The 144,179-nt window shown below is 46.1% G+C and overlaps 4 protein-coding genes across 8 annotated transcripts; 2 read left to right on the top strand and 2 right to left on the bottom strand.

Moving 5' to 3' along the window:
• Nucleotides 1-18,063: 18,063 nt before the first annotated feature.
• On the bottom strand, nt 18,064-51,420 carry tbk1 (TANK-binding kinase 1). Of its 4 annotated transcripts, XM_078417242.1 has the most exons (22): nt 51,390-51,420; nt 50,697-50,827; nt 45,586-45,705; nt 43,098-43,238; nt 42,854-42,983; nt 41,517-41,698; nt 39,479-39,639; nt 37,303-37,413; nt 35,977-36,156; nt 34,624-34,820; nt 32,811-32,869; nt 32,617-32,708; nt 31,170-31,271; nt 30,514-30,592; nt 28,697-28,818; nt 28,543-28,619; nt 28,215-28,254; nt 27,241-27,342; nt 26,612-26,708; nt 24,757-24,866; nt 23,132-23,203; nt 18,064-22,128 (listed from the first exon to the last, which is right to left on the bottom strand). In XM_078417242.1, the coding sequence occupies exons 3-22, from the start codon at nt 45,670-45,672 to the stop codon at nt 22,077-22,079; spliced, it is 2,193 nt and encodes a 730-aa protein (XP_078273368.1). In that variant the 5' UTR covers nt 45,673-45,705; nt 50,697-50,827; nt 51,390-51,420; the 3' UTR covers nt 18,064-22,076. The 4 variants fall into 4 exon arrangements, with proteins under 4 accessions (XP_078273368.1, XP_078273367.1, XP_078273366.1 ...); XM_078417241.1 differs by lacking the exons at nt 50,697-50,827; nt 51,390-51,420 and adding an exon at nt 50,993-51,232; XM_078417240.1 differs by lacking the exon at nt 51,390-51,420 and having other exon boundaries at nt 50,697-50,979.
• Nucleotides 51,421-54,625: 3,205 nt separating this feature from the next.
• xpot (exportin, tRNA (nuclear export receptor for tRNAs)) lies at nt 54,626-91,773 on the bottom strand. Of its 2 annotated transcripts, none has more exons than XM_078417245.1 (25): nt 91,555-91,773; nt 90,158-90,278; nt 87,874-87,956; nt 87,643-87,699; nt 86,149-86,218; nt 85,347-85,565; nt 82,204-82,388; nt 80,841-81,009; nt 80,220-80,456; nt 78,811-78,849; nt 78,658-78,720; nt 77,139-77,263; nt 74,842-74,986; nt 72,946-73,065; nt 72,183-72,277; nt 71,526-71,595; nt 69,036-69,274; nt 65,937-66,222; nt 62,353-62,542; nt 61,333-61,449; nt 61,126-61,241; nt 58,512-58,559; nt 58,097-58,168; nt 57,337-57,393; nt 54,626-55,178 (listed from the first exon to the last, which is right to left on the bottom strand). In XM_078417245.1, the coding sequence occupies exons 2-25, from the start codon at nt 90,215-90,217 to the stop codon at nt 55,152-55,154; spliced, it is 2,889 nt and encodes a 962-aa protein (XP_078273371.1). In that variant the 5' UTR covers nt 90,218-90,278; nt 91,555-91,773; the 3' UTR covers nt 54,626-55,151. The 2 variants fall into 2 exon arrangements, with proteins under 2 accessions (XP_078273371.1, XP_078273370.1); XM_078417244.1 differs by having other exon boundaries at nt 85,338-85,565.
• A 256-nt stretch (nt 91,774-92,029) lies between these two features.
• On the top strand, nt 92,030-100,696 carry rpl18a (ribosomal protein L18a). The gene is made up of 5 exons (XM_078417246.1): nt 92,030-92,171; nt 93,889-94,068; nt 94,756-94,885; nt 97,600-97,709; nt 100,553-100,696. The coding sequence occupies exons 1-5, from the start codon at nt 92,154-92,156 to the stop codon at nt 100,643-100,645; spliced, it is 531 nt and encodes a 176-aa protein (XP_078273372.1). The 5' UTR covers nt 92,030-92,153; the 3' UTR covers nt 100,646-100,696.
• A 3,674-nt stretch (nt 100,697-104,370) lies between these two features.
• c20h12orf56 (chromosome 20 C12orf56 homolog) lies at nt 104,371-139,902 on the top strand. Its single transcript, XM_078416615.1, has 13 exons — nt 104,371-104,625; nt 116,215-116,392; nt 117,038-117,119; nt 120,833-121,241; nt 121,336-121,415; nt 123,282-123,426; nt 124,589-124,695; nt 128,182-128,271; nt 129,390-129,516; nt 131,312-131,386; nt 134,770-134,847; nt 135,547-135,725; nt 139,340-139,902. Exons 1-13 carry the CDS (start codon nt 104,371-104,373, stop codon nt 139,455-139,457), a joined length of 1,923 nt encoding a protein of 640 aa, XP_078272741.1. The 3' UTR covers nt 139,458-139,902.
• The last annotated feature ends 4,277 nt before the right edge of the window (nt 139,903-144,179 follow it).

A 144,179-nucleotide genomic window follows, 5' to 3' on the forward strand; every position in this document is an offset into this window, starting at 1 on the left:
GCTCTAATTGAGGAGCAGGCCGCGTTTGACAGCTCTGCGCTTGTACACGATGGAGTTTAGAAGGATGAGGGAGAGGGAGGGCCTAATTGAAACTTACCGAATTGTGAAAGGCCTGGTTCGAGTGGATGTGGAGAGGACGTTTCCACTAGTGGGAGAGTCTAGGTCCAGAGGGCACAGCCGCAGAATAAAAGGACACACCTTTAGAAAGATGAGGGTGTTGAATCTGTGGAATTGATAGCCACAGGCAGCTGTGGAGCGTGTCAGAGGCCAAGTCAATGGATATTTTTTAAGGTGCAGATTAATAGATTCTTGATTAATACAGTTGTCAGGGGTAATGGGGAGAAGGCAGGAGAATGGGGTTGAGAGAGCAAGATAGATCAGCCATGATTGAATGGCGGAGTAGACCTGATGGGCCGAATGGCCTAATTCTGCTCCTATAACTTATGAACTTATGACATTTTGCTTGCAGCAGCATTACTGGAAGGTAGGTTCCACCTGTGGGCTAAGATTGTTCACGTCACCTTGGCAAGGCTGAGAGAGACTGGGGCATTGAGGCATGGCGTGAGACAGGGATGGGTTTAAATGGAGCCTAAAGACGGCACAACCACACAGGAGGAATAATGAATAATATGTGTAATGGTCATGTAAATCTCGGGAAATATAGAAGTGATAATACAGGGACAAAAAAGTACACAACGGTTTAAAATGGTCGGCAAACTAATTTGCTGTGTGTCTCTGCATTGTCCCCAGCCATCCTAGCCGCTGACATGCATTGGTCAATGGAATAAGGAAAGATAGACTAAACGCTAAACGGCACCCTCTTCATGTAGCCTTGTTTACATCAGCGAGACAGGCAGCACGGTGGCACAGCGATAGAGTTGCTGCCTTACAGCCCCAGAGACCCGGGTTCGATCCTGACTACGGGTGTTGTCTGTACAAAGTTTGTACGTTCTCCCTGTGACCAATTAGGATTTCCCCGGATGCTCCGGTTTCCTCCCACACTCCAAAGACGTACAGGTTTGAAGGGTAATTGGCTTCAAATTGTAGATTGTACCTAGTGTGTAGGATAGTGCTAGTGTACAGGGTGAATGCTGGTCAGTGTGGACTCGGTGGGCCGAAGGGCCTGTTTCCGCGCTGTGTCTCTAAAGTAAAGTAAAGTAAGAGCTAAACATAGACTCAGAGACCGTTTTGCTGAACACTCGGCCCGCCAAGGTCTGCTGGATCTCCTGACTGCCAATCATTCTAACTCCTCTTCCCATTCCCACACTGACCTTTCTGTCCTGGGCCTCCTCCACTGCCACATGCAAACTGGAGAAACAACACCTCATATTTTGCTTGGACAGCCTGCAACCCAGCGGTATGAACGTTGAACTCTCCGATTTTAGATAATTTTGAACACCAGCGACCAAAGATACTAGAGGAACAAGATAGTCCACTCGACCCTAAAAACCCCAGTAAGTCATGGCGCCATTTTAGTAGGCAGAAACTTGCAGAAACATTTAAAAAGAAAAATAACAAAAATCTGTGAATTGATAGATGAGATATATTCTGCATTTTAATGGTATCATCACACATACTGTTCCCCCAAAACACTGATTACACTGCGAGAGGCATAACGGACAGCGGGTTTTGCTTACTAAAATGGCTCCTTTGCGTAGTACACTTCAGTATAGGTGATTTAAACGGGGTGGTCCATCTTGTTCCTCTAGTATCTTTGCCGCACACTAGCACTATCCTACACACTAGAGATGATTTACAAATTTACAGAATTCGATTACCCTACACACCTGTACGTCATTAGAGTGTGGGATAAAACCGGAGCACTCAGAGAAAACCCACGTGGTCACAGGGAGAACGCACGCACGCACAAACCCCGCACAGACATAATCAAGATCGAACCCCTGTCGGTGGCGTGTAAGGCAGCAACTCTACCGCTGCGCCACCGTGCCGACCGCACCTCACCTATCAGCAACATCCTTATGAATTCAGGGGAGAAAATCTGCGCTCCATCCCCAGTTATATGTCAAAGACAGGAGAACAAAGCTTCAGGGCGAGAGGGGCAAAGTTTAAAAATGTGTGGGACAAGTTTTTTTTACACAGAGGGTGGTGGGTGCCTGGAACACGCTGCCAGGGGTGGTGGTGGTGGTGGCAGATACAATAGTGGCGTTTACAAGGCTTTTAGATTGCCACATGTATACAAAAGGATATGGATCACGTGCAGGCAGGCGAGATTAGTTTATCTTGGCATCATGTTCTGCACGGACATTGTGGCCAAAGGGCCTATTCCTGAGCGACACTTCACAGTTCTTGGTTTAGTTTTGAGATATAACAAAGAAGCAGGCCCTTCGGCCCACCAAGTGCATGCCGACCAGCGATCACCCATTCACACTAGTTCTATGTTATTCCACTTTCACATCCACTCCCCACACACTGGGGGCAATTTACAGAATCCACTTAACCTCCAAATCCACACGTCTTTGGGAATGTCGATGGAAACCAGAGCACCCGAAGGAAACCCACACGGTCACAGGGAGAATGTGCAAACAGACAGTACCCGAGGTCAGGATCGAACCCGGGTCTCTGGTGCTCTGGTTGAAAGGACACAATATCCTCTGTGTGAAAAAGATGTCGCTCGGGTTCCTAATCAATCTTTCTGAGATTGAGAACCTTGTAACCTGATGCCAAGATAACAATCTCCCCCAGTTAGCAAGACAAAGGAGATTATGATCAACTGTGCGGAAAAAGTTGCCCCTCAGGTTCCTATTAAATCTTGCCCCCTCGCACCTTAAACCCATGTTCTATGTTTCCTGATTCACCTACTCTTGGTAAAAGACTCTGTGCTTCCACCCTGAAGTTCAATATGTATCAAGTCAGTCAGCCGTTTTGCTGCCTCCTCAGACGGTGATCAGGCCACACACTTAGTAAATTAAAATTACATTCACCTTCCTGTTATCTTGCAAATATTTCTCGACTGTAAAACTCCCTGGAATGATAGGTTGGTGCAGTTCCCCTGATGATTCTGTAGCACCTCTATAATGTCATTTTTCAACCTCCCACCCTCCAAGGAATAAGGTCCTCACTTACCTGATCGCTGCTTGGAATGGAGATGCAGAAGAGTGGGGCGATTGTAATGGGTGATCCCCTTCTGGAAACAGCCCCCAAAGAGTCACCACTCTCCCACTCCACGCAGAGACACGGCGGCCAACTACCAAACCCAGGTCGAACTTTATCCTGCCACCCTTTGACCTGCCTGACCTTCTTTTCCAGCTCTCTTCCAGCGCGCCCAATCAGTTTTTATCCTGTATCTGTACACTGTGGACGGCCTGATTGCAATCAATGTGTAGTCTTTCCGCTGACTAGCCAGCACGCAACAAAAAAGCTTTCCACTGTACCTCAGTACATGTGACAATAGGAACATTCATCGACACTAAATTAAACTAAACCCTAATTTGAGGAAGGACGTCCTTGCTATTGAGGCAGTGCAGCGCAGGTTCACGGGGTTAATCCCCGGGATGGCGGGACTGTCATGTGAGGAAGGATCGGAAAGACTGGGCTTGTATTTAGAAGGATGAGAGGGGATCTTATAGAGACATATAAAGTTATAAAATGACTGAACAAGTTAGATGCAGGAAAAATGTTCCCAATGTTGGGGGAGTCCAGAACCAGGGACCACAGTCCAAGAATAAAGGGGAGGCCATTTAAAACTGAGGTGAGAAGAAACTTTTTCACCCAGAGAGTTGTGAATTTGTGGAATTCTCTGCCGCAGAAGGCAGTGGAGGCCGATTCACTGGATGAATTTAAAAGAGAGTTAGATAGAGCTCTATGGTCTAAACTAAACTAAATAAAAGTTGTTATCTGTTGTGTAGGAAGCAATTGCTAATGCTGGTTTGAATCAAAGATAGACACAAAAAGCTGGGGTAACTCAGCGGGTCAGGCAGCCTCTCTGGAGGAAAGGAATACGTGATGTTTCGGGTCAAGACCCTTCTTCAGACATATCTGTTGTGCTGCTGCGAGTAAGAATTTCAATGTTCCCATTCGAGACATAAGACAATAAAACACGATTGGCTCCCGTTACCTTAAATATGATCAACAATGTGATCAAAATTAATCAGGGCCTCAAGGTAATTCCATTTTTAAATGCCATCGATGACTTCAACTTGTTGGATACTTTCCAATTATATTTTGGACAAGTAATGTTTGTGGGCAAAGTGCCTTGTAGCACAAAGAGAGCAGGCAAGTTAATTTTGGGTGTGGATGTTTATATCATGTAAAAGAAAAAGAGGAACAAAAACACAGGGGAAGAAATAAAGTGTTCCCTCTTTTATGGAGCGTGATATCGGCGCAGGACGGTTGAAAATGGTGTTACACATTGAATTCCCCATCAACACCAGGAACAAACCTTGTGGTGGGTGCACAAGGAACTGCAGGTGCTGGAACCTTCAGTAAATCACAAAGTGCTGGAGGAATTCAGGCCACACTTCAAACCCCACTGTCGTATGTGAAATGGACAAACACGTGTAAAAGGATTACACGACTGTGTGCAAGTATCAAAGGAATACACAGTTGTGCACAAGTATTAAGGATTACACCAATGTGCACACGTATCAAAGAGTTACGTGACTGTTTACAAGTATAAAAGGAATAAACGAGAGTGCACAGGTATAAAGGTTTGTCGGCACTGGGCCTGCGCTCGCTGGAGTTTAGAAGAATGAGGGGGGACCTCATTGAAATTTACAGGATAATGAAAGGCTTGGACTGAGTGGATGTGGAGAGGATGTTTCCACTAGTGGGAGAGTCTAGGACTAGAGGTCATTGCCTCAGAATTAAAGGACGTTTCTTTAGGAAGGAGATGAGGAGGCATTTCTTTAGTCAGAAGGTGGTGAATCTGTAGAATTCTTTACCACAGAAGGCTGTGAAGGCCGTCAGTGGATATTTTTAAGGCAGAGATAGATAGATTCTTGATTAGTATGGGTGTCAGGGGTTATGGGGAGAAGGCAGGAGAATAGGGTTAGGAGGGAGAGATAGATCAGCCATGATTGAATGGCGGAGAAGACATGATGGGCCGAATGGCCTAATTCTGTTCCTATCACTTATTACATACATGTGCATGTGTAAAAGGATTACATGACTGTGTACAACTATAAAATAATTACACATCTGTGCACAAATATAACATGATTACATAATTGTGCACACATATAAAAGATTGTACAATTGTGCACAAAAGGACTGCTGGCTTGAAGGTCCAAATGTTCTCCCCCGGCACCAATTTTCTACGTTTCTATGACTGCGCGGTTGTACACAAGTGTAATCCTAAACGATTGTTCTACCAATCGTTGGTAGCCAGTGCCATCTTCTTCGCTGCCGTGTGCTGGGGCAGCAGGGCGAAGGCCGCGGACGCCAACAGGATCAACAAACTCATCAGGAAGGCCGGCTCCGTCCTGGGGGTGGAGTTGGATTCACGGGGGGTGGTCTCAGAGGGGAGGATGCTCCTCAAACTGCGGAGCATCCTGGACAATACAGCTCACCCCCTCCATGACACGCTGGTCAACCTGAGGAGCACATTCAGCAACAGACTGGCTCCACCAAGATGCAGCACAGAACGCCACAGGAGAGCCTTCTTCCCTGTGGCTATCAAACCGTACAACTCCTCCCCCTTCGGTCGTGGGGTAGACTGACCCCCCCTCTCCCCCCTCCCCACCCGCCACTGCCCCCCCCCCCCTCCCCAATCTTTGCACATCCCCAATATTTTCCACTCGTCACTTTAATTTCATGTTTCGTGCATCTTGTGGTGTTTGTGACTGTTGACAGACCAACTTCCCTCCTGGGCTAAATAAAGTTCTATTGTACCGTATGGAAATAGCTGCATGCAGAGCTAACAAGTCAATGGCCATTCGCACAACCACAATTGACTCAGCCTCCAGCTGCAACCACCCTCTGCATTAACTGCCCATGTTGCCTCCTCCTCCCATGATCTAGTCACAGGGTGCAATGCCTGGCGCCCAATGACTCAATTCTTGCCCGATAATATCTTGGACAATCTGTCCTGGGTGCAGCATGCAGATGTTATCATTAAAGCTAAAAAAATATTCGACAAGTCTGCCAACACTCGAACAGATGCACAGTGATACACAAGTGACCTCGCTGTCTTGGGTGCCTGACATCCAGCTGGTGCAATCCCAACGCAAGAGGCTGCGGGGAATGGTGGACTCAGCCCGGCCCATCCCGGGCACGGCTAGCCCTCCCCACCTTCAAAGCCCATCCACATGAGGGAGAACCTTCCAACTCCGCAAAGACAGCACCCTCAGGCAGGATGGAATCCGGGTCTCTGGCGCTGTGAGGCAGCAACTCTACCGCTGCGCCACCGTGCCACACCGTCATAAAGGTGGAGAGAGTGCAAAGCACATTTGCGAGGATGTTGCCAGGAATTGAGGGACTGAGCCAGAGGGAGAGGACTTTACTCCTTGGATCGCAGGAGGCTGAGAAGTAATGCTATGGAGGTGTATAAAATCACAAGGGGAATCGAGAGGATGAATGCACAGAGTCTTTTTCCCAGGTAAGGGGAATCAAGAACCAGAGGACATAGGTTTAAGGTGAGAGGAGAAAGATTTCACAGGAGCCTGAGGGGCCACTTATTCACACAGAGTTTAGTGGGCATACAGTATGGAACAGCAATGGCAGGTATTCCTGGGAATAATGCAGAAGTTGCAGGATCAATTCATCCCAAAGAGGAGGAAAGATTCCAAGGGGAGTAAGAGGCACCCGTGGCTGACAAGGGAAGTCAAGGACAGTATAAAAATAAAAGAGAAGTACAACAAAGCAAAGAAGAGTGGGAAGCCAGAGGATTGGGACTCTTTTAAAGAGCAACAGAAGATGACTAAGAAGGCAATACGGGGAGAAAAGATGAGGTACGAGGGTAAACTAGCCAATAATATAAAGGAGGATAGTAAAACCTTTTTTAGGTATGTAAAGAGCAAAAAAATAGTCAAGGCAAATGTGGGTCCCTTGAAGACAGAAGCAGGGGAATTTATTATGGGGAACAAGGAAATGGCAGACGAGTTGAACCGGCACTTTGGATCTGTCTTCACTAAGGAAGATACAAACAATCTCCCAGATGTTCTAGTGGCCAGAGATCCTAGGGTGACGGAGGAACTGAAGGAAATCCACATTAGGCAGGAAATGGTGTTGGGTAGACTGATGGGACTGAATCCCCAGGGCCTGATGGTCTGCATCCCAGAGTACTTAAGGAGGTGGCGCTAGAAATTGTGGACGCATTGGTGATCATTTTCCAATGTTCTATAGATTCAGGATCAGTTCCTGTGGATTGGAGGGTAGCTAATGTTCCACTTTTTAAGAAAGGAGGGAGAGAGAAAACGGGAAATTATAGACCAGTTAGTCTGACATCAGTGGTGGGGAAGATGCTGGAGTCAATTATAAAAGACGAAATTGAGGAGCATTTGGATAGTAGTAACAGGATTGTTCTGAGTCAGCATGGATTTACGAAGAGGAAATCATGCTTGACTAATCTTCTGGAGTTCTTTGAGGATGTAACTAGGAAAATTGACAGGGGAGAGCCGGTGGATGTGGTGTACCGTGACTTTCAGAAAGCCTTTGACTAGGTTCCACATAGGAGATTAGTGGGCAAAATTAGTGCACATCGTATTGGAGGTAGGGTACTGACATGGATAGAAAATTGGTTGACAGACAGAAAACAAAGAGTGGGGATGAATGGGTCCCTTTCAGAATGGCAGGCAGTAACTAGTGGGGTACCGCAAGGCTCGTTGCTGGGACCGCAGCTATACATTAATAACTTGGATGAAGGGATTAAAAGTACCATTAGCAAATTTGCAGATGATACAAAGCTGGGTGGTAGTGTCAACTGTGAGGAAGATGCTATGAGGTTGCAGGGTGACTTGGGCAGGTTGTGTGAGTGGGCGGATGCATGGCAGATGCAGTTTAATGTGGATAAGTGTGAGGTTATCCACTTTGGTGGTAAGAATAGGAAGGCAGAGTATTATCTGAATGGTGTCAAGTTAGGAAAAGGGGACGTACAACGAGATCTGGGTGTCCTAGTGCATCAGTCACTGAAAGGAAGCATGCAGGTACAGCAGGCAGTGAAGAAAGCCAATGGAATGTTGGCCTTCATAACAAGAGGAGTTGAGTATAGGAGCAAAGAGGTCCTTCTGCAGTTGTACAGGGCCCTAGTGAGACCGCACATGGAGTACTGTGTGCAGTTTTGGTCTCCAAATTTGAGGAAGGATATTCTTGCTATTGAGGGCGTGCAGCGTAGGTTTACTAGGTTAATTCCCGGAATGGCGGGACTGTCATATGTTGAAAAACTGGTGCGACTAGACTTGTATACACTGGAATTTAGAAGGATGAGAGGAGATCTTATCGAAACATATAAGATTATTAAGGGGTTGGACACGTTAGAGGCAGGAAACATGTTCCCAATGTTGGGGGAGTCCAGAACCAGGGGCCACAGTTTAAGAATAAGGGGTAGGCCATTTAGAACTGAGATGAGGAAAAACTTTTTCAGTCAGGGAGTTGTGAATCTGTGGAATTCTCTACCTCAGAAGGCAGTGGAGGCCAATTCTCTGAATGCATTCAAGAGAGAGCTAGATAGAGCTCTTAAGGATAGCGGAGTCAGGGGGTATGGGGAGAAGGCAGGAACGGGGTACTGATTGAGAATGATCAGCCATGATCACATTGAATGGCGGTGCTGGCTCGAAGGGCCAAATGGCCTCCTCCTGCGTCTATTGTCTATTGTCTATAGTATGTAATGTTCTGCCAGGGATAGTGGATGAGTCAGCTGCTATAACAGTTAAAAGATATTTGGGCAGATTAGTTTAGTTTAGTTTAGTTTAGTTTAGAGATACAGCATGGAAACAGGCCCTTCGGTCCACCGAGTCCACGCCGAAGAACAATCACTCCACACACTAGGTCAATCCTACACTCTAGGGACAATTTACAGAAGCCAATTAATCAACAAACCTGTACGTCTTTGGAATGTGGGAGGAAATCAGAGCACCAGGACAAAGCCCACATTGTCACGGGGAGACCGTACAAACTCTGTACAGACAGCACCGATAGTCGGGATCAAACCCGGTTCTCCAGCACCATGAGCCAGCCACTCTACTGCTGCGCCACCGTGCCGCTCGGTAATTGGGTGGGTAGCACAGCTTTGGAGCGATAGGGGCAAACGGGACTAGGTTCGGTTGTGGCAACATGGGCGAGTCGGGCGGAAAGGGCCTGTTTCCGTGCTGTGTGACTCCATGACCCTGTGCTCAGAGCCTTGTGGTTGAGCCGAGACAAATGAATCAGAGCAATTGTCATGTAGCAACACATCCCTGTGTATCTGGGGCATGTGTTCTTGCCGTCAGCATTGACACTGCTAATACTGGATGAAGCAATAATCAGCATGGTATTGACATTCCAGGAATTCCACCCACAGTTACACAGCCTACAGCCCGACTAGATTAAAGCTGATAAGATGTGCAACCCATTCATCTGGAGGTAGAAACCGTCCCCCTGGTGAACAGGCGTACAATGATGTCACGCAGGTCCACCGTCGATTTTCCGGCACTCTTGGTTCCAGAGCCTTTTTTCCGGATTATCCGTATTTGCCGGACCAACAGAGGTCACGGCCTCCGTGGGGAGTCCCCCACGCTACCGGAACGGTCCGCCTAGGCCACCGAGGAGCCGAGATACCGGCCCGCAAAGTCGGCCGCGGACGTCGGCGATGGGAATGGATCCGCCACCTCATGATGGGCAGAAGGGCCTGCCCCTGCGCTGTACAGTTCTATTAAACTAATCCCTGACTGCAAATTATCCTTGTGTGTAGGTGGGAGGATTAGAGTGGCGTCGATGGCATGTGAGCGAGAACAGATTGCAGGAAATAAGTGGTGCAATTGGGACTGATGAAATCTGACATACAGAGTCATAGAGTCATACAACACGGAAACAGGCCCTTCGGCCCAACTTGTTCATGCTGGGCGAGATGCCCCATCTGTGCTAGACCCACCTGCCCACATTTGGTCCATATCCCTCTCTAAATCTTTCCTATCAAATGTCTTTTAAATATTGTTACTGTACCTGCCTCAACTACCTCCTCTAACAGCTCGTTCCATGCACCCACCACCATCTGTGTGGGGAAGTTGCCCCTCAGATTTCTATTAAATCTTTCCCCTCTCACCTTAATCCTACAGTCTGTTCTCTGGTTCTTGATTCCCCAACCCTGGGTGAAAGACTACATTTATCCAATCTATTCCTCTCCTGATTTTGGACACCTCTACAAGGCCACCCCTCGGCCTCTTGTGCTCCAAGGAACAAAGACCTAGCCTGTTAAACCTTTGATTAGAGCTCAGGCCTTTGAGTCCTGGCAACAACTTGACGGGCCGAATGGCCAGCTTCTGTGTGGTTAGATAAGAGAAGTGGAAGGCGAAATTCAAACTCAGTAAACACTGGTTAATGGGGACCACGGGGTGAGGGTGAAATGGTGTCCATTATTGCCGATCGTCCACCATAACCCGAGTAAGATATAGCGTATCATTGTATAAGCATTAGAAACAAGAACTGCCGATGTTGGTTGATACACAAAAGGATGCAAAGTGCTGGAGTAACTCAGCGGGACAGGCAGCCTTTCTGGAGAACATGGATAGGTGACCTTTTGGGTGAAGACCCTTCTTCAGACTCTCGGTCTGGAACTGGGCCTGGAATCCGGGTGAGTTGGCGGCCGAGGATCGGCGGAGTCGATGGTCGCGGCACGCGGGCTGCAGGAGTGCAGGTGAGGGTCTGGCGGTAGCGGTGGGTCCGGCCTGGAAGGGGCTGGGGAGGTGGTGTGGGCAGGGGGTGGTGACGGCAGCAGGTCCTGGCGGTGAAGATCGGCGGATCCGTCTGCCATCACTGAAATGCGACATAAAGATGCCCATAATAACAAGGGGATACCATAACTGCAACCCCTCTGTGCAAGGACAACTTTAGGTTGAAAGAATAAATGTTGCCATTTCTTGTTCACCCCTCATCGTCCCAGATCTGGGAGGGCAGTTCAGAGTTAACTACAGAGGAAATGGTTTCACAATCCTTCACAGGTCATTCAGGTATGTCAGGTGTGTGATGCGGTTTAATGTTTGCTTCAGGGTTGTGCTGGGATTGTTAACATTCTTCTAGTAGGTGGAAGGAGGTGCCTCCATTAATATATTGTTTTAAGGAAATTGTCTGAGAAGGAACTTAAACCCAATTTCAGGCTAAAAAGTGGTGGTGAGAAAACAAAACATGGGCAGTATGGGCTTGATGGGCTGAATGACCTCTTCCAGTACCACAAGCTGCTGTGATTGAGTGAAATACAAAAATCGCCAATGGGCATGGTCTGAAATGTGTAGATTACACCATTCGAAGATTACACTTTTGAGACACAAAAAGCTGGAGTAACTCAGCGGGACAGGCAGCATCTCTGGAGAGAAGGAGTGGATGACGTTTCAGGTCGAGACCCTTCTTCAGTCTGATGTCAGGGGAGTGGGCAGGACAGAGATAGAATGTCGTCGGAGACAGTAAGTCTGGTGGGAGAACTGGGAAGGGGGAGGGGAAGTCAATGTTCATACCGCTGCTTACACCCCGGCATCCGCAACTCTTTCTTACACCTTTGAGGGGCTGGTTATGGCACACATTGACTGCAGCAGCCCTGACCCACTGCAGTTCGCCAATTGCCACAACAGGTCCTTGGCTGATGCCATCAGGGTGGCGCAGCGGTAGAGTTGCTGCCTTACAGCGAATGCCGCGCCGGAGACTCAGGTTCGATCCTGACTACGGGCGCCGTCTGTACGGAGTTTGTATGTTCTCCCCGTGACCTGCGTGGGTGTTCTCCGATATCTTCGGTTTCCTCCCACACTCCAAAGACGTACAGGTATGTAGGTTAATTGACTGGGTAAATGTAAAAATTGTCCTTAGTGTGTGTAGGATAGTGTTAATGTGCGGGGATCGCTGGGCGGCGCGGACTCGGTGGGCCAAAGGGCCTGTTTCCGCGCTGTATCTCTAAAAAAAAAATTCCCTGGCCCTGCACTCATCCCTGGAACACCTGGTCAAGAAGGACAAGTACATCTGACTCAGATTCATTGACTGGAGTTCTCCTTTCAATACCAATATCGCAACCAATGTCAAACTCGTGGAACTTGGAGTCAGCAATCTATATACTGAAACTCTTGTTTGTTTGTTTGTTCCTGAACTACAGCCAAACCGGTACACGGTAGCGCGACAGATTTAGGCCCACCTTACTCACCGTCATCCCTTTGGTGCTAATGGAAGGTTTCATTGAAATCGGTTATATTTTCAAAGTTATTCACATTTTAAAGTTTAAATCTATCTCCTAGGGAGGGAGGGAGAGGGGCAGGGAGGGGAGGAGGGGGGTTGAAGTGGATGGAGGGGGGGAGGGGAAGGGGCAGGGAGGGGCAGGGAGGGGAGGGGAGGGGAGGAGGGGGGTTGAAGTGGATGGAGGGGGGGAGGGGAAGGGGCAGGGAGGGGCAGGGAGGGGAGGGGAGGGAGAGGGGCAGGGAGGGGAGGAGGGGGGTTGAAGTGGATGGAGGGGGGGAGGGGAAGGGGCAGGGAGGGGCAGGGAGGGGAGGGGAGGGGAGGGGAGGGGAGGGGAGGGGAGGGGAGGGGAGGGGAGGGGAGGGGATGGGAGGGGAGGGGAGGGGAGGGGAGGGGAGGGGAGGGGAGGGGAGGGGAGGGGAGGGGAGGGGAGGGGAGGGGAGGGGAGGGGAGGGGAGGGGAGGGGAGGGGAGGGGGAGGGGAGGGGGAGGGGAGGGGGAGGGGAGGGGGAGGGGAGGGGGAGGGGAGGGGGAGGGGAGGGGGAGGGGAGGGGACGGTGCTGCACCAATGCAGGAGAGGTTTGGGCCCAACTGGTCCACTTGGTCTAGTGCCCTCTATAACCGGATCCTCGACTTTCTGACCAACAGACCACAATCAGTGGCGATAGGTGCCAAATCACCTCTACCATTATCCTTTATCTGTGCACTGTGGAAAGCTTGATTGTATTAATGTATAGTAGCTTCTTTGGCTGGTTAGTATGCAAACTATTAACACTATTAACTCTCAACTAATATTTAAAAGACATTTGGACAGTTACATGGATAGGAAACATTTAGAGGGATATGGGCCAATTGCAGGTAGGTAGGACAAGCGCAGATGGGGCACATTGGTCGGCGTGGGCAAGTTGGCCGAAGGGCCTGTTTCCATGCTGTATGACTCTATGACACTAAGGACAAGAGTTTCAGGTGCATGGGACCACTCTGATTGCACGTTACCCATGTAGTCACATTCCAAGGCATGGAAAATGATCACTGGTCCCTCACCAAAAAGGCAGCTCACCATCACCATCACAGTGGCACAGCAGGTAGAGCCGTGGCCTCACAACGCTAGAGACCCGGGTTTGTTCCCGACCGCAGGTGCTGTCTGTGTGTGGAGTTTGTACGTTCTCCCTGTGACCGCATGGGTTTCCTCCCACATTCCAAAGATGGCGGGCTGGATGGTTATCTATACAGATGAATCTGTACACTGTAAATGGATCGATTGTAATCATGTATTGTCTTTCTGCTGACTGGTTGGCACGTGATCCTTATCCCTCCTTATCCCTCTGTTTTTTCACACAGAGAGTGGTGAATCTGTGGAATTCTCTGCCACAGAAGGTAGTTGAGGCCAGTTCATTGGCTATATTTAAGAGGGAGTTAGATGTGGCCCTTGTGGCTAAAGGGATCAGGGGGTATGGAGAGAAGGCAGATACGGGATACTGAGTTGGATGATCAGCCATGATCATATTAAATGGCGGTGCGTACAGGCTCGAAGGGCCGAATGGCCTACTCCTGCACCTATTTTCTATGTTTCTATTCCCTGTAAATCCACGCGCCTATCTAAATACCTCTTATCTTCCTCCACCACCATCCCTGGCAGCACCTTCCGGGCACCCACCACTCTCTGTGTAAAGAACAACTTGGGCCCACATCTCCTCAATTCACCTTGTGGAGGGCAATAAAGGGGTTGGCAATAATATCAAGTCCACCCACAGATCTGGAATTAATATTCTTAGAGAAGCATCATTCGGCGACGACCTGCCACACCACAGTTTTATGGCTTCTTTTTAATGAGTCAACTTAAAACGAAATAAAAATATCAAGGAATACAGAAGCATTGGCCCAATGCCATACTCGGTGAATACAAGCCCGGAATACCACAGTCTGGAGTCCTTCCGCTGCTGGACATTGAAGGGCAGAATCCGGTGGGGACACCCCTCAAATGAGGGAAGGGATTTCCAGCGAGGGTTTTCTCCAGGTGCTCCGCTTTCCTTCCACATTCCAAAGACATACAGTTTTGAAGGATAATTCCGTTTAGTTTAGTTTAGAGATACAGTGCGGAAACAGGCCATTCAGGCCCACCAAGTCCGCGCAGCCCACCGCTCACTCCCTCCCCAACACAAGCACTAACCTACACAATAGGGGACTATTTACTATTTTTATTGAAGCCAATAAACCTCCAGACCCGTAGGTCTTTGGAATGTGGGAGGAAACCGGAGCACCCGGAGAAAACCCACGTGGTCACGGGGGACATTTACCAACTCCGTGCAGACAGCACCCGTAGTCAGGAATGAACCCGTGTCTCTGGCACCTTGAGGCAGCAACTCTACACTGCACCACCCTGCTTCAACTGTGAATTGTCCCTAGTGTGTCGGATATTGCTAATGTACTGGTCAGTGCGGACTCGGTGGGCCGAAATGCCTGTTTCCGTGCTGTAAAGGATATCACACCAGGCGCCACAAGAGTGGCAAGGGTGCATCTTTAGTTTACAGATACAGCATGAGAAAAGGCCCTTTGAGTCCAAGCCGACCATCGATCACACGTTCACACTAGTTCCATGTTATCCCACTATCTGAACCTCTCTCTACACACTTGGGGCAATTTATGGAGGGCCAATGAACTTCCAATCCCGCACGTCTTTGGAGTGTGGGAGGAAACCGGAGCACCCGGAGGAAACCTACGTGATCACAGGGAGAACGTGCAAACACCACACGGTGCAGCACCTGAGGTGAGGATCGAACCCGGGTCTCTGGCGCTGTGAGGCAGCAGCTTTACCAGCTGCGCCACTGGGCTGCTTGGTTTAAGGATTGTTACGAACATTACTGAATATGACACTGATTAATGTGTATTGGTACGAGATTGCCTGGGGAGTTTTTTTGCACTGAACTTGTTCCGTTTAGAGGTGTAGAGATACAGCATGGCAACAGGCCCTTCAGCCCACCAAGTCCGTGCTGGCCATCCATCACCTGGTCACACTAGTTCCATGTTATCCCACTTTCTCATCCACTCGAGATAAAACTTACAATTAACCCTCAAACCCGCACGTCTTTGGGGCGTGGGGGGAAAACGGAACATAGAGAAGTACAATCATAGAGTCTTACAGCATGGGAAAATGCCCTCCAGCTCGACTTGTCCATTCAACATGTCCCATGGACACTAGTCCCACCTGCCTGTGTTTGGCCCATATCCCTCCAAACCTGTCCTATCTATACATGTACTCGTCTAAATTTTCTGAAACTTGTACCCAGAGATTTTTTTTTTCTTATTCTGAATAAAGTGTGTTTTTGGAAATGTAAAACGCCACAAGCCGGGCAGTAGCTGGGGCGGGGGGGGGGGGGGGGGGGGTGGGGGGGTGTTGGGGGTACAGACACAGTAGAGAGGGGGGGGAACGGTGTTGGCACACTGACCTGTACATTGCAGGTACTCCTCCAAGATGAACTGACAGCAGAGGTCACACCAGGCGTGGGCAGCCGGCGACCCTGTGAAGCGGTGACCCTCCCCTCGCCTCTGCCCGGCGCCGGGCTCTCCTTCCTCGGTGAAGATGGTCCTTACGTCGGGTGGTCGGTACTTCTTCTTGCCTTTGCCGCGCGGGCTGAGCTCGTCCTTCGTCCACTCCTGACTCTGCTCGTGGTTGTTGGGGAGAGGGTGATGTATCTTGGCCACCCGGAGACCTTTCATGGTGGGGGTCCCTCTCTCTCTCTCCCCCACCGGCCGCCCTTCCTACACGGGAGGAGGTTGGAGCAGGGCGCTGTGAAGGTTGCAGGTTGCAGGTTGGGTTACTACTTACTACGCCCTGTACTGTGCCGCGTTAAACTGCACCGGGGACCACTCCTGACTCGCACAAGCTTCAAGGAAGTCACGGCGCTGCATTTATTTGCATCTTTAAAAAAAAATTAATAATAATTGACAATGGCAATTCGGCAGCTCGCTGAATTCAAGCCACCGTTCGGCCCATCGAGTCTATACTTGCATTCCACTGCACTCCCATTCGATCTGGTTCTGTCAATGGTCATATTAAACAAAGGCATCCTTGCTAGTAGAAACAAGGAACTGCAGATGCTGCTATTGAGGGCGTGCAGCGTGGGTTTACTAGGTTAATTCCCGGAATGGAGGGACTGTCATATGTTGAAAGACTGGAGCGACTAGGCTTGTATACACTGGAATTTAGAAGGATGAGAGGAGATCTTATCGAAACGTATAAGATTATTAAGGGGTTGGACACGTTAGAGGCAGGAAACATGTTCCCAATGTTGGGGGAGTCCAGAACCAGGGGCCACAGTTTAAGAATAAGGGGTAGGCCATTTAGAACTGAGATGAGGAAAATCTTTTTCAGTCAGAGTTGTGAATCTGTGGAATTCTCTGCCTCAGAAGGCAGTGGAGGCCAATTCTCTGAATGCATTCAAGAGCGAGCTGGATAGAGCTCTTAAGGATAGCGGAGTCAGGGGGTATGGGGAGAAGGCAGGAATGGTGTACTGATTGAGAATGATTAGCCATGATCACATTGAACGGCGGTGCTGGCTCGAAGGGCCAAATGGCCTCCTCCTGCACCTATTGTCTATTGTCAATGCACAAACATGCTGGAGTAACTCAACGGATCAGGCAGCATCTGTGGAGGAAGGGAATAGGTGACCCTTCTTCAGACTCAGAGATGCTGCCCGACCCACTGAATTACTCCAGCATTTTGCGCCCATCTTCGGTGTAAACCAGCATCTGCAGTTCCTTCCTCCACCCCTCTTCAGATCTGCCTACATTGGAATCATTGAAGTACCGAGAGGTAGAAGTAAAGTTGAAAAGGAAGCAGACTTGTTTAGTTTCGAGATGCAGCGTGGAAGCAGGGCCTTCAGCCGCCCAGTGATCCCCGCTACACTAGCACACACTGCACACCAGCGACAATTTACGATTTTTACCAAAGCCAATTAACTTACAAACCTGTCTGTCTTTGGAGTGTGGGAGGAAACCGGAGCACCCGGGGAAAACCCACGCGGTCACGGGGAGAGCGTACAAACTCCGTACAGGCAGCGTCCGTAGTCAGGATCGAACCTGAGTCTCTGGCGCTGTCAGACAGCAACTCTAGTGCTTCTACTTGTCTTTAGAAGTTTGAAGAGATCCTTCATGTTACCGAACTTCTGTAGATGAAGTATCCAACAGTTCCAAAGCACAGGAACACAAGAGGCTGCAGAGAATGGTGGACTCAGCCCACCTGGCCAGGACCTGCCCCGAAAGCAGTGGATAACCCTCAATCGCTTGAGGACAGGCGTTGGACGCTATGGAGTAGCGATGAAGAGGTGGGGTCTCATGGACAGTGCATCCTGCGAGTGTGGGGCCCCAACACAGACAGTGGAGCACACAGTCACCAGTTGCCCCAAATACCGGCCACCGAATGGTGAACGAGGTCTGACTGACCTGGACGATGACATGTTGGCCTGGCTCGCCTCAACGGAGGTGCAGGTCTAAAAGACATACGGCAGAAGAAGAAGCCCGCTCCATCACGGGCACAGCCGTCCCCAGCAGCAAAGGCAGCTACATGCATCGCTGCCTCAAGAAGGCGGCATCTATCATCGAGGATCTCCACTATTCGGGCCGTGTCCTCTTCTCACTGCGACCATCGGGCAGGACGTACAGAAGCATGCATCCCACACCACATCGGTTCATTTCTAAATGCGGATCCCAATTAGTGGTAAATCTAGCAGCAAGAGACATTGTACACAGAGGTTCATGCAGATGTAAGATTTTTAATATTTTATAAATGGTACATTGTATACAACAAATAGACATAACAGATTGCAAACCAAACCGGTTGCATTGTCTTGTTGAACAGATAACTACGGCAAGTCTTCACGGAGTGAGAAGACTGCAAGATGAAAAATGTTATATATTTTGACGGCATTTATTCCAGTTACTAGTAGAATATATCTCCCACTGATTAAGCCCAGCTTTCAAAATCAATGCCGGCCCACAAACAAAATGACTGAATGTGCTCTTGATCACAAGGATGTAATGAGATACCATTGTTTGCCCAGTTGAATGAGGTACAGGTTCACCACCGATTTCCCAGCAACAGGTGGGCTGGCACTTCCTTTAATGCGGACAAAATTACCAGAGCACTTGAAACCCCCCTTGGAAGTTTCCCCCTGAAAATGTGGCGCCTGGGCTGGGCGAGGCGGCCGATCTCCACGTCATCAGGACTTCCACGGCCGATCGGCGGGTTGAATTTGCCCACTGCAGCCGGGACTCTGGAACCCCAGCCAGGCTGGAGCCGGCAGATGCGTTCTCATAGCCGATTTCCGAGGCCGACTTTGCGTGCCGGTATCTTGGCCCCCCCAACCGCCGAGGCGGACCGTTCCGATACCGTTGGGATCCTCTCAGAGGCACAAGTTGGGATCCTCTCACAAGTTGGTTCGGCAAAACAGATAATCCTGAAAGCCCCTGGAACCAAGAGTGCCGGGAAATCGGTGGCGGGCCTGTACAATGCTTTAGTTCCCTCGGTTAAAAGGGGAACTTAATTTTAAAGAAGATTTTATGGCTGTTTTGAATCAGGGAGAAGTAATCAATGGTTCTGTAAAGGGATCAGACAGTAAATATACGCTAGCATTAACTTTCCTTACTTTAAAATAAACTCAGCACATCTCTCATCTGCACTGCCAATTCTGTTCAATTGAAGATTTGAACAATTAGGTTCTGCATACAAATATGTACAATATATACAGGCAGCAAGCGTAGTTAAAAAGGGCTATATTCACATTGTTAACAAAGGCAGCTTAGCCTTTCTTTGATTTAATCTGATTATTTGGAGTCTGTGTTTAATGTAACCTTTGTAATCTGCAGAAGTGCAAATTTGCAAAGTGCAATGTTTCTTTGTTGATAAGGTTAACAGCATTATAACTCGACTCGAAATACAATGTGGTCACTTCCAAGTTCAGTGGAAACTAGCGGATACTTGGTAAGGGGCAGGTGTGGCATCAAGAGCTGTACAGCATGCACACATCCAGTCACTGCTGCCTACCCAATATTATCCACCATCACTTTCTGATCACGTTTCTGACCGGTTATCTGAACTCCATCTAACCCAGGTCCAAAGCTGACTCCAGTTAAGCAACACCTCTCATCCAGTTGAAAATCTCTGGCCCGTGTTTTCAAGTTCCTCTAAGGTCCCCTCACCCCCTTCCTTCTGCCTAGTTTGTCCAGCCTTGTGCCACAGACGGCTGTGGAGGCCAAGTCATTGGGTGTTTTTAAAGCGGAGATTGACGGGTTCTTGATTAGTAAGGGTGTCCAGGGTTTAGGGGAGAAGGCAGGGGAATAGCATTGAGGGGGAAAGATAGATCAGATGTGATTGAATGGTGTTGTAGAAGCGAAGGGCCAAATGGCCTAATTCTGCTCCTGTGTTTTATGAAACCTGTCCTCAGGCATTTCCAAAGTCATTGGTAGACCTGGCTTTTTAAGTCCTTTCCCAAACCTCTCAACCTTTATGCTTCTTAAAACCTAGCTCTCTTTAGACTTTAGTGATACAGCGTGGAAACAGGCCCTTCAGTCCACGACAATCAGCGATCGCCCCTTTAAACTAGCACTATCACACTAGGGACAATTTAAAATTAAGTTGCAAACCTGCACGCCTTTGGGGTGTGGGAGGAAACAGGAGCACCCGGGGAAAACACATGCGGTCACAGGGAGAACGTGCAAACTCTGCACAGACTGCACCCGTAGTCAGGATGGAACCCGGGTCTCTGGTGCTGTGAGGCAGCAACTCTACCGCTGCACCGCCCCCTTGAGGCCAACTCATTGGATATTTTTAAAGCGGAGATTGACAGGGTCTTGATTAGTACGTGTGTCAGGGGTTATGGCAGGGGACCGAGGTTGAGAGGGAAAGATGGATCAGCCATGATTGAATGGCGGAGTAGACTTGATGGGCATAGGGCCTAATTCTGCTCCTATGTCCCAGTATCTCTGAACATGGGTCAGGCTTAAAATGTATCTAATAACACATCTTAGAGTGGGGTCCCATGTTCAAATCCAACCTGTTACTGCTTGGCTCCCATTGTCCCACCACAGAGATCATTGGGCAACTCAGTCTCCACAAACACTACATAAACGCAGGCAGTTGTTACGAACTAGAGGGAAGAAGAGTCAACACTTGAAAGCATTTGACAAGGTTCCACATAGGAGATTAGTGGGCAAAATTAGTGCACATGGTATTGGAGGTAGGGTACTGACATGGATAGAAAATTGGTTGACAGACAGAAAGCAAAGAGTGGGGATAAATGGGTCCCTTTTAGAATGGCAGGCAGTACCTAGTGGGGTACCGCAAGGCTGGGACCGCAGCTATTTACAATATACATTAATGACTTGGATGAAGGGATTAAAAGTACCATTAGCAAATTTGCAGATGATACAAAGCTGGGTGGCAGTGTGAACTGTGAGGAAGATGCTATGAGGTTGCAGGGTGACTTGGACAGGTTGTGTGAGTGGGCGGATGCAGTTTAATGTGGATAAGTGTAAGGTTATCCACTTTGGTGGTAAGAATAGGAAGGCAGAGTATTATCTGAATGGTGTCAAGTTAGGAACAGGGGACGTACAACCAGATCTGGGTGTCCTAGTGCATCAGTCACTGAAAGGAAGCATGCAGGTACAGCAGGCAGTGAAGAAAGCCAATGGAATGTTGGCCTTCATAACAAGAGGAGTTGAGTATAGGAACAAAGAGGTCCTTCTACAGTTGTACAGGGCCCTAGTGAGACCGCACCTGGAGTACTGTGTGCAGTTTTGGTCTCCAAATTTGAGGAAGGATATTCTTGCTATTGAGGGTGTGCAGCGTAGGTTTACAAGGTTAATTCCCAGAATGACGGGACTATCATATGTTGAAAGACTGGAGCGACTAGGCTTGTATACACTGGAATTTAGAAGGATGAAAGGACGAAACGTATAAGATTATTAAGGGGTTGGACACATTAGAGGCAGGAAACATGTTCCCAATGTTGGGGGAGTCCAGAACAAGGGACCACAGTTTAAGAATAAGGGGTAGGCCATTTAGAACTGAGATGAGGAAAAACTTTTTCAGTCAGAGAGTTGTGAATCTGGAATTCTCTGCCTCAGAAGGCAGTGGAGGCCAATTCTCTGAATGCATTCAAGAGAGAGCTGGATAGAGCTCTTGAGGATAGCGGAGTCAGGGGGTATGGGGAGAAGGCAGGAACGGGGTACTGATTGAGAATGATCAGCCATGATCACATTGAATGGCGGTGCTGGCTCGGAGGGCCGAATGGCCTCCTCCTGCACCTATTGTCTATAACACTGTATGTGTCTCTGTAGCAGCACTAAGTGGAATATATCCCTCACCACATTAGGGACACAGACTGAGACTTTCACCACCGTTCTAGACAGGGTGTGGAGACTATTGAGAAATTAAATGTCAGAAATAAAAAATAAAAAGATCAGAGCTTCTGAGATTTAGTCCTCCTTCCATGCAGATCTGACCTAAAATATCACCTATCCACGTTCTCCAGAGATGCTGCCTGACCTGCTGAGTTACTCCGGCACTTTTTGCCTTCTTTTTTTTTGGTAAACCAGCATCTGCAGTTCCTCATGCCTACATGTTACTGTGTTTTGTTTAGTTATGAAATTTAATTTCTCGTTAGTCCCCATTATTTGCATTAGAGAGCTTCACAAAGTGCAAAGAGCAGGGTGGTGCCAGGCTGATAGTGCAAGGGGGATGGACCCAGGCAAACTGTACATGGTCCCTCAGTTTGTTTAGAGGCGATCGGGACTCTGAATTCCTCCATCTACCGTCAGCGCTCCAAACCTGTTGAAAGACCAAACATCAGAACAGCTTCAATCGCTTGTGCCAGGTCACCCCGAGGTGCCGCGGTCAAACCCGCATCAAGCCTGGCTCACCGCCGCAGAACCGGGAGCCTGCCCGGAGAGGGAAGCCGCCGAGCCCGGCCCCTGCTCGTCCCGTGGACTGGCGAGGAGGGGGTCGGAGTCGGGACTGTGGGCCGGTATGCAGACCGGCAGTGCGAGGCGGTGCAGTCCTTCGATGGGGGAGTAGACCGCTGGAGGACCTGCAGCAGCCTGGGGCTCGGATGGATCAGGCGCCGCTCCAAGAGGCAGAGCACGTGGACCAGACGCGGCTTGCAGCGGCACGGAGCGGCAGGGCACTGAACAACAACTGAGACTTGAAAATGGCGCCAGATCTGGCAACTCTGTGTACTGTCTCTGTGTGCCTCTATCCACCTGCACTGTATCTGAGATGCTTATCTAAGATGGATCTAAGTGTTATGTATTAGTGGTACCTGTACAAAACTGTGTACAAAAATGAATTTCACTGAACTTCGGTAGATGTGACAAATAAAGTACCATTAAACCATTGAGCAAGTTATCAGGATCAGAGAAAGTCTCAATGAATGCAACATTTTAACCCTTTAGCCATTATAATATTTTTTAAATTTTGAAATTATAGAACATAGAAGAGTACAGCACAGGAATAAGCCCTTCGGCCCACAATGTTTGTGCCGAACATGATGCCCAGTTAAATTAATCTCATCTGCCTGTGCATGATCCATATCCCTCTATTCCCTGTGTTTCCATGTGCCTGTCTAAAAGCCTCTTAAACGTCACTATCATATCTGTCACCACCACCACCCCTGGCAATGCGTGCCAGGCCCCCATTAGTTTAGTTTAGAGATACAGTGCAGAAACAGGCCCTTTGGCCCACCGAGTCCGCGCCAACCAGCAATCCCCGTACATTAACACTATCCTAATCCCCTGTGACATTTATGGAGTGGTTGAAGATAAACTAGATTTACCTTTCCAGGATGTGATTGTTCTCAGCAAGCTCCCTAACGACTCCTTCCATCTCCTCCTTCAATTTCTTCATTCTGGTGGAAAGATTTAAAAATAAATATGTTTGATGGAGAAAGAATGTGCCGTACATAGACTAAAATACTGCAGATGCTTGAAACCAAAGATAATAGAGCAGAGCAAGATAGACCACTCGACCCTAAAAACCGTAGTATGTCATGGCGCCTTTTTAGTAGGCAGAAATATTTTAAAAGAAAAATAACAAAAATCTGTGAATTGATAGATGAGATATATTCTGCATTTTTATAGTATCATCACACATACTGTTCCCCCAAAACACTGATTACACTACGCGAGGCATAACGGCCGGCAGATTTTGTCTACTAAAATGGTGGACGTTATGCTCCTTTGCATACTATACTTCAGTATAGGCGATTTCAACGGAGTGGTTCATCTTGCTCCTCTAGTATCTTTGGTAGAAACCTACAATAAAATTACTGGAAATACCCAGTGGGTTAAGCAGCATCTGTGGAAAGAGAAACAGTCAAATGCATGTGTTGGAATGCTTTAAGATGAACAAGACTGCATAGACCAATTTTGTCCATTTAAGATCCACTGTGATCAGACCAAATTCCATTTAATGTCACTACATCAAGAAATAATTTATTTAAACCTGTCTGTGTGGCGGATCAGGCCACTACATCTGTAACACACATACACTATGAATAATCATATGCAAACACGTTACAACCCAGGGCTTTGTTCTTTCAGAAATCATTTACTCCTGGTTGAAATGGTACACTTTAAGCTGACTGTCACACCAAATGGAAGGATTTCAATGGGATTTGTCTTCTTTTTGGAAATGTGTATCTTCCTTGTGTCTATCAATACAATTTAACCTGTTATAATCATGTAGGTTAAATATTGAAGGGAAATACAGAAACTTGATTTCATCCATAAATGACTTATATTTACCAAAAGACTTCTTGTACTTTCTCACACCAGTCAGAAATGTTATAGTCAAAGAGTCATGCAGCGCGGAGACAGGCTCATCAGCCCAACTTAAGATGAGGGGGGAAGGATTTAATAGGAACCTGAGGAGCAGCTTTTTCACACGAAAGGTGGTGGGTGTATGGTGGTGGGTGTGGTGGGAGGAAGTAGTTGAGGCATAGAAACAGAAAATAGGTGCAGGATTAGACCAATTCGGCCCTTCTAGACAACACCGCCATTCAATATGGTCATGGCTGATCATCCAAAATCAGTACCCCGTTCCGGCTTTTTCCCCATATCGCAGCGTTTAAGAAACTTTTGGACAGGTACGTGGATAGGATACGTTTAGAGGGATATGGGTGGAACGCAGGCAGGTGGGACTAGTGTAATGGGACATGTTTGTCGGTGTGGGCAAGATGGGCCGATGGGGCCTGTTTCCATGTTGTATGACTCTATGACTCTAATTGTGATACTTCATTCCTATTTCGATTTCCACCAAATCATATCACAAACCGAAAAGTCCATTCACTTTCTTTATGAATTTAGGCACAATGTGTGTATAATAATGTACAATGTTGTACCTCTGAACACGACAATAATAAACCTGAACCACTTCATAATCAACTCAAGAGGTATTTACCCGATGGTCATTTCCATCAGCGTGTTCTGGCTGGGGTAGGACTGGGACATGGGAGGCTTCCAGTCCCCAGGGGGCGCCAGGAGAGATTTCTGAGGCAGCAGTTCCTGCAACTAGAGAAAGGTAGAGGGTGGGAATGGAGGGGGTGAGGAGGGGCAGGGAATGTAGGAAAGGGCAGAGAGAGTGTGAGCGACGCAGGGAAGGAGGGAAACACATCAGCAATAATTCAATACAATTTTGTTTTGTATAGTTCATTCCCATCCAACCACAGAACTGTGGATGAATTGAATGAGAATCGTCATGTTCATACAGTAAGTCAGAAGAGCAGAAATAGGCCATTCAGCCCATCGAGACTATTCCACCATTTGTTATATTATATATAAAATAGATAATATATATATTATAGATAACATATATTATATATATACAAATAATGTAAACACGTGTAATCATGTATGGTCTTTTCACTGACTGGATAGCACGCAACAAAAAGCTTTTGGTTTAGTTTAGTTTATTGTCACGTACCGAGGTACACTGAAAAACTTTTTTGTTGCCTACTATCCAATCAGCAGAAACACTATACAAACAAACATTTCACAGTGTACAGACATAGGATAAAGGGTCCAACATTTACTGCAGGATAACGTCCAGTAAAGTACGGGTAAAAATAGTCTGAAAGTCTTCAATGACGAGATGGTAGGTTAGGTGCGCTCTCTAGAAACTAGGTCAGGACCGCTCTCTAGTTTTCACTGTACTTCAGTGCACATGACATATTAACGATTTAGACGAGGGAATTAAATGTAACATCTCTAAGTTTGCGGATGACACAAAGCTGGGTGGCAGTGTGAGCTGCGAGGAGGATGCTATGAGGCTGCAGGGTGACTTGGATAGGTTGGGTGAGTGGGCAGAAGCCTGACAAATGCAATATAATGTGGATAAATGTGAGGTTATCCACTTTGCTGGCAAGAACAGGAAGGCAGATTATTATCTGAATGGTGTCAGATTAGGAGAAGGGGAGGTGCAACGAGACCTGGGTGTGCTTGCACATCAGTCACTGAAAGTAAGCATGCAGTGCAGTGACGAAAACCAATGGCGTGTTGGCCTTCATTGCAAGAGGATTTGAGTTTAGGAGCAAGGAGATCCTACTGCAGTTGGTGAGATCACACCTGGAGTATTGTGTGCAGTTTTGGTCTCGTAATTTATGGAAAGACATTCTTGAGGGAGCGCGGCGTAGGTTCACGAGGTTAATTCCCGGGATGGCGGGATTGACATGTGATGAAAGAATGGGTTGACTGGGCTTGTATTCACTGGAATTGAGACAGATGAGAGGGGACCTCTCTTTTCAAGAGAGAGAGTTAGATATAGCTCTTAGGACTAACGGAATCAAGGGATATGGGGAGAAAGCAGGAACAGGGTACTGATTTTGGATGACCAACCACGGTCATATTGAATGGTGGCAATGGCTCGATGGGCCGAATGGCCTACTCCCACACCTATTTTCTATGTTTCCTCCCGCATTCCAAAGACGTGTAAGTTTGTAGGTTAATTGGCTTTGGTAAAAATTGTAAATTGTCCCAAGTGTGTAGGATAAAGATAACGTCTTGGGAGATCACAGTTCAGCACGGACCCGGTGGGCCCAAGGGCCTGTTTCCGCGCTGTATCTCTAAACTAAACTAAACAAGCCCAGAGAGTTGGTACTCTCAGTGTCTTATTCTCAATACCTTCTACAAAAGATCAGCTTGCCACCTTTCAAGTGTGACTTGAAGAGGCATGATCACCAACCTTGGAGCTATTCCGCCCCTGAACAAATCTTCTACATAAGTTCTTAACCATCTTTTGCAAGCCTAAGCCAAGGTACCTTTTTGATGTGCTCTTGGTAGGTCAATACTTCCTGTTCGATGTTTACAAATTGATTGGCAACATTCAACATCTGCTTTCTCAGAAAATGCGTCTTCCTGGGAAGGAAACAGAACCGATTACACTCAATCCACATTGACCGGGCGCAGAACTTCAGCTACATCACCGTTGGATTATCAAAAGGATAACATTTCTTCAAGGAAATGAAGACATTCATTACAACTCAAGTTAAGCCATGCTCTGTCTTCAATATAGTACGCTGTCTTTGTTGGAATGGAGAGTTAAGATTTGACAGAGATTTTAGAGAGTGGCAAAGACCCGGGTTCGATCCTGATTGTGTTGTTTGTACAGAGTTTGTACGTTCTCCCTGTGACCGCGTGGGTTTTCTCCGGGTGCTCCGGGTTCCTCCCACATTCCAAAGACATGCGGGTTTGTATGTTAATTGGCTTCTGCAAATTGTCCCTAGAGTGTAGGATAGAATTAGTGTGAACGGTTGATCGCTGGTTGGCGTGGACTTGGTGGGCCGAAGGGCCTGTTTCCACGCTGTATCTCTAAGCTGAACTACTCAATTCAAAAGTGAGTAAAAACATACATGACATTATAGATGGTGTAAAATACAAAGCTGCTCACTTCATCCAGTCATCCGCTTTGTCAAGCAAAGTTTGGTACTTTGCAAAACATTCATCTTTGTACAAGTACATGGCTTTCGAAGCATGGACCCACATTTTCTGCCTGAAATGAAAACAACTGTATCACATTCTAGGTCAAAAGGTGAGTTTATGAAATTGGTATTGTTAGGATATTTTCAATGATTTATTGTCACATGCAATAGGTACAATGAAATGGTGTGATTTGCATACAACCCGGTAAAATCACACAGCAGACCTCACCTAGGCAGTACACAAATATTGTCATGTTTTGGTGCCGACAAAAGTTCACCGATCAGTCCAACCTACTGCCTGGCGCCGCACATGTCAGCAGGCCTCTTCACCCCCTCCCCGGGGCGGGGGCTAGGGGCTCGAAAAATAGCGCATAAATCAAACAGATGCCAGGCATCGCACCCAACTATGCTGCCAATTGAGGGTAAGTTACATCGTACAACATTCCAGGCCCACCGCCGATTTTCCGGCACCCTTGGTTCCAGAGGCGTTCTGGATTATCTGTTTTGCCGGAACAACAGAGGTCACGGCCTCCGAGAGGACGTCAACGGTACCGGAATGGTCCGTTCAGCCGCTGAGGGGCCGAGATACCAGCCCGCAAAGCCGGTCTTGGAAGTCGGCTATGGGGACGGAACTGCTGGCTCCGGCTGGGCCGGAGTTCCAGAGCCCCGGCAGCAGGGGGCAAATTGGACCCGCCGATCGGCTGCGGAAGTCCCGATGAAGTAGAGATCGGCCGCCTCACCCAGTCTGGGCTCTACATTTTCGGGGGGGACCTCCGGGGAAGACTTCATGTGCGCTCTGGTAATTTTGTTCGGACTAAAGGAGGTGCTGGACCAGCAGTTCCTGGTAAGTCGGTGGTGGACCCGTATAAAGCTTTTCCTTTCATCTGTACACTGTTTTACATGAAATGATACTCACTGTGGGAGCAGTGTGCGGGATACTTACTTATCAAATTTGTGGATCTGCTCTTCGTTATAAGGCAGCTCTGAAAGAAAGATAACATTCTGGGTCAAATCCTTGAAGTTCAGGAGTGAGTAAATACAGAATAGGCATAACGCTAACTCCAGTAAAGAATTCTGAAGAAGCTCCTTCACTCAGGCAGGGTTAGAGGGATATGGGCCAAACGCAGGCCGTGGGACTGGTGTGGATGGGGCACGTTGGCCGGTTTTGAGCAAGTTAGGCCGAAGGGCCTGTTTCCACACCTTTATGACTCTAACTGATCGGCCAACCTTTGCCCACCCTCCCACACTGTATATGACGTGTGCCTACTCACTGTGCAAAGCTTTATCCTTTTTGAACTGAAGGTAGATGTCCGTTATCAAGTCCAGAAGAACCTGTAGTTGCTCAGTGCTGAAATAAAAATATCGATTTTAATATACTGACTGATAAGCTTCATTAAATGCTGGCATCTGGAAATGTGGCCTTACATTTTGTCCTCTGGATGTGTTCCTATTTGGTAGGTCCAGTGATCGGATAGCTGGCTGCCAGGCAAAAGCGCATCTTCAATTTCCTTCAAATTGTGGTTAATGGAGTCCAAGGAACCTGCCAACTGCACAACATTGATAGATGGTTGAATTTTAACGGAGGGAGACCAAGATGTATTACTATAACAACATTTAAAAATGGTGGCGCAGCGGTAGAGTTGCTGCCACGCAGTGCCAGAGACCCAGGTTCGATCCTGACTACGTGTGCTGTCTGTACGGAGTTTGTACTTTCTCCCTGTGACCTGTGTGGGTTTTCCCCGGGAGCTCCGGTTTCATCCCAGATTCCAAAGACGTACATGTCTGTAGGTTAATTGGCTTCAGTAAAATAGTAAATTGTCCCCAGTGTGTAAAATAGTGTTGGTGTGCAGGCATTCGGTGGGCCAGAGGGCATATTTCCGCGCAGAATCTCTAAACTATACATCTGGACAGGTACATGGATCGGACAGGTTTTAGAGGGACATGGACCAAATGCAGAATGGCGGGACGCGAGTAGATGGGGCAACTTTGTCAGCATGGGCATGTTTCCAAGCTGTATAACTCTATGGCTATGACTCTAATATCTGGTTCAGACTACATTGGAAACAGGAGGAGATCATTCAGCCCTTCGACCCAGATCTACCCCTCAAGAAAGATCACATCTGATCCAACCTTGGACTCAGCATCACATTCCTGCTCGCTTCCCATCTCTCTCAACTCCCCTGCAGTTCAAACCTTTTTAAAATCTCACCCTGAATATATTCATGACTCTGTCTCCAAAGCTCTGAACAGAATCTCCTCCCCTTCACCAACCTAAATTGGTGACGTTACTCTGACGTTCTAGATATTATTCCCATTGGAAAATTTCAGCTCACTATCCAGTCAATGCGATACATTTAAAGCACATTTTACTGTCTTTGTGTCAAAGTGGAGCTTTGTGTGTAATTTATGTCCAATTTATATTTTTTGGCTATCCTCTGTGTCCCTGTGATGCTAGTTTCCATTGTAAAAAAAGACACAAAGTATTGGAGTAACTCAACGGGTCAGGCAGCAACTTTGGAGAGCATGGATAGGTGACATTTCAGGCGGGGCCACTTCTAAAGAAGTCTGAGGAAAGGTTCCAACCCGAAACGTTACTTATCCAGGTTCTTTTAAGGTGAAGAGAAAATAAATCTGAGTAACTTTTTCACACAAAGAGTGGTGGATGTATGGAACGAGCAGCCAGTGGAGGTAGTTGAGGCAGGTACTATCGCAACGTTTAAGAAACTATTAGACAGGTACATGGATACGAGGTTTAGAGGGATATGGGCCAAACGCAGGCAGGTAGGACTAGTGTAGATGGGGAATGTTGGATGGTGTGGGCAAGTTGGGCCAAAGGGCCTGTTTCCACGCTGCATGTCTCTATGACTTCTCAAGAGCTGCCCCGCCTGACCCGCTGAGTTACTCCAGCACTTGGTGTCTTTCTTTGTAAATCAGCATCTACAGTCTGAAGAAGGGTCTCGACGCAAAACGTCACCCATTCCTTCTCTCCAGAGATGCTGCCTGTCCCGCTGAGTTACTCCAACATTTTGTGTCTAGCATCTACAGTTCCTGGTGTCCAACTTCGTCATTCCACTTGCGCATTTTTCAATACATCCGCCTTAACATGATTTTTTAAAAAGAGTGGTGAATATAGTGAAAACAAATCCTCAGCAAAATGTGTGGGCGCAAATGGAAGATTGTTTTAAAGATTGTTCTGGCCTGCTCCAATTCTACAAGCAGAATGAAGGTGTTTGATTACTTACACGTAGAAGCTTGTTGTGGATTTCAGGAATCTCATCCAGTTCTGACGGCAGGATAGTTGTCTGCAGCAAACCGTTGTATCTACCAAACGCAGATGATGCATCATTAAGACCATTAGTCCACAGCCAATATATCTACGTCATGATCCATCCCAACCAATGCATTTGGAAAAAAAAAAGAGGTATTTGTGTATATGATCATGGACATAGAACCGTAGAGCTATTATGTGTATTAGCGATAGAGTTGCTGCCTTACAGCGCCAAAGGGTGGCACAGTGACGCAGCGGTAGAATTCCTGCCTCACAGCGCCAGAGTCTTGGGTTCAATCCCGACTACGGGTGCTGTCTGTGCAGTTTGTATGTTCTCCCCGTGCTCTTGCGGAGTTTCTCCAGGTGCTCCGGTTTAATCCCACACTCCAAAGACGTGCAGGTTTATAGGTTGATTGGCTTTGGTAAAATTATAAATTGTCCCCAGTGTGTAGGATAGTGCCTGTGTACGGAGTGATCAATGGTGGGCAACTCGGTGGGCTGAAGGGCCTGTTTCTGCGTTGCATCTCGAAGGTCTAAAGCCTTGATTCGAAAGTCTCGTCAACCAGCTTGAAACAAAATATCTGTGGCACCAATAAAGAGCGAGTTAACGACAGCGAGACCAACACTTACACATTTCTGGCTCGTTCTACAGTTGTGATGCAGTAATTTAGCTTCAGAACCACTTCAGTCTTCTTGTGTAAAGTCTCATGAAAATGATCCATGACGATTCGTCTAGGGGAGGGAGTGAAAGTACGAGTTAGAATTACAGTCCATTGGGCAAATACATTTTTGGCATTAAGTGAACAGGAATTCTGTAATAAAAGACACAAAGTGCTGGAGTGACTCAGTCTGATGAAGGGTCCTGACCCGAAACAGCATCTATCCATTTTCTCCTTGGATTTGTACAATGTCATTTACACTGTTCAGTTCAGACACTGCCCAGACCATCACACAATCCAACCTCCCTTCCATTGACTCCATTTACACCTCACGCTGCCTCGGCAAGGCCAGCAGCATAAACAAGGACCAGTCGCATCATGTCCACTCCCTCTTCTAGAGAGTGACCCTCAGACTACTTTTGAACAGACTTTACTGGCTTTGCCTTGCACTAAATGTTATTCCCTTATCATGTATCTGTACACTGTGAATGGCTTGATTGTAATTATGTATTGTCTTTCCGCTGACTGGTCAGCACGCAACAAAAGCTTTACACTGTACCTTGGTATTCTAAACTAAACTGAGATACTCAACTGTTCAAAATTGTCTTACAGAAATATCCCTGTGGGAAACTCAACACCAGAGCATTTTAAATGTGTAGGAAGGAACTGCAGATGCTGGTTTATACCAAAGATAGACACTAAGTGCTGGAGTAAATCAGCGGATCAGGCAGCATCTCTGGAGAAAGTCTGAAGAACGATCCTGAACCCAAACATAAACCATCCTTTTTCTCCAGAGATGCTGCCTGACCCGCTGAGTTACTCCAGTGCTTTGTGTCTATCATCTGAGCAATTTAATGCAGCCTTCGTCACAGTCAAATGTTTTTAACAGCATAAAGAAGGCAAAAAATAAAGAGAGAGTAACGTTAAGCAAGGGAATTGTACAAACTGGGGCTAACTTGCTGGGGAATGGCCACTAATATAAATGTCAATGATAGACACAAAGTGCTGGAGTAACTCAGCAGGTCAGGCAGCATCTCTGGAGAAAAAGGATGGGTGGCGTTTCGGTGTCGGAAGAACAGTCCTGACCAGAAACGTCACCCGTCCTTTTTCTCCAAAGATGCTACCTGACCCGCTGAGTTACTCCAGCACTTTGTGTCTATCTCCAGAATTAACCAGCATCTGCAGTTCTTTGTTTCTGAATGTCAATGATGCTGGAGTTATGCACTTGAAGCACGAGTTAGTGTGCAGGAGAGCACATTGCTAGAAGATAATTTAAGGGTGTGACCATGCCCTTAAAATAGCAGAGCTTCCACAGTATGTCAAGAAAATTACAGGTTTTTAGTATTTCATAGATAGCAGCAAACTAATAATGGCAAATGTCTGACACATCTGTGCATGTGAATACACAATTTACTTACACCAGCCATCGGACGCCCTTCCGTGCCAATTCCTGATGGTGCAACAGTGAGGAGACTGTTTTGCGTATTTGGTAAACGGCACCTTTAACATTCTAGGGCAGAAGATTCAACATTCAGATGGATATTTCCTCGGAATTTCACGGTAGTGTCAAAGTTAGCAGCAAAACAATGTTTGTGGCCAAGTCAAAACAAACCTTTGCACAGGACGCATCGAGGTCCAAATCGTACCGTGGATGCAACTTTGGAATGGAAGCTGAGACAGAAAATACACAGATCCTTAATGGTGCAGTAACAGAGATCATGTTCATAACTCATAGGGGCAGAAGCCGGCCATTCTGCCCATCCAGTCTACTCCGCCATTCAATCATGGCCGATCTATCCCTACACTAGGTTAATTCCCAGAATGGCGGGACTTTCATATGTTGAAAGACTGGAGCGACTAGGTTTGTATACACTGGAATTTAGAAGGATGAGAGGAGATCTTATCGAAACGTATAAGATTATTAAGGGGTTGGACACGTTAGAGGCAGGAAACATGTTCCCAATGTTGGGGGAGTCCAGAACAAAGGGCCACAGTTTAAGAATAAGGGGTAGGCCATTTAGAACTGAGATGAGGAAAAACTTTTTCAGTCAGAGAGTTGTGAATCTGTGGAATTCTCTGCCTCAGAAGGCAGTGGAGGCCAATTCTCAGAATGCATTCAAGAGAGAGCTGGATAGAGCTCTTAAGGATAGCGGAGTCAGGGGGTATGGGGAGAAGGCAGGAACGGGGTACTGATTGAGAATGATCAGCCATGATCACATTGAATGGCGGTGCTGGCTCGAAGGGCCGAATGGCCTCCTCCTGCACCTATTATCTATCCCTCTCAATGCCATCCTCCTGCCTTCTCCCCGTAACCTTAGACACTCTTGTTAATCAAGTATTGGCCAATCTCCGCCTTAAAAACACCCAATGACTTGGCCTCCACAGCCGTCTGCGTCAATGAATTCCACAGATTCGCCACCCTCTGACTAAAGAAATTCCACCTCATCTACTTTCCATAAATACCAGATTGATACATACCAGCGCCAATCTGGCCCTGCTTTGGATTATTAATACCAGAATCAATAAATATGAATAAACAATCAACAAATACCGGCGCAAATCTGGCCCTGCTTTGAATTATTAATACCAGAAATAAACAGGCACCTAGCAGAAGGAAAATAAAATCCCATAGCCATGTACAGAGGGAGGGGAAGTTAAATAGGGTGTGACCTGAAGCTTCGTCGATAAGGTGAACTTTCCAACCATAGGATCTCAAATGGAGAGGCAAGTGAAATGAGAGAGACTTTGATTAAATTAACTGAAAGATAAGGCAGGGAAACAGGCCCCGTTGCGTACAGCCCTTGCCGACTATCAATCATACTAGTTAGACCACTTTTCTCATTCATTCCCGACACACTAGGGACAATTTAGAGGCCAATTAAACTATAGACCCATACGTCTTTGGGATGTGGGAGGAAACTGGGAGCGCCCAGAGGAAACCCATTTGATCACAGATAGAACGTGCAAACTCCACACAGACAGCGCCTGAGATCAGGATCAAATCTAGGTGTCTGACGCAGTGAGGCAGCAGCTCTACCAGTTGTGTCAGTGTAGGGTAGTCGTTTTAGTGCACTATGGGGCGGCAGGGTAGAGTTGCAGTCTTACAGCACCAGAGACCAGGGAGTTTGTACGGTCTCCCCGTCACCACGTGGGTTGTCCCCGGGTGATCCAATTTCCTCCCACACTCCAAACATGTATAGGTTTATTGGCTTACAAATTGTCCTTAGTGTACAGGGTAGAACTAGTGTCTGGGATGATCGCTGATCGGCGCAGTCTCAGTGGGCTGAAGGGCCTGTTTCCGCACTGCATCTCTAAACTAAACCAAACTAAAATACTGGAACTTTCTAGATGAAAGCAGGGATGTCGATATTGAAATGAAGGAAAAGTCTAGCAGGAGGTAATGGAGGAGAAAAAAAATCACATACGTTCTTGGAAGACCAGTCCAATTATATTCATAGGTTCTTTGCTCATGATTATCAGAGGGTTATCTTCAGACGTCTTGGGGAAATGTTGAGCTTGCATGTCAGGATCAAGCTCGAGGGAGCGGCTTTCAAACATCAGTTCCTGAAATTCGGGTGCAATGTCGGTCTGCTTGTAGACCAAATCATGAAATACATGGGCCCTGTAAAGGAAGTGAGGGAGGATATCAATATATCTTTATTAATGAAGACCAAAAATTATCTGAAGTGAATGTGAAAGTATGACAGAAATAAAAGGAAGCAATAAATACACTTTGCTTCAAGTATCGCAAACCAAAAATGTAAATACATTATAAAAAAAGACATGAAGGGTCTCGACCCGAAACGTCACCCTTCTCTCCAGAGATGCTGCCTGTCCCGCTGAGTTACTCCAGTATTTTGTGTCTACCTTCGATAAAAAAAGACATAATGTGCTGGAGTAACTCAGCAGGTCAGACAGCATCTCTGGAGAGCATGGATAGGTGATGTTTCAGGTCGGGGCCTGTTGACTATGGAGTAGGCCAAACAGTTCCTCGGGCCTACACCATCTTTTAGACTTTAGAGGTACAGAGTGGAAACAGACCCTTTGGCCCACCAAGTCCGCGCCCTGTACACCGCCACTAGTCCTACACACTAGGGAGAATTTCCAATTTACAAAAGCCAATTAACCTGCAAACCACTTTGTCTTCAGAGTGCGGGAGGAAACTGAAGCATCCAGTGAAAACCCCCACGGTCACAGGGAGAACGTACACTCTGCATAGACAGCACCCATAGACAGGATCGAACCTGGGTCTCTGCCATTGTACGGCAGCAACTCTACTGGTGCACCGGAGTAGCTCAGCAGGTCAGGCAGCATCTCTAGAGAACATGGATAGATGACACTTCGGGTCAGGACCCTTCTTCAGTCGTGAAACGTCACCCGTCCACGTTCTCCAGAGATGCTGCCTGACCCGCTGGGTTGCCCCATCATTTTGTGTCCATTTGTGTAAACCAGCAACTGCAGTTCCTTGTTTTTAGAAAGTGACTTCTCATTGACGAAGAAATAGCCTACTAACAAGTAATTAACTGGGGCAAGTAAACCAAAGGGTTCAAGTTGCATGTTTTGCGATCAACATCTAATAACTAATTAGGCCATTAGTCACATAAAACATCCAGCAAGTAAATTACTAATTGATTAAACAGGATTCAAAAAATATTTGTTCCTCCATTATATATATAGATATCTGATAAATGCACAAGAAAATGGGAACAGAATTCTCAAGGCAGTCGTTAACAGTCGTGTGATAGTTATACAGCTGGTCACTTCAACAATGTACCTACTTGTTGTAGCTTTGAATGTAGATCTTGTGCAGCGTGACCTGGTGCAGAGAGAAGATGTGGATCACTATTCTGTGCAAAACATCATTGGTTTCTGCAAAAAACTGATCAAAACCCCAGCACTTCTCCTGATCAGCTTCGAGGATGTTGGCCAGGATTGGCGTCAGCAAAGACTGCAGACCTCTGTGGAAAAGAAAGAGCAACAAAAAAAAAGTCTTGTTATTATTATCCAATTTAAAATAACAGCAAAAGATTCGAAGTGTTATTCTCTGTCTTGTTTCGGGTTGGAAACCCAGTTTAGAGTTTAGTTTAGAGATACAGCGTGGAAACATGCCCTTCAGCCCACCGAGTCCATCCGACCATTGGTCACCCCTACTCTAGTTCTATGGTATTCCGCTTATTTTTAGATTTAGAGATACAGCGCGGAAACAGGCCCTTCGGCCCACCGAGTCCGCGCCGCCCAGCGATCCCCGCACATTAACACTATCACACACTAGGGACAATTTTTACATATTACCCAGTCAATTAACCTACATACCTGTACGTCTTTGGAGTGTGGGAGGAAACCGAAGATCTCGGAGAAAACCCACGCAGGTCACGGGGAGAACGTACAAACTCCATACAGACAGCGCCCGTAGTCAGGATCGAACCTGAGTCTCCGGCGCTGCATTCGCTGTAAGGCAGTAACTCTCACTCCTGACACAGCAGGGGCAATTTTACAGAAGCCAATGAACCTGTACGTCTTTGGTATGTGGGAGGAAACCGGAGCTTCCAGAGAAAACCCAGGGAGAATGTACAAACTCTGGACAGACAGCACCCATAGTCTGCATCGAAACAGGGTCTATGGCACTGTGAGGCAGCAACTCTACCGCTGCGCCACTTCCAAAGGGTCTCCAACCCGGCATATCCATTCTGCTTTTCTTGCCGCAGATAATGCCTGCCAGGGCGAGGGTGGTGAATCTGTGGAATTCATTGCCACAGTCAGCTGTGGAGGTCATAGCAATGGGTATTTTTAAGGCAGAGATTGAGGTGGATAGGGAAATAAGGATTATGGGGTGAAGGCAGGAGAATGGGGTGGATAGGGAAAGATTGATCAGCCATGACTGAATGGCGAAATGGACTCAATAGGCCAAATGGCCTAATTCTGCTCCGATGACTTGTGAACTTATGAACAATGAAAAGGAACACAAAGGAAATACAGGCAAGGCCATCCTAACTACAATGATCATAAAGATGCTTACAGTGGAACGTATTTGATAAAGCTATCAGTCATTGCTCATATTCAATAAATTATCAGCGTGCACGAAGACTTGTCAAGGGCTGACTTACCTAGAAAGGTTGCAGGACATTGGCAAATCACAATGCCAAGCAATGGGTCCGTTTTCTGATTTCTGAACCCCTGATATTGTTCCAGGAGGTTTCTCTGTGATTATTTTGTACCTAAAATTGAACAGCAAAAATTATTTACTCAGATATTAGAACGTTTCACAAAGTTAGGTGCCATTTGCTATGCATCGGCCATGAGTCAAAGGATTTACACCACGCCTTTAATGCAGAAAAGGTACAATGGAGGTGGAATTAGCACCAGGAATGAGAATTAGAAGAATGGAATGAGACATGGCTAAAAAGGCAGCACCCAAGCATGACCTTTTAGTTTGTTTAGTTTATTGTCACATGTACATGTACAGTGAAAAGCTTTTGTTGCATGCTAACTTGTCAGAGGAAAGACAATACATGATTGCAATTAGGCCGTCCAGTGTACAGACGCAGGATAAATGGTATAACGTTTAGTGCACGATAAAGTCCAGTAAAGTCGAATTCAAGATAGTTTGAGGGTCTCCAATGAGGTGGATATAGCTCAGGACCACCCTCCAGATGTTGATAAGATGGTTCAGTTGCCTGATAACAGCTGGGAAGAATCTGCCCCTAACTCTGGAGGTGGGCATTTTCACACATCTTACCTGATGGGAGAGGGGAGAAGAGGGAGTGGCTGGGGTGAGACTCGTCCTTGATTATGCGGGTGGCCTTGCTGAGGCAGCGTGAGGAGGGAGTCAAAGGAACGGAAGTTGGTTGGTTTGATGGTCTGGGCTACGTCCACAATTCTCTGCAATTTCTTGCCGTCTTGGATGGAGCTGCTCCCAAACCATCCCGATAAAATGCATTCTGCTGCGCATCTGTAAAAGCTGGTGAGAGTTGTTGGGGACATGCCAAGTTGACAGAAGAGATCATGGGAAGGGGAATTAGGAGCGAATGAAGAGGGGGGGGGGGGCTTTTATTCAAAGAGAACAAACTAAGAGAGATCAGGAGTGCCTCTAAAAGAGCAAAAGGGGAGAGGGGAAGAGAGAATGGAGTACAGGTGCTCCTCAGCTTCCGATGGGGTTCCGTTCCGAGAAACCCATCGGAAACCGAAAGTATTGCAAGTCGAAATGCATTGTAATACATGCGATCACATGGCAGAACGCGAGTGGTGGCTCGCTAAGGGTTGCTGCCATTTGCACCATCACAAAGTCAAACTACCGCGAGTCGAAACATCGTAAGCCGGGGGGCACATGTAAAAGGTTAGAAAGATACAAGGAAGAGAAATACTCGGGATATAAAACAATTTGTTCATAAATCATAGGAGCAGAATTAGATCATTCGGCCCATCGAGTCTACTCCGCCATTCAGTCATGGCTGATCTCCCTTTGCCTCACTACCCCATTCTCCTGCCTTCTCCCCAGCACTTTGACACCCTGAAGTTTCCAATGATTTGGCCTCAAGGGGCGGCGTGGAGGCACAGCGGTAGCTCTGCTGTCTCGCAGCGTCAGAGACCCAGGTTTGAATCTGACTACCGGTGCCATCTGCAAGGAGTTTGAACGTTCTCCCTGTGACCATGTGGGTTTTCCCCGGGAAGCATCACAGCAGGGTTTGGGAACAGCTCCATCCATGACTGCAAGACATTGCAGAGTTGTGGACGTGGCACAGACCATCACGCAAATGAACTCTGTTTCTGGAAACGTCACCTATACATGTTCTCCAGGGATGCTGCCTGATCCGCTCAGTACTCCAGCACTTTGTGTCAATCACTGATGCATTAAATGTTTGTTTCTTTTGGAGAAATAAAACCAGCTTGATCTTGTGGGGCAGCACAGTGGCTTAGTAGTAGAGCTGCTGCCTTACAGCGCAAGACACCCGGGTTTGATCCTGGCTAAGGGCGCTGTCTGCATGACGTTTGTACATTTTCCCTGCATGGGTTTCCCCCGGGTGCTCCAGTTTCTTTCCACATCCCGAAGACATGTGGGTTTGCAGGTTAGTTGGCTTCAGTCAAATTGTAAATTCTTCCTCATGTGTAGGATAGTGCTAGTGTACGGGGTGATCGCTGGTGGGCGGTCTTGGTGGGCAAGATACAGTTTCTGCGCTGTATCTCTAAAGTATATACCATCCATTTGCCCAAGTGTCAAACTGTGTTACCTGCAGCAAAGTTCAGCGTCGCAAACAAACTTGTATTACCTGCAGTAGAACTTACATTACTTCCTTGTTCCTGCGGGGTCCTTCAAAGGGTCTGAAAGGGAGACTGCCGGTGGCTGCGTGGTAAAACGTGACCCCAATGCTCCAGAGATCCACGGTCGCTCCATACGTCTTCTGGTGAGATTTTCTCAGCACAGCTCGTTCATACATGTCTGGGTGCTAAGCAGATTTCATTATTCTAGTCAGACGCTGCTCTTATATTTGGGGAACATTTACCTTTAGCTTAGCTTAGAGATGCATGGAAACAGGCCCTTCGGCCCACCGAGACCACGCTGACCATCGATCACCAGTTCTAGGTTATCCCACGCCCTACACACCAGGGGCAATTTACAGAGAGTCAATTAACCTACAATCATTGTAGTTTAGTTTTAGTGTAGAGGTACAGCGCGGAAACAGGCCCTTCGGCCCACTGACCCCACATCGACCAGCAATCCCTGAACATTAGCACTATCTTATACACTAGGGACAATTTATAATCTTTACCAAAGACAGATTTGTACATCTTTGGAGTGTGAGAGGAAAGTGGAGCACCCGGACAAAAACCCATGTGGTCACAGGGAGAACGCGCAAACTCCGTGCAGACAGCACCCGTTGTCAGGCTCCAATCCTATTGGCAAGTTCTCATTTAAACAATTAGGAAGTTCTTAGGGTAAAGACACAGAATGTGGAAAGACTGTGCTGATAAAAAGTGGTAGGATTCTACAGAGTATGTCCTTCGGAGTTAATCCTCCCTAAGTGCATCATGTCAGGCATATCTGGAATAAATTCCACTTGGTCTTAATGAAGTCATGTATCCTGAGACTATCTTCTGCACTATCATGAACAATTGGGGCGGCACAATGGCGCAACAGTAGCGTTGCTGTCTTACTGCGTCAAAGATCCAAGTTCAATCCTGATTACGGGTGCTGTCTGCACGATGTTTGTATGTTCTCCTTGTGACCGCGTGGGGTTTCTCCGGGTGCTCCGGTTTCATCCCACATTGCGAAGATGTGCGGGTTTGTAGGTTAATTGGCTTTTGCATTGCCTCTATTGTGTAGGATGTGTAACTGGGATAACTAGTGTATGGGAGATCATCGGTCGGTGCGGACTCATGTGGCTGTTTCCACAATGTGTCTCTACATTAAACTGAACATCGCCAATTTTCAGGTCATCTGCTGAACTTGCTAACTTCACCTCCTTCAATCACATCCAAATATTGTTTGTGTTTATAACATTAATTCTCCCTGTGGCGTACCACTGGTCACAGGCTTCCAATCAGAAGATAGTAGAGTTGCTGCCTTACAGCGCCAGAGACCCAGGTTCGATCCTAACTATGGCCGCAGTCTGTACAGTTTGTACATTGATCGCGTGGGTTTTCTCAGCATGCTACGGTTTCCTCCCAAATTGCTAAGATGTGCGGGTCGTTAAGTTTAACTGACAGCTGTAAAATGCCCATGGTGTGTCGGGGAGTGGTAAAGTTGGGGAAGTACATGAGAATGTGGAAAAAATAACTGGGTTAACGCAGTATTAGTGTAAATAATGGTTAATGGTGCTTTATTGTCACATGTGCAAGAGCACAGCGAAATTCATATTTTGCAGACAGTTCGGTAAAGTATTGCCATACCTGAATAAGTGATTTATGGCAAGTATGGACTCAGTGGCATGAATGGCCTGTTTCCATGCTGCATTTTTCTTAGCCACCATGACCCCAAAAATGGTATCACAAAATGTTGGAGTAACTCAGCGGGTCAGATAGCATCTCAGGAGAGAAGGAATGGGTGACGTTTCGGGTTGAGACCTTTCTTCAGACTGACTGACTTCAGTCAGTCTGAAGAAGGGTCTCGACCCGAAACATCACCCATTCCTTCTCTCCTGAGATGCTGCCTGACCCGCTGAGTTACTCCAGCATTTTGTGATACCTTCGATTTGTACCAGTATCTGCAGGTAATTTCCTACACACGACCCCAAAAATGATCAGCCAACAAAATGGCTGAAGCTGTGGTTCAACATTCAGGTTTAAATACTTGGGTTTTAGATTAAAAATGACCAAATCTTACCAAATACTCCTCCGTTCCATAAAGCGAGACAAACTGCTCATCATCTTCCAAAACCCTGGCAGCTCCAAAGTCAGTGAGCTTGTAAACGGACTGTCCATCTTCTCCGATCACACGCATAATGTTGCCAGGCTTGATGTCTCTGTGCACTATCCCGTTCTCCCGCAGGTGATTCATGCCGGCCACTGGTGGGTAAACATCAAAACTCCAATTGCAAATTGAACACTCCAATTGACGTCAGAGATAGCATTTTATCGGGATGCATCACAGCAGTTATTGGGAATAGCTCCATCCAAGACCGCAAGAATTTGCATAGTGTTGTGGACGCAGCCCAGACCATCACTCAAACCAACCTCCCATCCATTGACTCATGGTACCTCGGCAAGGCCACCAGCATAATCAAGGGCCAGTCATACCCCAGTCACTCCCTCTTCTCCCCTCTCCCAAAGGGGAAAAGGTACAGAAGTGTGAAAACGCACACCTCCAGATTCAGGGACAGTTTCATCCCAGCAGTTATTAGGCAACTGAACCATCCTATCCCCAACCCGAGAGTGGACCTGGGCTACTATGAACCTCATTGGTGACACTCGGACGATCTTTGATTGGACTTTATCTTGCACTAAACATTATTCACGTTATTCCCTTAATCATGTATCTGTACACTGTGGAGAACTCGACTGTAATCATGTGTTGTCTTGTCTCGTTAGCATGCAACAAAAGGTTTTCACCTCAGTACACATGACGATAAACTAAACTAAACTAAGAGGACAACTGACAATGGTAAAAATAAGGTAAGCAAGATAAGGTCAGAAGAGAAACAAGACATTTGTTCAGCAGCCATGGGGGTATGCACTTCTTGGAGGTGCATGATTTACAGCTGTTTAGTTTAGTGATACTGTGTGGAAACAGGCCCTTCGGCCCACCAAGACCGTGCCGACCAGCGATCCCCGGATACCAGCACTATGCTACACACTAGGGACAATTTACAATCTTTACTGAAGCTAATCAACCTACAAACCTGTACGCCTTTGGAGAGTGGGAGGAATCCGGAGGACCTGAGGAAATCCCAAGCAGTCACAGGGAGAACGTACAAACTCCAAACAAGACAGCACCAGACGTCAGGATCAAACCCGAGTCTCTGGCACCGTAGGGCAGCAACTCTACCGCTGTGCCACTGTACCGCCCCTGTTTTCAGAGCAATCTGATAACAAAGGAGTGCTGAAATGCTCCAGCATTTGGTGTCTTTCTTTAGGGTAGTTAATATATGTTTTCCATCTGCAGGAATCAAGGTTAGTCTCAGCTTTCATTTAAGACAAACAATCAAAGCATTGACAACCTACCTACATCTCGCAACACGATCAAGAACTCCGATTCCGGCAGACCAAATGCATTCTCTGTCTCTTCCAGCACAGTGTACAAGCTTCCACACGAGCAAAACTCCATGACGAGCACTTTATTTTTGCTGGTATTCTACCCAAGAATAAACACAGAACATTTCATGGTCAAGAGCCAGTTCATCATTAAAGTTGATCCCACACACTGTTATTAGACAAACAGCGAGCACAACACCAATGATCTGTGTACCTCCTCTTCCACAGCAAACAGCTTTACAATGTTTTTATGATGCAGTCTCCGAAGGACCACAAACTCCCGCATCTGGACTTCGATCGGCCGCAGGAAGCTGATGTTGTTGAATACTTTGACGGCGAACAGGTCTCCGGTTTTCTGTGGAAAGGAACACAACACTTTAAACTGCACACTGAGCTTTAAGTCGGAGAGGGTGCAGAGAAGATTTACGAGGACATTGCCAGGACTCGACGGCCTGAACTATAGCGAGTGGTTGAGTAGGCCAGGATGCTATTCCTTGGAGCGCAGGAGACTGAGGTGTACAAGATCATAAGTGGCAATCGCACTGTCTTTTACCCAGAGTAGAGGAATCAAGAACCGGAGACCATAGGTTTAAGGTGAGGGAGTAAAGATTTAATAGGAATCTGGAGGGCAACTTTTTTTACACAAAGATTGGTAGGTGTTATGGAACGAGCTGCCAGAGGAGGGAGTTGAGGCAGGTACTACACAACATTTAAAAAACATTTGGACGGGTACATGGATCGGAAAGGCTTACAGGGATATGGGCTAAATGCTGGCAGGTGGGACTAGTCAAGATGGGGCATGTTGGTCAGCATGGGAAGTTGGGCTGAAGAGCCTGTTTCCATGCTGTATGACTCTATGGCTCTACGAGCTGCCTTAGCGAGGCCTCGGGTCTCCACCCGAAAAGTCACCCATTCCTTCTCTCCAGAGATGCTGCCAGTCCCGCTGAGTTACTCCAGCATTTTGAGTCTATCTCAGGATGAGGCACACTCGCCGAGTCCTGTCAGTTATACAAGCACAACCGCCGTCAAACATCAGTGATTCGCAGCGATGGAAAGGTGAACTCAAGAAGGTGGCATCTATCATTGAGGGCCCCCACCATCCGGGCCGTGCCCTCTTCTCACTGCTCCCTTAGGGCAGGAGGTACAGAAGCCTAAATTCCCACATCACTGGGTTCAGGAGCAGCTACTTTCCCACAACCCGCACATCGAGGAGATTCGGTATGCCAACAAATACTCTCTTGAACCTCTACAGGTGTGCTGGTGTACTGACTGGTTGCATCACGGCCTGGTTCAGCAACTCAAACCCTCAGAAATGAAGATTGCAAAAAGTGAACATTGCCCGTTCCATCACAGATTCTGACCTCCCCACCATCGAAGGAATCTATAGGAGTCCCTGCCTCATCATCAGAGACCCGCACCACCCTGGCCACACACTCATTTCACCCCTGCCATCGGGAAGAAGGTCTAGAAGCCTAAAAACTGTAACGTCCAGGTGCAGGAACAGCTTCTTCCCATAACCATCAGGCTATTAAACACTCCAATCTCCAAATAAGCTCCAAACTATATAGATTTGGGGGGCATTGCTTTTGTATTTGTACTATTTTTGTTTGTTTTGTTCTTTTAGATATATGTTATACTAAACTATTTTTGTTACCTGAATTGCATCACCTTCAATTATGTGTTTACTGAGAACTACGTTTACATATCTGTTGTGCTGCTGCAAGAATTTCTTTGTTCTGTTTTGGGACATGTGACAATAAAACACCTGACTGTTGAACCCCCAATCCTCAGCAACGGAATACCATGGATCACCTCTTCCACCACCATGGATTTACTTTTCAAATTATGTTTTGCACTCATTTCTCGTTTGCGGTGCTGGCTCGAAGGGCTGAATGGCCTACTCCTGCACCTATTGTCTATTGTCCTGAGAATCTGTTTGATTTATGCATTATTCATGTTTTTGATGTGTTGCCAGAGTCCACGTGCCCGCGGTGCTGCCCTGGGCAAGCTTTTCATTGTTCCTGCACCTCACCGTACTAGTGTCCATGGCAATGCACCTGACTCGACACAAGTCGATGCAGCACCGTGACGCAGCGGTGGTGTTGCTGCCATGCAGCACCACATCCTGACCACAGGTGCTGTCTGTACGGAGTTCGTACATTCTCCCTGTGACTACGTGCGTTTTCTCCGGGTGCTGCGGTTTCCTCCCACACACCAAAGACGTGCAGGTTTGTAGGTTAATCAGCTTCAGTAAATTGTCCCGAGAGTGTAGGATAGAACTAGGATAGTTGGTCGGCGTGGACTCGATGAGCCTGTTTCAATGCAGTATCTCTAAACTAATATGTCCAAATATCTTTAAAATGTTATAGTACCTGCCTCCGGGTGCTCCGATTTCCTCCCACACTCCAAAGACATGCAGGTTTATAGGTTAATTGGCTTTGGAAAATTTGTAAATTGTCCCCAGTACACAAGCATAGTGTTAGTGTACGGGATGATCGCTGGTCGGCGTGCACTCAGTGGGCTGAAGGGCCTGTTTCCGCACTGTATCTCTAAACTAAACTGTGTAGGATAGTTGGTGTATGGATGGTGCAGACCCGGTGGGGCCGAGAGGCTGTTTCCTCTAAAGTAAAGTAAAGGAAATGTCAAGTGGCAACTGCGGAGGGAAACAGAATTTCAGGGCAAAGATTTGTTTCAGAACTAACCTTATGGCGTCCACGGTAGACATTAGCAGTGGCTCCTTGGCCAACAATGTCAGAGGTGAGCCAGAGGTAATTTGCCGTGCTCTGCATGTCTGACGAGTTTGAAATCTCTTCTCCAGAAAGCTGCAGAGAGATGTGAAACGCAGGATGACTTAGACCCATCTGCTAGAAATCTATTAAACACAACTTCGCAGAGGCTTAATCACCTCTGGATTATCCAGAGTTTCGACATAGCAACACTTTAAACACTCAAGAACATACTCTGCTCAACTGAAATGTTACTGTCGAATCAATCCTGGTGATCATTCCCCATTTAGAGTTGAAATTCTTGCTAAAACTTTAAAGTGCATCATGCTCTTTCCTCCACACCCCAGAAGTGTATAAAATCATGAGAGGAATAGATAGGGTAAATGCATTCTTTTACCCAGCGTAAGGGAATCAAGAACCATGGACAGGAATGGCACACTGGCGCAGCGGTTGAGTTGCTATCTTACAGCGCCAGAGACCTGGGTTCGATCCTGTCTATGGGTGCTGTCTGTACAGAGTTTGTACGTTCTCCCCACAACTGCATGGGTTTTCTCCGAGTGCTCCAATTTCTACCCACACTCCAAAGATGAAGGTTAATTGGCTTTTGTAAATTGTCCCTAGTGTGTAGGATAGTGGTAGTGTAGGGGGGTGATCGCTTGTCGACGTAGCCTCGGTGGGCCAAAGGGAGTGTTTCCACACTGTATCTCTCATGTCTAAATGAAATAGGTTTCAGACCGGGGGGGGATTTAATAGAAACCTAAGGGGGCAAATTTTTTCTTTATACAAAGGCTGGTGGGTATATGTAACAACCTGCCAAAAGATGTAGTTGAGGCTAGTACTATCACAATGTTCAAAAATTATTTGGACAGGTACATGGATAGGACAGGTTTAGAGGAATATGGGCCAAGCGCTGATAGGTAGTAGATGGAGCATGTTGGTCGGCATGGTCACGTTGGGCCGATGAGCCCGTTTCCACGCTGTGTGACTCTATGGCTCTTAATAGTGATCTCACTTTATTACGGTTACATCTGGGAGACAGAAGGTACATATTCTTCTGAGTTCAGTAAGAGTATTACAGCGCTGAATATTCCATCCACCCAGCTGGATTCCGTAATCCCATATATCCTCTGGGTGGTGCAGCTGGTAGCGCTGCTGCCTCACTGCACAAGAGATCCGGGCTCAATCCTGACCTCTGGAGCTGCCTGTGTGGAGTTTGCATGTTCTCCCTGTGATCGCATGGGCTTCCTCCGGGTGCTCCAGTTCCCTCCCACATCCCAAATACGTGCGGGTTTGTGGGTTTATTGGTCTCTATAAATTGTCCCTTGTGCGAGATCTATGTTCTCCCTAGTGGGAGAACATACAGTGCCCTCCATAATGTTTGGGATAAAGACCTATCATTTATTTATTTGCTTCTGTACTCCACAATTTGAGATTGGTAATAGAAAAAAAAATCACATGTAGTTAAAGTGCCCATTGCCAGATTTTATTAAAGCCAATTTTTATACATTTTGATTTCACCATGTAGAAATTATAGCTGTGTTCATACATAGTCCCCCCCATTTCAGAGGACCATAATGTTTGGGACACATGGCTTCACGGGCATTTGTAATTGCTCAGGTGTGTTTAATTGCCTCCTTAATGCTCTCAGCATCTAGTCTTTCGTCCAGTCTTTCCATCACATTTGGAAACTTGTATTGCTATTTATCATCATGAAGATCAAAGTTGTGCCAATGAAAGTCAAATAAGCCATTATTTGACTAGAAACGAGAATAAAACTGTTAGAGATATGAGCCAAACCTTAGGCTTACCAAAGAAAACTGTTAGGAACATCATTAAGAAGAAAGAGAGCACTGGTGAGCTTACTCATCACAAAGGTACTGGCAGGCCAAGGAAGACCTCCACAGCTGATGACAGAAGAATTCTCACTATAATAAAGAAAAATCCCCAAACACCTGTCGACAGATCAGAAACACTCTTCAGAAGCCAGGTTTGGATTTGTCAATGACCACTGTCCGCAGAAGACTTCATGAACAAAATACCGAGGCAACACTGCAAGATGCAAACCACTGGTTAGCTGCAAAAATAGGATGGCCAGGTTACAGTTTGCCAATAAGTACTTAAAAGAGCAACCACAGTTCTGGAAAAAGGTCTTGTGGACAGTTGAGATGAAAACTAACTTATATCAGAGTGATGGCAAGAGCAAAGTATGGAGGAGAGAAGGAACTGCCCAAGATCCAAAGCATACCACCTCATCTGTGAAATACGGTGGTGGGGGTGTTATGACCTGGCATGTATAATAATAATAATAATAATAATAATTCATTTATTTTATATAGCGCCTTATCGGGTGCTCAAAGCGCTTTACAAAAACAATTAACATAAAAACAGACAAACTATCCTGACGGAAAAGCGGCGAATAAACAACGCCAGCGTCCTCTCACGTCAGGGTCCGGCAGTAGACAACAAAAAGCACAGGACACACAGATACAATTTTTACACAAACAGCCATCACAGTGATTGCTCTAGGCATACCCTCACTGTGATGGAAGGCAAAGTCTTATCTCCTCCTCATTCTTCTCCCGTGGTGCCACGAGGTGATCGAGGCTCCCAACCTTTTGAAGCCCCCACCGGGCGATGGAAAGTCCCAGGGCCGAGCCGAGCAGGCCGATGAAAGTCCTGAGCCCCCACCGGGCGATGGAAAGTCCCAGGGCCGAGCCGAGCAGGCCGATGAAAGTCCTGAGCCCCCACCGGGCGATGGAAAGTGCTGCGGCCGAGCCACGCAGGGTGATGAAGGGCCTGTGAGCGGGTCGATCGTACCTCGCGCTTCGGGGCGGTCGAAGCTGCTACGGCTGGAGCTCCCAAAAACCGGTTGCCAGCCAGGGACCTGTGAACTCCCGATGTTGCGGTCTGCAGGGCCCACGGCCGAAGCCTCCGAGATGGTAAGTCCAGGCCCTGCGACCGGAGTCTTCAAGGTCGATCCCAGCAGGAGGCCGCCGACTCCACGATGTTAGGCCGTAGCGCGAACGGAGATACGACACGGTAAAGGTCGCATCTCCGTTGAGGAAGAGATTAGAAAAAAAAGGTTTCCCCCAACCCCCCCCACATACACAGAGTTAAAAATAGAACAAAACGTACGTTAAACGATGACAATAGACAAAAAACAAAAAAAAGACAGAGAGACTGCCGGTGAGCCGCAGCTGCAGAACACAGCCACGCCCCTTTTTTGGCTGCTGAAGGTACTGGCTCACTTATCTTCATTGATGATACAAATGCTGATGGTAGTAACATAATGAATTCTGAAGTGAAAAGACACATCCTATCTGCTCAAGTTCAAAAAATGCCTCAAAACTCCTAGAGCAATGATCCCAAACATACTGCTAAAGCAACAAAGGAGTTTTTCAGAGCTAAAAAATGGGTCATTTCTTGAGTGGCCAAGTCAATCACCCGATCTGAACCCAATTGAGCATGCCTTTTATATGCTGAAGAGAAAACTGAAGGGGACTAGCCCCCAAAACAAACATAAGCTATAGATGGCTGCCATACAGGCCTGGCAGAGCGTTACCAGAGAAGACACCAGCAACTGGTGATGTCCATGAATTGCAGACTTCAAGCAGTTATTGCGTGCAAAGGATATGTAACAAAATACTAAACATGACCACTTTCATTTACATGACATTGCTGTGTCCCAAACACTATGGTGCCCTGAAATGGGGGGATTATGTATAATAATAATAATAATAATATATTCCTTTATTTGTCCCACACCGGGGAAATTTGCAGTGTTACAGCAGCAAAGTGGATAGCAAGAGACATTCATTATAAATAAAAATAAAGATAAGGATAATTGTCATCATTGTCAATTAATGATAAGGATAATTGTGATGTATAAACACTGCTGTTATTTCTACACGGTGAAACCAAAATGTATAAAAATGCCCTTTATTAAAATCTAACAATGTGCACTTAACCACATGATTTTTTTTCTATTACAAATCGCAAATTGTGGAGTACAGAGGCAAATAAATAAATGATGGATCTTTGTCCCAAACATTATGGAGGGCCCTGTAAAACTGGTGTGAACGGGTGATTGATGGTCGGCATGGATTTGGTGAGCGGAGGGCCTGCTTCTATGCTGTTTCCTTCAATCAATCAATTCTAGTCTCTAACAAATACATATTTTAGAATTTCAAATGACACACAGTTTTGTGCGGCGCTTCGTCTCCCTTGCAATTTAATCAACAATGCAAATTATAAACTGTAATGGTAAGGATTTGAGTAACCAACCAAATTAAGCAGGGTTGAATTAACATTGAACTTCGAACCAAATTAACTACGGTGTCCGATTACTGCCCAGCACTTCCACAAAGACAGACAACAGTGGAATCGGAAGAGAAGTCTTTACCACACTATTTCCGCCAGTGAACAAGATTAGAGCGATAAGCCCGACATCTAAATATTGTAAGAGTTGAGATCAACAGACAGACAACAGACGTGAAATGCTTCCAATTCCTGTGATTATCTGGTCAAAGTTGTCACAGGGAAGTGGGAGAGGGGAGAAGCACACGCCTGAGGAGGGGGCGGGTCTGGGGAGATGCGAACCCCCGCCCGGGGGAGAAGAAGGGTCACACCCGCGGGTGGAGTCAGAGGGAACGAGGAGGGGAGGAACACACCCCCGGGGAGGGAGGATCTGGGGGTGAAGAGACACGACATCGGGGAGAGGGACACCCACCCCTGGGGAGGGAGGGGAGAGGGACAGAGAGAGAAAGGGAAAGAGAGAGAGAAAGGGAAAGAGAGAGAGAAAGGGAAAGAGAGAGAGAAAGGGAAAGAGAGAGAGAAAGGGAAAGAGAGAGAGAAAGGGAAAGAGAGAGAGGGGGGGGGGGTGTCACACCCCAGGGGAGAGAGGATCTGAGGGGGGGGGTGAAGAGACACGACATCGGGGAGAGGGACACCCACCCCTGGGGAGAGGGACAGAGAGTGGTGTGCGTCACACCATCGGGAAGGGGAGAGAGAGAGACCTCCCTGGGGAAGGAGCGGGAGGGACCCTCCCCTCCCCTCCCCCCACCCCCCCCGGCCCGCCGCTGCCTTACCTCCCGTTCCCGACGCCGCCGCCAGTCCGCTCCGCCCCGCTTCCGCTCCGGTCCCTTCCTTCCTTCCCCTCCGCCTCCCCGCGCCGCAGCCCTCAAGCGTCCGCCAGCCGCCGCAGCCGCGCACAAGGTTCCTGTGTCCAAGCAGAGGATGGAGGGGGAGTCCGTGCCGCCCATTGTCCAGCTTGGTGCCTGTACACTGGCTCACCTCTACCCTTGGGTCCCTGCCACCCATTCACCACCTTGCTCCCTCCACACCGGGTTCCCTGCCATCCATCAACCAGCCAGTTCCCTCCTACCTTGGTGTCCCTGCTGCCCATTGACCAGCTTGCTCGCTCCACACCTGGGCCCCTGCCATCCCTAAACCAACCGGCTCCCCTCCAACGTAACAAGTGCCATACGAGAGCAGGCAATGACCAAGCGCAACAAAAGGTGATTTATATTCCAAGCCAGGCAACTAACTCTCTGCGTGCTGGTCCCAGAAATGCATCTGCAATCACACAATACAAGCGCTCCACTCTTTTAAGCCTCTACTCCAGCAGCAGCATTTCTTACTTTAACTACAGTCTTCTATCTGTACACAGCAGACGGCTCTATTGGATCATGTAATCATTCACAAAATTGCTCTATGCCTGCAAGACATGGACAATCTACAACAGACATTCCAGACACGTCAACCACTCCCATGCGACCTACCCGTGCAAAATACTTCACATCAAGTGGCAAGACGAGATTCCATTAGACAATAGCAGAACTAGGCCATTCTGCCCATTGAGTCTTGCTCTGCCATTTGATGATGGCTGATCTATTTTTCCCTCTCCACCCCATTATCCTGCCTTCTCCAAAGCCTTTGATGCCCTTACTAAACAAGAACCTATCAACGTCGAAACAAAGAACTGCAGATACTGGTTTATACCAAAGATAGACACAAAGCGCTGGAATAACACAGTGGGTCAGGCAGATGTCACCACTTGGTAAAGTTAATGTATTGTACTGGAGAGAGAGAATTCAGAGATATGAAGGGAGCTCGTATACAAATATGATATAGTTCCCCTTGGAAAAAAGGGAAGCCAAGTGGTAAATAACAAGGAACACAGATAGGGCGAATAACCTCTTTCCTTTGCTCATTCCTTTGCGCCGCCTTTGACACCATAAATCACTCCATTCTCCTCACCCGACTTGAAACCTCCTTTAACATCACCGGCACAGCCCTATCCTGGATCAAATCTTACCTCTCCGACAGGCACCAGTTCATCTCCATTAACAACTGTAAATCCCCCACCGCTCCCCTCCCCCAAGGTGTCCCCCAAGGCTCAGTCCTTGGCCCCCTCCTCTTCATCCTCTACCTGTTCCCCCTTGCTCAATTAATCCGCCGTCATGGTCTCAACTTCCACTGCTTCGCCGATGATATCCAGCTCCTCATCTCCACCAAGTCAATCTCCACCACCACACACTCTACACTGACAAACTGCATCACTGAAATAAAATCTTGGCTTCAATCAAATTTCCTCAAACTCAACTGCAACAAATCTGAAATCATCATCATTGGTCCAAAAACGCTCACCAAATCCACCCAAAACTTCATCCTCAATATTGATGGTCTCCCAGTATCCACCTCCCCTCACATCCGGAATCTTGGAATCATCTTTGATCAAACCCTCTCCTTCGACAAACACATCACAAAGACAGCCTTCTTCCACCTCAAAAACATCGCCCGTCTCCGTCCATCCCTCTCCTCCACAGCTGCAGAAACTCTCATCCACGCCTTCATCACCTCCCGTCTGGACTACTGCAACAGCCTCCTCTATGGCTCACCCTCAAAAATCATCAGTAAACTTCAATACATTCAAAACTCCGCTGCCCGTCTACTCACCCACTCCCCGATCCGTGACCATATCACCCCCGTCCTTTACAAGCTCCACTGGCTCCCCATCCCCCAGAGAATCCAGTACAAAATCCTCCTCATGACCTACAAAGCCCTCCATAACCTGGCCCCATCCTACCTGACTGACCTCCTCCACAGGCACACTCCCACCTGCACGCTCCGCTCTGCTGCTGCCAACCTCCTGTCCCCCCCCATCCGGACCAAACTCAGATCCTGGGGGGACAGGGCTTTCTCCATCGCTGCTCCCACCCTCTGGAACTCACTACCCCAAACCGTCAGAGACTCCTCCTCACTCACCACATTCAAATCACTGAAGACTCACCTGTTCAGCACTGCCTTCAGCCACTGACCGTCACCTCACCTTCTGTCTCCTTTTTCTGTTTGTTTACTTATTTATCTATTTATTTTCTTCTCTATGTTCTAGTAATCCCTGTAAAGCGTCTTTGAGTGTTTGAAAAGCGCTATATAAATGTAATGCATTATTATTATTATATTATTATTACTGGGAGTCAGCTTTCAGGTAGCCGGTAAGACAATTGCAGAGCAGAATTAAAGTCATTTTCTCCGTTCCAAATCATGGCAAGGTCTGAAAGTCAGTGACTAAAAAAACTGAAAGAGAAATGTTCTTTAGACTTTAGAGAAACAGTGCAGAAACAGGCCCTTTGGCCCACCGAGAAATTACGAGGAGATAGGTTCTTTGAACCACTCTTTGATGAACTTCTTGATCTTCCAATCTACCACATTGCAACCCTTCCACTTGTTTTTAATCTGCACTTTCTCTGAGGCTGTAACACTACATCTGGCCCTGTATATTTTCTCTTTTGACTACCTGGTGCAGTTATGTATGGCATGATGGGCCTGGACTGCACACAAAAGCTGCACACACGTACCATTACATGTGGCAATAATAAACCAATACCAAATGACAACACAGTCGGACATTTCATTATTTAAGATTCATATCCCTGGTTTTAAGGCAGAGTTACATTAGTCTGCAGATGCTGTACAGCGTGGAAACAGGCCCTTCGGCTCGAGTCCATGCTGTCCAGCGATCATCCTGTACACTAACACTATCCTACACATTAGGGACAATTTACTATTTTTACAGAAGCCAATTAACCTAAAAACTTGCACCTCTTTGGAGTGTGGGAGGAAACCTGAGCACCCAGAGAAAACCCATGCGGTCACGGGGAGAACGTGCAAACTCCAAACAGACAGCACCCGTAGTCAGGATCGAACCCCGGTTTCTGGAGCTGTAAGGCACCAACTCTACTGCTGCGCCACTACTGTCACCATGCTCTGGAGCTTAAAGAGCCAATACAGCACTTGGAGGTCATTTCAAATGCATGTATACAGATGTAATTTTACCAAATAACTTTAAAGCAGAGATTGATAGGTTCTTGATTAGTAAGGGCATCAAAGGCTATGGGGAGAAGGCAGGAGAATGAGGTTGGGAGGGAAAAATATATCAGCCATGATCTTATGATAAACAAGCCCTTTGGCCTACCTTGTTCACATAAACTTAGTTGCCAATTTGAACTGGTCTCATTTGCTTGCGTTTGGTCCCAATCCCTCTAACCCTTTTCTATTCTTTTATCTGTCTAACGTTCTTAGAAAAATTATAATTCCTACCAGCGACGGCATGCTAGCACAACGGTAGAGTTGCTGCCTTACAGGGGCAGAGGCCAGAGTTTGATCCTGACTGAGTGTGCTGACCATATGGAGTTTGTATGTTCTCCCCATGACCTGTGTGGGTTTTCTCCACGAGCTCCGGTTTCACCCCATGCTCCAAAGGGCCTGTTTCCATCCTGTACCTCTAAACTAAACTAAATTGCCTACTTGAACTAGTCTCTTTTGCTTGTGTTTGGCCCCCGTCCCTCCAAACCTTTTCTATCCTTTTATCTGTCCAACGTTCTTGGAAACATTGTTCTTGCCCCCGTATACCTACCAGATTAAAGGGAGAAATTATGTTTAAGTTGGTGCTTTAAATGAAACAGCTCAAGATTATTTTTTAAAAATTGTGCAAAAAGAAACAAAGGCATCTGACTGAATTTTTATTTTAGTTCATTATATGCCCGGGACTGAAATTCATGTTTAGCTTATTAGACATCTTGGACAAACGATTTCTCATCAAGCCATAGAAATGTACATATAATGTGATGGCCACCCACTATTAACAAGAACAATTCCATATTTTACAATGAACATTTCTCATCCGAGTATTTTTCAAAAAAATATGAGGTTTGTGTAATTATGGCATTCCAATGCTGCATTTTACAGCACATAATTCAGTTTATTATACAGGAATGAGTGTTTAAGCAATAGCACTGACACTTTCTCAATAAACATGTCTAATAAGACAAAATATAAGTAATCGGTTAACAAATTACTTCAATGTAATTTAAATAGAATTGAGCTAAAATATGCAGCCTACACCAAACACAGACAGCCTCTCTGGGAATTGTACAGGTTTTTTCCCCCCAACTTAATCACGAACCAATTTCAGCAAACTGCATAAATTAATCGAAATGATGAGATGTTTTGTGATTCTAAAAAAAAAACCAGATTCATTCTCAAGGCTTTGCTCGTTGAAAGAATACCTGCAAGAGAAAATAAAACAATTGACTTTATTAAATGTACTATTTTATACTTAATCTCTGTACTTTTGTACTTAATCTTTATACTTTTACAAGTCCACCATCGATTTTCCAGCACACTTGGTTCCAGAGCCCTGCTGGATTATGTTTTGCCGGACCAACAGAGGTCACGTAATAATAATTCAACAATACACCCCCTCCCCCCACCTCTAAAACACCGGACTGCTAGAAACGTAAATAAACCAAATACTAAAGGTAAATTAAATGACCACTTCTTGCACGAGCAGCCTGGCGCTGGTTAACCAGTTGCCTGCGGAAGCTCCGATGACAGTTGGATCGGCTTCGGCCCACAGGGCAGGGACGTGCCTTACCGACAGGCACGGCTCCCGGAGGGCAGAAACGCAAACCGTGGAAACGCAAGCTCAGGTCGACATCAGCCGCCTCACCCGGCCTGGGCTCCCCATTTTCCAGGTGGACCTCCTAACGCCCATACTGCCGGGTTGGTGAATTGTACACAAATTTGGCCATGGAAGCCCTGCTGAGTTCAAGGCTTCACCCGGTATAGGGGCCATATTTTTGGAAGAACTTCCGGGAGGAATTTCAAGTGCGCTCTCGTGATTTTGTCCGGATTAAAGGAGTTGCTGGACCATCATTTGCCCGAAAATCTGTGGCCGATCCGTACAGTTAATCGCATTTTGTACAATCGTACAAAATCTTTAAAAAAATTATTTTAATCGTACAGTTAAGACATTTTGGAAAACATTTTATTGAAATAGGAATGTTACATTAATTTACAACATTGCATAAAATTTACAATGCTGTTTAATTTGATATTATTTGCGTGCTATTTTGCAAGCTTCAGTTAACTGAAGAAAGAAAAAAGCCCATTCCTTGGCCAATATTGGTGCCTTGTGCCAAGTCTCGAGAGGTTGTAATTAAAAGGACTTTGCATAGTCACGTGTATTCTCCAAAGTTGTTCAAATGGATACCATTGTCACAGGAGCTGTGAGCATCCCTGTTTTAAGCAGACAATCATGACAGCGGGTGGAGCTGCTGCCTCTGCTGCTGCCAAGATCAATCCTGACCTCAGGGGCTGTCACTGATTAAACATTCAGTGACCACATGGACCTCCAGGAGCTCTGGATTCCCCCACACATGCCTGTTGGCAACTAAATTGCCCCCACGGAGTTGGATTCTGCTCCAAAACTTATGAATGCAAGGAAAACAAATTACACAGAGAAAATTAGTGGGGTGGGGGGGAATGGAACTGTTCTGAGCCAACGGGCCGGAGCAGTTCCCTGATGTTGCAAGGAAATATGGAATGCTCGACAGAATGCAGAACTGCCAAGGCTTATAAATGGACCAAAATGAATGGGGTAACACCGACCCACGAGTTACAACAACGTCATAAGATGATTGAGGAGCTGCAGAGCAAGACAAGCAACAGCAGTCGTGGTCGTGCTTGTGACCAACAAACTGAGCTTGGAAATATCTGCTGAACATTTATTACACCACCGGCGTGGACCCATCGGGCCTGGCAACCCCCGTTGGGTCCAAACCTCTCCTGCGGGCCAGGCAACCCCCGTTGGGCTCAAACCTCTCCTGCGGGCCCGGCAAACCTCCATGCAAACTACTCCTGCGGGACTCGTTGCCGCCCCCCTCCGAGCGTCAACCCTCCCCAAACTGCGTACACACTGATCCAGCGGCCATCTTACATAAGCATTAGATCAACGGGCCCCAACTGCACAGGCGTGCACCGGTTTGTTCTGCACACACACACATCCGGCGGCCATCTTACGTATGTTTTAGATCAATGTGCCCCAACTGCGCAGGCGCGGACCTGTTGGGTTCCCAGTGTTACGTCGTTAGACAGCTGACGGGCAGGGCAAGTGGAAAAGGGATTTATTAAAGTTTAAAAAGGTGATTTTTAAAGTTTGAAAAGTGAAAAACTTAAAATATAACAACCATTTGAACCACAGACCAATGGTGAGTACGGTGGGCATAAAATTGTTGCGCTATCGTGTACTGTTTTGGCTGTATTTCGGGAACAAATCTATCCATAAACCCACAAATATACAAAAAAAGTTTTAGTAATATATATATATATATAGATAATAAATTGAATAATTTCCACACATACTTTTTTTCCTAGTTAACTTACCTTTAGATAGTTTTTAAAAATTTTGCCATCAGGTTGCTGAAGTGCTTGACAGAATTCCTGTTCAAAAATACAAACACATTTGAAATATTTTATTTGCTGTTCGCCAATGTCAGATTATGGAAAGAAAACTTTTTAATATTAAAGGCACAGACCTTAGTTTTTAATATTAAAGGCACAGACCTTAGTAACTAATTATTAACCAGTCTTCCATTGACTGGTTAATATGCAACAAAAGCTTTTCACTGAGCACATGACAATAAGCTAAACCAAAGAGAGTTAATAGTTGCTCTGTAACCTACTTCTGGTAAAGTAATACAAAAGGGAAAGCATGTGGGAAATTTGTCATGTGTAAATACTTCAAGCGTTGTCGCAAATATAACATTTAAAAGACAGTTGGATAGGCACATGGAGAGAAAGATTTAGAGGATTATATAAGGAAATAACAGCAGATGCTGTTACAAATCGAAGGTATTTATTCACAAAATGCTGGAGTAACTCAGCAGGTCAGGCAGCATCTCAGGAGAGAAGGAATGGGCGACGTTTCGGGTCGAGACCCTTCTTCAGACTTCAGGATATATATATGGGCCAAACGCGGGACTAATGTAAATGGGGCATGTTTGGTCGGCCGGGGCAAGTTGGGCCCCAGCTTTATGACTAAATGACAGCCAATATACGAACACACAATACCTGATGGTTGTATTTACAATAAGACTGTTAAAAGAAAATGGATGCCCCAGACAAATAATAAACTCTCACTCACCTGGCTTATTTCTGGTGCTACCTGCAATGACTGTAAATACTCTTGCTGAAGATATTGAATGAATTCGGGTCCCTGAAATGCACAAATGCTCGGTGAGTACCTGGCCCGATACGGTGATGGTGCTTCAAAATTAAAAATAAAACAAACACAGAAAATGCTGGAAATACTCCAGAGGTCGGTCAGCATCTGGTGTGGATACAGTCAATGCTTCAAATGCCCTGTCCTTCAGCATCAATGACTTGCAAGGCTAAATCTGGTCCTTTCTCCAACTGACCCTCAAGGCCATTCCCAGCACTTTCAGTTCACTTCCCTTTCAGATTTTCAGCATCTGCAAGATGTTGCTTTCATACCCAAGAATAATTTCTAATTTCAAAATCAAACATAAACGGGAGATAAAAGATGGAACGATCCTTACCCTTTTGAGATGAATTGTTTTCAGTGTTACTGCACACTCCGATAAAGCCTATTATGAAACAATATTTTAATCATTAATAAATGCCATTTTAAAAACCTGCCATATTTGGTCCCTACTTAGATAGGATGCTTTTGGGAACAACGTTTGTCCACTAACAATGGTTAGGGCGGCACAGTGGTTGAGTGGCTGCCTTACAGCGCTAGAGACTTGGGTTTGATCCGACTGTAGGTGCTGTCTATACAGAGTTTGTATGTTCTCCCTGTGACCGCGTGGGGTTTCTCCGGGTGCTCCAGTTTCCCCCAATATTGAAAATATGTATCAAATATAAAGATGCGTAGCTTTCTAGGTTAATAGGCCTATGTAAATTGTCCCTAATGTAGGATAGAACTAGTGTACAGGTGATCGCTGGTCGACCAGACTCGGTGGGTTGAAGGGCCTGTTTCCATGCTGCATCTCTAAAATAAAATATAAACTAGGAGCAAGAGATTTAAGAGGTACATCTATTTTTAAATATGTAACCCTGTAACTGTTGACAATTGCATCTATAACCTTAACACTAAAGTAACTCAATTTCTTAACACTAAAGTAACTTCTCTTTCAAAGTGTGCACAGCCTCCTCTACCTTTGAGGACATTGGACTTTGTCTAAGGAACTGATGCGCTGCAATGCTGAGGATTATATTCCGCACTCTGTTTCTTCCCCTTTGCTGTGCTTATTGTATTTGAGTTTGTCTTGATTGTGTTTATGTATAATATTATCCGATTTGATTGAATAACATGCAGAAGTTATTCACTGTACCTCTGTACACGCGACAATAATAAAACTAAACTAAATAAGTAAAAAGTGTAAAAAAAAAATCCTGATATCAACAGGTAGGTAAGGGAAAACCTTGCTGAACGGCCCAATTATCCAATCAACAACTGGAGAGCGGTCCTGAGCTACCATCTACATCACTGGAGACCCTGGGACAATCTTTAATCGGACTTTATCTTGCACTAAATGTTATTCCCTTTATCATATATCTGTACACTGTGGATAGCTCGATTGTAATCATGGACTAATTATTAACCAGTCTTCCATTGACTGGTTAATATGCAACAAAAGCTTTTCACTGAGCACATGACAATAAGCTAAACCAAACAAGAGAGTTAATAGTTGCTCTGTAACCTACTTCTGGTAAAGTCATACTGGGGGCACGACAGATGCAGGACTTTGGCTCCAATGGTTCACACTGACACTTATCCTTCACCAGCTCTACCACAATGCCACCGTGGCCGACTTGATGCGGCAAATGGTCTAATTCTACTCCTATTCCTTATGATTTCAATCTCATATTTTTATTCTATAACGCAGACAGCAATTAATGACAAAATATTGAAAACTAATTTGCAAAGTAAAATTTGGGAAGAATGACCTAATTCTGCTCCTGGAATGTATAAGCGTTAACTGTTCCTCATGAGAGAAATAGATCGGGTAAACAGAGTCTCTTGCCCAGAGTAGGGGAATCGAGAACCAGGGGACATAGGTTTAAGGTGAGGGGGGCAAGATTTAATAGGAACCCGAGGGGTAACACTTTTGTAATACAAAGGATGATGGGTGTATGGAATGAGCTACAGGGATAGAATAGGTTTAGAGGGATGTGGGCCACATGTAGACAGGTGGGACTAGTACAGATGGGGCATGTTGGTTGGTGTTAGCAACTAGGGCCAAAGGACCCGTTTCCATGTTGTTTGACTGATATGGGGAAAAACGTCACCTGCAATTTACCCTGTCAATACCTCATAATTTTATGTTGTAATCATGTCCTTTCCCAATCTCTGGTCCAGCAAGAACAGATCTAGCTTTTTCATCCTCTCTTCACAATTGAAATGCTCTGTCCTAGATAATATCCTATGGATCTCTACTGCACATTCTCCAGTCCAACACATCCTCGTAATTTTACGTCCTTGAAACCCCCTCCCGGAAGTCCCCCATAAGCTATGGTGCCGAGGCCAGGTGAGGCAGCTGATCTCAACCTCATCGGGACTTCTGTGTTCAATTGTTGGGTCTTGTTTACACCCTGCGGCCGGGGCTCTGGAACTCCGGCCTGGCCGGAGCTGACATATCTGTTCCCATAGCCGACTTTGCGGGCCAGTATCTTGGCCCCCTGGCGGCCTACGCAGACCGCTCCTGTACCGTTCAAATCCTCTCGGAGGCCGTGACCTCTGTTGGTCCGGCAAAACGGATAATCCAGCAAAGCTCTGGAACCAAGGGTACCGGGAAAGCAATGGTGGACCTGTACTCCCAAAGTGCACCACTCCTCACTTGTCTGGATCATCCTCCAAATGCCATTTCTCAGCCCACATCACCAACACATCAGTGTCTCCCCGGCAACCAAAAACCACCTTCTACACTCTCAACTTTGCCAATCTCTATGTCATCCAAGAACTTACTGATCATGCCAGATGCAGGGAATGGATTAACGTGCAGGCAGGTAAGCATTGGTCTTGGCATCATGTTAGTCAACTTCCAAACTCATATTTTTATTCTATAACGCGGACAGCAATTGACATTAATGACAAAATAATGAAAAATAATTTGCAAAGTAAAATTTTCGAAAATACCAAGTACATACCAAGACTGTTTGAGCATCAGCTAGATCAAACGTCGGTTTCAGAGGTGCTAAAAAACAAGCTGGCACAATGTGTTTGTAGATGAAGTCTTCAAATCCTAAGAGACCATCTTTACCCCCTAGAATAAAACAATACTTGGTCAAAGCAAACATAGCATTTTTTGTTGAAATCAAAATTGCTCTCCTTATCACATAAAAAACGGTTCTTACCCCAAAGCTCTACGAGTTTTGAAAGGATAATAAAGCAAGTTTTCTGGGCAATTGGATCTGGGAATTCAACTGCCCCTTGAATGACTGTAAACAAGACGTGTTCTACATTCTGTACACCTAAGAGAAATGGATTAGTTAAGATCTGTTAATCTAATTATGCAGACTGAATTATGAAATCTATCAACTTTATTTCATTTCTATGTACTCATTTCATCCCCACCATTGGGATGATGGGAAAGGAATCTGAAAACAGTAATAATGTGTAGGAAGGAACTGCAGATGCTGGTTTATACTGAAGATGGACACAAGGTGCTGGAGTAACTCTGCGGGTCAGGCAGCATCGCTGGACAAAAATGGGTATCTGAAGGGTCCCGACCCAAAACGTCACCCATCCTTTTTCTCCAGAGATGCTGCCTGACCCGCTGAGTTACTCCTGCACTTTGTGTCTTTCTTCAATATAAATCAGCACCTGCCATTCCTTTCTAGACAAATGGCTTCCCAACATGGATTAAGACTCTATAATTGGATAACCAAAGAATTTATGATAAACACAAAATGCTGGAGTAACTCAGTGGGTCAGGCAGCATCTCAGGGGAGAAGGAATGGGCGGCGTTTCGGGTCGAGACCCTTCTTCTGAAGAAGGGTCTCGCCCCCGAAAGGTCGCCCATTCCTTCTCTCCTGAGATGTTGCCTGACCTGCTGAGTTACTCCAGCATTTTGTGACCCTTCTTCTGAAGAAGGGTCTCTGAAGAAGAAGGGTCTCGCCCCGAAACGTCGCCCATTCCTTCTCTCCTGAGATGCTGCCTGACCTGCTGAGTTACTCCAGCATTTTGTGAATAAATCCAATATGAAAGGTCACCTGTCCATTTTCTCCAGAGATGCTGCCTGACCTGCTGAGTTACTCCAGCATTTTGAGTCTATATTTGGTATAAACCAGATTCTGCAGTTCATTTTTTATTAAACTAAAGAATTGATGTTGCGATAAACTTCAGGAGCAAAATAAAACCATGCGCTGCCTTGCCTTGATTGGCGATGACCTCACTCATTCCACTCCCTGCGACAGTCTGTAGAAACGCAAAGTAACTCCGGCGCAGCATTTGGTTTTCAAGAGCAGCGGTTTGGTCATTTTCTTCCACGGGTCGTGCTAACACTTCAAAGATAGCCCGAACCAGGGGCATGAAGACTTGCTGTAAAAAGGGCGAAATTTGTGTCTGTGGAAAGAATGGCAACAGCCAAAGGTTTAATCCAAATATCCATTGAAATAAAAGTGAAAAGTTTTGACATTAAGTAAAGAAACAAATAAATGCAAAATACAGCACAATGATGCTGGGAATATCGTAACCATAAAACAATAGCCTCCTTAAAGGAGAACAGGATATCTGCAAGAAGCCTTCAAACCTAACACCACTTAATGGAAAAATATCGACATTCCTTCTTGACATTGGGTCTAAAGCCTTGGACTCACTATCCCACAGCACGCGGGCAGCACAGTGGCGCAGTTGTAGAACTGCTGCCTCAGCGTCAGAGTCCCGGGTTCAATCCTGACCTCGGTAGCTGTCTGTGTGCAGTGTAAGTGTCCTTCCTATTCCCAAAGACCGCAGGTTTGTCGGTTTATTGGATTCTGTAAAATTGCCTGTAGGGAGTTTTTGTGTGTAGGGAGTGGATGAGAAAGTGGGATAACTTAGAACTAGTGTGATCGATGGCTGTCGTGGACACAAGGGCCTTTTTTCCCCGTACTCTATCACTAAAATTAAAAGGGACGGCACAGTGGCTGAGTTGCAGCCTCAAAGCGGCAGATACCCGGGATCGATCCTGACTACAGGCTCGGTCTGCACAGAGTTTGTACGTCTCCCTGTGACCGCGTGGGTTTTCTCCGGGTGTACCGGTTTCCTCCCACACTCTAAAGACGTGCAGGTTTGTAGGTTAATTGGCTTCGATAAATATTGTAAATTGTCCCTAGTGTGACGGATAGTGCTAGTGTATGGAGATCGCTGGAGGGCACAGACTCAGTGGGCCGAAGGGCCTGTTTCTGCACTGTATCTCTAGACTAGACTAAAATATTGTGGGAGAACTTCACTAATTTTAACGAGCAAAAAAACGAAGTGCAGCAGTAACTCAGCCGGTCAGCCTGCATCAGTGGAGGGAAACGGACCGACAACCTTTCCAATGGGGTTCCTTCTTCAGATTACATTCAACAATGCTAGGAATCACATCTACTGCAGCCATTGAGAAAGTATACGAGCAGTACCAAACGCAGTGGAAAAATACAGAAAACAGTGGTAGAATACAGAGCACCAAATAGGGAGTGGAAATGTACACAAATTTAGTTTATTCAGGGCCATATCTGAACTATCAGTAGGGAGTCGTTTATGTCTCAGCATATGACCTTCGGGAGTAGCCCGCGACCGTTGTTATACTCGCAATAACAAGATGCAGCATGTAACTTCCTAACTGCAGGCGATTAGGGCGAAAAGAACTGTTAACACGTGATATTCTTGGACAATGGTTGGACAAATGAAGGGGCGCGTCGAATTGTAAATATATATATATATATATGCCTGAATTTAATTTCATAGATCACTTACTCTGGGGAACACCTTGGACTCCTTGGGAGTTGGAGGCCGTGGACCAGAGTTACTCCCCTGAGGTGAAAACGGAATAAACTTGTTGAATCAAGCGTATTCGTCTTAGTATATCTGCTAAACCAGATCGAAGGTAAAAGGATCCAGTTTGTCACCATATGCCTGGACTTAGTTTGTCACCATATGCCTGGACTACTAACAGGGCCATCCAAACCTCCAATCTCCACACCTGCACGTTCCTTCCAAGCCCAAAGCATCCAACAAAAATATGTTGTCATTCCCTAATTCCCGCTGGTCTGAAACCACAACAGTGTGGGAGGTATCTTCACAGAAAGCACTGCAGCACTTAAAGAGGCATTCTCACGCACAATAAATGCCGACCTGCTACGTTACCGACATCACACAACACCAAAAAAATGATGAACGGAACAATACAAGATGTAGATCCACCACTGATTTTCCGGTAACTGTCTGGCATCTTCTTTAATCCAGACAAAATTACGGGAGCGCACTTAGAACCCCCCTCTCATGTGGTGCCTAGGCCGGGTGAGGCGACCAATCTCAACCTCATGGGGACTTCAGCACCAATCAGGGGGTCAAATTTGCCTCCCATGGCTGGGGCTCTGGAACTCCAGCCAAGCTGGAGCCGGCAGAACCGTTCCCATAGCCAACGCTCGAGGCTCTTTGTGGGCTGGTAGACACAAAATGCTAGTCACTCAAAATGCTAGAGCATCTCTGGAGAGAAGGAATGGGTGACGTTTCGGGTCGAGACCCTTCTTGTGGGTGGGTATCTCGGCTCATCGGTGTCCTAGACGAACTGTCCCGGTTCCATTGGACACCTGTGGGAGTCCATGACCTCTGTTGGTCGGGCAAAATGGATAATTCAGAGAGGCTCTGGAACCAAGGATGCCAGAAGATCGGTGGAGGCCCTGTATTTAATTCAAGTGTGTCACAGGGAAATGCAGATGCTGGAATCTTGCGAAGAACACAAAGTGCTGGAGTAACTCCGCAGGTCAGGCAGCAACTCATGGATAGGTGATCATAGGTGACAGATCGGAGGAACCCTTCTTTAGACTAAATTCTTCAGATTACACATCTCTCATGGATGTTTTTTTGCACAGAGAGTAGTGGAGGCCTGGAATGGTCTTGGGGTGTGAGATGAAGCTGGAGAGGAAACCCAGGCAAAACATGCAAACTCTACGCAGCCAGCACCCGAGATCTGGCCTGAACCAAGGTCTCCGAGCAGCCGCGCTATTTGCTGCTGCTTGGCCAAGAACAAAAGTGCGCGGTGCTTTTTTGAGAAGCTTGCACGGGTAGACAGGACCCATGGTTGAACATCTGACCCAAAAGGCGACAGGGCCAACAATAAAATAACCATGTGTGCTTCACTGCAGCATTCAGCAAAGCTTTATACTCAACACTACGGAGCTGACTCAGAGTTTAAAAAAACAAAAAGTTTTTTAGAGTTGGCATGGAAACAGGCCCAACCTACCTCTCTCCCATTGACCCCACCTGCACTTCAAACTGCCTCAGCAAGGCCAACAGCACAATCTCACCCCGGTCACACCCTCTTCTCCCCTCTCCCATCAGGCAAGAGGCACAGAGTTGTGAAAAATAAATCTCCAGATTCAGGGACATTTTCTCCCCAGCAGTTATCAGGCAACTGAACCATCCTATCACCAACTAGAGAGCAGTCCTGACCTCCCAACTATTCATTGGAGACCCTCGGAATATCTTTAATCAGACTTTACTGGATTTTCTCTTGCACTAAACGTTATTCCCTTCTGCATCATGTATCTGTACACTGTAGACGACTCGATTGTATTCATGTATTGTCATTCTGCTGACTGGTTATAACATAACAAAAAGTTTTCCCACTGTATCTTGGCACACGTGACAATAAATTAAACTTCGGCCCACCAAGTCCACGCGGACCAGCGGCCATTATGAAACCAAGTTAAAAAGTAGACTGAAATGGTAGGCAAAGGCTCAAACCCAATAAAAACAAAACTAAGAAGAGTACCTTAAATTTTGCTGTAATCTGATTAATAAGGGGAATAAATTCTTGAAGGTCCTTTGCCTCACAGTCTTTGAGCATGTGCTCTGAAGCAGTAGGAATGAACGGAAGGACATCATCCTCCATGCAGATGATCATTCTGTGAAGAAATGTCCGGATTCCACTCCGTAGCACCTCCTTCTGCAACGGGCAACTCAGAGCTGGCAGGAATGCTTGCAGGCAGTCGCGATACACCTCAGAGCATCCGCACTGCTTCACGGTCTGCTTGTTGCTGAAGGCCTTACTGGTGCGGCTGGAAAAAAAACCCAACAAAGGCGGTCTGAGGCTGCACCGAGGTGGCACACACTCACTCACAGAATCACACAACAAATGTAGCGCGTGTAAAATGGTCACCTGGCCTGAGGAAGGGAATAGGTTACAGGTCTAATAGAGAGGGAGGGAGGGGAAAAAGTTGGACCAAACGGATAGGTCTGCTGAGAGCTGGCATGGGCCATATGGTGAGCGAACAGTGTGTGGCAATATTTAATTGGTAATTGAGTCTCTTTGCATCCTTCTTGACTAATTTCTTAACTTTATACTCCATTTCTCATATGTATCTTGTTTCCACTGAAATGCTTTTCCTCCCCCAGGTGATTTTCTGGCTACCTCACACCAGTAGGTGGCACAGAGGCGCTGAGGTGGAGTTGCTGCCTTCAGCGCCAGAGACCCGGGTTCAATCCTGACTACGGGTACCGCCTGTACGGAGTTTGCGCGTTCTCGCCGTGACCTGTGTGGGTTTTCTCCCGGAGCTCCGGTTTCCTCACACACTCCAAAGAAGCACAGGTTTATAGGTTAATTGGCTTGGTAAAATTGTAAATTGTCCCCAGTGTGTGTAGGATAGTGTCAATGTGCAGGGGCCCTGGTTGGCATGGACTTGTTGGGCATTCGGCACTGTTTCCATGCTGTATCTCTAAACTAAACACAATGGCATTAAACTTTGCGGTGTCACTAATTGTTGCATTTCTGACATCAACCATGCGAATGCTTTCTACACTCTTGGGTGTCTTTTAGTTATGTAACAACTAAAGCTACATCCTGCTTTATTTCAAATGTGAACAAAGGTTCAATGCAAGTTTAGCACAGTGTATTTTCAATTCCATCCCAACCTAAATAAACCACGATAAATTTTTTTGCCTTTTTTAAATGAACCTATATTGATTTGCACATTAGAAGATCCAAGCTCATTTGTTCTTCCAACTAATTTAGATATTTTTTCCTCCAGCTAATTTTCATCGCAATTTTCCTTACTGCTTTTCACTTATCAATGCTGAAATTTGTTTTCAAAATCTAATGCTCATCCTGCAAAATAATGAACATCCTAAGGCGGCACAGTGGCGCAGCAGTAGAGGCGCTGCCTCACAGCGCCAGAGACCCGGGTTCCATCCTGGCTACGGGCGCTATCTGCATGGAGGTTGTACATTCTCCCTGTGAGCGTGTGGGTTTTCTCCGGGTGTTCTGGTTTCCTCCCACACTCCAAAGACGTGCAGGTTTGTAGGTCAATTAGCTCCTGTCAATTATCCCTAGAGTGTAGGATAGTGTTAGTGATCGCTGGTCAACATGGGCTCGTTAGGCTGATGGGCCTGTTTCCACCGAAGATAGACACAAAAAGTTGGAGTAATTCAGCAGGACAGGCAGCATCTCTGGGGAAAAGGAATGGGTGACTTTTCGGGTCGAGACCCTTCTCCAGACTGGTTAAGGACAAGGGAAATGAGAGATATAGACAGTGATGTGGAGAGATAAAGAACACTGAATGAAAGATATGCAAAAAAGTAACGATGATAAAGGAAACGGGCCATTGTAAGCTGTTTGTGGGGTGAAAATGAGAAGATAGTGTGACTTGGGTGGGGGAGGGATAGAGAGAGAGGGAATGCCGGGGCTACCTGAAGGGAGAGAAATCAATATTCATACCACTGGGCTGTAAGCTGCCCAAGCGAAATATGAGATGCTGTTCCTCCAATTTGCGTTTAGCCTCACTCTGACAATGGAGGAGACAGAGGACAGAAAAGTCTATGTAGGAATGGGAAGGAGAATTGGGAAAATGGGAAGGAGAGGTGTCCAGCAACTGGGATATCAGGTTGGTTCACGCGGGCTGAGCAAAGCTGTTCCGCGAAACGTTCGACCAGTCTGCGTTTGGTGTCGCCGATGTATAAGAGTCCACATCTTGAACAACGGATATGGTAGATGAGGTTGGAGGAGGTGCAGCAAGTGAACCTCTGCCTAACCTGAAAGGACTGTCGGGGTCCCTGGACAGAGTTGAGGGAGGAGGTATAGCGACAGGTGTTGATTCTTCTGCGGTTGCAGGGGAAGGTACCCGGGGAGGGGGTGGTTTGGGTGGGAATGGATGAGTTAACCAGGGAGTTGCAGAGGGATCGGTCTCTGCGGAAGGCGGAAAGGGGTGGAGATGGGAAAATGTGGCTAGTGGTGGGATCCCATAGGAGATGGCAGACATTTCGGAGGATTATGTGTTGTATGCGATGGCGGATGGGGTGGAAGGTAAGTACTAAAGGGACCCGGTCTCTGTTGCGACTAGGGAGAGGGGGAGCAAGGGCGGAGCTGTGGGGTACCGAGAAGACACGAGTGAGAGCCTCATCTATGATGGGAGAGGGGGACCCCCGTTCCCTGAAGAATGAGGACATCTCAGTAGTTCTAGTATGGAACACCTCATCTTGGGTGCAGATGCGGCATAAACGGAGGAATTGGGAGTAGGGGATAGAGTCTGTGCAGGAAGCAGGGTGGGAAGAATTGTAGTCAAGATAGTTGTGGGAGTCAGTGGGTTTGTAATAGACGACAGTCAAAAGTCTATTTTTTGTGATGGAGACTGTGAGATCAAGAAAGGGGTGGGAGGTGTCAGAGATGTTGCCACACTGTATCTCTGCAGTCTAAAGGTCTCATAATTTGCTGCAGCCCTCAAATCGACTATACCCCCCTCAAAGAATTGCATTCAGTTGAAGGAAATTATAATTATTTTGCTCTCCAAAACAGAAGTCAGCATTGACCAAAAGAAACAACAACCAGAGCACTCAACATGTAAGAAAAGGCACAAGCTTAATTGTAAAGAGTACCAACCTTGCAAAGCCCACAGCGTGATTTAAGCAGTCTGCCAGTACAGTTTGCCTCTCTTCATCCTGCTCTCTTAGGAGTTTCTCTAAAAATACCTTGAATTTCTCCATTAGTGGAGTAAGCAAGTCCCTCATCAAAGTCTGCTTCCTGTCTGCCGGGTAATCGCTATTCACAATTAGCACGCCTGCCGATTCATAAATAAATAGTTGATCGTCGCTGCTCAACAGTGGCTGAAAACCGTTCTCCTGAAATAGACCAGGAGATTAGATAGACACAGGCCATTAGAATCTTCAGGCAACTCATACAGCACAACCATAATTGCTTACATTGAAGGAAACTGGGCAGCACAGTGGTATAGCGGTAGAGTCGCTGCCTTACCGCACCAGAGACCTGGGTTCGATCCTGACTACGGGTGCTATCTGTATGGAGTTTGTACATTCTCCCCGTTTTCTCTGGGTGCTATGGTTTCCTTGCACTCTAAAGACGTGCAGGTATACAGGTTCATTGGCTTCTCTAAATTGTTCCCAGTGCGTAGGATAGTGCAGGTGTACGGGGTGATCGCTGGTCGGCACAGATTTGGTGGGCTGAAGGGCCTGTTTCCACACTGTATCCCTGAAGTCTAAGGACAAAAGTTTAAAAGGTTTTCAAGATGAATTTCAGCAACTTATTGATCTAGAAAGGTGGAAAAATATGTTCGGTGGTCTCTTTGTGTTGTATGCCAGCATTTGTAGGTTGAACAACACATATTTTCACTACTCCTTTAACAAAGTAAGATGTCTCAAAGGGCTTCACAGATGTTATTAAAACTGCATTAGATAGTGATTAGTAATTTGGATGAAGTGCAGGTCAAAGTGCATCGCTGCACTTGCCTAATTAAATAGCATTTTTATAAAGCTGCTTGTATCTCTCACCCATCCAGTAAAGATCAAAATCACAATCAATTTGCAATGCTTTTTATTTATGGATCTAAACACAAGGCCACCATTTAGTTTTTGTCCATTCCCAATGGAACAATTTGATGTTAAAAGTCAGAGACAAAACAATAGACAATAGGCGCAGGAGGAGGCCAATCGGCCCTTCGAGCCAGCACCGCCATTCAATGGGATCATGGCTGATCATTCTCAATCAGTACCCCGTTCCTGCCTTCTCCCCATACCCCCTGACTCCGCTATCCTTAAGAACTCTATCTAGCTCTCTCTTGAATGCATTCAGAGAATTGGCCTCCACTGCCTTCTGAGGCAGAAAATTCCACAAATTCACAACTCTCTGACTGAAAAAGTTTTTCCTCAAGGAACTGCAGAGGCTGGTTTACAAAAGATACAAAGTGCTGGAGTGACCCAGCATAGATTGCCGACATTTCGGGTTGGGACCGCTTTCCAGTCATTTTGACGAAGGGTCCCTAGCCGAAACGTTCCCTTTCCATGTTCTCCAGAGATGCTGCCTGACCCACACCGAGTTACACCAGCACTTTATGTCTTTTTGATGTCTAAAAACCAATCACATTTGTGGAGCCACTTATAGGACAGGCTGGGTAAGGCCTTTCCTAGCAATCCAATAGTGTTACAGCCACCATTACTAAAACAAACAATGGTGAATAATGAAAGCCCTAGATAGAGTGAATGTGGAGAGTATGTTTCCATTGGTCGGAGAATCTAGGACCAGAGGGCACAGCCTCAGAATAAAAGGACGTACCTTTAGAAAGGAGACGCAGAGGAATTTCTTTAGCCAGAGGGTGGTGAACATGTGGAATTCATCTCCACAGATGCACCGTGCAGGGCAAGTCAATGGGTATTTTTCAAGCGGAGATTGACAGGTTCTTGATTAGTAAGAATGTGGAGGCCAAGTCAATGGATGGTTTCAAGGTGGAGATTGACAGATTCTGAATTAGTAAGGGTGTCAGGGATTATGAGAAGGCAGGAGAATGGGGCTGAGAGGGAAAAATAGATCAGCCATGATTGAATGGCGGCATAGACTTGATGGGCTGAATGGCCCAATTCTGCTGGTATAACTTACAAACTTATGAGCATGCATCCATACATACAAAATGCTTCAGTAATTTTCCTTAAAAGCACGTACCTTTAGAAACAAGACAAGATGGAATTCCTTTAGTCAGAGGGTGATGAATCTGTGGAATTCATTGGCACAGAGTGCTGTGGAGGCCAAGTCATGGGAGTTGTTTGTAAAGTGGAGATTGATAGATTCTTGATTAGTAAGGATGCCAAAGGTTATGGGGAGAGGGCAGGAGTATGAGGTTGAGGGAAAGATAGATCAGCCAAGAGTAGACGCAATAGGCCGAATGGCCTAATTCTGCTCCTATGACAGATGAACGTACAATTCTAAATCCAAATAATTACATGAACTTAAGTTCCCAACTGCCATAACAAGTTTCAAATTTGTGTCACTGGACTGCACTCCAGTAATTTGACAAATAAACTACTAGACATACTGCAGTTCTAAGAAGAGATTCCTTCAAATCCAGGAAAATTCAACACTTACGCAAGGTGAAAGCACCAGCAAATCTTGTATTCTGTTCAGAATATCTTCTATGTAAGGGTTCATTTGCTTGCTGGAACAAAAAAAGGCAACCAATTTAGAAACAATGAATTGCACATTTGCAAGGCAGTTTATAATTTTGTGACTTTTTGTTGTAGTGAGAAGTTACATCAGGACTAGGCTCCAAGGTATGTAGCCATAGCCACAATACAATGGCAACAACTGGAAACTGAAGAGACGTGTCTCTTAGTGAACTCGTTCAAAAAATGTTCTAAGATCAGTCACTGTACTTTAGACTTTAGAGATACAGCGCGGAAACAGGCCCTGCAGCCCACTGAATCCGTGCCGACCACTGATCACCCTGTAGACTAGCACTATCCCACACACCCTAGTGACAATTTACCATTTTTACCGTAGCCAATTAACCTTCAAACCTGTGGGTCTTTGGAGTGTTTGAGGAAACCGGAGAAAACCCAAGCAGTCATGGGGAGAATGTACAAACACCGTACAGAGAGCGCCCAAGGTCAGGATCAAACCCGGGTCACTGGCGCTGTAAGGCAGCAGCTCTACGCTGCGCCACTTCCATATCACCAAAACATTACTGCAAGCTAAAGATCAGAAACGGAAGAGGGAAGGAGACATTAGGCGAGAGTTACCTACCTCAGAGATTTAATGAACCTGGAGAACAGGTAAGCTGCCCTGCTTCGCACCTTTGCACTATTATTTCGCAACCCTCTGTGATCTAAAAATGACATCTGCGTCAAAAGCAAAAATGAAAAGAGGATTTTTTTTTGACCGAATAATTAAAGCTAGCATGTTAAGTGCAGTAACCGTTAAACTCAGAAACAAATCAGTCTTTTCACAATTCCCACCCATTGTTGCAGATATTAAATACATTTAGTTTTGCAAGCTGCAAAATCTAAAATGCAATTGTTAAAATATATATCCACGGTTACTGGAAGGAGTTTTAATAATATACAAGACCAAGTGGACCCGTTGGGCCCAAACCTCTCCTGCATTGGTGCAGCACCCTCTCCTACCCCCCTCCTCCCTCCCTCCCTTCCCCCTCCCCACTTCCCCTTCCCCCTCTCTATCCCACTCAACCCCCCTTATCCACTTTCCTCCCCCTCCCTCCCCCTCCCTCCCTCCCTCCCCCCCACCTCCCTCCCTCCCTAGGATAGATTTAAACTTTAAAATGTGAATAACTTTAAAAATATAACACTGATTTCAATAAAACTACTTGCTTTACCATTAAAGCGATGACAGTGAGAAAGGTGGGCCTAAAATTGTCAAGCTATCGTGTACCGTTTTGGCTGTAGTTCGATCACAAATAAACAAACAAACGAGAGTTTTAGTATATAGATTATAATATATAATATATTCCTTTATTCGTCCCACGCCGGGGAAATCTAATTCAACTCACCAAAACAGTAGGAATGTGCTGTGGTTCTACGGTAAAAAACTTCTCGTAACGAACTACGGTTTCAAAATATTCCAACGTAACTGAGGTGTGCTGGTACTGACTCACTTCAGATGTCACCAACTATAGGGACAGAGAAAGTGTGTTATATTTACGAAATTAAATGCAGCCATGTGTATATTTTTGTTACTTCATATAGTATTCAGTCCATCCCTTTTTTTTAACCTCCTCCCCTCACTTTATGAACCAGGAAATTAATTTCTACAAAGCATTTTTATAACAATGCAGAAATAATTGATTGCACTCCCCTTGTACTAAAGGGAGAACATTTTGAAATGAGGGAAACCATCAGGCAAATCTACCAGAAACTATGAATAAAGTGCTAGAGTAACTCAGCGGGTTAGGGAGCAACTCTGGAGAACATGGACAGGTGATGTTTCAGTTTGGTACCTGAAACCTCACCTATCCAAGTTCATGAGTTTATAAATCCTAGCAGCAGTGAGAGTTATAGGAGAGGAGGACACTCCCACTAGTGGAAACAAGCTCTCCACATTCACTCTATCCAGGCCTTTCACTATTTGGTAAGTTTCAATGAGGTCCCCCCTCATCCTTCTAAACTCCAGTGAGTACAGGCCCAGTGCCTTCAAATGCGCATTAGATGTTAACCCAATCATTCCTGGGACCATTCTCGTAAACCTCCTCTGGACCCTCTCCAACGCCAGCTCATCCTTCCTCAGACATGGGGCCCACAACTGAGATTTTGGGCTTCTCAGGAGCTGCTGCTTCACTCCCAAGTTACTCCAGCATTCGCTGTCCTTTCATGCATTGACCAACGGTTATAGTTCTTCGTTTCTACAATAAACTTTCTACATTGTTTGCAGCGTTTGCTTTGTTTTTAATTATTTAAGTATTTGCAGAGGATTCATTTGAACAATTAAGGAAATACTAACAGCTCAAGACTAAATGGCATTGCCTGAAGAGATGGACAAGTACAGCAGGTTGAATGGCCCTCAGCTGTGCTGCCCTGTATTTCTAACTGGCTGGGTGACCGCGAAACACTCCAACTGAACCTCAACTGGAAAGTAGATGTTTTTTTATAATAAGCCTGTAAAGAAGTGGGGAAGGCCGATAAAACAAAGGGTCTTTATGGCCAGCTGCACTTAAAAGCAACCAGAACTTTGACAATGGTGCCAAAACCTTTTGACTCTTGTATCTGGTCTCAGTGGGCTATTTCTATACACTTTGTACTTAATCTGGGATTGCATTTACGTATTCTGATAATTTACTAAAAAATAATTTCACTGTACCTCAGTACATGCGATAATAAAGAACCATTGATTTATATGTGGATTAACAGTCCACCTTGTAGTAGTGATTCACACTGTCAACATCAAAAAAATTTTTACGGCAATTTCTCAAATGAGCATTGGATAAAGTGGATATGGAGAGGATGTTTCCACAAGTGGGAAAGCCTAGGACCAGAGGCCATAGCTTCAGAATAAAAGGACGTACCTTTAGAAAGGAGATTAGGAGGAATTCCTTTAGCTGGGAGTGGGGAAATCTGTGGAATTATTTGCCAAAGACGGCTGCGGAGGCCAAGTCATTGGGTACTTTTAAGGCGGAGATTGACAGATTCTCGATTAATAAGAGTGTCAGAGGTTATGGGGAGAATGTGGGAAAATGGAGTTGAGAGGGAAAGCTAGATCAGCCATGATTGAATGGTGGAATAGACGCGATGGACTGAATGGCCTAATTCTGCTATGACTTATGAACTCGCATCCATACAGACAAAATGCTTCATTAACTTTCCTTAAAATAAAAGATAATTTTTGGCAGTTCCCTCTGCCAGCGCTGTTAGACTACACGCAAGGTGAACTACAACACTGCTAAATACTCAACTGTGTGCATCATCTCCTGCAAGACACTGGCTTTCGCACTATCCCCAGAGAAGTGCGCTCCATGGGATACCGGGACAGCTTCTCCCAACATGAACAGCAACCTCAGAGCCACTTCCACCTCCATGAACCTTGTGTTGTGCCAGTTCCTGAAGGATAGAAAGAAAAGCTTGCAAGTTTACCAAAAGAGTGTTTCTATTCCTTGTGTTAAGAGAAAATAAACTTTTTAGTTTAGTTTAGAGACACAGCGTGGAAACAGGCCCTTCGGCCCACTAAGTCCACGCCAATCAGTGATCACACTAGCACTATCCTACTCACTAGGGGCAACTTACAATCTTTACCAAAGCCAACTAACCTACAAACCTGTGTGTCTTTGGAATGCAGGGACCAGACAGAATTGTACAAGGCACTTCAGCTGCTAAACAACCTTTAAAGAAGGGAGAGAAGGGAGCGAAAGAGAATTATCTTGAGCAAAACACAAAGTGCTGATGGAACAGAGCAGGTCAGGCATCCTCTGGGGAGGTAATGGGAGGGGGGGTCTCATAGAAACTTACCATATAATGAAAGGCTTGGATAGAGTGGATGTGGAAAGGATGTTTCCACTAGTGGGAGAGTCTAAGACCAGAGGGCACAGCCTCAGAATTAAAGTATGTACCTTTAGAAAGGAGATGAGGAATTTCTTTACCCAGAGGGTGGTGAATCTGTGGAATTCATTGCCACAGGCTGTGGGTATTTTTTAAGTGGAGATTGACAGGTACTTGATTAGTAAGGGTGTGAAAGTTTACAGAGAGAAGGCAGGAGAATGGGCTTGAGCTGGAAAGATAGATCAGCCATGATTGAATGGAGGAGTAGACTCGATGGGTCGAATGGCCTAATTCTGCTTCTATGAATTATAAACTTATGAGCACTTTGTGTTTTGCTCAAGGTTTTAGCATCCGCAGTTTCTTGGGTTTCCAGTTAGATTTCTTAATGAATGATGGGTGTGGCTATGAAAAAATGATGGCTTAATGCTGCTGCAAAGAATAGGTGCCAATAGGCAGGATGGGTGCGTAAAACAAGTAGGTTGATGCTTCCTTCCATGGAGATCAAACCCGGCTATATCTGCAGCAGTTTTGAGGAACCTAGCAAAATAAACTTTATATTTTTCTTTCAACAGCTGTGCCCGATAGAAAACTCACATCTCATCCAAAGGACATTCTTGGACCTTATTTCAACTTATAGAATTAATATCCTGCTAAAGTTTGGATTATACATGAACTCCTGATGGATATTTTGTACAACCAGCACTGCTCCCAGCAGACGAGTCCACAGTAACAGTTAAGGAATACACAGTAAACTGATGACAATTTATCCTTGTCTTTACTTATATTTATAATGAATGATCTCTTGCTATCCACTTTGCCGCTGTAACACTGTAAATGTCCCCGGTGTGGGACAAATAAAGGAATATATATAAGATTTAGGCATAGGCAGACATTAATTTTACAGAAAATCAAGTACCAGTAAGTTCTTAGACAGGCCACACATAAATTCACATGGCAGTGTAAGAAATAGGCAGTGTAAGAAATTCACATGGCAGGATCAATATCTGGATCAGTGCAGTTTTACCAGTTTGTACTCTAAATAAAATGTGACCATAAGAATGAAGAATATCCTGGCCCGTGTTAAGATGCAACCTCTCCATCACATGCACTGCTGAAGAATGTAATGTATAATACATAGAAGAGGCACCCAAATCTTTCCATTCACGACATGTAAAAACACAACATTGCACAGTGGTAGAGTTACTGTCTCTCAAAGCAGAGACTTGGGTTTGATCCTGACTACGGGTGCTGCCTGCACAGAGTTTATATGTTCCTCTGACAGCGCGGGTTTTCTCCGGGAGCTCCAGTTTCCACCCACATTCCAAAGACGTGCTGGTGCGTAGGTTCATTGGCTTCTGTAAATTGTCCCTAATGTGTAGAATAGAACTAGTGTGCAGGCGAAACAGGCCCTTCGGCCCACCGAGTTTGTGCCGACCCTGTACACTAGCACTATCCCACACACTCAGGGCAATTTACAACCTTCCCCCCAACATTTTACCAAAAGCCAATTAACCTACATCTTTGGAGTGTGGGAGGGAACCGGAACAGCCAGACAAAAACCACATGGTCATGGGGAGAGCGTAGAAACTCGGTACAGACAGTACCCGTAGTCAGGATCGAACCTGGGTCTCTGGTGCTGTGAACCAGCAGCTCTACCGCTGCACCACCGTGCCATCCGCTTGCCCCACCCAGGTTGTACCGAGGTGGCAACACTTACTCCAGCGTTGTGGTGAAGACCCTTTGAACAGCAGCTAAAAGTAATTCAGGTGAAACCTGCGCCAGTCTGTCCAGCAGTAACTTTAAATGCTTTCTGTATTCCAGGAACATGGCCTCATCTTCACCCTAAAGCCAAATGATGAGAGGAACAAGCACGTGCATTACAAGAAGAGGCTCTTTTACAATCTACATAGTACAAACATAATTTAATTCCAAACCTGGCAGAGTGAACCCAACCTGAACATTTCCCAGTCAAATCAGTTCTACAAATTGCAATGCGGTGTCATTAAGCTTGTTTCGAACACAGTAAACATATAGACAGAGTACACAAAGATCCATTCAGTAGAATGCAAATTTGCCAATATTCATATCTCCAATAGTTATTATGCTCTAATTTTAGTTTTCTCTGGACTCGTGTAAGTTATATTAGATTCAAAAATTTACAGCAGTTATTTATCATTTCTTGACTGTTTTCATTGAACGACAATTCGATTTTGCCAATCAATGAAGTGAAGGGTCAAACAGGGAAAGTAGTTATATGTTTTGTTAAATACTTTAGGGGTCGCACAGTGGTAGGTTTGCTGCCTTACAGCAACAGAGACCCCGGGCTCGATCCTGACGGGGGGGCATCTGTACGGAGTTTGACCTTCTCCACGTGACCGCGTGGATTTCCCCCAGGTGCTCCGGTTTCCTCCCACATTCTAGACGTATAGGTTTGTAGGTTAATTGGCTTCTGTAAACTGTCCATCGTGTGCAAGACAGAACTTGTGTACGAGTGACCGTTGATCGGTGCAGACTCAGTGGTCCGAGGGGCCTGCTTCCACGCTGTGTCTTTAAACTAAACCCTGATACCGTCTTCCATATTGGACCAGAATATCTGCTATACATGGATTTGGCCGTGTTCCTGGTTATCATTCCCCAGCAGCCGTCTCCTCCTTCACCATTCCCAGCTCCGCACCACCCACTTCCCCAAAATGGTGCCATCTGCCTCATCTACCCAAGTCTGCCTCAATCCATTCTCCACCTGCCACTATCTCCCAACTCCACCCAAACCCCTCCCCTACCTGGCTCCACTTACTTGTCGTCCTTCAACCAGCATTTGCAGTTCTTTGTAAAAATGCATATGTTCAGATTCAGGGACAGTTTCTTCCCAGCTGTCATTAGGCAACTGAACCATCCTATCACCAACTAGAGAGCGATCCTGACCCACCATCTACCTCATTGGAGACTCTCAGACCATCTTTAATCGGACTTGCACTACATGTTATTCCCTTTATCCTGTATCTGGACGCTCTGGACAGCTTGATTGTAATCATGTATAGTCTTTCCGCTGACTGGATAACACGCACCAAAAAGCATTTTCACTGTACCTTGGTACAGATGACAATAAACTAAGCTAAACGTTACCGCCAATGAACTTACTAGTGAAGTACGGTTTTTCATTATACATTACCAACTTGATTCTTATTCAGTTTAAAATTCACACGTTCCACCCATTTGGAAGTACACAAGTTTCTTACCTCGTTTTCAAAATTGTATTCTTCATCATAGGTTAGCTTCTTCATAACTGCATGCATAATTGCCTACAATCAGGGAGAGAAGGTCAGGGTGGAATATAACTCCTTTCAATGTAATACCAAAACATTTCTTTCACACAAAAATGTCTGGTTTACCTCAATGTTGGCCTTTTGCAGTTCAGTTAATGCAGGCAGCTGGAAAGATAATGACAAAGTTTACAATGTTATTTTACAGTTGAAATTCACATCAATGAAAACAAAATCTGCAGTCATATCATTTAGAGTGCTAACCTCCACTGTTTATTCTCCAATACAAAGGGGCCAAAGTCTCAAAATCCAGATTCATTGACAAGCAACTGAATGAAGAAAAGCACTGATAGTATTGTAGTCTGAGGAAGGGCCCCGTCCCGAAATGTCACCCATCCATGTTCTCCAGAGTTGCCACCAGACCCGCTGAATTACTCCAGCAGTGTGTCTTTTTTTAGCATTAATAGTACGCTCACCTTCCTTTAGTTCAAAAGGAAATGTACCATTTCCTTTTCTGTACAGGTGAATGGGAAAAAGGATAAAAGATGACAGCAAGGCAGCTCAACAGTAGAGTTGCTGCCTTACAGGGTTGATCCTGATTATGGGTGATGTCTATACAGACTTTATAGTTTTTCCCCGTGGTCTGCGTGGGTTTTCTTCGAGCGCTCCGGTTTCCTCCCACACTCCAAAGACGTACAGGTTTGTAGGTTAATTGGCTTCAGTAAAAATTGTAAATTGTCCCTAGTGTGTAGAAAGTGATAATGTACGGGGATCGCTGGTCGGCGTGGACTTGGTGGGTTGAAATGCCTGTTTCCGGGGCTGTATCTCTAAACTAGACACAAATAGCAATCAAGTGAATAAATTAAATTGTCCAACTATTGCCATTAAACATGATTAATACTAGTCAAAAAAGTATTTCCAGATTGCTAACTGAAGCAATAAAGTAGTTGTCACAACAAAAGGATTTTGTGCTCGAAAGAGAAGAAACTTTAGTGGCCTCGTGGAAGAAAAACAAGACTAGCCATCTTGCTGGCACAGGCCTGATTGTCGGATATTCTATCAATTTAAAGGCAGGTACAGATCCACTACCGATCTTCCAGCAACTGGTGGTCCAGTACCTTCATTCATCTGGTCACAATTACTAGAGCGCGCACTTGAAATTCCCCCGTAAATGTGGCGCTGAGGCCAGGTGATCTCAACCCCACCGGGACTTCCGCGGCCGATCGGTGGGTTGAATTAGTTCCCTGCGGTCGAAGCTCTGGAACTCGGGCCCCGCTGGAGCCGGCAGATCCGTTCCCCTAACCGGTATCAGAGACTGACTGACCCCCTATTCTGGCGAGGGTCTCATCACTATGTTAGCTCATTATCATTGAAAAAAAATCAGCTAAATTAAAGGCCAAATTAGGATTAGGAAATGCAGATTTTAAAACATTTAGCGGATAAATTGTGTAAGCACTAATTGGTTTCCAAGGTAGTCACAACTCTTTTGCAAATGTTCATACAAAAGAGCACAGAAATACTCCTCACATCCAGCCTACCTGTTTGAGCATGTGAAGATAGTCATAGCAGAAGCCAATTATATTGGAGGAGATGTCGTCATCTTCATGCACCAGCAGCTTGAGCAGGAGAGGCACTTTAGCTTCCACCGCCTGAAGGGTGACCTGGCTGTTCTTCACATCACCCGCTTTCACCAGTTTACTCCAGCTGGTTATTAAAGCCTGACCCATGCCATTAACTAGTTTGGAAAACCTTGCTAGAAAGTCAACGTCATCTTCCTAGACCAAAAAAAATAAATCTAATAACATTCATGTAGCATACGAGATTCATCCCAGCTATTATCAGGCAACCGAACGGTCCTCTCACCAACCAGAGTGCGGGCCTGACATCCCATCTACCTCATTGGAGACCTTTAAATTATCTTCAATTGGATTTTACCTTGCACTAAGCGTTTTTCCCTTTATCTGTACACTGAGGATGACTCCATGTAAACATGTAAAGCCTTTTCGCTGACTGGCTAGCACGTAACAAAAGAGCTTTTCTCTGTACCTCGGTACACGTGGCAACGAACGAAATAGCATGCAATTCTCATTAGTTTTGAGGGCGGCAACCCAAATGCAAAGAAATATGAATACTTGCTGTGATCGCACTGTGGCACGGACCTGCTCAGTGTTGAAGAAGCCGGAAGCCATGAGCACTTGACAAAGCGACTCTACTAGTTTAGTCTTATCAATGGGATCCATGCCTTTATTTACTATTTCAAACAGACAGTCACAGGCTTCCTCACGGAGGACTTCCACAGACATGTGACTGAGCAACACATTTACAAACCTAGGGAGAGAGAAAAAAAAATTAGTCGCAGACAGCCACCCATCTCGAAATTTCTGAACAAATAGATACGTATGTACAGGTTGAACACCGATTTTCCAGCGTCCTCTATTCCAGAGCCTTTATGGATATTCAATTTTTCCAGGGCAACAGAGGTCACGTGTGAATGAAACGACAACACACCCCTGGCCCGCCAATGACACCTCTCCTGCGTCCCTTAAATACCGTGGAATGCCAGAAACTTAAATAAAACAAATATAAAATGTAAACCGAATGTGAATGGAATGACCTTTCGACCTACATCTGGCCCCCACCGTCTCCCCAGCCTGTTTGAGCCCCGGCTTCCCATCCCACTCCCGACTCGATAGGTGCAGCAGCGAGTCCTTCTCACCTGTTGCCGCTTCCTGCTGTCGCAACCGCTTCCCCTTCCTCCCCCAGAGTCGCCCTCATACTCCACCTTGGAAGTGACGGCAGGTGAGAGGGGAGGGAGCCCCACAGTAACCTCGCCTCGTTTGAAAGTGAAACCACACCAAGTGCTGGAGGAACTCAGCCAACTGAATGGGCCGAGGAAGGGCCCCGATGTCATCTATCCATGTTCTCCAGAGATCCTGACCCGCTGAATTACCCCAGCACTTTGTGTCCTTTTGTCTATTAACCATCATCTGCAGTCAGCGGCACAAACGGACACCACTCCCTCTCGCTATGGTCCATTATAACGAGGGTTTGGTTTACTCGGTATAACTAGTTTGATGAGCAGGAGTTGCTGCTTTGCAGCACCAGAGACCTGGGTTCAATCCTGACTAGGGCTGCTTGTCTGTATGGAGTTTGCACATTCGTCCCGTGATCTGCGTGGGTTTTCTCTGGCTTCCTCCCACACTCCAAAGACGTACAGGTTTGTAGGTTAATTGGCTTGGTATAATTGTCCCTAGTGTGTGTAGGATAGTGTAAATGCGTGGTGATCGCTGGTCGGCGTGGACTCGGTGAGCCAAAAGGTCTGTTTCCGCGCTGTACCTCCAAACTAAACTACTAGGTCTAACCTAACACTAGGCTGTAAACGGACTATAGCTGAGGAAGAGGTGTCCGTTATTGATGCAATATTAGACAAAATTTCAATGGCTCTGTGTGTGATCAGAAAGCAGCTCTTGTTGTAACGTGCATGTGTGAGAAACAATGAGTTCTGCGTTCAAAGACAGGTACCTTTCATTGGCTATCAGATTCAAGTCAATCCAGGCGACAAAAGCTCCCACAACTTCAAGGCACTGACACGTTAGTTCAGAGTTAGTTTGTTGATAGGTGTGTAGAATCTGGTACCAAGACTCCACGAGATTTGGTATACATTGTTCCCTCATCGCATCTTTTATTAAGGTATTCCGACGACACTCCTGGATATAAAAAAATAAAATTTCTACCAATCAGTCCATAAGTACATTCTGAGAACGATGTTAAGGATATTTAAAATGTACAAAGATTAATACAGACACATACTAGATCAAATGCAGCAAGGCTTTACTTTTGCTTACAAAATATTCATCTTATTTTGGACTGCAAAGTGGCGCAGTGGTACAGTTGCTGCCTTACAGCACCAGAAACCCAGGTTGGATCCTGACTAAGGGTGCTGTCTGTACAGAGTCTCTACGTTCTCTCTGTGACTGCATGGGTTTCCTCCGGGTGCTCCAGTTTCCACCTACACTCCAAAAACGTACAGGTTTGTAGGTTAATTGGCTTCCGTAAATTATAAATTGTCCCTAGTGTGTGGGATAGTGTAAGTGAATCGGGTGATCACTGGTCAGCCCAGACTTGGGGGGGGGGGGGGGGGGAGCAAGGTATCTCCACACTGTATCTCCAAAGTTTAAAGTAAAGTAAATCTTAGAAACTTCACTATAGTTCCAAAGGTGTTTCTTCCTTAAATAATTTTACTTTAGTTGTCTTTAGTATTTAATATGTTTGACGCTCCTTCGAGGTGAGGAGATGTGGAGCTCACCTAATTAATTGAGAGGAGAAACATTTCAAGACCCCCAAAACCATTTGTTTACAAGCAAGAGCCTTCTAAGGATGTGATCTAACCTTCCAGAGCAGCCTATCAAAATAAACAAAAATAAAATAAATTTAAATTATATCGCATGGTGTCTTGGAAAAGCCAGCCGACTGGATAGAGGTTTGGCTTCATGGAAGGAAGCAGGGGGTGATGGTGGAGGCCTGTGACGAGTGGAATGCCTCAAGGATTAGTGCTGGGCCCATGGCAGGTTGTGGTTTACATCAACGATTTGGATGAGAAGGTAGAAGGTACGATTAGTAAGTTTGCAGATGATACTAAAGTAGATGGTATCTTAGATAGTGAAGCTGGTTATCAAAAATTACCGCAGCATCTTGATCGGTTGGGCAGGTGGGCTGAGGAATTGTTAATGGAATTTAATGCAGATAAGTGCGAGGTGGTGCATTTGGGCAAGTCAAACCAGGGCAGGTACTTCGCAGTGAATGGCAGGACCCTGGATAGTGTTGGAAGAAAAAAAACAAAAAGAGGGATTTAGGAGTGCAGGTGCATAGTTCTCTGAAAATGGTGTCACAGGTGGATAGGGTGGTCATGAAGGCTTTTAGCTCATTGGCCTTCATCTGTCAGGATATTGCGTATGGATGTTGGGATGTTATGTTACAATTCTACAAGATGATAGTGAGGCCACATTTGGAGTCGTGTGTTCAGTTTTGATCATCCTGCTGTAGGAAGGATGTTGTTAAGCTGGAAACAGTAGAGAAAATTTACAAGGATGTTGGCAGGACTTCAGGGCCTGAGCAGGGAGAGGTTGGCCAGGCTAGGACTTTATTCCTTAGAGTGTAGGAATAAGAGGGGTGATCTTATAGAAGTGTACAAGATCATGAGAGGAACAAATAGGGTGAGTGCACAGAATGTTTTACTTAGAGTAGGGGAATCAAGAACCAGGGTACTTGGGTTTAAGGTGAGAGGGGAAAGATTGAATAGGAACCCGAGGGGCAACTTTTTCCACACAGAGGGTGTTGGATAAACAGATGAGCTGCCAGAGGAGGTTGTTAAGGCAGGTACTTAGACAACGTTTAAAAGACATTTGGACGTTTACATGGATAGGAAAGGTTTCGAGGGATATGAGCCAAACACAGCAAGTGGGACAAGCATGCATGGAGCATGTTGAGCAGCATGGGCAAATTAAGCCAATTAACCTACAAAAATCTGTACATCTTTGGAATGTCGGAGAATACCGGAGCACCCGGAGATAATCCACGCCGTCACAGGGAGAACGTATAAACTCTGAACAGATAGCACCCGTAGTCAGGATTGAACTTGGGTCTCTGGTGCTGTAAGACAGCAACTCTACCGCTGTGCCACTGCGTTGCTTTATTGTAATACATCTTAAAAAATGAGTCATGTGCAAAAACCAAACAGAAAATAAATTTACTTTGAATTTGCAGAAGTTTGGTACATAGCCACTTTATCTCACCTGGTGTGAATTACGGCATTTCTGAAACTGATGACAATCATTATAAACTTAAGCGTTACGCAAGTGTAAATTTCTGCAAATCTTCTGCATAAATATCAAATTCTTGATGCTACATTTCAAGAATAATAATCAAAGTTGATTCTGTTTTTTAAAAGCGTAGCAAATTCCTACTCGTGACTTGTGGCCAAAACTGGCATTCATCTGCTCTGCACCTTAAATACAAAGGGGCAAACTGTTTTGTAGGTCTGTACAAAGAGGTTTGAATTTCAGTGAGTGAGATAGTTACTAGAAGAGATAATGATATTGTATCTATTCCGTTTGCCAACAATTCCAAAACTGATAGACACAAAGAGCTGGAGCAGCTTTGAGAAAATTGATAGGTGACATTAAGTCGGGCGGGATACCTTTCCTATCTATGTAAACGTCCAAATGTCTTAGTAGCTGCCTCAACTACCTCCTCTGGCAGCTCGTTTATTTATCCAGTCAGTCTGGTTCCCCCCCCCCCACACTGATTGTGGGGGAGGGGGGGGTGGGGGACCAGAACCAAAAGCCCAGGACAAATCGAGGCCAACAATGGATGACCTCAGGCAGGAAGGTTCCCTGATAGGCTGATTGTTGGCTATGGAAGGCGCGATTCCAAGAGGGATACTTCATTGCGAACTGTGGAACTCATCAACCAACTTGTGATGGAGGAAGAAGGGGGGGGGGGGGGGGGGGAGGGGAGTGTTTGTAGACATTACCTAAAATTAGAAAATTCAACGTTCACACCAAAATTCCAAGACAGCGCCACACCAAGGCTACCGTGTACTTCAATAACAAACAAGCTAGCACTTTACGACAGTGGAAAATCAAATTCATGCTCACCGTTCTTACCTCTGTTGTGTGAACGATGTCCCGATCTACCATCTCGGCATCGATGGCCATAAGGATTCGCAAATACAGGTCCACTCCGCGAGGATTAAGGCCAACGACGGACAAAAGGTCAAAGAAGAACTTGGGCCATTTGGTAAGATACTCGGTTAAGAAAAGTAGAGCAAATACTTGAGCTGCTTTGTTGCGAATGAAAGACTTCTCTTGCTGTGGATTCACCAACTGAAAAGGACAAAGACAAAGGTGAGCCATTCATTATTCAAGAGGGGGATGGACTGCAGCGAACCTTAAAACTGAGAGGGCACTGTGATGCAGCAGCTCTACCAGCTGTGCCACTTTGCTGACCATTTGTTGATGGAAACTGATAACTACGCAAACCGAGGTACAGTGAAAAGCATTTGTTTGCGTGCTATCCAGTCAAAGAACATGATTACAATCAAGCTATCCAGAGTGCACATATAAAAGATAAAGGGCACAACATTTAGCACAAGATAAAGTCCGATTAAAGATAGTTCAAAGGTTTCCAATGAGGTTGATAGGTCAGGACCGCTCTCTAACTAACGAGAGGATGGTTCAGTTGCCTGATAACAGCTGGAAAGAAACGGTCCCTCAATCTGGAGGCATACGTTTTCACACTGAGGGCCAGAGGGGAGAAGAGAGTGAGACTGGTCCTTGATTATGTCGGTGGCCTTGCCGAAGCAGCGTGAAGTACAGATGGAGGCAATGAAAAGGAGGTTGGTTTGCGTGATGGAGCTGTTCCCGAACCAGCCGGTATTATTTTAGACAGGATTACCACGCTACTCACTTGAGTCTGAAGCCAAGTCATCATGGTTTGCCGAATAAGCTGATGCTGTGATTCAGTCAGAGCAGCATACCTGCAACATTAAAGAAAAGCTCACTCTCTGCACTCAACGCTTGCATCTTTCAGGCTAAAACTATAAAGGTTCAGATAAGTGACTTTAGACATCACCACAACTTACGAGCCATAGAGCGTAGAAACAGGCGCTTCGGTCTAACTTCCCCACACTGACCATGTCCCATCTACACTCGTCCCATTTGGCCCATACCCCTCTAAACCTGTCCTTTTTACATACCTGTCTAATTGTCTCTTAAACATTGCAATAGTACCTGCCTAAATTACCTCCCCTGGCAGCTCGATCCATACACGCACCACTCACCCATTGTATGAACAGTTTACCCCTCAGATTAGCATTCAATCTTCTTCTTTAAACTTAACTGACAAGCTTTAAAGCCCACAAGACCGTACGTCTTGTGAATGAACAATCATATGGGTTTTATAATAAAGACAAGAGTACCTCACATGCACCAGAGTCCATCATGCCCATTTTCCCCATTCAATTCTCCAAATATTCAGCTTCTATCAATTGAAAGCGATGACAAATTTCACTAATGCTGACAACTAGTGTCAGACAGGGAGCAACAAGAAGATCTTACCTACCAGTTTCCTTAACATGTTAACATCTGGGAAACAACTGCACACCATTGGCAGTCAACTAGGACTGGATATCTGCAAATTAATGCTCGTAATATCTGGGACTACAAAATGCTCGTAATATCTGGGACTACAAAACAAATGTTCTTTTCTTCTTGCACAAGACTGGGCATTACACTGGGCTGTGGAGAGCTAGATGTGGTTAAGTGTTGGAAAGTAGCGTTGTGTCACTTTCCTAAAGGGTGCACAGCGCCAGAGACCCAGGTTCGATCCTGACAACGGGTGCTATCTGTACGGAGTTTGTACGTTCTCCCTGTGACCATGTGGGTTTTCCCCAGGTGCTCCGGTTTCCTCACACACTCCAAAGATAAGAGGCTATAGGTTAAAAACAATGTAAATTGTTCCTCGTGTATAGGATAGTGCTAGCGTGTGGGGTGATCGCTGGTCGGCGCGGACCCGGTAGGCTGAAGGGCCCGTTTACGTGTTGTATCTCTGAAGTCTAAAGGAAAATAAATTATTACTGAAACTGCTGCCTGCCATTTTAGGCAGCAATCTTCCTCTTCATACCCAACAGCCCTTTCTTCATAGTGTTCTCAATCCACATCAGCTGGTTACTACACATCCTGCCAATAACAACGGTGACCACCCTTAAAACTCCTCAAACAATATTTCTATTATATTTGGCGGTGTTGACATTTCCACCGGCAGAGATCGTTATGTGCTTCACAATAACTATTCGCAATTAATTTTCTTTGTAGGCATTACAAACCATATAAAATAATACATTTTATGAATTCAAAAACAAAATTAAAATGCAAGGATCAGAATGAGAATGTCACCTCTTACCTGAATTTAATTTGATGTTCCAATACTTGAATACAAAAGAACTTTACATGGTCATCTCTGTGGATAAGAAAAACAATTGAAATGACTGGTCTTTACTTCCCCTCTCCTTTGCCTTCCTACATCGGCGGTTCATTGTTGTAATTCTTAATTGCTTCCAACACATCATTATTCTTTTAGCACAAAACCTACAAATCACTGACATCGACAGCATGGGAAGAGTCAGTTGCCTACCTGTACATCCCCTGTGCCAAAGCTTCAGCACACACCTGCCACGCATCTTGTGAAACCTTCAACTGTTCAAAGTATGCCAGGGCCTGAAGAATAGATCAAAAGTACAATAGGTGACACGTGATCTGGGCCAGGTAGAGGGGCTTTGATCCTTCAAGATCCCGGTTTGTTCATTTCCTTTAAAATGCTGACCGTTACCCCCTTGGAGGGAGGCCAGGGTAATTAAACAAGAATATTGCCTGGAGTCCACTGTTAAGTTATGAAGAGTCATTTCATGGAAACTCAAGGGATCACAAAAAACAATGACCAGTGATATGGGAAATTTATTCACAAAATGCTGGAGTAACTCAGCAGGTCTGGCAGCATCTCAGGAGAGAAGGAATGGGTAACGTTTCGGGTCGAGACCCTTCTTCAGACTGATGTCAGGGGGGTGGGACAAAGGAAGGATATAGGTGGAGACAGGAAGATAGAGGGAGATCTGGGAAGGGGGAGGGGAAGAGAGGGACAGAGGAACTATCTAAAGTTGGAGAAGTCGATGTTCATACCACTGGGCTGCAAGCTGCCCAGGCGAAATATGAGGTGCTGTTCCTCCAATTTCTGGTGGGCCTAACTATGGCACTGGAGGAGGCCCATGACAGAAAGGTCAGACTGGGAGGGGGAGTTGAAGTGCTTAGCCACCGGGAGATCAGATTGGCCAACGTGGACCGAGCGCAGGTGTTGAGAGAAGCGATCGCCGAGCCTGCGTTTGGTTTCGCCGATGTAAATAAATTGACATCTGGAGCAGCGGATGCAATAGATCAGGTTGGAGGAGGTGCAGGTGAACCTCATATGGGAAAGATTCACTAAGAACCTGAGGGGCAACTTTTCCCACACAGAGGGTGGGTATATGGAATGCGATGCCAGAGGGGGTAGTTGAGGCAGGTACTATAACAAAATTTAACAGACATTTGGACAGGTACATGGATTGGAAAGGTTTAGAGGGATGGAGGCACAGCAGTAGAGTTGCTGCCTTACAGCACCAGAGACACGAGTTCCATGCCGACTATGGGTGCTGTCTGTACGGAGTTTGTCCGTTCTCCCTGTGACCTTACTGGTATATACCAAGCCTGTGCTTCACCAATTATTACCCTGGCAACGTATAAATCTAAACATCTTCAGGAAAAACAGCCTGTCCACTTCCTGGTCAATTGAACAGAAGAGAAGCAATCCTCCAATCTGACTACAAAAATTACTGCAAATATAATCACAAAGTTTCATTATAGACCAGGAATGTGGCGTTTATCCATGCTGTATGACTATTTGCATATTTTCCAAATTTATTTAATTTAAATATTAACTGGCAGCATATATGGTATATTTATTTTACACTATGTTTCCGCTAGTGGCAGAGTCTAGGACTAGAGGTTATAACCTCAGAATTAAAGGACGTTCTTTTAGGAAGGAGATGAGGAGGAATTTCTTTAGTCAGAGGGTGGTGAATCTGTGGAGTTCTTTACCACAGAAGGCTGTGAAGGCCAAGTCAGTGGATATATTTAAGGCAGAGGTAGATAATTTTATTGATTAGTGCAGGTGTCAGAGGTTAGGGGGACAATACAGGAGAATGGGGTAGGAGAGAGAGCTCGATCACCCATGATTGAATGGCGGAGTAGACTTGATTCAAGATAGCTTTATTTGTCATCCAAAAAAACGAATCCTTTGGACGAAATTCAGTCACCCAGTCGAACAATAAAAGCATCAAAATAGGCAGATTACACAATAAAGCATTAAAATAGGCAAATTACATGATGGGCAGAATGGCCCAATTCTGTTTCTATCACTTGATCTTATGACCAATGAATTTCAACAGCAACATTCTAACATTTACCATATTTATTTTTATGCCCTACACGGACACACAAGAGACTGCTGGTGGAACCTTGAGAAAAACACAAAAAGCTGGAGGAACTCAGCAGGTCAGGCAACGTCTGTGGAGGGGATGGATAGTGCTGGAGGATCTCAGCGGGTCAGGCAGCGTCTGTGGAGGGGATGGACAGTGCTGGAGGATCTCAGCGGGTCAGGCAGCGTCTGAGGAGGGGATGGACAGTGTTGGAGGATCTCAGCGGGTCAGGCAGCGTCTGTGGAGGGGATGGACAGTGTTGGAGGATCTCAGCGGGTCAGGCAACATCCGTGGAGGGAATGGATGGGCGACTTTTCGGGTCAGGACCCTTCATCGGACGCAACAATAAGTTCATCTGCACAAAACAAAGCAGGTTGCTGATCATTCGGCAATTCAGATTACTTGACTTACCCGCTGTCTGAAACTGGGATCTGCATTTGGGCTCAATCCTAGAAGAGCCTGTTCATCCATTGCGCCGGTTGCTATTCTTGACAGTGGGCTTGCTATCTTCCCATTTACAGCCTATACGCATCTGTCAAATAGCAGCAACAAAACACAGCACTCATTCACCCACTGCGGCATTAAATTCACGAGAAACAAATTGAGTGGCACTAATCCCTCCACATTATGGCGCAGTGATGTCCACACACAAGACCAGTTCTGTCACCATCAGCAATCACCTTCAGTGCCTCTGGCCTTACTAGATCAGGATGCTGCTTCTACTGTTGCTGTGTTGGCCGATACAACAACTAGAAATCCTGAGTCAACTATTCCTTTGTTATTTACTGAATGAAACATACAGCAAGAGGGGACAACCGGGAAAAGAAACAATCCCTGTCCATTTTCTTTCAGTTTAGAGGAAGTGTTTAAAATACGTGTTTCGGGCACATACTTGAGATGTTTGATACAAGGAACTGCAGAGGTAGGTTTACAAAAATAAGACACAAGGTGGAATAACTCTGTGCGTTAGGCAACATCTGTGGACGACAAACTATCCTCATGCACCCCTCCTTTCCCCCCCTCCCCCCTAATCTCCAACATAGCAAATGCTTAATTGATTGAAGCAAGGGAGGGTTTGCTGGGGATAACAGTTGGGTTGATGAAATGGAGGGTGGGTGGGTTTGGTTGTGGAGGGCTGCGGGATAGTGGGGTCAAATATGTGAATTCGTCGCAAGATGTTCGCTAGTTGACTGAAGGAAAATGGGGGGATGGGGAGTATCACCCCCTCACCCCCGGGGCAGGGCCAAGCCGAGGCTCTCCCACCCTCCCTGGGTCCTGGGCGCTCCCCCTATCTCTCCCCGGTGCGCGCACTCCCTCCCCATCCCCCCACACCTCTCTCTCTCTCCCTCCCTCCACATCTCCACCTCCCTCCCTCCACATCTCCCCCTCCCTCCACATCTCCCCCTCCCTCCCCATCTCTCTCCCTCCCTCCACATCTCTCTCTCTCTCTCCCTCCACATATCTTTCTCTCCCTCCCTCCCCCCCCCCCACACCTCCCTCCATCCCTCCCCCCCATCTCCCTCCCTCCCCCCACATCTCCCTCCCTCCCCCATCTCCCTCCCCCCCCCATCTCCCTCCCCCCCCCCATCTCCCTCCCCAATCTCCCTCCCCCCCCCCATCTCCCTCCCCCCCCCCCCCCCCCCCCCATCTCCCTCCCCCCCCCCCCCCCATCTCCCTCCCCTCCCCCCCCCCCCCCCACCTCCCTCCCCTCCCCCCCCCCCCCCCCACATCTCTCTTTCTCCCCCACATCTCTCTCTCTCCCCCACATCTCTCTCTCTCTCTCTCTCTCCCCGGGGCAGGTTCTCTACCTTCCCTCATTCCCGGGCGCGGCGCGTGGGGATTCGGCTCCACCGGAAGATACCGAGAGGCCGGGTCACAACTTCCGGAAGTGAATCCCTGCATCCGTCAGGGCAAGAATGATGCGGGGAGACACCGATGTATTCATTATTATTGTATATTTTTAATGATTATAACGATCACAGCTCATATCCCAGACGTGGAAACAAATATCTGGCGACGATGGCGGCGCTTCTCTGCAATAAAAACCGACTCCTTCTCCCTCCGGCGGCCCGATGAGAGCTCGCATCCCATTGGCTCAGACCAAGAGCGGCCATGACGTAATGACGCCGTGCAAGTAATCGTAGAAGCAATACACGATCACTGGGCAATTTAGGACATTTTAAACCAGCTGATAATAATCATGAAAGTGTTACTGATAATCTCGCAAACTCTGTAGATATCCTTTGTTCTCCTAGTGCTGAGGTAGTGTTTGGAGGTCTCGGCCAATGAGCAGGCATGTGGCATAGGAGCGCCACTCCATCGGCGTCATTTCCGGTCGAGAGGGTTGTTTGTGGCGTCGGTGGCGACGCAACTTCCTCTTTCGGGCGGCAAGCGGCGGAGAGGCAACATGAAGGCGTCGGGCATGGTGGGTGGGATGGCGGCGGCCACCACGGTCGGGATGGGGCCGCGGTCCCGGCATCGGCGCGGTTTAGGACGGAGACAAGGCCCTAACGCGGACCTGAAGGGTTTTGAGGAAGGGAGGGAGGGACGGACGGACATGGCGGCCGGCGGAGGCCCCGCTGCCATGTGGCCGCCTCGCCTCGCCCCGCCTGAAGCCCGGGGAGGAGGCCCAGCCTCGGGCGAGCCTTCTACTCTCCCCCCCCCCCCCCCCCCCCCCCATCCTCTCACTCATTCCGTGGATGTTGTCGGCAGACCGCTCTGGTGCACGAGGCTGATAGTCCACAGTGCGAGATCCCACGGGTCGCCGGCCAGCTCAAATGTGTTTCTAGAGCCATACACACGCGGATTGATTAGTATGGGTGTCAAAAGTTATGGGGAGAAGGCAGGAAAATGGGGTTGAGAGGGAACGATAAATCAGCCATGGTTGAATGGTGGGGTAGACTTGATTGGCCGAACTCTGCACCTATGATTTATGAAATTACAACACAAAAATGGGACATTCGGCCCATTCCGAGCGAGAATCTTGACCCAAAATGTGACATCCATTCTCCAGAGACACCCGACTCGCTGAGTTACTGTCCTTTTTTTCTAGTCTCATTTGCCTACGTTTGGCCCCTATCACTCCAATCATTTTCCTAGTCAAGTGTCCACCACCCTCTTGAGTGGAAAAAAAGTTGCCCCTCAGGTTCCAATAAAAACTAACCCCTCTCACCTTAAACCTATTCCTTCTGGATCTTCATTTCCTGAAAGAAATTCAACGGCAGCACAGTGTAATTTAGCAGATCAGGCAACATTTCTGGAAAAGGATAAGTGACATTTCAGGTCGGGAACAGTCCCAATGTGAAACATTGCCTATCCATCTTCTCCAGTGACGTTGCCTGACCTGCTGAGTTACTGCAGCATTTGTGTTTTTTTTATACCAGCATCTATATTTCCAAGTGCCTCAATTCCCCAACTCCAGATAAGTACTTAGCCGTCTTGGCTGAGTGTGTGATACATTGAGGTGTACAGTTCACAGACAAAAGGGGCACATGGCAGTGTAAACAATATAGAATATATTGGTGAGTCAGTACAGCAATTAAATGCAGAGTTGAAGCATCTGTGTCACCCAGAATTAAAATTAAAACCTGGTTTAATCAAGATGTAAGAAACTGCTGATATTGCAATCTTGAGCAAAACAAAATGCTGGAGGACCATAGAGTCAGGCAGCATCTGTGGAGAGAATGAACAGGTGGCATTTTGGGTTGTGGCCCTTCAGGCTAGTGGAGGTGGGAGAAATCTGGAAAAGAGCTGGCTGGGGACATGACAAAGATGGGCAAGTGATGGGTGTGTATAGACAAGGTTTGAAAATGGGTGGTTAATGGTGAAAAGGGGAGAAAAATGTCCGGGAGAGAAGAGTGAAATGTTAAGCTGGATGGAGTGGTATTGGTGGAAGTGGGGGGGTGAAAGGGAAATAATTCCCAACCTTCTGAGTCCCGCATCTTCCTTTTTTGTACCTTGTTCAAACCCAAGGTCATTGTTTTTCCATTTGATGACCTTTACTAGTGTGCAAAAAATGAATTGTACCGTGTCGCGTTTTGAAAAGTTCTGTTTCATAAAGTGAATTTTAGGACACTAACTACCTGGTGTGTTTTTGGGATAAGTGGTATACGTGTGACAATAACATATCATGTGCACTTTAGCTCAGGGCATACAAGGTGATTGGGCGACGCCTGCCCTCATCGAAAGAGCCCAACCCTGCTCTCTACCGGATGCAAATCTTTGCCCCAAATCATATTGTTGCCAAGTCTCGATTCTGGTACTTCATTTCACTGATGAAGAAGCTGAAGAAATCTGCTGGTGAAATTGTCTACTGTGGCCAGGTAAATGTGTCCAGATGTGCTATCATACTGCTGCATTGAATTTTCCCCATGTAACATGGGATTATAGAGTGCGAGCGTAACCTGGTGGGTTACCCCATAACCCTGGACCAAATGGTTAGGCAATGGTTTGGACCAGGACACTTCTTTAGACTTCAAACGTCACCTGTCCATTCACTGCAGAGATGCTGCCTGACCCGCTGAGTTACTCCAGCACGGGGGTGGAGGGGATTCTGCTATGGCAGGTGACGATTTGTAATCTCGGGACACACAATCATTTGCCATTTGGAAGTGTGATTTGACTTTGAAAACGTAATGCTGGCTCTCATGAATTTTTACTTGAAATATGTTCTCTCTGGAGTGTAAATGATGTTGGGTCATTTCAAAAGATCCTACAGCTCAAGCATTTATTTTACACGGGTGCTGCCTGACCTGCTGGACGTTTCCAGTCTCTATTTTTATGTATGATCCTGTTTCCACAAAGTATTTTAACTGGCCGTATCAGCATAAAAATATCAAAGCTATGGATAAATATTCAAAATTACATTAAATTTCTAACACCTGAAGAATTGACAGTCTGAAAAGATTAAAAATCAATGTAACTTTTTACTGGTAAATGATTTCTGGGACAAGTAATTAATTTCATTTGTATATTTTGTTAAAACTAATAACTTTATTTAATTCTTGTAGGTTTTTGAGAAGTCACCAGAAAAGGTGAAGAACTTTGGGATTTGGCTGCGCTATGACTCTCGTAGTGGGACACATAACATGTACAGGGAGTACAGAGACCTGACCACTGCTGGTGCTGTCACCCTGTGCTGTAAGTAGCCTGGTTTTCAGAACACAAGTTAAAATGTGGGGTGACGCAGAGGCACAGCTAGTAGTGTTGGTGCCTAAGAGCTCCAATGACCCTGGTTTCAGCCCGTCGTTTGCACATTCTCCCTGTGAACATGTGGGTCTTAGTCGACATTGCGAAGCTGAGGCTCCATTGACAAAATTCAATTAACATGTGTGTGTGAGAGTGAATGGTAAAACGAGGAGGCTATTGATGGGAATGAGGGGATAATTAAGCAGCATTATTGTGGGCACATTTGGAGGGCCGTATGTCTCTTATGCTGTCGGAATCCTTAAAGTTTTGCCAGCTGAGTATTCGAATGTTAAATCATTTCAATTGGAAGTAACTACACCAGCAAATAGTATTAAAGGAACTATAAACGGTGCTCTCTATAACAAAATAGAAGATCCTACGTTGTATAGTCACTGAGTTGTTGCCACAAACCTAGTGTAGAGTGGATTACCTTTCAGCTCTTCTCAATGATAAAACTAAGGGGATTGGTCCTCTAGGTGCATTTAAGAATACAGATCAGAATGGCTTGAGATCCTATGGAAATAATTATGTGTGCTTTGTGGCTTTTCCCACAGTACTGCGGGCATCGTTGATTTGGGGAGCTTGAGATGACTTGTCCCTTGTCAAACCTGGTGCGTGCAAAGCCCATAGTACTTTAAATCACCCCTGCCTTCTGGTTTTGCCAAAAGAGGGTTATAATTATGTGCTAGGTAAAAGGTCGAATGCTTATTGTTACCTCACTTGTAAGCAGTGCCTGTTGAGCAGCGTGCTGGCCTGTGCAATGGACATACAATTTAACTTCATAGGTGACTTGTCATGTCACGCAACATGGAAACAGGCCCTTCAGCCTAACTCATCCATGCTGACTAAGAAGTTCCATCTAAGCTAGTCCCATTTGACTTATACTCCTCTTAACCGTTCCCATCCGTGTACCTGTCCTTGTATCTTTTTGTCCATAATACATATCCAGTTATGCCTTTTATTCAACTCCATATTGTGCTGCACATGTTATTTGGGATGATTTCCTCAATGGTGTTTTGAAAATTAGAAAATGACATGTGCATTCAACTGATGTAGGAACTGTATATGATCAGCTTCCCATAAGGTGTCTAAAATTTTGGGTGAATCTAATGGCTTATTAAGAAATCACAGTTGTCCAGTTGCTATATTTAAAATTTTGTGAAGTGATTTATTGATTGGTTTCAAAGTTTGTCTGTTGCCATGACTTCTCAATCTCAGGCAAAAGAAGCTTTCACAATGTGTGTTTTTTTACAAGTGCAGAAATCTAGCTTCACAAATGTAGCAGTTGTACTGTGGGGGTGTTTTCTCACAGTTTGAGAATTCCCAATTTAAGGTGACATCTCACACCTCCGAATAGTGTGCTTTCCTTTATGGGAAAATTGTTGCACATTGGCCCCAGAAACTACATTTGTCATGGGTTCAGCATGGAAACAGGCCCTGTGGTCCCAGCAGTCCATAATGTGCATCAACCTGCCCAATTTACACCAATCCTACGATAATCCCGGTTCTCTTCAACGCCCCCCCAGTTTCTGGAAAATGGAGCAGGGAGGAAACATGCCCAGTCACAGAGAGAACGTACAAACTCCACATAGACGGTGAATGCTTCTAGGTCTTTAGAAATCACAGTTGTCCAGTTGCTATATTTAAAATTCTGTGAAGTGATTTTCATTGGACAAGCAAATTGAACAGTTTATTGGCAAGAATAATGGCTAATTTATGCATCAGTTGCACATTTTCTGTGCTGCCATTGCGTACTGGCTAGTTGTAGGAAATAATCTGCATATGGTGTTCAAATCAAGTGCTGGATCTCGGATTGTCACAGCTTTAGACAATTATGCGTTTAGTGAACTTCAATTCAGTTGATAGTGCGCTGCTGAGCTGGTTCAGTCAGGGATCTCTCTCGCTTCTGACTTTCTAGTGATTGAAAGTTGTTGTCTTGATTGCTTGTAATATTTTTGATTAAATCTAAACTCTGAAGACTTGCAACGGTTGGTGTGCAGAGAGTTGTTGTTGGTATTGGTTTGTTACTGTCATACACTGAGATACGGCAATAAGCTTGATGCATTATGGTAGTCCTTGCTCTAGTTAACGAGGGTTTGAAAAACAATAGGGTCAGACAATGATTTAATTCCCACAGTGGCGCAGCAGTAGAGTTGCTGCCTTACAGCACCAGAGACCTGGGTTTGATCCTGACTACGAGTGCTGTCTGCATGGGGTTTGTACGTTCTCCCCATGGGCTGTGTGGGTTTCTCCGGGTGCTCCAGTTTCCTCCCACACTTCAAAGACATACGGGCTTGTAGGTTAATTAATGAAATGCTCGTCTCCTGCATATTGCTCTTCGTTAATGTTGATCTTTTCATATGACACAAAAGGCCATTTTGGTTTATGTCAGTTCACAGGCCAATCCCACTCTGCACTAATATTCCCTGTGGATTCCCATCAAATCCCCCAGAGGGCCATTTTAGAGTGGCCAATTAACCTGCCATCCGCACATCTGTGCCTGGGTGAGTGTGCAATCTACAGCGATGGTGCCTCAGGTCAGGACTATTTGCAGGTCATTGATGCAGTGAGGAATCTGCTCTGCTAGCTGTGCCTCGGAGCCCACTCGCCCTTTGTCCTGTTGTTTTGCTTGCACTCTGAGGTTTGTTTCTGCTCATTCTCTGTAGACCGTGACATGGGTGCTCGCCACCGCGCTCGCGCTCACTCCATTCAGATCATGAAGGTAGAGGAGATCCCATCCAGCAAGTGTCGACGCCCTGCAGTGAAGCAGTTCCACGTGAGTACTGGATATCCCACCATCCGTGTCTTGAGGGGCAGTCCTTGGCTGCCTCTTACTCCTGGTTATGCTGCCCATCAGAAACATCTAATTACAACATTTTGTACATCTAGCTCTGTCACCACTGAGATCTCTCCACCGCCCCTTTCTGCATTGACGTGCTGGAGAATCTGCAGCCATCCTTCAACCAGCCTGCAATTGTTATTATGAACAAAGGAGTGTGAGGGTGGTATCATATCATATCATCATATCATATCATATATATACAGCCGGAAACAGGCCTTTTCGGCCCTCCAAGTCCGTGCCGCCCTATGATAGCTCTTTCCACCTCTTCCTGCAGCGCTTGTTGTCAATAAAACTATTGAAAACAACTGATGGCAGGGTTACAATAGAATATTTTCACCCGGCATGTGATTGGTGTTTGGAGCTCACTGCTTGAAGGAGTAGTGAGGGCAGAAACCTGGCTGTGCCATAACGTACAGCTCCAAAGAAGGAGAGCATGGAAGTGGGATTAGTACACAGCTTGGACACAAGACACAACTCGGTAGGTCAGGCAGCCTCTCTGGAAAAAAATGCTCTTACCTTATGTAACTTGCTATAATTTAATTGTATGAGCTTCCATCCGCACATTCACAGTGTTATAGAGCAGAGAGATCTCAGTGCGGCTACTTAGTTCCTTAAGTTGTGTCACATGTAGATATGGGGTGGTTAAGAAGCTTTTCAGTACATCGACCTTCAGTTGGGATGTTATGTCACAGTTATACAGGGCTTTAGTGAGACCATGTCAGGATTATTGTGTTCCGTTTTCATCATCCTGCTGAAGGAATAATGCTGTTAAACTGGGAAGAGCATAGAGAAGATTTACGGGAATGTTGCCAGGACGACGCCCTGAGCTATCGGGAGAGGCTGGGCAGGCCCAGACTTTATTCCTTGGAGGCTGAGGGGCTATTATAGAGATGTATAAAAACATAAGGGAATAGATGGAGCGAATGCCCAGCCTTTTACCCAGAGTATGGAAATCAAGAACCAGAAGACATGGGTTTAAGGTGAGAGGGGAAAGATTTAAAAGGAACCTTAGGGGCAACTATTTCCACAGAGGGTGGTGGGTATACTGAATGACCTGCTGGAGAGGATAGTTGAGACAGGTACGACGACAACATTTAAAAGACATATGGCCAGGTACATGGATAGGAACGGTTTAGAGGGATATGGGCCTAATGCAAGCAGGTGGGAATAGAGTAGATGGGACTTGTTGATCAGTGTGGGCAAAGGGCATGTTTCACTGCTGTATGATTCTATTTGTCATTACCATGAGTGGAAAGGTTCTTCACATCCCTCATCCACTGATTCCCATTTCTGTGCCTCATTCAGCATTCCTTCAACATCCTCATATCTGGCCTCCCCACTTTGACCCTGCAATGGAGGGAATTTTTCTTCTCTCCGCGTCAGTACTTACCATTTACCCATTGCTCCTGTGCCTGCTGAAATGTTATAGTCGTACAGCACAAAGCAGACCCTTTGCCTAACTTGTCTATGCTAACCAAAATGCCCATTACTCTAGTCTCGGGCTAGACTCTAATCCCATTGAGCGTATTATATGTACCTGTTCATGTCTTTTAAATGTTCTAGCTACTTCCTCTTCTGGCCATTGTGGGCTCCTGACCAAGTGTACCTCCATTTTAAAATATCCTTGCTTTCAAATTTTCCCCCTTGGCCCTTTCCTGCAAACCTACAACTCTGGCCTTCGCCACCTTGGAATTCTTGTGCATTCCTGACTTTAATTGTTCCATTCTTGTCAGCTATGGCTGACAGAAGCATAGAAAAATAGGTGAGGAGTCAGCCATTCGGACCTTCGAGCCATTCAATATGATCATGGCGGATCATCTAAAATCAGTGCACCATTCCTGCTTTTATCCCCATATCCCTTGATTCCTTTAGCCCCAAGTCTATGAACTTCTTCCCCTCATCAACCCTTTAAAATCTATTTGTGATAGCTTTAGTTCAGATATCCTATTCAGAATTTTTTTGGAATTGTTTTGTTACTATTTTTGTTTTTAAGTTATGTCTATAAACAATTTCAGAATTTTACTGGTTCAATGGTGTTTTATTGTCACATGTACCTAGCTAGGTACAGTGACATTTCTTTTTGCAAATAGTTCATTAAAATATCTTACTATGTAAACATTTGTATCAATATATACATAATTTTTTTGCTGTCTTTGGTGTACTTTTGTTCTATGTTTTATTGTATTGTTCTTAGTGTGCTATTTTGTACACCTGTTAAATAACTTATAAGTGCAATTATTTTGTAAACGCTGGTTGTACTGGAAAAAATAGTTTAAAAAAAAAATCTTACTATACCCAGGCACAATCAGATATAAGCACAATCATACTTAAGTACAGGAATGTTAGAATGGTAGATTGTCTAGAGACAGCGCACAAAAGTCGCTGTGTTTCTTGTGCGATTTAATTGTGTGATTTGTCCAATGTTGCTAACAATACAGAGTCATAAGATAGACACAAAATGTGGGAGAAACTCAACGTGGTCAAGCAGCACCTCTGGAGAAATTGGATAGGTGATGTTTCAAGTCGGAACTCTGAAGGAAGGGTCCCGACCCAAAACATCACCTAGTCATTTTCTCCAGAGGTGCTGCCTGACCCACTGAGTTACTCCAGCATTTTTGTGTCTTTCTTTGATATAAATCAGCATCTACAGTTCATTTTTTAATTAACTGTAGCCTGGCAGCATCGCTGGGGTCGGAGTTCTCCCCATAAACAGCTACATATAGTGACTTCTGCAGACTTGAGCCATGTTGCTTACTGGTCATTGATTTATTTTCCAGGACTCCAAGATCAAGTTCCCTCTCCCACACAGAATTCTGCGTCGCCAGCACAAGCCACGTTTCACCACCAAGAGACCAAACACTTTCTTCTAAAATGTATTGATAGTCTGTGTGATCTGTGAGAAAATACAACATTGGCTGACATTGGCTGTCTTGTGTCTTTTTTTAAAATCGGGCACAGTCTTGAGATAGACACACAATGCTGGAGTAACCCAGCGGGTCGGGCAGGATCTCGAGAGAAAATGAATAGGTAGCGTTTTGGGTCGGAACCTTTTTTCAGACTAAAAGTGAGAGAAGGCCAGAACAAAACAGGGCCAGCAACAGATGACCCCAGGAAGGGTGGAGTCCACAATGGCACGTTGTTGGCTGGGGAAGATGTGTTAACAACAGGGATGCGAACAGTGGAACTAGTAGGACGACTAGGGTGGGAGAAGAAATGCAGGAGTTGCTCGAAATTGGAGAAATCCAGGAAATTAATCTTGAGCCGCGTGTATAATTCATATAACTACACACATGCACACAAGTTATAAGCTGCTATAAATACAATACAAAGTACTGGAGTAACTCAGCGGGTCACCCTCCTGTTGTCAAAGAAGGGTCCCAACTCGAATCGGCACCTATCCATTTTCTCCCGAGATGCTGCCTGACCCGCTGAGTTACTCCAGCATTTTGTGTCTAACTTTGGTTCAAACCAGCTTCTAAAGTTCCAACCTGCAAGAGGGAAGGTTTCAATTCATTTCAAATGTTGGGAAACTTTTCTACTGCATCAGATTTATAGCTTCACAGAAGTCTAGTGGTTAATTAATTTCAAGAAGTTTGTAACAGTATCTTTTATTGGTATCAGTCTTTGATAGTTGCATGAAGAGGCAATACCAGGGCAGAACAAAGACTTGCAGACTTAGCAAGTATCTAGGTAGTGATCAAATGCACATGAAACGATGTTCTATATCAGAATTCCAAAGAGGTTGTGTTCATGGAAAACTAGTTTACCCATACAGAAAAATTGGACCATGTAATATTTTTACTTCAAGCTTTTGTGTGATCAGAAACAAATGGGTCATGAAGTAAGAATAAAGGATGCAAGTGGAAAGTGTATAGTTATGGGCAAGATAGCATTGATGTACAGTGGAATATTGGGATACTGTCCATTGCTCCCTGAAAGTGGCAACACAAGTAGATAGAGGAGCATGTTACTTTCATTGATTGGAGCAATGAGAATGAGTGGCACAGTGGCTGTTGCCTTACAGCGCCAGGGACCCGGGTTTGATCCTGACTGGGTGCTGTCTAATGAGGTTGTACGTTCTCCCTGTGTCCGCACAGAAACATAGAAAATAGGTGCAGGAGTAGGCCATTCGGCCCTTCGAGCCAGCACCGCCATTCAATATGATAATGGCTGATCATCTAAAATCTGTACCCCATTCCTGCTTTTTCCCCATATTCCTTGATTCCTTTTGCCCCAAGAGCTAAATTTAACTCTTAAACATCCAGTGAATTGGCCTCCACTGCCTTCTGTGGCAGAGAATTCCACAGATTCACAACTCCCTGGACGAAAATGTTCCTCATCTCAGTCCCAAATGGCCCATCCTTTATTCTTACACTGTGACCCCCTGATCACATCGGGAACATTTTTCCTGCATCTAGCCTGTCCAATTTTATGTACAAGAAGGAACAGCAGATGTGTAAGAAGGAACTGCAGATGCTGGTTTAAACCTAAGACACAAAAAGCTTGAGTAACTCAGCGGGATAGGCAGCATCTCTGGAGAGAAGGAATGGGTGGTGGTTCGGGTAGAGATTTAAGAATTTTATGTCTCTAAGATCCCCTCTCCTAAATTCCAGTGAATATAAACCCAGTCAACCCATTCCTTCATCATATGTCAGTCCCACCATCCCGGGAATTAACCTGGTGAACCTACACTGCACTCCCTTAATAGCAATAATGTCCTTCCTCAAATTAGGAGACCAAAATTGCATACAATACTCCAGGTGTGGTCTCACCAGGGCCTTGTACAACTGCAGTAGGACCTCCTTGCTCCTAAACTCAAATCCTCTCGCAATGAAGGCCAACATGTCATTAGCTTTCTTCACTGCCTGCTGTACCCACATGCTTACTTTCAGTGGCTGATGTACAAGCACACCCAGGTCTTGTTGCACCTCCTCTTTTCCTAATCAAGCCATTCAGATAATAATCTGCCTTCCTGTTCTTGCCACCAAAGTGGATAACCTCACATTTATCCACACTGCATCTGCCCACTCACCCAACCTATCCAAGTCACCCTGCAGCCTCATAGCATCCTCATCGAAGCTCACGTTGCCACCCAGCTTTGTGTCATCCACAAACTTGGAGATGTCACATTTAATTCCCTCGTCTAAATCGTTAAGATATATAGTAAATAACTGGGCTGGCAAGAATGGAACAATGAAAGTCCAGATACATCACATCTACTGGCTCTCCCTTATCCATTCTACTTGTTACATCCTAAGGTTTCAAATGTCTTTTATTGTCACATGTACCAATTAAGGTACAGTGATATGCGAATTACCATACAGCCATGTGGAAAAAAAGTGACAAATACATAAAAGTTAACGTAAATATCCATCACAGCGGACTCCCCACATTCTTCACTGTGATGGAAGGGAGAAAAGTCCAAGCTTCTTCCTCTTTATTTCTCCTGCGGTCGGACTTTTGTTAGGCTGCATTTGGAGCATTGTGTGCAGTCCTGGTTGCCCCATTACAGGAAAGATGTGGTGGCTTTGGAGAGGTTTACCAGAATACCGACTGGATAAGAGGGTGTTAGGTATCAGGAGAGGTTGGACAAAAAAGGGATGTCAGCCAAACGTGGGGGATGGGACCAGTGTAGATGGGGAATCTTAGTTGGCATGGATGGGTTGGGCTGAATGGCCTGGTTTTGTGCTGTAAAAGACATCTGGGTGTAATATCCAGAAAACACAAAGAACCTCCACTGTGGTTCTCCTGGTGTAGGCTGCCACCCTCTGGCAAAAAAGTTTCATAGCAAGATCCTGGCAACGTGGACCACACGCCATAACTTAGCAATGTACTCCAGACAAAGGCAAACATTCACCATCACACACAGCCTGCCGTTAGACTCCGGACGTTTGAAGATCAAGACCTCAAACCCAACACAAATCTCAACTGGTGATCAAATGCGACCCTATCTGCTTGTAAGTGCGTGTATTGTGAGAGAGAGAGAGAGAGTAAGTGTGAGGGGGAGAGGAGAGTAAGTGTGAGGGGGAGAGTGTGGTTTTTGTGAGGGGGGGGAAGTAAGTGTGTGAGGGAGAGCGTAAGTGTGTGAGGGAGGGTAAGTGTGTGAGGGAGAGTAAGTGTGAGGGGGGGATGGGTGTGAGGGGGAGAGTAAGTGTGTAAGGGGGAGTATCTGCGAGAGGAGTGTGTGTGAGGGGAGTATGTGTGTGAGGGGGAGAATGCGCGTGTGTGTGAGGGGAGTATCTGTGAGGAGAGTGTGTGTGTGAGGGGCAGAGTGTGTGTGCGTGTGGGGGAGTGTCGGGTGTGTGTGTGTGGGGGAGAGTGTGTGTTTGTGTGTGAGGGGGAGAAGGTGTGTGAGTGTGAGCAAATTAATGAATGGAGTGACAGCGTGCGGGGGCGTGAACGTGAGGCCGAGCTTGCCGGCGATTGGCGCCTGCAGCGACTGTGACGTCAGAGGGAGGGTATCCCTGGCCACTGGATACAAGTGGAAGTAACAAGCGGGGAGTCCCTGCCTCAACTCCCCTTGACAGCTCGCAGCTACAAACTGCAGCTATTCCAGCACAATACATATTGTTTCCCCCCCCTCTTCCTCCTGTATATGGCGAGAAACGAGCTGGACATATTCCACTCCAAGCGGCACGACAAGCTCGATTTCTTCCTAAAAAGGCACTTGGACGAGAGCGTCTTCAACAAGATCCGAATGTACGAAGCGTGCATTGTAGTGACTGGGAGAAGGCACAAGAAGACGTTCGACTTCGTCGTCCTCACCGACGAGTGTATCTACTTGACTCAGAACCCACCCAAGACCATCCACGAGGCGGTGCATCTCAGCGATGTTGTTGCAATCGAGCTGGTGAGAAGATTAGTTTTTTTTAATCAACTTTATCAGTAAACGAGACGAAATCAAAGTACTGCACATTTCAGTTTAGTTCCACAACTTTATGTTTTTGTTTAAAACTTATCACACACACTCTCTCCCTCACTTTGCAACAACAACAACCCCGTGTCTCCTTTGTGCTTTGATCTCTTTTAAACTTCTGAGTTTGTTATTTTTCGGATTGTTCTCCCGCCTATCTAAGTTATACATTTGATTTTGCAGGCGTTTTGTTTGCAATTTTCGTCCCAGTGTGAGGAGGGCGGGAATTTATGGTTTGCGTAACGATATTTGGGATAAATTAATTTCGGGGACGGTCAAACAGCGCTCTTCGAGAGGACTTTATGACCCCGGAAATTAGCCGTTGTGTTATACTGAGTAACGATATGGAGTGAATTAAATGGGGGAAACAATCATCATAAAACGTGGAACTATGTTTTAAAATGGAGACCCTTCCAGTCTGAAGAAGGGTCCCGGCCGATCCATCCCCCCACAGATGATGGTGATGCTTGCTTGGCCCGTTGAGTTACTCCAGCATTTTATGTTTTGAAGTGTATTTTAATCCAATATGATTTCGCTTTATGCGCCGTTACATCTGAAAACTGTGTCTATATTTGGTATAAACCAGCGTTTGCAGTTCTTTGTTTCTATATACGAAAATTTGTTACATTGCGAACGATTAACACACAAGACAGCGAGACAGCCGTGTCTCTGCTTGTTAGGACAAGAAACCTACTGTAATTGTGCTACAGACTATTTCCTCTATCGTGTTTACCGAAACTGCACGTATTTAGAAATTAAAGATGTGTGCTGTCGGGTAGGAATTTAGTTACAATGCTCTGTGAAACTTTAATGAGTTTGCTGTGGTTCAAGACAAATTCCGACACTGGCTTTATGGGTTCAACTGACTTTTCTGAAGTAACATTGCAAGGAGAGAGCGTGATTGAGCTGAAAAACACCCGCTTTCACAGATATTTTAATTTAAAAATTCAAAATTGACACAAACAACACATAATTATTTAACAGTACTGTCTCTGCAATCACCACTCTATACTGCACACTTGTGGTTAAACTGCAGAAAAGCAAGCTTACAAAGACTTCAAGTAGCTTATAATGATGATGCTAAGAGAATAATACTTAAGAGACGTAGATGGTGTCGTGCAAGTGGAATGTTTTTGGCTGCAGGAGTCAATACTTTACAAACTGTCTTAAGAAATCTTATGTATAAATTTATTTGCCGGATTAATGACTCTGAAAATGAAATAATCTTGGCCTTAAACAAGGTTTAGCACTACACGCTACCAATCCCAGCTGTGGAGACATTGGGATAGTTTCTCTTGTAGGACACTGATTTTTTTAAAATTCTTAGTTTTAAACCATGTATTGTGCTTTTGTATGTTATTTTGTTGTGCTTTTATTAGTAATTTATTGTGCTTTTGTATGTAATTTATTCTATGTAATGTCTTGTCTTTTATCTGGATCCTGAGTCTGTAATAAAGTATTGATTTGATTTGATAGTCTTTCAGTGTGGAAACTGGCCCATCGGCCCAACTTGCCCATGCTGACCAACATGCCGTATTTACACCAGTACTAACTTGCTGTGTTTGGCACATGTCCCTCTAAACCTTTCCTATCCATATATCCACATGTCTTTTATGGTACCTGTCTCAACTACCTCATCTGGCAGCTTGTTCCAGGTACTTTCCTAATTGCGATCGCACTGGAGTGAACTATTCTGTACATAGACCCTAGTACAAGCAAGGCAGTTTGTAATTTTCACTCATACGATCACTCAAGTTTACATCGGAAACAAGCCATAAGGATACATAACCCTTATTTAGGTCAGGTAGTGCTGTACCCACCACCCTATGTGAGGAAAAAAAATCCCCTTCGGGTTCCTATTAATCTATGTCCTCACGCCTATGCCCTCTGATTCTTGATTCCCCTATTCTGCTTAAAACTCTGAAGAAGGGTCTCGACCCGAAACGTCACCCATACCTTCTCTCCAGAGATGGTGCCTGACCCGCTGAGTTACTCCAGCATTTTGTGTCTATCTTCTGCTTAAAAGACTCTGTGCAATTACCCTATCTATTTCCCTGATTTTTATATATAAATATATAAATACAAAAGTGTGTGTGTATGTGTATATATACATTTTATAATATAAATATATAAACACATATGTGTATGTCTATATATTATAATTAATATATGTTCTTTATATATTATTTATTCTTATAAAATTATATATATGTGTATATATATTCTTATTTATATTAAACTATTTATATATAAAATGAGGAGAAAGATAGGATAAATGCAGTTTTTTTACAAACACACACACACACACATATATATATATCACGTTGTGTGAACGAAGATGCATTTTATCCTAGTTTTAATTGTTCTAGAGTTAGTGGTGGGGTTTCTATGGCAATTGTTTAACCAGCTGAATAGTTTCCTAGGCCACTTTGGAACTTCTAAGCCAGTCATGTAGTGTGGGACTGAAGTCCGTTGGTTTGCTCTCCACAATGAAATAAGCTGTCAGATAATGGCAAGCAGAGGGAGGCTTCTGTCCATTGTGAGGGTGCCATGGAATGGAAACACACAACCTGCACATCCCTTGCACAGTTGAAACATCTGTGTCACACAGAACTAAAGAAAAAACCTGGTTTAATCAAGACGCAAGAAACTGCTGGATGCTGCTGGACTCTTGAGCAAAGCACAAAGTGCTGGAGTAACTCAGTGGGTCAGGCAGCATCTGCGGAGGGAATGGACAGGCTATGTTTCAGGCCAGGACCCATCTTCAGACAGTAGAAACAAAGGATTGCAGATGCTGATTCACGTAAAAGGACAAAGTGCTAGAATAACTTAGCAGCACCTCTGGAAAACATGGATAGGTGACGTTTTGGATCGAGACCTTTCTTTACACTGAGAAATTCAGTTTGAAGAATGGTCCAGATCCAAAATGTCAGCTAGCTATTCCCTCCACAGATGCTGCCTGGCACAGCTGGTAGTGCTGCTGCTTCACTGTCCCAGAGACTCGTGTTCGTTCCTGACCTCGGGTGCTGTCTGTGTGGAGTTTGCTCGTTCTACCTGAGGCCACTGGGTGCTCCAGTTTCTTCACACATCTCAAAAGATGTGCAGGTTTGTAGTTTAATTGCCCTTTGTAAAATTGCTCCTAATATGTAGAGAGTGGATGCAAAAAGTGGGATAGCACAGAACTAGTGTGAGCGGGTGATCGATGGTCGGAGTGGACACAGTGGGCCGAAGGGCCTGTTTTCATGCTGTGTCTCTAAACTAATTTGGGAGAGCATATTTCCTTTAAGAGATCAAATATCTAAGGGGACTGAGGTTGAAGGTAATTGGAATAAGGATCACTGAGAATTGTGAAGTGACAAGAGAACTTGAGATAAGAACTAGTGTGAATGGGTGATCGATGGTCAGCATAGACTTGGTGGGCCAAAGGGCCTGTTCCCATGCTGTATCTAAATTGATCTGATACCTTGCACATGTTTTGTACTGTGTGTGGGGCACCGCACTGCTGACTGATGGTATGGTATTCACCTCGGGCAAGATCTCGACTCTGGGAAAGCAAATCTACAGCATGTGGAATGTTCAGAACTGACAGCTGTGATAAATATTTCATTAACAGAGATCTATATTCCTTGAAGCAGTATGTGTTGTTCACAGGATGTGAATAAACTTGCATTTTGTCACATTTTCATCCTTAATAACCCAACGTTTATCCAAAACTTTTTAGAACATAGAACAGCACAGCACAGGAACAGGCCCTTCGGCCCACAATGTTTGTGCTGAACATGATACCAAGTTAAATTGATGTCACTGGGCGGCAGAGTGGTGCAACGGTAGAGTTGCTGCCTTACAGCACCAGAGACCCAGATTCGATCCTGACTATGAGTGCTGTCCGTGCGGAGTTTGTATGTTCTCCCTGTGACCGCGTGGGTTCCACACACAAGGAACAATATATAGAAGCCAATTAACCTACAAAACTATGTCCTAAGAATGTGGGAAACCGGAGCATGGAAATAGACCCTTCAGCCCACCGAGTCCATGCTGACCATCGATCACCCGTCCCCACTAGTTCTATGTTATCCCACTTTCTCATCTACTCCCTACAAACATGAGACAATTTACGGAGGCTAATTAACCTACAAACCCGCTCGTCTCGGGAATGTGCGAGAAAACCGGAGAAAACCCACGGTGTCACAAGGAGAACGTGCAAACTCCACACAAACAGCACCCAAGGTCAGGATCAAACCTGGATCTCTGGTGGCTTACCAGCTGTGCCAGTGTGCCATCCAATAGAGTCATGGAGTCACACAGCGTGGAAACAGGCCCTTTGGCGGCCCAACATGCCCACGCCGACCAACCTGCCTGCATTTGCCCCATATCCCTTTAAACCTATCCTATCCATGTACCTGTCCAAATGTTTTTTTAAACTGTTATTTCCAGTATTTTCTGTTTTGTTATCAGTTTGCTGTTTTTTTTACAAAATTGAATTGATTCACCGATTCACAAAAGTATTTACACACCAAATGTCCACCACCATAAGATCAGACTATCAAATATTACCAACTACTTAATATCAAATACTATCTTCCAATCCGGGTCGAGGATACAGTCAATCCCCCATGGTCCTCTTCCACCTGTATTCTTTCCTCTCCCTTCACAATTTGCACCTCTTCGCACCTTAGCTCCTTTTGCGCCTTTTTGTCTTTTGATCTCGAGTCTTTGTCCAACCATATGACCGTCACACCCCCCCCCCTCAATTGTATCCACCTATCACTCACCAGGCTTTGTCCTGCCCTTCTTTTCTTCCAACTTTCCCTTCCCCCCATTACAAACAGTCTGAAGAAGGGTCCCAACCCGAAACATCACCTGTCCATGCTCTCCAGAGATGCTGCAGCACCTTGTGCTTTCTTTTGTAAACCAGCATCTGCAGTTCCTTGTATCTGCTGCCAGACCTGCTAAGTTCCTCCAGCACTTTGTTTTTTAATCTTATAAAGCATCGTTGATATGCGATCCGGTCTTTAAATCATTATTTTCTTTCAATAAATGGTGCTTGAAATTTATTGTTTTTCATGTAAAGCAGCATCGTTAAATATTTCTGCATTTTATGATCGTTTCTTACCCAAATACTGACATTGTCTATTGTAGATGAAAAGATTAAAAGTAATTCATAACATTTAACAAGTGCACAATTTATAGTAACCTATTGGTTTTAAATTTGAAATGTTGCATCAACATCTAAAATTAGACAGCATTAGCATTACTGAATAATCTGCTGCTTTGCCAGATAACATCTCACAGATAACTAAAGCCAATTTTTTTGAGAGGCAGCAACTGTGTGCTAATGGATGTAAATTCTGCTTAAAATGGATTCAGTGACCTGCCGAAGTCTGTTCTCACAAGATTCATAGCGCCTGAATCCTGTGAATGCCAATTAATATGCATACACCAGCGGTTATTTTGCTTGCAAGAAGCACCTTTCTGTACATAAATAGAGAGGCTCTCAGAAGCACTTCGCAATAGGTGCACCGTTTAGTTTCCTTTAGTCAAGTCAAGTCAAATTTATTTGTCACATACACATACTCGATGTGCAGTGAAATGAAAGTGGCAATGCCTGCGGGTTGTGCACAAAAAGAATTACAGTTACAGCATATAAATAAAGTTAATAAGTTACTAAACATAGCACAAAAAGTGTCGACAAAAATTTAGTCTCTGGGGTTATCAAAGTTGACAGTCCTGATGGCCTGTGGGAAGAAGCTCCGTCTCATCCTCTCTGCTTTCACAGCGTGACAGCGGAGGCGTTTGCCTGACCGTAGCATCTGGAACAGTCCGTTACTGGGGTGGCAGGGGTCCCTCATGATCTTGCTTGCTCTGGATCTGCACCTCCTGATGTATAGGTCCTGCAGGGGGACGAGTGTAGTTCCCATGGTGCGTTCTGCCGAACGCACTACTCTCTGCAGGGCCATCCTGTCCTGGGCAGAGCTGTTCCCAAACCAGACTGTAATGTTGCCGGACAGGATGCTCTCTACAGCCCCAGAGTAGAAGCAATGAAGGATCCTCAGCGACACTCTGAATTTCCTCAGTTGTCTAAGGTGGTAAAGGCGCTGCTTAGCCTTACCCACCAGTGCGGCAATGTGCGTTGCCCACGTCAGATCCTCTGCGATGCGGACTCCCAAGTATTTGAAACTGCTCACCCTATCCACAATAGACCCATTTATCTCCAGTGGCGTGTACGTCCTTGGATGTTTAGCCCTTCTGAAGTCCACAATCAGCTCCTTTGTTTTAGTGACATTCAAGAGGAGGCTATTGTCGTGACACCAGAGTGCCAGATCAGCCACCTCCTCCCGGTAGGCCTTCTCATCGTTGTTGGAGATCCGGCCCACCACCACAGTGTCATCAGCAAACTTGATGATGGAGTTTGAGCTGAACCTGGCCCTACAGTCATGTGTGTACAGGGAGTACAGTAGGGGGCTAAGGACGCAGCCCTGGGGGGATCCTATGTTCAGGGTGAGGGAGCTAGATGTGTGTTCCCCCATCCTGACCACTTGGGGCCTGGCAGTGAGAAAGTCCAGGACCCAGGCACACAGAGGGGTGCTAAGCCCCAGTTCCAGCAGCTTTTCAACCAGTCTGCTGGGGACTATTGTGTTGAATGCTGAACTAAAGTCAATGAACAGCATCCTCACATAGCCCCCCTGGCTGTCCAGATGAGAGAGAGCGGTGTGTAGAACCTGGGAGACCGCATCATCCGTGGACCTGTTCGGACGGTATGCGAACTGTAGTGGGTCCATGTTGCGAGGAAGGAGGGCGCAGATGTGCTTCTTGACTAGCCTCTCCAAGCATTTCATGACAACCGAGGTGAGGGCCACCGGTCGGTAGTCATTTAAACACGCTGGAGAGGCATTCTTTGGCACCGGTACAATGATGGAAGTTTAGAGATACAGCATGAAAACAGGCCCCTTTGGCCCACCGAGTCCGCGTCGACCATCGATCACCCGTTCACACTAGTTCTAAGTTATCCCGCTTTCTCATCCACTCCCTACACACCACGGGCAATTTACAGTGGGGCAATTAACCTACAAACTCACGCATCTTTGAGATGTGGCAGGAAACGGGAGCACCTGGAGGAAACCCACACGGTCATAGGAAGAACCAGCTTCCTGCCCGATTACAGGACACTGATTTTTTTTAAATGAGACTGAAAATTATTTGTTCGCATGAATTTATGAAGGATAAATGCAAGTACTTTCTTTAGTCGCGCACTATTCTTTATATCCTGGCAGGAAACATGGGAGCGGGCAATTATTCCCATTTCTGTACAGGTACGACTGAAACACGCCGCTGTGATCAGAAACAAACCACTTTTAATTTAGTTTACAGATGCTGGGTGGGAACAGGCCCTTCAGCCCACAGAGTTCGCGCTGACCAGCGATAACCCCGTACACTAGTTCTATCTTCCTATCATACTCGTATCACTATCATAACTATCGTACTAATTCCATCCACACACTAGAGACAATTTACAGAAGCCAATGAACCTACAAACCCGCACGCCTTTGGGATGTGGGAGGAAACCGGAGCCCACGGAGAAAACCCACGCGGTCACAGGGAGAACGTACGAACTCCACACAGACAGTACCCGTAGTCAGGATCGAACTCAGGTCTTTGGCGCTGCGAGGCAGCAACTTAACCGCTGCTTCACTGTGCCGGCCAGGCTAATTGTAAGGTGTTGGCCCACTGACATCTGATCGGTCGGTGATTGTGGCTTTGTGTCGCTCTAGAGAAAGTGCCTAATTACAGGATTGTTATCACAGGTACACTGAGGCAGAGTGTTTCACACAGTGGAAGGGGCGATGCTGCCCTGGTACAGAGCCAAGTGATTGTAACTGTGCGCAAGGCAAAAGGCTTTCTCTGCCACGTCGGTGCTTGAGGGGAGACATGAGGGGATTAGGGTGGCGCAGCGGTCGAGTTGCTGCCTTACAGCGCCCAGAGACCCAGCTACAATCCTGACCACGGGCACTGTCTGTATGGAGTTTGTACGTTCTCCCTGTGATCGCGTGGGTTTTCTCCGGGTGCTCCAGTTTTCTCCCACATTCCAAAGACGTACAGGTTTATAGGTTAATTGGCTTCGGTAAGAAAATTGTAAATTGTCCCTATTGTGTAGGATAGTGCTAGTGTATGGGGTGATCGCTGGTCGGCACGGACACGGTGGGCCGAAGGGCCTGTTTCCATGCTGTATCTAAAGTCTAACAAAACCCCGGCAATCCAGGGAGAACGTACAAACTCCATACAGACAACACCCATAGTCAGGATGGAACGCGGGTCTCTGGCGCCATGAGGCAGCAACTCTACCGCTGCGCCACCGTGCCGCCCTGTAGGACTATGAGGGTTCTTTCACCTTTGCCAAAAGCACATCACCATAATCACACACCTCCACAAGCTCCACTCAACCCCCAGTGAGATTCCTCCACTGCTCGAGTCTCTTGCTGCAGATTAACGGACGCTTCATCTCAGAATGGTGCCGGCCTCCTCTGCTCACTCCATAGCAACCTGAAGCATATCCTTGGCAACCGGCTGTCTTTGCCTGACAGATAACAGGGATGGAACTTTGTCCTCGAATGGATGATACAATAAACATGCACATCACGTTCTGCTTCAGCGGATATTTTTAAGGCAGGGATAGATAGATTCTTGATTAGTACGGGTGTCAGAAGATATGGGGAGAAGGCAGGAGAATGGGGCTAGAAGGGAGAGATGGATCAGCCATGATTGAATGGCGGAGTAGACCTGATGGACCGAATGGCCTAATTCTACTATTCCTTATGACCTTCTGAAAATCGGTTCTCATTTGCTTTGTTAAACAGATGCCAATATGTCATGGTACACCAGTCGTTGAAAGTAGGCATGCAGGTGCAGCAGGCAGTGAAGAAAGCGAATGATATGTTGGCATTCATAGCGAGGGGATTTGAGTATAGGAGCAGGGAGGTTCTGCTGCAGTTGTACAGGGCATTGGTGAGACCACACCTGGAGTATTGCGTACAGGTTTGGTCTCCTAATCTGAGGAAAGACATTCTTGCCATAGAGGGAGTACAGAAAAGGTTCACCAGACTGATTCCTGGGATGGCAGGACTTTCATATGAAGAAAGACTGGATAAACTCGGCTTGTACTCGCTGGAATTTTGAAGATTGAGGGGGGATCTTATAGAAACGTACAAAATTCTTAAGGGGTTGGACAGGCTAGATGCAGGAAGATTGTTCCCGATGTTGGTGAAGTCCAGAACAAGGGGTCACAGTTTAAGGATAAGGGGGAAGTCTTTTAGGACCGAGATGAGAACGTTTTTTTTCACACAGAGAATGGTGAATCTGTGGAATTCTCTGCCACAGAAGGTAGTGGAGGCCAGTTCATTGGCTATATTTAAGAGGGAGTTAGATGTGGCCCTTGTGGCTAAAGGGATCAGGGGGTATGGAGAGAAGGCAGGTACAGGATACTGAGTTGGATGATCAGCCATGATCATATTGAATGGCGGTGCAGGCTCGAAGGGCCGAATGGCCTACTCCTGCACCTATTTTCTATGCCTATGTTTCTACATCTAAACCAACGCCACATTTCCACCCCATTTCTCAGCCCATCTCACCATGGTTTTGAGCTTTCAACGTCCATTCCTTTGTGTTAAAAGATCTCATTTTTGGTAGCAATTTAACAGATTTTTCCTTCACCGTTCACCTCATTTCCCCCCCCCCCCCCCCCCCCATACCCCAACGAATGTCTCTGGGTGAAAACAATCCCGATGGCTTTCTTTAACCCATTAATGATTCATGGACGGTCTCCTCCCGGCTGTTGATCAGGCAACTGAACCGACCTCTTGAGAAGACACGACGACTCTTTCGCTGAACACTTACACTCGGTCCACTGAGATCCACTGGGTCTCCCAGTTGCCAACCATTTCAACTCCCCTTCCCATTCCCACACTGACCTTCCTGTCCTGGGCCTCCTCCACTGCCAAAGTGAGGCCACAGGCAAACTAGAGGAACTGCACCTCCTATTCGCTCGGGCAGATTACAACCCAACGGTATGAACAGCAAATTATCTTATTTTAAGTAACTTCTATCACCCCCCCCCACCCCTTCGCCCTAGTTATTTTACCCATTCCACAGTTCACCCCATCGTATCTCTCTTAAGATCACACCTTCCCCAGCCAACAATGACCATATCAGGCACCGCCCTGCCTGGTCATCTGTTGCCGGCCTTCATTGGCCCTGGTCTTTTCTCGCCTCCAGCTCTTCACCTCCCCACCCCCTACTTTCAGTCTGAAGGAGGGTCCTGAACCGAAACGTCACCCATTCTCTTTCTCCAGGGATGCTGCCTGACCCGCTGAGTTGCTCCAGCACTCTGCATCCACTGTAGTTTTTCTCACCACTTTTAAAGAAGTTTTTGCACAATTGGCACTTCTATATATATAAATATATATTTTTTTATTTTCAGTTAGCACAAACCAGGAAGCCATCGGCAGCCCAGAAACACACAAGCTCAAACAGAACAAGCATGCAAAATGTAAAATGGGCTGTTAGCATTTTTATCTGTAGGTTTTGACTAGATTTTGCATTCAGTTCAGTAAAAATCTTATTATACATAGGCACAGTCATGCTTCAGTACAAGAATGTAAGAGTGTTAGATGACATGAGATTTAGGGCGGCACAGTGGTGCAGCGGTAGAGTTGCTGCCTCACAGCGCCAGTGACAAGGGTTCGATCCCGACTCTGGGTGAATGAATGAATGAATAAGTTTATTGGCCAAGTATGTGCATATACACGGAATGTGCCTTGGTGCTCTGCTCACAAATGACAGCACAGTTAACAATTACGAATAAAGCGTAAACACATCAAAACAATAAGGATACAACAATAGGGTCTAAACATGGGGGTGAAAATAAACCAGAGCAAAAAAGAGACCACAGACTTTGGTTATTGAGTAGTAACTACTACTCGTGGAAAAAAGCTGTTTTTATGTCTGGCTGTGGCTGCTTTGACAGTCCGGAGTCGCCTTCCAGAGAGAAGTGCTTCAAGGAAGCACTTATGGAAGGGTGCTGTCTGTACGGAGTTTGTTCGTTCTCCTCGTGACCGCGTGGGTTCGCCCAGGGTGCTCCGGTTTCCCCCCACAATCCAAAGACGTACAGGTTTGTAGGTTAATTGTCTAAGGTAAAGATTATAAATTGTCCCTAGTCTGTAGGATAGTGCTGGTGTGTGGGGATCGCTGGTCGGCATGGACTTGGTGGGCCGAAGGGCTGAATCTCTAAACTAAACTAAATCTAAACTAAACACTGAAACAGTACACAAGAGTCGCCATGTTTCCGGCGCCATTTTGTCTGGTTAAATCTTGTAAACTCTCAGCAGCTGTCTTCATTGCTGATTTTATTATGGAAGGGAGGTGATTGAAGAAGCACCCCGAATGTTTGGGCCTAGGACGTTGCCAAATGCCATCGGGGGGAGGGCCTGTTGGCGACTCTGTGGCTCCTCACGTGTACACGTGTTTTGCGTTTAGGTTGACGACTACCCTGACTTTCTGAGCGGCCACGACCGTGAATCAGCACAACACATCCGTATCGTTTACGTTCCGCGGTCACACAAGAAAAGACACGAACCACACGCGGGCAGCGATAAATATATTGCCACCCGTGTCGGGGGCAGGAGGAAATTCAGCCCCCTCGGCCGCGAGGAAGGTACGTGTTTCGCTTACTCCTTACTTGGTACGGTGGCGCAGCGGCAGAGTTGCTGCCTGACAGCTCCAGGGACCCGGGTTCGATCCTGACTACGGGTGCTGCCTGTACGGAGTTTGTACGTTCTCCCCGTGACCGCGTGGAAACAGGCCCTCCAGCCCACCGAGTCAGTCGATCTCCTGCTCACACTTGTTCTTCATTATCCCGCTTTCGCTTCCACTCCCTACAATTTACACAGGCCAATGAACCTACAACCTCGTAAACCTTGGGGACTGGGGAGGAAACCAGAGCATCTGGAGGAAACCCATCGAGAGAAGCTTTGTACGGTTCAGCGTTGTATTTGTGGGAGTTTAAGAGGAAGCGTATAAAATAATTGAACGGCAGAGTAGCCTAGATGGGCCGAATGGCCTAATTCCGCACCTATAACTTACGAACTTGTCACACTCGACTTTGAGTGATCGCCGAAGATGATGATGATGAGGTCCACAGGAGGAGTTTGGGAAAATGACCCCCTGAATCAAATAACATCTGAACGATATGGGCGTCGATTCGGCCTCATGCAACGGAGGAGGGCTTTGAACGGAATATATTGGAGGGGGGAGGGGGGGTTCAGTAATTTGTGCAAAAAAAATATTTTTTTATTTTCAGTCAGCACAAACCAGGAAGCCAACAGCAGCCCAGAAGCACACAAGCTCAAACAGAACAAGCATCCCAGGGAATTCTCTCTCAGGTAGGGATGTTCCCAATGATCGATGATGTTCCCCCCTCCTCCTCACCAACCCATTCCCTCCCGCTACACCCGCACACTCCTTTCTTTCCAATCCCCCTCTCGGCCATCACGTAGTTCCCTTCTGTTGCATTCTGTTCGCCCTGCTATACGAAGGATGTCGTTAGCTGGAAAGGGTGCAGAGAGGATTGACGAGGATGTTGCCAGCACTCGAGGGCCTGAGCTACAGGGAGAGGTTGGGCAGGCTAGGACTCTATCTCTTGGAGCGCAGGAGGATGAGGGGGTGGTCTTGTACTGGGATAAAAAATCGTGAGAGGTCACAGGGAGAACGTACAAACTCCACACACACGTACACACGCGTACACACACACACAAACACACACCACCCATAGTCAGGATCGAATCTGTGTCTCTGGCGCAGTGAGGCAGAAACTCTGCCGCTGCGCTACTGTGCCGCCCCTAAAGTGGAAAAGCACAATCCTCTCTACTATGGGAAAACCAGACACTGTGTGGGACGGACATCTTTGATCCAACTGCAAGAATGACCGCTAGTTTCTGTTCATCTGTTCCTCTTAATTCTCCACTAACTCCCACTCTGACCTGTTAACCTGCTCCAACGAAGCTCCATGCGAGACAGCATCCGATCTATGGACGACTCACAGCGCAGCCTTCCAGCCTCAACACTGCGATCAACTTCACTTGATGGTTTCACTTACCCCTCCTCTCAACTTTTAGTCTCCTTTAGAGATACAGCATGGAAACAGGCCCTTCGACCCACCGAGTCCACGCCAACCATCGATCACCCGTTCACTCTAGGTTCTATGTTATCCCACTTTCTCCTCCACTCCCTCCACACTGAGGGGACAATCTGCAGAAGCCTATTAGCCTACAAACCCGCGCCTCCTTGGGAAACGGGAGCACCCGGAGGAAACCCATCGCGGTCGCAGGGAGAACGTGCAAACACCACACAGACGTCTCCCAAGGTTGGGATCAAACCCGGGTCTCTGGCGCTGTGAGGCAGCGGCTCGATCAGCTGTCCTGCACATTGCCTGGGTGGTTTTCTTCCTAGTTTAATGGTGGCATCATAAGTAGAAGATAGGAAGAAACGTGACCAGTCCAGGATACAATTGTATCAGCACTTCAGTAACTGAGCCCCTTCCACCACAGGAGACACTGATAAGAAACTCTCTGCTGGGTTCTGTAACATTTGTGTAATTAGGTTTGTGGATTAAGGACGGTGAGGGTTTCACGAGGCTTTTATTAGTGTAAATGGAGACAGTTCAGCTTGAGAAATAACCAAGACAAGGGGACTTGGGTTTCTTTTGAGACTGTAATGTGAATCTATGCTTTGCCTTTCATTATCATCGAATTGTCGACTTAATTTGGTTTCATGTTACGTGCTTTTATAGATTGCACTTAAATTCAAAATGCTCTTTTGTGAAACCTTGTGGAGCAAACTTTTCTTTACTTTATACTTTCGAGATAGAGTGGTACCAGCCCCTTCCACCCAGTGATTCTGTGCCGACCGACAATCACCTGTCTGTGCACACTAGGGACAGTTTTTACAGAAGACAATTAACCTACAAACCAGCACGTCTTTGGGATATCGGAGGAGCATCCAGTGGAAACACAGGCGGTCACGGGGAGAACGTGCCCCCCGTGGTCAGGATCGAACCCGGGCCTCTGGTGCTGTAAGGCAGCAACTCTACCATTGCGCCAATGTGCCACGCTAAATCTGTAATCTACTACTCTTACACTGCAGTTGTACAGGGCCCTAGTGAGACCGCACCTGGAGTACTGTGTGCAGTTTTGGTCTCCAAATTTGAGGAAGGATATTCTTGCTATTGAGGGCGTGCAGCGTAGGTTTACTAGGTTAATTTACGGAATGGCGGGACTGTCGTATGTTGAAAGACTGGAGCGACTAGGCTTGTGTACACTGGAATTTGGAAGGATGAGAGGGGATCTTATCGAAACATATAAGATTATTAAGGGGTTGGACACGTTAGAGGCAGGAAACATGTTCCCAATGTTGGGGGAGTCCAGAACCAGGGGCCACAGTTTAAGAATAAGGGGTAGGCCATTTAGAACTGAGATGAGGGAAAACCTTTTCAGTCAGAGAGTTGTAAATCTGTGGAATTCACTGCCTCAGAAGGCAGTGGAGGCCGTCTCTGAATGCATTCAAGAAAGAACTAGATAGAGCTCTTAAGGATAGCGGAGTCAGGGGGTATGGGGAGAAGGCAGGAACGGGGTACTGATTGAGAATGATCAGCCATGATCACATTGAATGGTGGTGCTGGCTCGAAGGGCTGAATGGCCTCCTCCTGCACCTATTGCCTATTGTCACTCTTGTACTTAAGTATGATTGTGCCTGTGTATAATATTGTAACTATTCTTCTTTAAAATTTTAACATAGACTAATATATTTATTACTAATACTAATGCATAAAAATATCATTTTATTAAACTATTATTAAAGCGCCAGAGATCCGTTCTCCCTGCGATCGTGTGGGTTTTCTCCGAATTCATCCCATGCCCAAAAGACGTGCAGGTTTGTAGGTTAATTGGCTTCTGTAAATTGTCCCTAGTGTGTGAGATAGACCTAGTGTAGGGTGATCACTGGTTGGCATGGACTCAGTGGGCTGAAAGGCCTGTTTCCACGCTGCATCTGTAAAGTCTAAACTAAAGACCTTGTGGGTTTTCTCCGGGTGCTCCGGTTTCCTCCCACGTTCAAAGACGTAAATGTTTGTAGGTTATTTGGCTTCTGGGATATTGTAAATTGTACCGAGTGTGCAGGATGGTGCTAGTGTACGGGGTGATCGCTGGTCGGCGTGGACTCGGTGGGCCGAAGGGCCCGTTTTCATGCTGTACCTCTAAAGTCTAAAGGCAAGCTGAGCCAAATAAAGTATGAATGGTGAACCTGACTCGGGCAGACAGAAAGAGGGAGTTACCTAAAGTCGTAGAATTCAATCTGTACTGGAGAGAGCCTGCACATCAGTCGCTTGTGATGGAACAGACTCAAAGGGCCGAATGGACTCCAAACGGTATCAATCTTCCTTCCCCAGGTTGGTGGGATGAAAGGTAAGCACCAGGGGAACTCTGTCCTTGTTCCGTGGAACTAGAGCACATTGTTTTTTTGATGACCAGGAAATGCTGGGATTTGATGTGAAATTCTAATGGGCTTGAGGTTGTGAACGTGGTTTTCGAGTTCTCCAAGGCGCTGATCCTCATGACAACTAAACATTGTCTCTCTTGACACTTGAGTTTAGTTTAGGTTATTGTCATGTGTACTGAAATACAGTGACATTTTTTTGTTGTTGCGTGCTAATCAGTCGACTATGCATGATTAGTGGGTGGCAAGGTGGCACAGTGGCAGAGTTGCAGCCTTCGAGCGCCAGTGACTCAGGTTCGATCCTGATCTTTGGTGCTGTCTGTCTGGAGTTTGCACGTTCTCCTTGCAACTGCACGGGTTTTCTTCGGTTTCCACCCACACTCCAAAAACATGCAAGTTTGTAGGTTAAACGACCTCTGTAAATTGTGTAGGTCGTGTACGGCTGATCGATGGTCGGCACGGACTCGGTTGGCTGAGGGACCTGTTTCCACGCTCAAACTCAAAGAGATGAATGTGTGTGTGGGGGGTGGGGGGGTGGGGTGGGATATTCTCCCCCCCACCCCCCACCACGTTCACATAAATGAATCACGCTTTTCACTGCTTCCAGGAAGAGCAAGGCTTTTGACAGGCAACGTGACCCTGGACTGACCCACGCCGACTCCTGCCCGACCCCCGAGCTGAAGGATCTGAAGCTGTGCGAGAAAGACAACCATGTTACCTTGCGCACAAATGCCCGCCCCTTGCCTGAGCCTCCAAAGGAAAGTCCAGGCCCTACCTTGGCATCGCGAGTGCCAATGTACAACCTAGAACCAATGCAACAACACCCGGTCACGCCTCACCCTGGCCACAGAACCACCAGGGACCAGCGAGTAGAGATATGGAACTCCAGCACGGAGGTAGACAAGAGGACGAGCAGCCAGCAGATGGAGCAGGAACTGGAACTCCATCTCTATATCATCTCCATGTCCTCCTTAATATTTCTCCATTTAAAAAGTGCGTGGAACAATTTTATGATTGTAAGTAGAAACAAGGGGGGCGGTTTGTGGTTTGAGTTCCCCCATTGTCTGGAGGTCAACGCTGTTCGTTTTGTTTCTTTAATGTTGTCTACAGCGGTCGACACTAAGGCAGGATCCAGACTACGCACAGGAAAGTGCACCCGCATCTCCCGCTCGGGGCCCCAAGGGACACAGGTAACTCAGCCGCCACAGCCCCACTTCCCAGAAGATCTGTACTTTTACTTCACTTTAGAGATACAGCCAGAACCTGGACCACCGAGTCCGCGCCGACCAGCCGTCACCCCGCGCGCGTACTAACACTACCCTACACTCTTGGGAGGATTTACAATTTTACTGAAGCCAAACTGTACGTCTTTGGAGAGTGGGAGGAAACCGGAGCTCCTGGAGAAAACCCGCGATGTCACAGGGAGAAGGTACAAACTCCACACACAGACAGCACCCATTAGTCAGGATCGAACCTGGGTCTCTGGTGCTGTGAGGCAGCAACTCCACCAGCTCTGCCACTGTGCTGACCACAGTGGACAGAGGTGCAGAAAAGGTGGGGGGGGGGGGGTGCCGTGGTCACACACTGAAGAGATCTAGGTAAGAAAATGGTCGAAGGTCCCTGGGAGGGCACAGTGTAGGTAAAGCATCAATGGATGGAATCAAGCCAAAATAAAATGGTGGCATCAAGAACTGGAGATGCTAGAATCCTGAGGAAAACACAGAGTGCTGGAGGAACTCAAGTGGTCAGACAGCATCTGTGGAGGGATCTTTCTTCAGATAAAATTAGTAGAGTTGATGGGCATGTGCGAGAGAATAGTTTATACAGAAATAAATAGGGGGATGGAAATGATGGGTTGCTTCAGGAGCTGGCATAGACTTTGATGGGCTGAATGACCTCCTTCATGTCATAATACATGATAAATTCATCAAACAAACTCAAACAGCTGCTGGAGTGGAATATGAACCTGATACAGAAGTTAAGGTTGACAGCTTGACGAGTCCCTTAGATTGAAATACAGATGCTTTAAATGCAGGCTCTCCGCTGGAGCAGAGAGCAGTGGAAGGCAAGGAGATGGCCGCTGCATAAAAGTGCAATGGGCCTACGTGGAGCTCACGTCATTTGTTGTTTGAAGCTCGGGGAAAGCAATAAAAGGAAGTAATGAATGGCACATGGCCTCGTTTAAATGTAAATATGACAAATTTAAATATGAGAAGTAATGTGGGGAAGGGTGCATAAGAAATGAGAGGAGAAGCAGGGTGATTAGAAACAAAGAATGACGATCACAGACACTCATGTTGCTAAGGGATGCCACCATATTGGACCTGAGTGTTGCCATTTTAGAGCAATGTTGTTATGGAAAAGAAGCCATATTGGTGCCAGGTGTTGCTATGGGAAACCACCATATTGGTGCCAGGTGTTGCTATGGGAAACCACCATATTGGAGCCTAGTGTTGCTATGGGATGCCGCCACATTGGAATCCAGTGTTGCCACTGGAAGCGCCATATTGGAGCCCAGGGTTGTTATGGGAAACCACCATGTTGGAGACTAGTGTTGCTCTGTGTAGTCTCCAGATGACTGCCTCATGCCGATCAAGATAACTCAACTATGCTGCTACGACCTGCCCGGTTTGGTCCTTATCCTTCCCTGCAAACCTGTACCTGTCCAAGTGTCTTTTAAATGCTGTATTGATACTTGCCTCAACTACCTCCTCTGGCAGTTTGAAATGTGTAAGGAGGAATGGCAGATGCTGGTTTAAACCGAAGATAGACACAAAAAGCTGGACTAACTCAGTGGGACAGGCAGCATCTCTGGAGAGAAGGAATGGGTGACGTATCGGGTTGAGACCCATCTTCAGTCTGAAGAAACATCACCCATTCCTTCTCTCCAGAGATGCTGCCTGTCCCACGGAGTTACTCCAGCCTTTTGTGTCTATCCTCTGGCAGTTCGATCTATTGTGTCTATTACAATGTATTAACTTTCTTTAAATAACGCTGTTTGATGTGTGTATTAAAATCTTTTTCTGTGTGAACAATTGTGGTCTGTGTTGTGCCAGTTCAGAGGGAATCAATAAACTCTTCAATCAACTGAGCTCTGAATTGCTTCATGGAAGCAGTACGTTGGAGAGGACCTGTTCACTGGTGAAAGAGCTAAAAACTGCTGCACTACGCAACTTCACCATCAAAAAGCTCTTCTGGAAAGTGAGTTTCTGTCAGGGGCACGTGTGTTCCATTTGACAAGATTTACGTGATGTTCTTGTTGGTTTGTGTTCAGTTTATTGTCACGTGTACAGGGGTACAGTGAAAAGCTTTTTGTTGCGCGCTAACCTGTCAGGGGAAAGACGATGCATGATTACAATCGAGCCTTCCACAGTGTACAGACAACAGGATAAAGGGAATAACGTGAATGATGTTTAGTGCAAGATAAAGTCCAGTAAAGTCCGATCAATGATGGTCTCAGGGTCTCCCATGAGGTAGATAGTAGTTCAGGACTGCTCTCTAGTTGTTGGTAGGATGGTTCAGTTGTCTGATATCAGCTGGGATGAAACTGGGAAGAGTCAAGAGTGTTTTATTGTCATATGTCCCAGACAGAACAATGAATTTGTGGCAGGAGTGCTGTGGACAAAACCACACCCAGCACTGTGATGAGTAGACAATAGACAATATTTTTTTTTAGATTTAGAGATACAGCGCAGAAACAGGCCCTTCGGCCCACCGGGTCCGCACCGCCCAGCGATCCCCGCAAACTAACACTATCCTACACCCGCTAGGGACAATTTTTTACATTTGCCCAGCCAATCAACATACATACCTGTACGTCTTTGGAGTGTGGGAGGAAACCGAAGATCTCGGAGAAAACCCACGCAGGTCACGGGGAGAACGTACAAACTCCGTACAGACGGCGCCCGTAGTCAGGATCGAACCTGAGTCTCCGGCGCTGCATTCGCTGCAAGGCAGCAACTCTACCGCTGCGCCACCGTGCCGCTAATAGGTGCAGGAGGAGGCCATTCGGCCCTTCGAGCCAGCACTGCCATTCACTGTGATCATGGCTGATCATCCACAATCAGTACTCCGTTCCTGCCTTCGCCCCATACCCCCTGACTCCGCTATCTTTAAGAGCTCAATCTAACTCTCTCTTGAAAGCATCCAGAGAATCGGCCTCCACTGCCTTCTGAGGCAGAGAATTCCACATATTCACAACTCTCTGGGTGAAAAAGTTTTTCCTCATCTACGTTCTAAATGGCCTACCCCTTATTCTTAAGGAGTATTGACAATTCCATTTTTATTTTGAGGTTTTTAATCTTTTTGGTTTCACCTAAACCCCTCGCTAAAGCCTCTTCCATCTCTTTGGCATTGTCCGCAGTCGAACGACCTGTATCCATTTCTGATTGGAAAACTTCAGGAGCACTTGCCGAGGTTGGAGGATCCACCAACCCAACGAGACAGGAGCAAAACCATCAATGATCTACAGTAAGTGAAATGTTCCCGTTGAAAGGCTTCTGCCTGGACCTTCAAGCCAAGATCTACCATTTTCAAAACATGGGGCTGAAATGGGATGGGTAAGGCTAACTTTGAGAATTAGCTTGAGTTACAGCGTGGAAACAGGCCCTTCGGCATACCGAGTCCACGCCAAGCAGCAATCACCCCGTACACTAGTTCTATCCTACACACCAGGGACAATTTACAGATGCCAATTAACCTACAATCCTGCACATCTTTGCATTAGTCTTGTAATTGTAATTGATTTGTAATTGATTTTATTTGCCAAGTATGAAAACAAAACAAGTATGTAAATCACACGAGGAATTTGATTTGCCGTACAGTCATACCAAAAAAGCAACGAAACACGCAACCACATAATAATTTAACACAAACATCCACCGCAGCGGCTCCTCCACATTCCCCACTGTGATGGGGGACAATAAAGTCTTGTCTTCTTTCCTCCTTTTTCTCCCGCGGTCGGGGGAGTTGAACCATCCGCAGTGGGGGGCGATTGAAGCTCCCGCGATTGGGGCGGTCGAAGCTCCTGCGGCTTGGAACTCCCGAAGCCGGTCCCTAACCAGGGACCGCGAGCTCCACGATGTATATCCTATTCCTCATTTTTCTCTATAGTCCAGGTATGGTTCAATTATAAGTGTTGAAAAACACCTTCAAATTTGGTGATGCCTCCACAACTATAGACTTAGTTTAGAGCAGCACTGAAACAGATCCTTCGGCCACCGATTCCACGCCATTCACTGATCACCTCGTACACTTACACTATCCCACACACTGGGGACAATTTTCAATTTTAACGGAGCACCCGGATAAAACCCACATGGTCACAGGGAGAACGTACAAACTCTGTACTGACAGCGCCCGTAGTCAGGATCGAACCTGGGTCTCTGGTGCAGTGAGGCAGCAACTCTACAGGTGTACATTGGTGATGATTAGCGGCATAAATACCGACAGCAATTTGTTTCCTTCAGTTGTATGGAGATATTGAGCAAGTTAAACTGGGGTCGTCCAGGACCATCTCTAAGAAAATGAAAGGTGAGAGGGAGGGGATTCCAGAGATTAGCTCCTTGGGAAAAGAGGGTTGTATCGATGGTGGATTGTGGAGCTCCCGAGGTCGGGATTGAACCCGGGTTTCTGGCGCCATGAGACGGCAACTCTACCATTGCGCCACCGTGCTTTCCCTGATGTCACACGAAAGTTTAGAGATCTTTTGCTCACGGGGATGGCACAGCGGTGCAGCGGTAGAGTTGCTGCCACACACGTCAGGGACGCGGGTTCGATCCTGACTCCGGGTGCTCTTTGTACAGAGTTTGTATTTACCTCCTATGACTGCGGGTTTTCTCTGGATGCTCCCACAGCCCAAAGATGTGCAGGTTTGTAGGTTAATTGGCGTTGGCAAAATTGTCCCCAGTGTGTAGGATGGAACGAGTGTGCGATGATTGCTGGTCGTATGGACCCGGTGGGCTGAATGGTCTGCTTCCTCGCGGTAAGTCAAAGTCGAAGTATTCCCCTCTATCACGTGCAACTCTAGAGAAAACTGCCTGTACGGAGTTTATACGTTCTCCCCGTGACCTGCGTAGGTTTTCTCCAGATGCTCTGGATTCCAAAGACGTGCAGGTTTGCAGGTGAATTGGCTTTGGTGAAATTGTAAATTGTCCCCAGAGTGTAGGATGGTGTGATCGCTGGTTGGCGAGGACTCGGTGGGCCGAAGGGCCTGCTCCTGTGCTGTATCTCTAAAGTCTAAAGGTCCATGTTGCCACCACTGGCATATATGCACTGGCGTGCTTTCAGGAGGATCATACCTCGTAAACATAAACTCTGTGTCTCTCTCTCTCTCTCTCTCTGCAGATGCTGCCTGACCGGTTGAGTGTTTCCAGCAGTTTCCACTATTATTCTAGATATTCCCGGCATCGATAGTGTAGGCAGTCAGAACGATTTTCCCAGGTTGGGAATGTCAAAGACTAGAGGTCGTAGCTACACGGTCAGAGTGGCAAAGTTTAAAGGAGACGTGCGGGACAAGTTTTTTACATAGAAAGAGGTGGGTGTCTGGAATGCACTGCCAGGGGTGGTGGTGGAGGAAGATACTAGAGGCTAAACTAAATGAAGTATTTTAGATCGCACATGGATGTGCAGGGAATGGAGGGGTGTGGGTCGCATGCAAGCAGAGAGGTAGGTGTAACTTGGCGTCATGCTCAGCACGGACATTGTGGGCTGAAGGGCCTGTGCTGTACTGTTCAATGATTCCATGCACAGGCAGCTTGCGTTTTATGCGTGTTTAATTTATGCGTTTTTGCAACACGCGCTTGTTCGTTTAATAGCAAAGCCTGATTATCATGTTGGTAATTTTGCAATGACCGCAGACAGCGGAGTCGTGTTTACGATTAATTTACAAGTTTTTGAATGACTCATTGTTTTTCAAGCACATAACCACCGCGTGATTTTACAGTGGTAGCAGTGCTACTGTGCCAACTCCAAACTTACTGATTTACTCAATCATTCTTCTTTTGACATAGAGTCATTCAACATGGAAACAGGCCCTTCGACCAACTACACTAGTTCCACTTGCCCGCGTTTGGCCCACATCCCTCTAAACCTAAGATAGACACAAAATGAAGGAGTAAACCTGTCCTATCCATGTACGTGTCTCACTGTTTCTTAAACGTTGCAAAAGTCCTTGCCTCAACTACCTCCTCTGGCAGCTCGTTCCATACACCTACCGCCCTTTGTGTGAAAATGTTACCCGTCAGATTCCTCTTAAATCTTTCCCTCTTCACCTTAAACCTATGTTCTCTGGTTCTTAATTCTACTCTGGGCAAGAGACTCTGTGAGTCTACCTGATCAATTCCTCTCGTGATTATGTCCACTTCGATAAGATCACCTCTCATCCTCCTGTGCTCCAAGGAATAGAGTCCCAGCCTGTTCTACCTCTCCCTCCAGCTGACCCTTGAGTCCAGGCAACATCCTCATAAATCTTCTCCGTACCCTTTCCAACTTGACAACATCTTTCATGCAACTTATTGCCCAAAGCTGAACGCAATACTCTAAATGCAGCCTCACCAACATCTTATACAACTGTAACATGGCCTCCCTACTTCTCTACTCAATACTCTGACTGATGGCCAATGTGCCAAAATAATTTTTGAACACCCAATCTATCGGTGACGCCATTTTCAAGGAACTATCTACCTGCACTCCGAGATCCCTCTGCTCTACAGCACACCCCAGAGCCCTACCATTCACTGTGTAGGTCCTGCCCACATTAGACTTTCCAAAATACAACACCTCACATTTTTCTATATTTAATTCCATCAACAATTGCTCAGCCCACCTGGCCAATGCTTGCAAAGGTTTATCTGTCTCCTCTGCATGTACGATGTTTGTTTATTTTGCAAGTTGGGAACTTCATGTAAATGTACAGAGAGGTGAATGTGCGATGTAATTCTCCGTTCATCCGCGCAGATTTTGTAGGTTGATCGTGGAAACGTTGGGCGTGATGTTCAGGGAGACTGAAACGGAGCCAACTCGCCTGCCTCTTCTCACGGCCAAGCGGTAGGTAGCTCTCGAAGATAGACGCAAAATGCTGGATCAGGCAGCAACTCCAGAGAAAAAAAACAGGTGACATTTTGGGTTGGGACCCTTCTTCAGACTGAGGGTAGAGGTGGGGGGGGGGGGGGGGGAAGGAACTAAACTGGAGGTGAGAAAATGCCAAAACAGATCAGGGCTGGCGACAGATGACCTCAGGAAGGGTGGAGCCCATAATGGCCCATTGTTGACTGGGGAAGGTGTATCAACAAAAGGGATACTAGGATGCGAACAGTGGGACTGGTGGGACAACTAGGGTGGTGGAGGGGGGAGGGATTGCAGGAGTTATTGAAGTTAGAGAAATTAACATTCGTGCCGCTGGGTTGCGAACTGCCCAAGTGAAATGTGAGGTGCTGTTCCTCCAATTTGCATGTGGTGGCTCTCGCCAGTTTGTCCATCTTAGAGTCATACAGCAATGGAGACAGGTCCTTCAGCCCAGCTTGCCCGCACCAACCAAGATACCCCATCTACGCTAATCTCATCTGCCCGCATTGGGCTATTTCCCTGTAGCTTGGCAGCTTACAACCCAGCGGTATGAATATTGATTTCTCTGACTTCGTTACCCTTACTCTTACTCTTCTTCTCCCTCCGTCCTGCCCCTACCCTAGTTCTCCGAAGTTTATTGATTGTGTGCCTCCTTGTCACCTTCTCCTCAGCTAACAATGAACCATTCTACATTTCCTTATCCATGTCTCCTTTGATTTGGGGTTTTCACACCTTACCCTTCCATATCTCTCGATTCCCTCTCCCTTGACTCAGTCTGAAGAAGGGTCTCGACCCGAAACATTATCCATTCCTTCTCTCCAGAGAGGCTGCCTGTCCCGCTGAGTTACTCCAGCATTTTGTGTCTATCTTCAGTATAAACCAGCATCTGCAGTTCCTTCCTTACTCTTCTTAAAGACACAGTCTGCTATAACTGTGATCCATTATAAAGAAGTCTGTAATGACCTGGGTTTGCTGTAGTGTATATGTTAAGGACTCTGATTATCATCAGTGATGTTGTTTCGTAGAGTTGAAAGTTTTTTTAACATTGCCTCATAATGTGGCCATATTTGAAGGCGGGTGTTCTCTGTGTTACTTGTTAGGGGCCTCTTGGTCGTCAGCCTACTGAAGATTTTAATAAGTGGGCCGCATGTAGTGAAGACACCTTGTGCGGTTGGTGACGGGGTGTCAGTGGAGCGTGGGGTCCCAGCTGCTCCTCCCTGCGAGGAGGTAAGTCTGCAGTCGACTGTGTCCGGTGACTCCCTACATCTGCCCTTCTCTGCCTCTCTGATGGCCCTGGTTCCGTCAGTCCAGCCCGCATCTCCCAGGGTGCTCCTCTGTGGAGTCCCCTCCCTCAGCTTTACAATTGTTTACTATTTCATCTTTAGAAACGGCCCTGAAAGACATTGCTCATTATGAACCAAGTAGAGAGCGGTTCTGACCTCCCATCTGCCTCATTGGAAACCCTCGGACTATCTTTAATTGGACTTTACTGCACTTTATCTTGCACTAAACGTTATTCCCTTCATCCTGTCTGTGTACACTGTGGACGGCTTTAATGTAATCATGTATAGTCTTTCCAAGGCCCTGTGGGGGAGGACCACAGTCTAGGGTCCTTCCGCTGCTGGACATGGGGGGGCAGGGTTTTTTGGAGATGCCCCTCCAAATAAGGGATACTGTGTAAATGTCTGTAAATTTGGAAGTGAATGCCTGTATCGAATGTGTAACCTCCGGAAATGTCGGATGGGTTTGTTAAAAAAGAAGATGTTTTGTAAATATTTATTACTTGAATAAAATATTTTTTGATATTTAAAAAAAATGTATAGTCTTTCCGCTGACTGTGATAAAGAAGCTTTTCACTGTACCTCGTGTACACGTGACAATAAACTAAACTAAACTCTACTACTGAAGAAAGGGATGTGCTGTAGGAGTTGATGACTCTAATCATCATCAGTGGTGGTGACGCAGTGGTAGAGCTGCTGCCTTACAGCGCCAGAGATCCAGGTTCGATTCTGACTACAGGTGCTGTCTGCACGGAGATTACACATTCTCCCTGTGACCGTATGGGTTTTCTTCGGGTGCTCTGGTTTCCTCCCACACTCCAAAGACGTGTGGGTTTGTTGGTTACTTGGCTTCTGTAAATTGTTCCCAGTGTGTGGAATAGAACTAGTGCGCGGGTGATCGCTGGTACAATACAATACAATACAATATATCTTTATTGTCATTCTCCAGGGGTACAACGAGATTGGGAATGCACCTCCCATACGATGCAATAATTTAATTAATTTAAACAGCAACAACCCAACGAAACAAATTGTAACAGTTTTGAGACAGAATAAAGTGCAAGTAGATCTGTGCCAGATCACTGTGCGATGTGACCATCCGGCTCAGCAGGACTGGTTCATAGCAGCTATGGCCCTGGGGATGAAGCTGTTCCTGAGTCTGGAGGTTGGCATGGACTCGGTGGGCCGAAGGGCCTGTTGCCACACTGTATCACTAGACTAAACTAAATGCAGGAAGCTGGTTTAAACCGAAGATAGACACAAAATGCTGGAGTAACTCAGCGGGACAGGCAGCATCTCTGGAGAGAAGGAATGGATGATGTTTCGGGTTGAGACCCATCTTCAGTCTGAAGAAACATCACCCATTCCTTCTCTCCAGAGATGCTGCCTGTCCCGTGGAGTTACTCCAGCATTTTGTGTCTATCTAGACTAATTGCACGATTTCCATGATCTTTTTTTTCTGTAATACACCCAGTGCAGCTTTGACAGCTCTTTGGTCTTGCTGCCCTGACTGCGCCTGAAGTAAAGGTTGTGTTTTGGTTTAATTAGTTGCAGCGTAGTTATTTTAGTTTTATATTTAATGAGCTGTGTGCTGTAATTGACTGGAAGGTGAGGTTAATAAGATATTGTCGAGGGTATGTGCAGACTTGGGGCATGGCCCCTGTGAACGTGCTAGTTAGCTCGTGTGTGTCGACATTGTGCAACGTAATTAACACTGGGCTTTGCTTTGTCTATCTCTGCAGCTACAGAACCTGTTACTGGAGTACAGTGATGCTGTGATATCTGCTCTGTATGAAATATTCCTCATAACGCATCAGGTGAGTGTGATTTTCCTGTCACCAGACTTCCTTGACCCTCCATTACAGCCTATACTTTGGACACTGAGTTCGTTTAGTTTAATTTAGAAATACAGCGTGGAATCAGGCCCTTCAGCCCACTGAAGCCGCACCAGTTTCAGTTGCCTGATGGCAATTTCTTGTCAGCTGTTATCAGTCAACTGAACCATCCTACCGCCAACTAGAGAGCGTTCCTGAGCTACTATCTACCTCATTGGAGACCCTCGGACCGCCTTTGATTGAACTTTACTAGATCTTATCGTGCACTAAATGTTGTTCCCTTTATCATGTATCTGTACACTGCAGAGTGGCTCGATTGTAATCATGTGCTATGTTTCCGCTGACAGGTTGGCACCTAACAAAAGCTTTTCACTGTACCTCAGTACACGTGACAACAAAACTAAACTCAACTCAACTCACTCCAACTTTACACTTGTTCTGTTATCCCACTTTACTTTAGACTTTGGAGATACAGCGAACCTCAGTGTATTTTTAGAGATACGCCTATCCTAAAGTTTGTAAGTGCTGCTATGGTATCTTTAAATATTACTTTAGATACAGTGTGGAAACTGGCTCTTTGACCCACCGAGTCTGCGCCAACCAATGATTACCCCGTACACTGTTTCCATCCCTCACACTGGGGAATGTTTAATAGAAGCCAACTAACCTACAAGCCTGCACGTCTTTGGAGTGTGGGAGGAAATCAGAGCGCCCGGAGAAAACCCACGAGATCGCAGGGAGAACGTGCAGACTCCGTACAGACGGCACCCGTAGTCAGGATTGAATCTGGATTTCTGACGCTGTGAGGCAGTAACTCTACCGCTGCTCCACTGGGTCTTTAATGCACTGAGTTAGTTTAGTTTTGTTTATTATTGTCACGTGTACCGAGGTACAGTGAAAAGCTTTTTTTCCCAATGATTTATGAACTAATGGGTGGCGAAAGGAACTGGAGATACTGGTTTACACCGAAGATAGACACAAAATGCTGGAGTTACTCAGTGGGTCAGGCAGCATCTTTGGAGAAAAGTAGTGGGTGGCGTGGGTGACGTTCTGGGTCGTAACCCTTCTTCAGACTGAAAGTAGAGATGGGAGGGGAGGGGGGAAGGGGGAGAATAAACTGGAGGGTAGAAATGGCCAGAACAGATCAAGGCCGGCAACAGGTGACCTCAGGAAGGGTGGAGCCCATAATGGCCGATTGGTGGCTGGGGAAGGTGTGATAACCAATTCACTGGATGAATTTAAAAGAGAGTTAGATAGAGCTCTTGGGGCTAGTGGAATCAAGGGATATGGGGAGAAGGCAGGCACGGGGTACTGATTGTGCATGATCAGCCATGATCACAATGAATGGCGGTGCTGGCTCCAAGGGCCAAATGGCCTCCTCCTGCACCTATTTTCTATGTTTCTAACAAGAGGGATACAAGGATGTGAACAGTGGAACTGGTGGGACGACTAGAGAGGGGGAGGGGGGACGGAAGGGGAGGGACGCTGGAGTTACTTGAAATGAGAGAAATCAACGTAATCGATGGACACTGGCGAGGGGAGGGGGGGTTGATAGGCTGATGGTTGGAACAAAGGCCAGAGATAAAAGCAGAAGGTGTGAGACAGACTGACTGAACTGTTAGGAATTGTGAAGTCAGATGGAGGTCACGTTACGTCAGTCTCATGACTCTTATGTTCAATTACCTGTTAAAGTTCCTCCATTTAGATTTGTATTTGTTTCAGATCAAGCTAATGTCAGGGTGAAATGTTACCCTATGCCCTTTGCACATGCATGTGTGTATGTGTGTGACTTTGTGTGTGGGTGTATGTGTGTCTCTCTCCCTGTATGTATCAGTATCCTTGCGTCTCTGCAGTCCCCACACTCAAAACCCACAAAAACACAGCAGAATCAAAGCATCCTCACTCCCAAGGCAGTGTCTATGAATTAGATGGATGACCTGTGCATACCAATGTGTGTGTTGTCTGTACAGCCATGTCCGTGTGTGTACTTTGTGTGTGGGTGTTTGTCTGTGTGTGCCTGTCTATCTGTGTGTGTATTCGTGTTCTGTCTGCCCATGTGTGTCTGTGTGTGTGTGCACGCGTTTCTGTGTGCATGCGTGTGTATGGCCATGTGTGTTTGTGTGCACGCGTATCTGTGTGTGCATGCGTGTGTATGGCCGTGTTTGTGTGTGTCTGTCTGTGTTTGTGTGTGTCTCTGTCTGTCAGTGTGTGCCCCCAGCGACTGGCCCTGTCTGCCCCCCCCCCCCCCCTCTCCTGCTGTTTTGCCCCCACCCTGTCTTGCTTCACAAGTACTCCAACAAGTTTCAATCTGTCAAATGGCTGAAACAAAATTAATTCTGTGCTTCGGTTTGCAAGACACAAGGAGCCAGGATCTGCTAGTCGGTTACTATGGTAACAAGGACAATAAAGTCAGTTACTAAGAGCAGTGTAATAAAGCCAGCAGACTGGTATGGCTTTTATCTCTTTGGACAGGCTTTTGGCTTGTCACATTTCAAAAGAAATTGATTTTGACCTTAATTGTGGGAAAGAATGATGCATTGTATTAAACACTGCTAAAGACACAGAGAAATAACTGTCAGCGACTGCTTCTCTGTGAAGGATGGCAGTATGGAATGTTATTTAGAGATACTGTACACGTGGAAACAGGCCCTTCGGCCCACTGAGTCCTTGCCGACCACTGATCACCCGTTCGTACGAGTTCTATGTTATCCCACTTCCTAGGCACTAGGGGGCAGTTTACAGACGGCCAAATCTACAAAACCACACGTCTTTGGAGTGTGGGAGGAAACCGGAGCACCCGGAGGAAACCCCCGCGGTCACAGGGAGGATATGTAAACTCCACACAGAGAGCGCTGCAAGGCAGTGGCTCCACCCACTGCGCCACTGTGCCACCCCACTGTTTGCAGTGGTGGCTTTGGAAGCCATGATCCCGATTTCTGGAATGCCACCTGTCGCCCTATTAACCTCACCCTCTTCCTTTGCGACGCTCCCTCTTTGATCATTTGTCCCACCATCTCCTGACGTAACTCACACATCAACACTGATGACGCCCTCCGTGAAACTCCTTGGGAATTTTCACCTGCATTAAATACAAGCTGCTCCTCATTTAGTTCCAACACAGTGACAATCAGTGGCACAAGAATCAGCCTCATTACCCACAACAAAATTCCCAATACGATCGGTTAGGCACAAGCAAAAAAAAAAATGTTTTGTTTGTTATTCTCCAGAGGGCTGGTGTAAACCTCTCTGAGACCAACATCTGCAGTTCCTCCCCCCACATTTCATCTGCTGCTGGTTCTTGTTTCTAAACGTCCCTCGCCTCGACTTAGTCAAGATTGAAGTCTTTGTGTAAATAATGTTGACAGGGAAACTGGGGCTCGGGCTCGGGGAACCTGATGACTGTCGGATGGTTGATGATCGCTTTGCAGAAACTTCCAGCCATGGTGAGTATTGTCCCATGGTTAGTATTGCCCCAGTATTTTACCATAATATAACACGTCACCGCCGGGGGCACCTCGACCCTCTTGCCACCCTGATTAGATAGGGCTTGGTACCCAGCGTGACACCCCCAACAGGCCCCTCAAACACACAAGGGTCAGGAGGACTTCTTGTGCTACATGTGGCAACCTCCTTATGTTTGGTTCATGGAGAAAGCTGGTGACCTGTTCTTTCAGAAAGGATGTGGGAGCCATAGTTTTTCGTTTGGAGGTACAGCGTGGAAACAGACCCTTTGGCCCACCGAGTTCGCACTGGCCATCGATCACCCCGTACACTAGACTTTAGAGATATCTTAAAGATACAGTGTGGAAACAGGCCCTTTGGCCCACCGAGTCCGTGCCGACCCGCGATCACCCCGTACACCAGCACTATCTTACACACTAGGGACAATTTACAATTCTTACAAAGCCAATTCACCTACAAACCTGTACATCTTTGGAGTGTGGGAGGAAAAACCCACGCGGTCGGTCACAGGGAGAATGTACAAACTCTGTAGGGACAATACCCCTGCTCAGGATTGAACCCAGGTCTCTGGTGCAGTAAGGCCGCAACTCCACTGCTGCCCCCAAGTGCTGATTCGATGTGCGTTTCTTTAACAACACACCATTCTGCTCTAAGGGTTCTGTTATACGTTTCTGCCGCAGTTACTGTTCATTGACCACATGATGAAGCACATCATTAAGACAGTCCTGCCTCCCATTCATCTCATGAGCCCCACAGAGGCATTGCGCCTTTTCCAACAACTCTACATCCTCAACACCTGCATTCAGTATGGCAGTGGTCTGGCAGAGCACATCAGGAATAAATACAGCGAGGAGTTCAGGTAAGGAGAGGCTGCTCTTTGGTATTAAAGGAACTTGCGCGGTATTTCTAAAACGCATCATTCAATCTCGTGTGAAACTCGAGGTCGCTGTATTCATACAGGCACCTTTTAAAAGTACCTTTGGATATTTTAGTTCAGTTTAGCTTAGAGATACAGAATGAAAACAGGCCCCACCGAGTCCACACCAACCAGGGACCACCCGTTCACATTAGTTCCATGTTGTCTCACATTGTCATCCAATCCCAACACACTCAGGCCAATTTACAGAGGGCCAATTAATCTACAAACCTGCACGTCTTTGGAATGTGGGAGAAAACCGGAGCACCCGGAGAAAACCCACGTGGTCACAGGGAGAACGTCCAAACTCCACACAGATAGCACCCGAGGTCAGGATCGAACCTGCGCCTCTGCCGCTGTGAGGCAGCGGCTCTACCAGCTGTGCCACTCTGCTGCCCTGTCGCTGTTTACCCTTTGTTCACTGGGCTTTGGGTGTTGTTTGTTCCACGCCCTCAGAATGACCGACACCCACCATCCATGGAATGAGTTGCCAGTGGGGGTGGCACGGTGGCGCAGTGGTAGAGCTGCTGCCTTACAGAGTCAGAGACCCGGGTTCAACCCTGACTGTGGGTGCAATTTGTACGGAGTTTGAACATTCCCGCTGTGAGCACGTGGGTTTTCTCCGGGTGCTCCGGTTTCCGCCCACACTCCAGAGACGTGCAGGTTTGTAGGTTAATTGGCCCTCTGTAAATTGTCCTGAGTGTAGGGATTGGATGAAAATGTGAGATAACATGGACATGTGAGATGTAGGTTAATTGGCATCGATAAAATTGTCCCTGGTGTGTAGGACTATTACTCTATTAATCTTATAACTATTATTTATTTATCTTATTACTCTTATTACTTCTATTTTCCTACCTTTTCTCCTTGTTCTGTATTTTTATGCTTGGTGTAAAGTACTTTGAATTGCCATTGCTGTGTGAAATGTGCTATATAAATAAACTTGCCTTGCCTTGCCTAGGACAGGACAAGAGTATCTGGTCGGCATGGACTCGGTGGGCCGAAGGACCTGTTTCCACGCTGTAACTCTTAAGCTTATCTGAAACAGTGCCACGAGAGATTTAACATCTAACAGATACTTGATTATCCCAGTTGTCTTAATTAACCCCTGTGCTTAGCAACCAAGGTTAAACAAACGCTGTTATCCGGTATCTCAAAACACTAGAAACTCTCAGCAGGCTTCTGTAGAGCGGGCATAACATCTTGTGAGAGACAGCATCACAGAGAGAGCGAGACAGTGGCACAGCGATAGAGATGCTGACTTACAGCGCCAGAGCCCCACCAACTTTACAGATCGGAAAATGAGGATTCGAGTAATACCGACCCACAGCATAGCCAACCCACAGCATAGAAACAGGCCTTTTTGCCCCAACTTTACCATGCCAACCAGATTCCAAGATATTGATTGAGGGAAAGGTACAGCATGGTACAGGCCCTTCAGCCCACTGAGTCACGCCGACCATCGATCACCCATTCAGACTCGTTCTGTTACCTCACTTTCCCGTCCACCCCCTACAAACCAGAGGCAATTTACAGAGGCCAATGAACCTAACACCAATTTTCCCTTTAGGCTAATCCTACACTAATCCCAATTTTCAATCTTCCCTCATCCTTTCACCTCACCCCAGAATCTAACACTCACCCTCACGCTAGGGGCAATTTTACAGACGACAATTATCCTACCCCCCCCACACACGCCTTTGGGTTGTGAGAGGAGATGGGAGCAACTAGAGGAAGCCCGTGCGGTCACAGGGAGAACGTGCAAACTCCACACAGACACCACCCGAGGTCAGGATCAAATCCCGGTAGCGGCTCTACCCGCTGCGCCACTCTATGTTCTATTGAATCACAGATATGTTAGAGGACTGATTTTCAGGTTAAAATATCAACTACATCTACGACCCATGATGGTGTGCCAATGCATAACGGTATGTGGAGTGGAAAACCGTGTGTGTGTGAGTGTATACAGACGCTCCATGACTTAGGTAAAGGTTACGTCTCACAGACTGTTGCTTAAGTTGGATGTTATGTAAATTACTATTTGATACGGAGACCTAGGGGGGAGATCCGACGTGGAGACCATGGGGCGGGGGAGGGAGCTCTGACACGGGGGGACCATGGGAGGAGCTCCGACATGGAGACCACGGGAGGGAGCTCCGACACACAGACTATGGGGGGAGCTCTGACATGGAGACCACGGGGGGGGCTCTGACGTGGAGACCATGGGGGGAGCTCTGACGTGGAGACCATGGGGGGAGCTCTGACGTGGAGACCATGGGGGGAGCTCTGACGTGGAGACCACGGGAGGGAGCTCCGACACGCAGACAATGGGGGGAGCTTCGACGTGGAGGCCACGGGGGGAGCTCCGACGTGGAGGCCACATGGGAGCATCCACGAGAGCAGCTGACTGGTTTGTGGAAACAGCCACATGTGAGGGCAGAAGCGCACTGCTACCGAGATGCGCAACTCGGAAATAAAGCAGTGGGCTTAAGAAAATGTTTATGTAAGCGCAGGTTTACGTAAGTCACCTATACATAAGTCGGGAAGTGCCTGTGTGATTATACAGATACAGTAAATCCTTGTTATAACGGACTATAGGGGAGGTAATTATTATTATTGTCAAAATTCTATTGTAAATGAGAAAGATATTCGTTCCAGGCACCTAGCGCTCACTCCATGAAACAAGCTATTGTCAAATACAAAGTTCTTTTTAACAGCTAAAAATATATTTTTGTTACTGCAAACTAAAAATACTAAAGGCTGCTTGTTCTATTGTTTAATAGAGTTAAGTGTCTATGGTAGCGATTGCTTGTCAATCTCATGGCCTTGTGACTCAACGCCTTGTCAATGTCAATGCCTTGTCAATGTCAATGCCTTGTCAATGTCAATGCCTTGCCTTAAGAATAAGGGGTAGGCCATTTAGAACGGAGATGAGGAAAAACATTTTCAGTCAGAGAGTTGTAAATCTGTGGAATTCACTGCCACAGAAGGCAGTGGAGGCCAAGTCTCTGAATGCATTCAAGAGAGAACTAGATAGAGCTCTTAAGGATAGTGGAGTCAGGGGGTATGGGGAGAAGGCAGGAACGGGGTACTGATTGAGAATGATCAGCCATGATCACATTGAATGGTGGTGCTGGCTCGAAGGGCCGAATGGCCTACTCCTGCACCTATTGTCTATTGTCAATTTCTACGCGCTTGTCAATTTCAATGCCTTGTCAATTTCAACGCCTTGTCAATTTCAACGCCTTGTCAATTTCAACGAGCTTGTTAATTTTAACACCTCAACAGCCTCCACAGTGTACGATACGATAGAACAATATGATAGAATTTCATTTATCCCAGGAGGGAAATTAAAGTTTACTAAATTAAAGTAATTAGCAGCCTTAAAGAGACTGTCTGCTATAACCGAAATCCATTTTAGAGAGGTCTGTAATAACGAGGGTAAAACGCCAACACTGAGCTTTAGTAAGTCTGGTGTCCTTTGCAGAGTGACAACTATTATTTCCTCGGCTCTGGGATGTGACATCTTCTTTTTCTTCTTGGCATGCTTACCACAGGTATTACATCCAGATTGCCACAGTGGAAGCAATGCTCCCGGCCCATTACGCTGTCACCCAACCTGCAATGAGGCTGCTCCTTCAAGTGCTCACTTGCATCCTCCAGAAGCCGGTGTGAACACCCGTTTATCCAGGAGAGCGAGACTGACGTTGATCGCGGGCACCAGGAGCTAACGAAGCAGCCTTCAGTGTCAATGCAGCTTTATTCAGATACATACCTACTGCAGATTGCTACTTAATTTTCTTTGATTTAAAATGACATTCCAATAAGACTTTGAAATCCCATCTGTTCACAATGAGGGCCTTAGTAAACATTGAATTAGTTAAACACTTAAAGTTATAAAATCACAGCGCTGTTATTTTCTTGATAGGAGAGTGTTACAAGAATCCAACCACCTCAAGGTCAGGATTTCAAATAACACTTAATAGTTTTCTGCTTAATATAATTTTTGTGAGCAATAAAATTAGACTAAGTTTTAAGATGTCTTGCCAGATTAAATGTTAAATATATATGCAATGTATAAATTTGTACAGTCAAAATCTGTATTCCCGTTGGGCAAGAGGTTGGATGACCACTAAAATGACTCGTTCTGAGATCTTGATGTTAATCAAGATGGTGGGGAGGGGAGAAGGGGGAGACTAATGGCGCGGCACAGTGGTAGTTGCTGCCTTACAGCGCCAGAAACCCGGGCGCGATCCGCGATCAACCACTGGTGTTGCCTGTACGGAATTTGTACGTTCTCCTTGTGACTGTGTGGGCTTTCTCCGGATGCTCCGGTTTCCTCCCACACTCCAAAGGCGTGCAGGGTTTGTAGATTACTTGGCTTCTGTAAATTGTCCCTAGTGTGTAGGATAGGGCTCTTGAACAGGGTGACCGCTGGTCAGTGTGGACTTGGTGGGCCGAAGGATCTGTTTCCGTGCTGTATCTCTAAAGTCGAAAGCAGATGGATGCAGCAACTGGAATAAAGGAAGGAAGCTGGCGGGTTTGACCCTGGGGTTTATTGACCTAAAAGAGTGGTGGAAGATGAGAGATTTGGTCGAACACTTAGGCTTAACGGAAATGTGTGGAGACGGTGCACAGGTGAGGTATCTTGGTGGTCATGTTACTGGATTGCAATTCCTATGTATAGAAGAATCAGAGGTGATTCAATTGGGTAATACAAAATTCTTGCAGAGTTTGATCGGGCCGATGCAGAGTTGATGTTTCCCCTGGCTGGGGTCTCAGCAGTTCAGTCTCTAAATAAGATTTTGGCCCTTCATGTCAGAGATGATATGAAATATGCAAGCCAGCGTATCACACTGCCACGGTGGGAGAAGGGAGAGGGACAAAATGTACACGGTTTACAAAGGTGTGACTGGTGCATTTATCAGATTTTAAATCTTTGCAATATTTGTAAAGCTATAGGTTTACATGTGGTTAATTACATGTGGTCATGTAAGAGTATAACTTTTATTCTAGTGAAACTTTAGTAAGAAATTATTTTGCTACATTTAATGCCATGGTTAAGAATATTGTAACAATTTTTGTTCACCCATATGATGGTCATCTTTTTCCACATGACAACTATTCCTAATGATTCAATGCCATGATATATTATATGAAATATGTTTGAAATGAATGAAGGAATGTAAGTAACAGGAGTTTAACCCAAAATAACCGAATTTCCAGATAATTTGAATTAGGCTATCTCAAGAAATGGAAAGAAAGAAAGCCAATTAGACCCTTCAGTCTGTTTCATGGTTTAACAAGATCATAGCTAATCCTCTCAACCCAATTTCCTGTCTGATTCCGTGTCCTTAAATCCCCTGAAATCTAAAAATCAATTACATAGAACAGTACAGCACAGGCCCTTCGGCCCACGATGTCTGTGCTGAACATGAGCACAGCGCCAGAGACCCAAGTTCGATCCTGACTACGGATGCTGTCTGTACGGAGCTTGTACGATCTCCCTGTGACGGCAGGGTTTTCCCGGGTGTTCCGGTTTCCTCCCACACTTCAAAGACAGGTTTGTAGGTTAATTGGCTTCGGTAAAATTGTAAGTTGTCCCTAGTGTGTAGGCTAGTGCTAGTGAACGGGGTGATCACTGGTCGGTACAGGCTTGGTAGGCCGAAGGACCTGTTTCCGCGCTGTATCGCTTAAGTCTAATCTTATCTGCCTGCAAATGATCCATATCCCTCCATTCTCTGCATATCATGTGCCTATCTAAAAGCCTCTTAAATTCCACTCTCCTATTTACTTCCACCACCACCCCTAGCAATGTGTTCCAGGCACCTATCACGCTCTGTAAAGTAACTGTCCCTCAACAACGCCTTTAGACGTTTCCCCTCTCACCTTAAAGCAATGCCTTCTAGTCTTTGACATCTCCACCCTGGGAAAAAGGTTCTGGCTGTCTACCCTATCTATTCTTACTTTGTAACTCCACTTTTTAAGAAAGGAGGAAGAGAGAAAACAGGGAATTATAGACCAGTTAGCATTACATCGGTAGTGGGGAAGATGCTGGAGTCAATTATTAAAGATGTTCCATGCTGTGTCACTACATGTGGAAAGCAGTGATGGGATCAGTCAAAGTCAGCATGGATTTAGGAAGGGGAATTTTTTCAGGATGTTACAAGAAAAATGGATAAGGGAGAGCCAGTGGATGTGGTGTGTCTGGGCTTTCAAAAAGCCTTTGATAAGGTTGCACACAAGAGATTAGTGTGTAAAATCAGAGCACATGGTATTGGGGGTAGGTTATTGACATGGATAGAGAACTGGTTGGCAGACAGGAAGGAAAGAGTAGGAATTAACGAGTCCTTTTCAGAATGGCAGGCAGTGACTGGTGGGGTGCCGCAAGGCTCGGTGCTGGGACCCCAGTTGTTTACTATAGATATTAACGATTTAGGCGAGGGGATTAAATGTAACACCTCTTAAGTTTGCGGATGACACAAAGCTGGGTGGCAGTGTGAGCTGCGAGGAGGATGCTATGAGGCTGCAGGGTGACTTGGATAGGTTGGGTGAGTGGGCAGAAGCATGGCAGATGCAGTATAATGTGGATAAATACAATACAATACAATACAATATATCTTTATTGTCATTGTACCCAGGGGTACAATGAGATTGGGAATGCGCCTCCCATACGATGCAATAATTTAGGTAATTTAGACAGCAGCAACCCAACGAAACGAACAGTTGTAACAGTTTTGGACAGGGTAAAGTGCAAGTTGATCTATGCGTTGTGGCCATCCGGCTCAGCAGGACCGGTTCATAGCAGCTATGGCCCTGGGGATGAAGCTGTTCCTGAGTCTGGAGGTGCGGGCATAGAAGGCCTTGTATCGTCTGCCCGATGGAAGGAGTTCGAACAGACTGTTGCAGGGGTGTGAAGAGTCTTTGTGGATGCTGGTGGCTTTTCTGAGGCATCGTGTGTTGTAGATGCCCTCCAAGTCCGGTAGCTGTGTTCCGATGGCCCTCTGAGCTCTATGGACTATCACTTTGGTGGCAAGAACAGGAAGGCAGATTATTATCTGAATGGTGTCAGATTAGGAGACGGGGAAGTGCAACGAGACATGGGTGTGCTTGTACATCAGTCACTGAAAATAAGCATGCAGGTACAGCAGGCAATGAAGAAAGCCTTCATTGCGAGAGGATTCGAGATTCAGGGCAAGGAGGTCCTACTGCAGTTGTACAGGGCCCTGGTGAGACCACACCTGGAGTATTGTGTGCAATTTTGGTCTCCTAATTTGAGGAAGGACATTATTGCTATTGAGGGAGTGCAGCATTGATTCACCAGGCTAATTCCGGGATGGCGGGACTAACATATGATGAAAGAATGGGTCGACTGGGCTTGTATTCACTGGAATTTAGAAGGACAAGAGGGGATCTTATAGAAACATATAAAATTCTTAGAGGATTGGACAGGGTATATGTAGGAAAATTGTTCCCGATGTTGGGGGAGTCCAGAACCAAGCGTCACAGTTTGAAAATAAGGGGTAGGCCATTTAGGACTGAGATGAGGGAAAACTTTTTCAGTCAGAGAGTTGTAAATCTGTGGAATTCTCTGCCACAGAAGGCAGTGGAGGCCAATTCACTGGATGTTTTCAAGAGAGAGTTTGATTTAGCTCTTGGGGCTAAGGGAATCAAGGAATATGGGGAAAAAGCCGGAACGGGATACTGATTTTGGATGATCAGCCATGATCACATTGAATGACGGTGCTGGCTCGAAGTGCCGAATGGCCTACTCCACCTATTTTCTATTAATTTTCTCTAGTTTGGTTTAGTGACACAGCATGGAAACAGGCCCTTGGGCCACCAGGACCACGCCGATCATTGATCACCCTTTCACAACTGTTCTATCTCATCCCATTTTCTCATCGTCTACACTTGGGGCAATTTACAGAGGCCAACAAACCTACAAACTCGCATACATGAGATGTGGGAGGAAATCAGAGCACCTGGCGGGAACCCAAGGGGTCACAGGGAGAATCAGGGTAGATGGTCAGAACCTTTTTCCCAGAGTGGAAATGTCCAATACTACAGAGCATTGTTATAAGGTGAGTGGGGCAAAGTTTAATGGAGATATGTGGGGCAAGTTTTTTAAGGAGAATGGTGGGGGCCTGAAATGCACTGACAGGGGTGGTGGTGGATACAATAGTGTGGTTTAAGAGGCTTTAAGCCAGGCACATGGAAGTGCAGGGAATAGAGGGATATGGATCATGTGCTGGCAGATGAGATCGGCTTAACTTGACATGTTCAGAACAAAAAACATTGTGGGCCGAAGGGCCCGTTCTTGTGCTGCACTGTTCAAAGTTCAACCTCTCCTTATAGCTAACATCTCCTTCGCTTTGAATGTACTCAACATTTGAG

The sequence above is a fragment of the Rhinoraja longicauda genome, chromosome 20, assembly GCF_053455715.1.
Source record: "Rhinoraja longicauda isolate Sanriku21f chromosome 20, sRhiLon1.1, whole genome shotgun sequence".
In the NCBI taxonomy this organism is placed as follows: Eukaryota; Metazoa; Chordata; class Chondrichthyes; order Rajiformes; family Arhynchobatidae; genus Rhinoraja; species Rhinoraja longicauda.

Bases quoted from the DNA above. Each gene is read 5' to 3' on its own strand.
- rpl18a (XM_078417246.1), top strand. The intron at 94,069-94,755 runs GTAAATGTGTCC...TAATTCTTGTAG, and splicing joins AAATTGTCTACTGTGGCCAG to GTTTTTGAGAAGTCACCAGA. The intron at 97,710-100,552 runs GTGAGTACTGGA...TTTATTTTCCAG, and splicing joins CTGCAGTGAAGCAGTTCCAC to GACTCCAAGATCAAGTTCCC.
- c20h12orf56 (XM_078416615.1), top strand. From the start codon at position 104,371: ATGGCGAGAAACGAGCTGGACATATTCCACTCCAAGCGGCACGACAAG. The intron at 121,416-123,281 runs GTAACTCAGCCG...GTGTTGTGCCAG, and splicing joins CGGGGCCCCAAGGGACACAG to TTCAGAGGGAATCAATAAAC. The intron at 123,427-124,588 runs GTGAGTTTCTGT...CATTGTCCGCAG, and splicing joins TCAAAAAGCTCTTCTGGAAA to TCGAACGACCTGTATCCATT.
- xpot (XM_078417244.1), bottom strand. From the start codon at position 90,217: ATGGATGAACAGGCTCTTCTAGGATTGAGCCCAAATGCAGATCCCAGT. The intron at 80,457-80,840 runs GTCCGTGCCACA...TTTTTGGTCTAG, and splicing joins GCTTCTTCAACACTGAGCAG to GAAGATGACGTTGACTTTCT. The intron at 74,987-77,138 runs GTAAGTGTTGCC...TCTATCCTTCAG, and splicing joins GTCTTCACCACAACGCTGGA to GAACTGGCACAACACAAGGT.
- tbk1 (XM_078417240.1), bottom strand. From the start codon at position 50,870: ATGGGCGGCACGGACTCCCCCTCCATCCTCTGCTTGGACACAGGAACC. The intron at 28,255-28,542 runs GTGAGTAGGCAC...TCTTTCTTTCAG, and splicing joins AAAGGATAAAGCTTTGCACA to AGCTGCCTTATAACGAAGAG. The intron at 26,709-27,240 runs GTGAGCAGCTTT...TTTCCTTCCCAG, and splicing joins AAAGCGGATGACTGGATGAA to GAAGACGCATTTTCTGAGAA.